This window comes from Symphalangus syndactylus, chromosome X (genome assembly GCF_028878055.3).
Source record: "Symphalangus syndactylus isolate Jambi chromosome X, NHGRI_mSymSyn1-v2.1_pri, whole genome shotgun sequence".
Classification (NCBI taxonomy): Eukaryota; Metazoa; Chordata; class Mammalia; order Primates; family Hylobatidae; genus Symphalangus; species Symphalangus syndactylus.
Genome location: NC_072447.2, coordinates 78,822,120 through 78,961,557, shown reverse-complemented (window position 1 = coordinate 78,961,557; position 139,438 = coordinate 78,822,120). Strand labels below are relative to the sequence as shown.

At 49.3% G+C, this 139,438-nt stretch overlaps 5 protein-coding genes and 1 long non-coding RNA gene across 19 annotated transcripts; 2 read left to right on the top strand and 4 right to left on the bottom strand.

Moving 5' to 3' along the window:
- Positions 1-48,424: 48,424 nt before the first annotated feature.
- On the bottom strand, positions 48,425-51,803 carry LOC134736025 (uncharacterized). Its single transcript, XR_010119686.1, has 2 exons — positions 51,662-51,803; positions 48,425-50,736 (listed from the first exon to the last, which is right to left on the bottom strand). It is a non-coding gene; the product is annotated as an uncharacterized lncRNA (long non-coding RNA).
- A 693-nt stretch (positions 51,804-52,496) lies between these two features.
- Positions 52,497-78,756, bottom strand: NLGN3 (neuroligin 3). Of its 3 annotated transcripts, XM_055268055.2 has the most exons (8): positions 78,610-78,756; positions 75,412-76,068; positions 74,713-74,772; positions 70,118-70,177; positions 68,290-68,439; positions 59,363-59,548; positions 55,883-56,672; positions 52,497-54,452 (listed from the first exon to the last, which is right to left on the bottom strand). In XM_055268055.2, the coding sequence occupies exons 2-8, from the start codon at positions 75,866-75,868 to the stop codon at positions 53,609-53,611; spliced, it is 2,547 nt and encodes an 848-aa protein (XP_055124030.1). In that variant the 5' UTR covers positions 75,869-76,068; positions 78,610-78,756; the 3' UTR covers positions 52,497-53,608. The 3 variants fall into 3 exon arrangements, with proteins under 3 accessions (XP_055124030.1, XP_055124031.1, XP_055124032.1); XM_055268056.2 differs by lacking the exon at positions 74,713-74,772; XM_055268057.2 differs by lacking the exons at positions 70,118-70,177; positions 74,713-74,772 and having other exon boundaries at positions 78,610-78,755.
- Positions 78,757-81,117: 2,361 nt separating this feature from the next.
- MED12 (mediator complex subunit 12) lies at positions 81,118-104,735 on the bottom strand. 8 transcript variants are annotated; one of them, XM_055267721.2, is made up of 46 exons: positions 104,413-104,713; positions 103,789-103,893; positions 103,389-103,580; positions 103,096-103,252; positions 102,117-102,298; positions 101,833-101,943; positions 101,457-101,711; positions 100,926-101,072; positions 100,665-100,764; positions 100,413-100,549; positions 100,062-100,193; positions 99,568-99,694; positions 98,903-99,132; positions 98,448-98,528; positions 98,147-98,317; positions 97,798-97,942; positions 97,580-97,630; positions 97,139-97,257; positions 96,809-96,952; positions 96,178-96,341; positions 95,843-95,974; positions 95,193-95,420; positions 94,873-95,017; positions 94,595-94,715; positions 94,098-94,199; positions 93,884-93,997; positions 93,457-93,632; positions 93,098-93,277; positions 91,701-91,772; positions 91,116-91,249; positions 90,784-90,945; positions 90,384-90,495; positions 90,128-90,217; positions 89,189-89,298; positions 88,807-88,942; positions 88,402-88,563; positions 87,009-87,383; positions 86,650-86,800; positions 86,287-86,492; positions 86,044-86,121; positions 85,899-85,953; positions 85,736-85,823; positions 82,819-83,038; positions 82,298-82,441; positions 81,604-81,685; positions 81,118-81,393 (listed from the first exon to the last, which is right to left on the bottom strand). In XM_055267721.2, the coding sequence occupies exons 1-46, from the start codon at positions 104,509-104,511 to the stop codon at positions 81,350-81,352; spliced, it is 6,468 nt and encodes a 2,155-aa protein (XP_055123696.1). In that variant the 5' UTR covers positions 104,512-104,713; the 3' UTR covers positions 81,118-81,349. The 8 variants fall into 8 exon arrangements, with proteins under 8 accessions (XP_055123696.1, XP_063491433.1, XP_055123697.1 ...); XM_063635363.1 differs by having other exon boundaries at positions 82,298-82,438; XM_055267722.2 differs by having other exon boundaries at positions 86,296-86,492.
- Positions 104,736-109,392: 4,657 nt separating this feature from the next.
- On the top strand, positions 109,393-116,124 carry IL2RG (interleukin 2 receptor subunit gamma). 3 transcript variants are annotated; one of them, XM_063635365.1, is made up of 8 exons: positions 109,393-109,559; positions 112,191-112,344; positions 112,544-112,728; positions 112,936-113,075; positions 114,143-114,305; positions 114,838-114,934; positions 115,187-115,256; positions 115,612-116,124. In XM_063635365.1, the coding sequence occupies exons 2-8, from the start codon at positions 112,208-112,210 to the stop codon at positions 115,795-115,797; spliced, it is 978 nt and encodes a 325-aa protein (XP_063491435.1). In that variant the 5' UTR covers positions 109,393-109,559; positions 112,191-112,207; the 3' UTR covers positions 115,798-116,124. The 3 variants fall into 3 exon arrangements, with proteins under 3 accessions (XP_063491435.1, XP_055124572.1, XP_063491434.1); XM_055268597.2 differs by lacking the exon at positions 109,393-109,559 and adding an exon at positions 111,305-111,511; XM_063635364.1 differs by lacking the exon at positions 109,393-109,559 and adding an exon at positions 111,349-111,539.
- Positions 116,125-116,202: 78 nt separating this feature from the next.
- On the top strand, positions 116,203-119,662 carry CXHXorf65 (chromosome X CXorf65 homolog). 2 transcript variants are annotated; one of them, XM_055267604.2, is made up of 6 exons: positions 116,203-116,992; positions 117,098-117,184; positions 117,387-117,524; positions 118,689-118,757; positions 119,122-119,228; positions 119,415-119,654. In XM_055267604.2, the coding sequence occupies exons 1-6, from the start codon at positions 116,968-116,970 to the stop codon at positions 119,538-119,540; spliced, it is 552 nt and encodes a 183-aa protein (XP_055123579.1). In that variant the 5' UTR covers positions 116,203-116,967; the 3' UTR covers positions 119,541-119,654. The 2 variants fall into 2 exon arrangements, with proteins under 2 accessions (XP_055123579.1, XP_063491436.1); XM_063635366.1 differs by lacking the exon at positions 117,098-117,184 and having other exon boundaries at positions 119,415-119,662.
- Positions 119,663-119,992: 330 nt separating this feature from the next.
- FOXO4 (forkhead box O4) lies at positions 119,993-127,673 on the bottom strand. Of its 2 annotated transcripts, XM_055268399.2 has the most exons (4): positions 126,825-127,673; positions 126,543-126,659; positions 121,786-122,842; positions 119,993-121,449 (listed from the first exon to the last, which is right to left on the bottom strand). In XM_055268399.2, the coding sequence occupies exons 1-4, from the start codon at positions 126,993-126,995 to the stop codon at positions 121,442-121,444; spliced, it is 1,353 nt and encodes a 450-aa protein (XP_055124374.1). In that variant the 5' UTR covers positions 126,996-127,673; the 3' UTR covers positions 119,993-121,441. The 2 variants fall into 2 exon arrangements, with proteins under 2 accessions (XP_055124374.1, XP_055124373.1); XM_055268398.2 differs by having other exon boundaries at positions 126,543-127,673.
- Positions 127,674-139,438: the final 11,765 nt, after the last annotated feature.

Below are 139,438 nucleotides of genomic sequence, written 5' to 3'. Positions count from 1 at the left end.
TGGAGAAGTAAAAGACAGGTAGGAGCTGGAAGGGGAAGGACCGGGTTAGCATTCCAGTGAGGAGGAACAGTGTGAGTGAAGGCACAGAGTAGGAATGAGCAAGGCATATCTGGGAGCCAGTAAGGAGGCAGGACTGTGTTGAGGGGCTGTGGAGGAAACTGTCAGTCAGTTAAGAGGCTTAGAGTATGGAGGACATTTAAAGCCAGATAGGGAATCCTTTAGTTGTGCCTGGTAAACTTGGTAAAAGGCAAAACTGAGCTGGACATCATGGTGGGTGGGGGACAGGCTGAACACCATTCTTCCCACTGACAGTACAAGTTGTAGTGGATAGAAAGGACTACCGTTTCCCGTGTACTTAATGCATTAAAGGCAATGTTCAAAGTGTTTTGTATTACTTTGTTTGATCTTCAAAATAACCCTACAAAGTAGGCACTATTAATATTCTCCTGTTACAGGGGAATTAAGGCACACAGAGGTTAAGTGACATAATTGAGGTTAGCCGGCCACTGGTAAATAACAAAGCTGGATTTGAACCCAGGCAGTCTGGTTCCAGAACTTGTTCACTTGGCCACTATATCACAGCTGATGAGCTCTACAAGGTCCCACTGAGAATCTGAGTTAGAGGTGGTCCCTGACTCTAGAAGAGTCTAAGCTAACAGGACAGATGAGACACTCATCTGAGTAACTACAAGGGAGTTTCTCCTAAATGCCATATGCAGATATGAGATGTCAGAAGTTCAGACGCAGAAGAAAAGGGTAGGTTTAACAGAAAGGCAGAGTTGGACTTGGGTCATAAAGGAGATGGAGGGACAAACATTTCAGGTGACAGGAAGCTGTGAGCTGTGTTTAGGGAACGGTAGGCAGACCTGTTTGACCAGAAGAGAGAGCTCCTATATATAGCGGAGTTTCTAGGAAGGGAAACTGCAGGTTAATATTAATGTGTACTCATTGTTCTTTGGAGTTCCGGCAGGATTTCTTTGTGGTGCTTATAGTTCTAAACTATAGGAAGTCTATTTGGATACTCTGTAGCTGTATAAAATATACTGTTGCTAGAATTGACCTGTCTGCTGCCTATTTACTGTTACTTGAGCCCATCTTCTGGATGGAGTGCGGCTGCTAGAGAGAAGAAAGGCAAGGAGAGAGAAAGGAGGGAAAAGAGGGAGAGCAGGCTGGGCACCATGGCTCACGCCTGTAATCCCAGCACTTTGGGAGGCCGAGGCGGAGCATGAGGTCAGGAGATCAAGACCATCCTGTCTAACATGGTGAAACCCCGTCTCTACTAAAAATACAAAAAATTAGCCGGGTTTGGTGGCGGGCGCCTGTAGTCCCAGCTACCTGGAAGGCTGAAGCAGGAGAATGGCGTGAACCCGGGAGACGGAGCTTGCAGTGAGCCGAGATAGGGCCACTGCACTACAGCCTGGGCAACAGAGAGAGACTCTGTCTCAAAAAAAAAAAAAAAAAAAAAGAGGGAGGACAAAGGGAAAATTAATGCAGTGAACAATGTAAATCCATTTGCTCCTGTGATGCAGCTGAATTCAGCTGCTACCTGGAATCCTAAGCAGACTTTCTTCTTCTTGTTTTTTTGAGACAGGGTCTTGGTCTGTCACCCAGGCTGGAGTGCAGTGGCGCCATCACAGCTCACTTCAGCCTCTACCTTCTGGGCTCAAGGGATGGTCTCATCTCAGTCTCCCAAGTAGCTGGGACTACAGGTGCGTGCTGCCACACCAGCTAATTTTCAAATTTTTGGTAGAGATGGGGTCTCGTCATGTTGACCAGGCTGGTCTTGAACTCCTGAACTTGAGTGATGTTCCACCTTGGACTCCCAAAGTGCTGAGATAACAGGTGCTCCGCCCAGCCTTTCTCATTACAATGAATGTTTTGGGGGAATATTTAATTTTTTAATTTTTAATTTTTTATTTTTTTGAGACGACAGAGTCTCGTTGTCGCCCAGGCTGGAGTGCAGTGGCGCGATCTCGGCTCACTGCAGGCTCCGCCCCCCGGGGTTCACGCCATTCTCCTGCCTCAGCCTCCCGAGTAGCTGGGACCACAGGCGCCCGCCACCTTGCCCGGCTAATTCTTTTTGTATTTTTAGTAGAGACGGGGTTTCACTATGTTAGCCAGGATGATCTCGATCTCCTGACCTCGTGATCCGCCCACCTTGGCCTCCCAAAGTGCTGGGATTACAGGTGTGAGCCACTGCGCCCGGCTGGGGGAATATTTAAAAACTTTAAGTCCAGGCGCGGTGGCTCATGCCTGTAATTCCAGCACTTTGGGAGGCTGAGGCCAGCAGACCATCTGAGGTCGGGAGTTCGAGACCAGCCTGACCAACATGGAGAAACCTCGTCTCTACTAAAAATACAAAATTAGTCAGGCGTGGTGGTACATGCCTGTAATCCCAGCTACTTGGGAGGGTGAGGCAGGAGAATCGCTTGAACCCGGGAGGCAGAGGTTGTGATGAGCCGAGATCGTGCCATTGCACTCCAGCCTGGGTGACAGAGAGAGACTCTGTCTAAAAAAAAAAAAAAAAAAAAAAATCAGTCTGCTTATGTCTTGAGATTCACTCAAGGAAATCTTCATTATATCTTGAGACATACAAGGTAAGAGACCCTAAACACAAGCCTGCTGTCTCCAGCATGGCTCAAACATCAGCCCAAACAAGGGCTTTCCTCATTCCTGTTCCACCGAAGACTAAGAGAGTTGATGGAGCAAACTGATCACATTATTTAAAAGCACATTTTACCACCGACATTGTCATAGTTCAGAGCTTTAGGCCTCATAAACAGAATCGGCAGCCTGGTGAGAGCTCTGCTCATTACATCAGGGAGTTGTGGCAGCTGCCTCAGCAACTGCAATCTTGAGGCTTTCTGGGATGGCAGGCAGCAGCACAGCCTCGCATGTGGAGTCCATCATCCAGCCCGTCCCTGGGCCTCATTACCGAACAAAATGTGGCATTTTGTATGGCTTTGATCAATGAGACAGCATTGCTGTATGACTCAGAAATCAAAGGGACAGCTTCCAATATAAATGTTGTTTATGACACACAGGCAAAAACTCTTCCCAAATGGGTCCATAGGCTTAAGGAGATGGCTAACCCTGAGAAGCTGCAGAACATTTCCCAAATCCCCATGCCAGCTCAGGCTGTGGAAGATCATGCAAACTGTTCCCAGCGAGAGGTGCAAGGGAAACATGGAATTGGTCCTGTATTCATAATTGGTATTATTTTTCACAAATCCTTTTCAAAAGGCCACATGATTATATGAATGAATCTATGCCCCAGGAATTCATATTCTTTGAAGAAGCCAACTAGAGGGAGTTATCAGTATTTTTCCAAGGAGGTTTCTGAAGAATTGTACCAGATAGTGCCCCAATTCACTTGAGAGTTAGACATATACCATTTGCTCTAAGGACAGTTTGGAGTGGAGAACAAAAGCAAAGTTGAAACCGGGCGCAGTGGCTCACGCCTGTAATCCCAGCACTTTGGGAGGTCAAGACGGGCGGATTACGAAGTCAAGAGATCGAGACCATCCTGGCCAACATGGTGAAACCCTGTCTCTACTAAAAATACAAAAATTAGCCAGGCGTGGTGGTGGGCGCCTGTAGTCCCAACTACTCAGGAGGCTGAGGCAGGAGAATCGCTTGAACCCGGGAGGCAGAGGTTGCAGTGAGCCAACATCACACCACTGCACTCCAGCCTGGCAACAGAGCAAGACTCCGTCTCAAAAAACAAAAACAAAAACAAAAAAAATCCCAAAAAACAAAAAAACAACGGGAGCTCTAATACATCTTCATTCTTTTTTGTTTTTGTTTTTGAGATAGGGTCTCATTTTGTCACCCAGGCTGGAGTACAGTGATGCAGCAATCATGGCTCACTGCAGCCTTGACTCCTTGGGCTCAAGTGATCCTCCTGCCTTGGCCTCCCAAAGTGCTGAGATTACAGGTGTGAGCCACTGAGCCCGGCCCATCTTCATTCTTTTTTTTTGTTTTGAGATGGAGTCTCCCTCTGTCACCCAGGCTGGAGTGCAATGGCACGATCACGGCTCACTGCAACCTCTGCCTCCCAGGTTCAAGTGATTCTCCTGCCTCAGCCTCCAGAGTAGCTGGGATTACAGGAATCCACCATCATGCCCAGCTAATTTTTGTAGAGACAAGGTTTCACCATGTTGGCCAGGCGGGTCTTGAACTCCTGATCTCAGGTGATCTGCTCACCTCAACCTCCCAAAGTGTTGGGATTACAGGTGTGAGCCACCGTGCCCCGCCCTTCATTCTTTACATCCATCTTTTTTCTCCCCTCTGGTGCCTGACTCAGGACCTTACATTCATCTTCTAACTAACCTATTCTCCTCAATCTGTTTTTTGTTTGTTTGTTTGTTTGTTTTTTTGAAGATGAGGTCTCGCTATGTCACCCAAACTGGCCAGGCTGATTTCAAACTCCTTGGCTCAAGTGAGCCTCCCACCTCTGCTTCCCAAATTGCTGGGATTACAGGCATGAGCCACTGTGCCTGGTCTTAATTTGTGTCTTACACCTGAACAGAACAATCTTGCTCCCAAGTCTTCAGGCCAAATATTTTATCTTCCTATTTCTTTTTTTCTTTGTCTCTTTGAGACAGGGTCTTGCTCTGTCGTCCTGGCTGGAGTGCAGTGGCACTCCCATCTCAGCCTCCTCAGTAGCTGGGGCTACAGGTGGGCGCCACCACACTCAGATGATTTTTGTATTTTCAGTAGAGATGGGGTTTCACCATGTTGGCCAGGCTGGTCTCAAACTTCTGAGCCAAAGCCATCCACCTACCTTGGCCTCCTAAAATGTTGGGGATTGCAGGCAGGAGCCACTTTTCTTTCTTTCCTTTTCTTTTTTTCTTTTTCTTTTTTCTTTCTTTCCTTTTTTTTTTTTTTTTGGAGAGGGCATCTCACTCTGTCACCCTGGCTGGAGTGCAGTGGCCTGAATACAGCTCACTGCAGCCTTGACCTCCTGGGCTCAAGCGATCCTCCCACCTTAGCCTTCTGAGTATCTGGGACCACAACTGCATGCCACTATGTCCAGCTAATTTTTTATTTTTATTTTTGTAGAGAGGGGGTCTTGCCATGTTGCCCAGGCTGGTCTCAAATCTCTGGACTCAAGCAATCATCTTACCTCGGCTTCCCAAAGTGCGGGGATGACAGGCATGAGCCACCATGCCCAGCCTCCCTTTTATTTTCATCTTTGCCTTTCCCTTTGATAGACAACTACGGTTTTCCTCTATGGCTTTGCCACCCTGGACCTCCTCGGGTGAAAAGCTCTTCAAGCTGGATGCCCGTAGGATCCTCCTCCCTCTGCTCATCCCAGAAGCAGACACATCCAGAATAAGGATTCCACAATTTTGGGATCCCCTGCTTCAGATATAAAGTAAGGGCTTTGAAGACGCCTCTGAAGGCTCTCTGAAGACGCCTCCATTTTGGTTGTTTTCTTCCTACAAAAGACAAGGATAATTGAGCTACTTCATTGTCTCCTAGGAAATGGGTGTTCAGTGGCATTGTATCTGCCAGCATGAGGGCACTTTGCAGAATGTCAAGCAGTTACTGATTTCTGAATCTGAGCTAGTGCTTTCCAATGAACGTAAACAGCTTTTTCTCACTGCTGACATTCCACTTCACAGTGTTGGGGCTGGGTCGAGCCATAGAACGCACTGGGGTTTGGCTTATTCCTAGAGAAACAATATTGTCTATGTAAATGAGCTACACATATTGATAAAGGAGCCCTTATTGGCTGGGCACGGTGGCTCACACTTGTAATCCCAGCACTTTGGGAGGCCGAGGTGGGTGGATCACAAGGTCAGGAGTTCGAGAGCAGCCTGGCCAATATGATGAACCCTGCCTCTACTAAAAATATAAAAATTAGCCAGGCGTGGTGGCAGGCACCTGTAGTCCCAGCTACTTGGGAGGCTGAGGCAGGACAATTGCTTGAACCTGAGAGGCAGAGGTTGCAGTGAGCCGAGATTGCACCATTGCACTCCAGTTTGGGCGACAGAGTGAGACTCCGTCTCAAAAAAAAAAAAAAAAAAGCCCTTATGGCCTTATTGTTGTTATATGAGTCATACGAACTTCCATAACTAGTTCATACTCATCACAAGGCTTGGAGGAGGGATTGGGGGCGGGGAGGAGGCTTTTGTGTGTGTGTGTGTGTGTGTGTGTGTGTGAGACAGAGTCTTGCTCTGTTGCAGTGCAATGGCATGATATCGGCTCACTGCAGCCTCCACCTCCTGGGTTCAAGCGATTCTCCTGCCTCAGCCTCCCGAGTAGCTAGGATTACAGGCACGTGCCACCACACCCAGGTAATTTTTGTATTTTTAGTAGACACGGGGTTTCACCATATTGGCCAGGCTGGTCTTGAACTCCTGACCTCGTGATCCACCCACCTCGGCCTCCCAAAGTGCTGGGATTACAGGGGTGACCATCACACCCAGCTGTTTTGCTCAGTTTTAATAATGATAAGTTTATTGGTGGGGCACGGTGGCTTATGCCTGTAATCCCAGCACTTTGGGAGGCCGAGGTGGGTGGATAGATAAGCTGAGGTCAGGATTTCAAGACCAGCCTGGCCAACATGGTGAAACCTTGTCTCTACTAAAAATACAAAAATTAGCCAGGCATGGTGGCGGGTGCCTGTAATAATAATAATAATTATTATAATACGTTTATCTCTGAGCCTGAGGAGCAATTTCTGATGTTGATACTCTGAGCTGGCTACCACTTCCAATTCCGCATTGTGCTGTATATACCCCTTACGTTGAAAATCTGGATGACCTTCATAACCTAACCTTCAGCATGTTCAAAGCTACCATACATAGTGTGGGATTCCCAAACTGGAAGATATCTTGTTTGTTTTTTTGAGATGGAGTTTCACTCTGTCGTCGAGGCTGGAGTGCAGTAGCACGATCTTGGCTCACTGCAGCTTTTGCCTCCCAGGCTCAAGCGATTCTCGTGCCTCAGCCTCCTGAGTAGCTGGGATTACAGGTGTGCACCATCATGCCTGGCTAATTTGTTTGTATTTTTAGTAGAGACGGAGTTTCACCATGTTGGCCAACCTGGTCTTGAACTCCCGACCTCAAGTGATCCACCTGCCTTGGCCTCCCAAAGTGCTGGGATTACAGGCGTGAGCCACAGTGCCTGGCCCCCAAACTGGAAGATATCTTAAACTGGGATTCTGCCCTCTCTCTTTTCCTTCTTGACCACATATTTTGAAAGACACTTTTTTTTTTTTTTTTTAGGTGGAGTCTCGCTTGGTTGTGGCTGGAGTGCGGTGGTGCAATCTTGATTCATCGCAACCTCTGCCTCTCAGGTTCAAGTGATTCTCCTGACTCAGCCTCCCAAGTAGCTGGGCCTACAGGCCCACGCCACCACGCCTGGCTAATGTTTTTTTTTTTTTTGAGACGGAGTCTCACTCTGTTGCCCAGGCTGGAGTGCAGTGGCGTGATCTCAGCTCACTGCAAGCTCTGCCTCCCGGGTTCACGCCATTCTCCTGCCTCAGCCTCCGAGTAGCTGGGACTACAGGCGCCCGCCACCACGCCTGGCTAATTTTTTTTTTTTTTTTTGTATTTTTAGTAGAGACGGGGTTTCACTGTGTTAGCCAGGATGGTCTCGATCTCCTGACCTCGTGATCCGTCTGCCTCGGCCTCCCAAAGTGCTGGGATTACAGGTGTGAGCCACTGTGCCTGGCCCGCCTGGCTAATTTTTATTTTTATTTATTTATTTTTTTCAGACGGAGTCTCGCTCTGTCACCCAGGCTGGAGTGCAGTGGCGCAATCTCAGCTCACTGCAAGCTCCGCCTCCCGGGTTCACGCCATTCTCCTGCCTCAGCCTCTCCGAGTAGCTGGGACTACAGGCTCCCGCCACCACGCCCAGCTAATTTTTTTGTATTTTTAGTAGAGACGGGGTTTCACCGTGGTTTCGATCTCCTGACCTCGTGATCCACCTGCCTCGACCTCCCAAAGTGCTGGGATTACAAGCGTGAGCCACCGCGCCCGGCCTCGCCTGGCTAATTTTTAAATTTTTTTTTTATTTTTTAGTAGAGACGGGGTTTTGCCATGTTGACCAGGCTTGTCTCGAACTCCTGACCTGAGATGATCTTCCCGTCTTGGCCTTCCAAAATTCTGGGATTACAGGCATAAGCCACTGCACCTGGCCTCAATGACGCCTCTATATTTGCTGTCTACACTTCTTCATTTCCTATTTACTCTTCAATTCCCCTCCAACCTGGCTACCTCCACCACTCCCCATTTCATTTAAATAGTTTTTGCCAAGGTCACCTTGTTGCTAAATCCAATGGACACCCTTCAGGACTAGCATCACTGCACCTCTTTGAGGTGTTTGATACAGTTGACTGCTCCCACCTTCATCAAACATTTCATCCTTTTATTTTTCTCCTTTTTTTTTCTTTTTTTCAGAGTTGGAGCCTCGCCCTGTCATCCAGGCTAGAGTGCAGTGGTGTGATCTCAGCTCACTGCAACCTCAGCCTCCTGGGCTCTAGCAATTCTCCTGCCTCAGCCTCCCAAGTAGCTGGGACTACAGGCACATGCCACCACGCCCGACTAATTTTTTGTGTTTTGGTAGAGACAGGGTTTCACTGTGTTTCCCAGGCTGGTCTTGAACTCCTGAGCTCAAGCAATCCACCTGCCTCAGTCTCTCAAAGTGCTAGGATTACAGGCGTGAGCCACTGTGCCTGGCCGTAATGTCTGTTCTTTACAGAAAAACTGAGAAGTACAAAGAAAATCACATGGACATAGAGAGGGGAAAAACACACACTGGGGCCTATTAGAGGGCAGAGAGTGGGAGGAAGGAAAGGATCAGGAACAATAACAAATGGGTACTAGGTTTAATGTGTACAGCAAACCCCCATAACACAAATTTACCTATGTAACAAGCTGCACATGTACCCCTGAACTTAAAAATAAAAATTAAAACATAAAGAAAATAAAGAAGAAATAATGGTTTATAATAAAATAAGAAATTGAAAATTAAAAAAGGAAAATCAGCCGGGCATGGTGGTTCATGCCTGTAATCCCAGTACTTTGGGAGGCTGAGGCAGGCAGATCACCTGAGGTCAGGGGTTCAAGACCAGCCTGGCCAGCATGGTGAAACCCTGGTCTCTACTAAAAATACAAAAATTAGCTGGGCGTGGTGGCACGCACCTGTAATTCTAGCTACTCTGGAGGCTGAGGCAAGAGAATCGCTTGAACCCTGGAGGTGGAGGTTGCAGTGAGCCTAGATTGTGCCACTGCACTCCAGCCTGGGCGACAGAGTGAGACTCTGTCTCAAAAAAAAATAAATAAAAAGAAAAAACAAAATCATAAGGGTGAAAATAAAAATAGTCACCGGGCATGGTGGCTCAAGCCTGTAATCCCTGCACTTTGGGAAGCCGAGGCGGGCGGATCACTTGAGGCCAGGAGTTTGAGACCAGCCTGGCCAACATGATGAAACCCTGTCTCCACTAAAAATACAGAAATTAGCTGGGCATGGTGGTGCATGCATGTAATCCTAGCTACTCTGGAGGCTGAGCCACAAGAATCGCTTGAGCAGCCAGGGGCACTGGTTCACACCTGTAATCTCAGCACTTTGGGAGGCCGAGGCAGGCAGATCACGAGGTCAGGAGATCGAGACCACCCTGGCTAACACGGTGAAACCCTGTCTCTACTAAACACACACACACACACACACACACACACACACACACACACACATTAGCCGGGCGTGGTGGCGGGCGCCTGTAGTCCCAGCTACTCGGGAGGTTGAGGCAGGAGAATGGCGTGAACCTGGGAGGCGGAACTTGCAGTGAGTCAAGATCGTGCCACTGCACTCCAGCCTGGGCAACAGAGCAAGACTCTGTCTCAAAAAAAAAAAAAAAAAAAAAAGAAAGAAAGAAAGAAAAAGAATCGCTTGAACCCGGGAGGTGGAGGTTGCAGTGAGCTGAGATCGCACCACTGCACTCCGGCCTGGGAGACAGAGCTAGACTTCATCTCAAAAAAAAAAATCCCCAAAAAACAAAAAACATTACTAACAGATGTGAAACCTTAAAGTCATTTTTCTTTTTTTTTTTTTTTGAGACAGAGTCTCTCTCTGTCCCCTGGAGTGCAGTGGCACGATCACAGCTCACTACAGCCTCAACTTCCCTGGCTTAAGTGATCCTCCTATCTCAGCCTCCTGAGTACCTGAGACCACAGGCATGCACTACCATATCCAGGTAATTTTTAAATTTTTTGTAGAGATAGGGTCTCACTTTGTTGCCCAGGCTGGTCTCAAATTCCTGGGCTCAAGTAATCCTTCCACCTTGACCTCCCAAAGTGCTGGGGATTACAGGAGTGAGCCACTGTGCCCAGCCCCTTAAATTCATTTTTCAATAAGAAATATATACATATGCTTTTTAAATAAAATTGTCATCATATGAGACATTATTATTACTATTATTCTGAGACAGAGTCTTGCTCTGTCGCCCAGGCTGGAGTGCAGTGGCGCCATCTCCGCTCACTGCAACCTCCACCTCCCGGGCTCAAGAGATTTTCCTGCCTCAGCCCCCCGAGTAGCTGAGATTACAGGCACACAACAACATACCCGGCTAATTTTTGTATTTTTAGTAGAGACGGGATTTCACTATGTTGGCCAGGCTGGTCTCAAACTCCTGATCTCAGGTGATCCACCTGCCTCGGCCTCCCAAAGTGCTGGGATTACAGGCATGAGCCACTGTGCCCGATCAAGATATATTGTTTTGTATCCTGCTTTTTTCACTTTTTTGATGATCATTTTGTAATGTCATTCAGTATGCCTCTAAAACATGGTTTTTAGTGGCTGCATAGTCCCCTTTGATTTTTTTTTTTTTTTTTTTTGAGATGGAGTTTTGCTCTTGTTGCCCAGGCTGGAGTGGAGTGCAATGGTGCGATCTTGGCTCACTGTAACCTCTGCCTCCGACATTCAAGTGATTCTCCTGTCTCAGCCTCCCAAGTAGCTGGGATTACAGGCGTCCACCACCACACCCGGCTTTTTTTTTTTTCTTTGTATTTTTAGTAGAGACGGGGTTTCACCATGTTGGCCAGGCTGGTCTTGAACTCCTGACCTCAGGTGATCCACCAGCCTCGGCCTCCCAATCCTTTCACCTTTTTTTTTTTTTTTTGAGATGAGGTTTTGTCCAGGCTGGAGTGCAGTGGCTTTTCACAGGCACCAGCATAGCTCACTGCCGTCTTGAATTCCTGGGCTCAAGCGATCCTCCTGCCTCAGCCTCACAAGTAGCTGAGACTACAGGGACTACAGGAGTGCTGCCTCCAGCTCTCCTTTGATTTTTGTTATAATTATCTCTACCGGTCTCTCTATTGTATCTGTGACTGCTCCATGCTTTCTTCTTATTGTGCCCCTTAAATGTTGTTACTCAGAGTTCCTTTCTCTGTTCTTACTTTTCTTTTCTTTCTTTCTTTTCTCTTTTCTTTTCTTTTCTTTTCTTTTTTTTTTTTTTTTGAGACGGAGTCTCGCTCTGTTGCCCAGGCTGGAGTGCAGTGGTGCGATCTCAGCTCACTGCAAGCTCCGCCTCCCAGGTTCACACCATTCTCCTGCCTCAGCCTCCCAAGTAGCTGGGACTACAGGCACCCACCACCAAACCCGGCTAATTTTTTGTATTTTTAGTAGAGATGGGGTTTCACCGTGTCAGCCAGGATGGTCTTGATCTCCTGACCTCGTGATCCACCCGCGTCGGCCTCCCAAAGTGCTGGGATTACAGGCATGAGCAACCGCGCCCGGCTTTTCTCCCTTCCCTTCCCTTCCCTCCCCTCCCCTCCCCTCCCCTCCCCTCCCCTCCCCTCCCCTCCCCTCCCTTCCCTTCCCTTCTTTTTTTCTTTCTTTCTTTCTTTTGACAGGGTCTGGCTCTGTCAGGCTGGAGTGCAGTGGCGCAATCTTGGCTCACTGCAACCTCCAGCTCCCGGGCACAAGCAGTTCTCCTGCCTCAGCGTCCCCAGTAGCTGGGATTACAGGCATGTGCCAGCAAACCTGGCTAATTTTTGTATTTTTAGTAGAGACAGGGTTTCAACATGTTGGCCAGGCTGGTCTCAAACTCCTGACCTCAAGTGATCCATCCACCTCAGCCTCCCAAAGTGCTGGGATTACAGGAATGAGCTCCCACACCTGGCCTAGACAAAATACTTTTTAGGACAGGGAACCATTCATCTCTGTATTAGCACCTATGTGCCTGGCACATAGTAGGTGTTTAGAATGTGTTTGATGATGACTGAATGAACGAATGAATGAACGAATTAAGGTGATCAACAAAGAAATGACTTGAGGCCTTCAAGCTGTCCTTCAGCTGTCAGCATGAGAATCCAGTCATCTTTTTATCTTGGCCACATTTCAGGCAGCACTTCCAGAATTGGAATGATCTGCATAGTAGCCTTAGCTATTATAAAAGCTGTGTCCAGTATGGCCTGGAGAGACCATAAAGGTGTGTCACACATGCCAACCTATTTGGCCTGCATCATCCATCATGGTTACCCACTCTTCCAAGGTCAAGAATTCCTTTCCAGGGAAAGATTAACTTCTGGATCGTGGTAGCCTCTTTTTCCAAATGGCTCCCAAGAGCTTCTGCTTCCACTTCCTCACCTCTTCAACGCCAGTCACTGCTCTCTCCAGCTACTTGTAACCCACTGGCTTGGGTTGATGGGCCTACATTGACCTAAGGCTGATTTTATTTTATCTATCTATTTATTTTGAGATGGAGTCTCACTCTGTCGCCAGGCTGGAGTGCGGTGGCACAATCTCAGCTCACTGCAACCTCTGCTTCCCAGGTTCAGGCGATTCTCCTGTCTCAGCCTGCCGAGTAGCTGGGACTAGAGGCACGCACCACCACGCCCAGCTAATTTTTGTATTTTTAGTAGAGATGGGGTTTCATTATGTTGGCCAGGATGGTCTCGATCTCCTGACATCACGTTCCGCCTGACTTGGCCTCCCAAAGTGCTGATATTATAGGCGTCAGTCACTGTGCTTGGCTGGACCTCAGCTGATTTTAAAGAATGCATGGACAGGCCATGCTTGGTGGCTCACGCCTGTAATCCCAGCACTTTGGGAGGCCGAGGCTGGCAGACTACCTGAGGTCAGGAGTTCGAGAACAGCTTGGCTAACATGGTGAAACCCCATCTCTACTAAAAACACAAAAATTAGCCGGGCCTCGTGGCACATGCCTGTAATCCCAGCTACTTGGGAGGCTGAGGCAGGAGAATTGCTTGAGCCTGGGAAACGGAGGTTTCAGTGAGCCGAGATCACGCCGCTGAACTCCAGCCTGGTCGACAGAGTGAGACTCTGTCTCGAAAAAATAAAATAATAATAAAAATAAAATAAATAAATAAGTAAATAAATAAAGTGTGGACAGGCTAGGCTTGGTGGTTCATGCCTGTAATCCCAGCACTTTGGGAGGCCAAGGCGGGTGGATCACCTGAGGTTGAGAGTTTGAGACCAGCCTGACCAACATGGAGAAACCCCATCTCTACTAAAAATACAAAATTAGCTGGGCATGGTGGCGCATGCCTGTAATTTTAGCTACTCGGGAGGCTGAAGCAGGAGAATCGCTTGAACCAGAGGTGGAGGTTGTGGTGAGCTGAGACTGGGCCATTGCACTCTAGCCTGGGCAACAAGAGAGAAACTCCGTCTCAAAAAAAACAAAGAATCCATGGACAAGAACCTTATCTGAGTTGTCACCCTTCCTACCTCATACCTCATCATCCTCAAGCGAACTGTCGGGTTGAAAGTTACTGAGGCTGCTCTGAAGCAAATTGTTGGTGATTTTCCAACAAGGTTTCCCAGATTCTCTTCTCTCAACATATCACTTCATGTTTGGAAACAGCAGTGGGTATTGCTGAATTACTAATGAAACTTGGCACCACAGGTTTCATTTCAATAAATATTTGTTAAGTTCCTGGTACCTATTGTGTACCAGGAACTCTGTTAGGGGCTGTGGAGGATGCAAAATGAATGAGATGAGTCTCGTTGGTTGTTTAAATAAGTAGCTCTACTACAAGGTAAGTGAAATTAGTGTTAAACAGAGGTATTAGCAATATGTTGTGGGAACACAGGTAAAAAGGGGAAGGGGGATGGGAAGTCACAATTACTGAAAACCTATGACAGCAAGTCTTGTCACACATGTTTTCACAGAGATTAATTGTGACTAGGGGAATCTGAAACGATTTCATGCACTAGGACGTTTGAGTTGGGCCTTGGAAGGGAGTAGTAGACATTGGATCAGGAAAAAAATCAAAGGAAGAATGCCTGAAGTTGAGAGGACATTGTGTAAAAAGGCAACAGGGCATGAAAGTGCATAAGCTGTTCAAGGAACACAGGGTATTGGATATGGCTGGGCCATAGGGTATAAAAGGGTAGTGTGGGTAATGAGGCATGGAAAGGTGGGCTGGCACCAGATTTTGGAGGAGTTTTAGTGCCAGGCTTGGAAATTTGAATTTTATTTTTTATTTTGTAGGCAGTGAGGAACCACTAAAAGCTTTTCAGTGAGAATGACAAGGTAGAAACAATGCTTTAGGGCGATTAACGTGGCAGGGTGCACTGGGGATTAGGTAGGCTAGAGGCTGCAAAGGTAGGTAGGAGGCTGTGTCAACAATCTAGGCATGAGATTACGAAGGTTTAATCTAGGGAGGTGGCAATAGGCAATAGTGATGAAAAGGAAGTGACAAATCTAATAAGATTGCAAGAGGCAATGTTGTGTGGTACAAAGTACATTGGATGGGGTTTCCAATATCCTTGAGTTCTAGTCTTTTTTTTTTTTTTTTTTTTTGAGACAGAGTCTCACTCACTCTGTCGCTCAGGCTGGAGCACAGTGGCGTGACCTCTGCTCACTGCAACCTCCACCTCCCGGGTTCAAGCAATTCTCCTGCCTCTGCCTCCTAAGTAGCTGGGACTACAGGCCCCCACCACCACGCCTGGCTAATTTTTGTATTTTTAGTAGAGACAGGATTTTGCCATGTTGGCCAGGCTGGTCTCGAACTCCTGACCTCAGGAGATCTGCCCACCTCAGCCTCCCAAAGTGTTGGGATTAGAGGCGTGAGCCACTGCGCCTGGCCCCTGGGCTCTAGTCTTGACTTCCATTCACAAGCTGTATTGCCTTGCCTACCACAGACTCAATTTTTTCTTTTGAAAAAGGCGAAGCTGGCTGGGCATGGTGGCTCACGCCTTTAATCCCAGCACTTTGAGAGGCTGAGGTATGCGGATCACCTGAGGTCAGGAGTTTAAGACCAGCCTGGCCAACATGGTGAAACCCCATCTCTACTAAAAACACAAAAATTAGCTGGGCCTGGTGGCATGCGCCTGTAATCCCAGCTACTCAGGAGGCTGAGGCAGAAGAATTGCTTGAACCCGGGAGGCAGAGGTTGCAGTGAGCCGCGATCGTGCCATTGCACTCCAGCCTGGGCAACGAGAGTAAAATTCCGTCTCAGAAAAAAAAAAAAAAAGAAAAAGAAAAGAAAAAGGCGAAGCTGCAGAAATAAGTACCTTTAAGGTTTCCTAGAGCTGGAATGTGCTTAATGACTGTACTGCATGGGGCTTTATGTAGGACTAACTGACCAGACTTGGTAAAGGATTAACTAACTAGGAAAATGGAGGTGCCATGAATAGGATAGTGGAGTCAAAGAGGGAAGCTAGTTGTATGGGGAAAGATGATGTGCAGACATGCTGGGTGTGAGGTGTTAGTGGAACACCTAGCTGACTGTACAAAAGGGTGGGATAGCAGCTCTGAAGACAGGCAAGGGTGGGAGAGATTTCGGATTTGGCAACCAAAAGCCTGAAAGCAACACTAGAAGCTATGCAGACAGATGAGTTTATCGAAAGAGGAAATGAGTATATGAGAGCAAAGAGCGAAGAACCCTGGGAAGTGAGAAAAGCTGGTCGGGGGAAGACAAGGAAGGAACAACTGACTGTGAGCCTTGAACAAGCTACTTCCATTTTCTGGCTCTTTAGTCTCCTCATTTGTAAAATGTGGGGGCTGGAGAAAGTAAGCTCTATAAGGCTCTCAGCTGTGACATCTATGCATAATCACAGAAGATCGAAGTGTACAGAACACCATGGAAACTGAAGAGAGATTCTGAAAGGAGGCTTTAAGAGGTCACTTGCATCCAATGCTGCAGAGGTGTCAGAGACTGAGGACTTAAATGAAGCCACTGATTAGCAATTTAAAGATCCTCTCCAAGGTAAGGACCCCTCCCTCTCAAGCCACTAATTTTCTATGACCTTTCTCCTACCATCTCTAAATGTGAACATTCTGTAAAATTCCGTTCTCTGGCTGGGCGCGGTGGCTCACGCCTGTAATCCTAGCAGTTTGGGAGGCCGAGGCAAGCGGAGCACCTGAGGTCGGGAGTTTGAGATCAGCCTGACCAACATGGAGAAACCCCGTCTCGACTAAAAATACAAAATTAGCTGGGCGTGGTGGCGCATGCCTGTAATCCCAGCTACTTGGGAGGCTGAGGCAGGAGAACCACTTTAACTGGGGTGGTGGAGGTTGCTGTAAGCTGAGATCGTACCATCGCACTCCAGCCTGGGCAACAAGAGCAAAACTCTGTCTCAAAAAAAAAAAAAAAATTTCCTTCTCTGCCCTCCAGAGAGACTTAGCCACACTCCCATAGCAACTGTTATCTCTACAAGGTGGATCAGAAATCTCTGGTTCATACCTTCCTCTCGCACCTCAATTCACATTTCCAACTGTCTATTGGACATTTCCACCAGTCACTGAAATTTAGCTTGCAGTAAAATTAATAATACTAATGATAATAGCATTATTTAAATTTAAATAGTATTAAATTAAATAGTATTATTTAAATTATTAAATTTAGCTTGCGGTAAAATTAATAATACTAACGATAATAGCTAACACTCAGTACTTAATTTTGGGTCCTGTACTAAGCATATCACATATGTTATCTCCTTTACATCCTATAACAATCCTACAAGGTAGGTATTTTATTATCCCCACTTTGTCGATGAGGAAGCTGAGGGTCAGAGATTTTTTCTTTTTTTGAAACAGAGTCTTGCTCTGTTGCCCAGGCTGGAATGCAGTGGTGTAAGCTTGGCTCACTGCAACCTCCATCTCCTGGACTCAAGTGATCCACCCATCTTAGCCTTCTGAGTAGCTGGGACTACAGGTGCCTGCCACCATGCATGGCTAATTTTTCTATTGTTTATAGAGACAGGGTTTCACCATGTTGCCTATGGCTGGTCTCGAACTCCTGGGCTCAAGTGATCCACCCGCCTCGGCCTCCCAGAATGCTGGGAGTATGGGCATGAGCCACAGCACCCAGCCCAGAGATGTTAAATAATGTCTAAGGTCACATAACTGGGGTGTCATGTAGTCAAGATTCTTCCTGATTCCACAGCCTGAGAGCTTAATAGTTTCACTATAATCGATCTAAAAATCAAGTCATTATCTTTATTTCCCAAATCAGATCACCTCCCTTACTTCTCTATTTCTACTTCTACTTCACTCTCCCCAGTATCTTTTCACTGGCTTAGAACAGGCCCTCATCCCCTCCTGCTCAGACAATTATGAAAGTGTCTCAAATGGTCTCCCCACTTGCAGTTTTACCCTTCCAATTCCGGACATGTGATCAATCCGGCTTAAAAAAATCTCTGAAGGCTCCCATTATCTAGATTACAGAATAAAGTCCAAACTCCTGAACATGGCTAAAGGAGTCCCTTCACAGTCAAGCCCCTAGCAGCCTGCAGTTTAGCTGCACTGAACTATTTATCATCCCCAACCATGTCACAGACATTTACATCTGAATGCCTTTGCTCATGTGTCCCTCTACCTGGAGTGCCCTCCCCACTCTTCACTGGGATAACTTCTTCTCATCTTTCAAATCCCAACGTCATCTCCTCTGTGAAGATTTCTCAGATTCCCAACCCCATCTTCTGATAGAAGTTGTGTTCCCTTCTTGTGCTCCTGGATCTCGAAGTCTGTCTCTTACTACACTATGAGACCTTGGGGGTGATGACCACATCCTGTTCTTTTCTTTTCTTTTTTTTTTTTTTTTGAGACAGAGAATGAGATATGACCAAACAGTTTTAAGGAGCTAAGGTTGACTTTAGGTACCAAATGCTAAAAAAGCCCTCGTGAGAAAACTGGCCTGGTACCTGACTTACAGGGATCCCAGCCTTATTCTTGTTTACAAAACAAGCCTAGTCTCATTAGAGTCAGTATTATTGCCCGGGCGGGCGCAGTGGCTCATGCCTGTAATCCCAGCACTTTGGGAGGCTGAGGCAGGCAGATTACTTGCCCAGGTAAGTCACAAGGTCACTTCTTGGCAGAAACCTTAAGATATTTATGGGACCTTGAGAAGAGAGGAATTCACCCAAATTTATAGATACCACAGGTGAAATCTGGTCGCAAGTTCTTGGCTTGGCTTCCTAGCCTCCAGAAGGCTTTTAAAAATCTAATATGAGATTCCAGCCTGGGCACCGTGACTCATGCCTATGATCCCAGCACTGTGCGAGGCCAAGGTGAGTGGACTGCTTGAGCCCAGGAATTTGAGACCAGCCTGGGCAACATGACAAAAACCCATCTCTACTAAAAATATAAAAAATTAGCCAGGCGTGGTGGCATGCACCTGTAGTTCCAGCTACTCGGGAGGCTGAGGCAGGAGAATCCCTTGGACCCGGGAGGTGGAGGTTGCAGTGAGCTGAGGTTATGCCACTGCACTCCAGCACTCCAGCTTGGCCACAGAACAAGACTCCGTCTCAAAAAAAGAAAAGCAAAAAAAGAAAAAAAAAAGAAAATAAGGCTGGGAGTGGTGGCTTGTGCCTGTAATCCCAGCACTTTGGGAGGTCAGGGCGGGTGGATCACTTGAGGTCAGGAGTTCGAGACCAGCCTGACCAACACGATGAAACCCTGTTTCTACTAAAAATACAAAATTAGCCAGCATGGTGACACATGCCTGTAATCCCAGCTAAGTGGGAGGCAGAAGCAGGAGCATCGCTTGAATCTGGGAGGCAGAGGTTGAAGTGAGCCAAGATTGCGCCACTGCACTCCAGCCTGGGTGACAGAGCGAGACTCCATCTCAAAAAAGGAAAAAAAAAAGCCAGGCACAGTGGCTCACACCTGTAATCCCAGCACTTTGGGAGGCTGAGGCGGGTGGATCACAAGATCAGGCGATCGAGACCATCCTGGCTAACACGGTGAAACCCCGTCTCTACTAAAAACACAAAAAAATTAGCCGGACGTGGTGGCGGGTGCCTGTAGTCCCAGCTACTCAGGAGGCTGAGGCAGGAGAATGGCGTGAACCCGGGAGGTGGACCTTGCAGTGAGCCGAGATCGAGCCACTGCACTCCAGCCTGGGCGACAGAGGGAGACTCCATTTAAAAAAAAAAAAAAAAAAAGGGCTGGGCGCGGTGGCTCACACCTGTAATCCCAGCACTTTGGGAGGCCAAGGCTGGTGGATCATGAGATCAGGAGATCGAGACCATCCTGGCTAACACGGTGAAACCCCATCTCTACTAAAAAATACAAAAGAATAGCCAGGCGTGGTGGTGGGCACCTGTGGTCCCAGCTACTCGGGAGGCTGAGGCAGGAGAATGGGGTGAACCTGGGAGGCAGAGCTTGCAGTGAGCCGAGATTGAGCCACTGCACTCCGGCCTGGGCGACAGGGTGAGACTCTGTCTCAAAAAAAAAAAAAAAAAAAGAAACAGAAATCTGTCTCAAGATGACTGTGTTGAATTTCTTGAGAGAAAGAATGTTGGTCTCTAGTGTGACATATTCCTCATGGATTTTTTTTTTTTTTTAGGATGAGTTAGATTATTGTTGCTTCGGAAGAGGCAATATTACAAAAAGAGGGGAGGAGTTGATTTAAAGGCAATTTAAAGAAAAATGTTAAGTAAATAATAGTACAAGTAGTCATGCAAATAGAGCAAAAATTATGAATGTGATACTTGAATAACTAAAGTTTGGGAAATATTGCCAGAATATTCAGGTGAGAACTAAGCTAAACTGTGTCCTTGGAGAGTCTAGCAAGATACTCTTGCATTTAATTGAGAAAAAGGTTAAATTACCAATCCAGTTGGTATGCGGGGGACAGATTCCTCATCCTGACCTGCTGGACTCTAAGGCAAGACTGAGGGGAGCATATCCTAAGAGTACAGGTGCACGGGCAGGCTCATCAGCTGGACTCATCAGCTCATCATGGGCAGGAACAGCTGGGGCAGGGCAAGGATGCAGACAAAGGCAGAGCAGCCCCAAACTTGCTGGCTCTAGATCTGTTTCCGGTGGTCTTCTAAACATCTCTTGGATGTTCCTCAGGCACCTCTACTGATGTGCTGAAGTCAGCTTGTACTGGCAGCCAATTGTTATTTTTTATTTTATTTTATTTTATTTTATTTTATTTTATTTATTTTATTTTTTGAGATGGAGTCTCACTCTGTCACCCAGGCTAGAGTACAGTGGTGCGATTTTGGCTCACTGCAACCTCCGCCTCCCAAGTTCAAGCAATTCTTCTGCCTCAGCCTCCCGAGTGGTTGGGTGGGCAGCACAGCAAGTCCTCATCTCTACAAAATACTTTAAAAATTAAGAAAAATAAAAATTTAAAAATAGGCTGGGCGCGGTGGCTCACGCCTGGTAATCCCAGCACTTTGGGAGGCTGAGGCAGGTGGATCACAAGGTCAGGAGTTTGAGAACAGCCTGGCTGGCATGGTGAAACCCCGTCTCTACTAAAAACACAAAAAATTAGCCAGACATGGTGGAGCGCGGCTGTAGTCCCAGCTACTCGGGAGGCTGAGGCAGGAGAATTGCTTGTACCCGGCAGGTGGAGGTTGCAGTGAGCTAAGATCATGCCACTGGACTCCAGACTGGGTGACAGGGTGAGACTCCATCTCTAAATAAATAAATAAATAAATAATGAAATAAATAGATAAAAATTAAAAAATAAAAAATTAGCCTGGTGTGGTCCTAGCTACTTGGGAGGCTGAGGCAGGAGGATCACTTGGGCCCAGGAGCTCAAGGCTGCAGTGAGCTATGATCACATCACTGCACTCTAGCTTGGTGACAGAGTGAGACCCTGTCCCTAGAAAAGAAAGAAAGAAGGAAAGAAAGAGAGAAAAGACTATTCTATTCCAATAGGGGAGAAAGATAGAGTTCAACTCCAAATACAATACAAATACAGTAAGGACACGTGGGGATTTATTTATAGCCGAGGAGTGGGGTAAGGGGTCAGTGGATGGACAATTACTGAGAGGAGACATCAAGAGTAGGGCCAAGGATTTAGAGATCAAAAGTAGGGGAATGGCCTGGCGCGGTGGCTCACGCCTGTAATCCCAGTGCTTTGGGAGGCCGAGGCGGGCGGATCATGAGGTCAGGAGTTTGAGACCAGTGTGGCCAACATGGTAAAACCCCGTCTCTACTAAAAGTACAAAAATAGTAGCTGGGTGTGGTGGCAGTCGCCTGTAATCACAGCTACTTGGGAGGCTGAGGCAGGAGAATCGCTTGAACCTGGGAGACAGAGGTTGCAGTGAGCTGAAATCATGCCACTGCACTCCAGCCTGGGTAAAAGAGTGAGACTCTGTCTCCACAAATAAAATAAAATAAAATAAATAAAATAAAATAAAATAAAATAAAAAATAAGGCCAGGCGCCGTGGCTCATGCCTGCAATCCCAGCACTTTGGGAGGCCGAAGCAGGCGGATCACAAGGTCAGAAGTTTGAGACCAGCCTGGCCAATACAGTGAAACCCCATCTCTACTAAAAATACAAAAATTAGCCGGGCTTGGTGGTGGGAACCTGTAGTCTCAGCTACTCAGGAGGCTGAGGCAGGAGAATCGCTTGAATCTGGGAGGTGGAGGTTGTAGTGAGCCAAGATCATGCCACTGTACTCTAGCCTGGGCGACAGAGAAAGACTCTGTTTCAAAAAATAAATAAAATAAAATAAAATAAAAGTACAACAATTAGCCAGTATAGTGACGGGCACCTGTAATCCCAGCTACTTCGGGGGCTGAGGCATGAGAATCGCTTGAACCCAGGAGGCAGAGGTTGCAGTGAGCCAAAATCGCGCCACTGCTTTCCAGTCTGGGTGACAGAGCGAGACTGTCTCAAAACAAACAAATAAACACACAATCCAAACAAAAACAAAACAAAACAAAAAGTGGGGCAATGAAGAACTTGATCAGATATCAATGGTAGGGGGATAACTTAGCAGGATTCCCTGCTAAGACTTGACTGGGCAGGACAAAGACAGGACAAGGGCCAAGGTAGAGGTCTAGTCAAAAAGATAGCTCAGAGGAGCCTAAATAAAGTTTGGTCAATGAGAGATTCTTTGTCAGTCCCTCCTCTTGTTCAAGGCAGTAAGTGACATTCTTCTTTCCTCTGAACAATTTAAGTCATTTCTCATTCAGTAGCCTTTTGTTCATTAAGGACCAGCTGAACCATGTGTTGAGACTTGGTAGTAGAGGATATTTGCGATCAAGTATTTAATGAGGGTGGTTTCTGTGAAAACAAAAGAAGAAAAAAAAGACTGATGGTTGGAGCAGACTATAAATTCATGAGTCCGGAGGGCAACCAGTTGAGAAGATTTCTATACACTGGGCTTGAAGCATCTTTAGATGGTGGAGTGAGGACAGCAGTGGCAAGCCAGGGGATTTTCTGGTTTGCAGCTTGCGTGGTTATTTCCTGGAGCAAAGCATGGAAGAGCATGGAAGTTCCACTGAACTTCCTGAGTGGCCCACACAGCAGCAGGCACGAAGGTTGTTCATACATGATCTGCTTTGGTGACGACTCCTTTGAAGGTTTATATCAAGGTGTCTTGCTTTAGCTTGTAGGGCTTCTTTAGATCCTGGGGAGAAAGAAAGTCAACTACAAGACAACCTAGAGTCCCAATAAGGATCTAGGCATTCAGGTTTTAGTTCCCAGTGTCACCAAGTCAGGGGGGTGGGAAAAAAATTGGAAAGATCAATTTAGAGAGTTGTAGCTAGATATTGAAGGAAACTGGAAGAATTGTGAACTTGTTGAGGTCTAACAAAATGCATAAGACAGCAGAATCTAGTCCAATTTACAGGTAGATAACAAAGTAGAACGCAAAATGTAGATTGCCAAGTGGTGAAAAATATTTCAAAGAAAATGAACAGGACTGGAATCTAGTAACCCACAAGGGTGTGCTAAAGTTTTCTATTGAAGCATAAAATTTCTTTCTACAGTCACCCCCCTTTTTGATCAATGACAACCAAAATCAGTGTGCAGAAGGGGGGATTAAAAACAAACAAGGCCAGGCACGGTGTGGCTCACGCCTATAATCCCAGCACTTTGAGAAGCCGAGGCAGGGGAATCACCTGAGGTCTGGAGTTCGAGATCAGCCTGGCAAACATGGTGAAACCCCGTCTCTACTAAAAATACAAAAATTAACCAGGCATAGTGGCATGTGCCTGTAATCTCAGCTATCCAGGAGGCTGAGGCAGGAGAATCGCTTGAACCCGGGAGACAGAGGTTGCAGTGAGCCGAGATCACGCCACTATATTCCAGCCTGGGTGACAGAGAGAGACTCTGTCTCAATTAAAAACAAAAACAGGCCAGGGGGGGTGGAGCCAAGATGGCCGAATAGGAACAGCTCCGGTCTCCAGCTCCCAGCCCCAGCGACACAGAAGACGGGTGATTTCTGCATTTCTGCTTGAGGTACCGGTTTCATCTCACTAGGGAGTGCCTAACAGTGGGTTCAGGACAGTCGGTGAAGCGCACTGTGTGCGAGCCGAAGCAGGGCGAGGCATTGCCTCACTCGGGAAGCGCAAGGGGTCAGGGAGTTCCCTTTCCTAGTCAAAGAAAGGGGAAACAGACGGCACCTGGAATATCGGGTCAGTCCCGTCCTAATACTGCGCTTTTCCAACGGGCCTGGAAAACGGCACACTGGGAGATTGTGTCCCGCACCTGGCTCGGAGGGTCCTATGCCCACAGAGTCTTGCTGATTGCTAGCACAGCAGTCTGAGATCACGCTGCAAGGCGGCAACGAGGCTGGGGGAGGGGCGCCCGCCATTGCCCAGGCTTGCTTAGGTAAACAAAGCAGCCAGGAAGCTCGAACTGGGTGGAGCCCACCACAGCTCAAGGAGGCCCGCCTGCCTCTGTAGGCTCCACCTCTGGGGGCAGGGCACATACAACCAAAAACTCAGCGAGAACCTCCACAGCCTTAAATGTCCCTGTCTGACTGACAGCTTTGAAGAGAGTAGTGGTTCTCCCAGCACGCAGCTGGAGATCTGAGAACGGACAGACTGCCTCCTAAAGTGGGTCCCTCACCCCTGAGCAGCCTAACTGGGAGGCACCCCCCCAGTAGGGACAGACTGACACCTCATTCAACCGGGTACTCCTCTGAGACAAAACTTTCAGAGGAACTATCAGACAGCTGAATTTGTGGTCTCACGAAAATCCGCTGTTCTGCAGCCACCGGTGCTGACACCCAGCCAAACAGGGTCTGGAGTGGACCTCTAGTAAACTCCAACAGACCTGCAGCTGAGGGTCTTGTCTGGTAGAAGGAAAATTAACAAACAGAAAGGACATCCACACCAAAAACCCATCTGTACATCATCATCATCAAAGACAAAAAGTAGACAAAACCACAAAGATGGGGAAAAAACAGACCAAAAAAACTGGAAACTCTAAAAAACAGAGCACCTCTCCTCCTCCAAAGGAACGCAGTTCCTCACCAGCAACGGAACAAAGCTGGATGGAAGATGACTTTGATGAGTTGAGAGAAGAAGGCTTCAGACGATCAAACTACTCTGAGCTACGAGAGGAAATTCAAAACAATAGCAAAGAAGTTAAAAACTTCTTTGAAAAAAAATTAGAAGAATGGATAACTAGAATAACCAATGGAGAGAAGGGCTTAAAGGAGATGATGGAGCTGAAAGCCAAGTTTCGAGAACTACATGAAGAATGCAGAAGCCTCAGTAGCAGATGCGATCAACTGGAAGAAAGGGTATCGCTGATAGAAGATGAAATGAATGAAATGAAGAGAGAAGGGAAGTTTAGAGAAAAAAGAATTAAAAGAAATGAACAAAGCCTCCAAGAAATTTGGGACTATGTGAAAAGACCAAACCTACGTCTGATTGGTGTACCTGAAAATGATGGGGAGAATGGAACCAAGTTGGCAAACACTCTGCAAGATACTATCCAGGAGAACTTCCCCAATCTAGCAAGGCAGGCCAGCATTCAGATTCAGGAAATACAGAGAACACCACAAAGATACTCCTCGAGAAGGGCAACTCCAAGACACATAATTGTCAGATTCACCAAAGTTGAAATGAAGGAAAAAATGTTAAGGGCAGCCAGAGAGAAAGGTCGGGTTACCCACAAAGGGAAGCCCATCAGACTAACAGCTGATTTCTCAGCAGAAACTCTACAAGCCAGAAGAGAGTGGGGGCCGATATTCAACATTCTTAAAGAAAAGAATTTTCAACCCAGAATTTCCTATCCCGCCAAACTAAGCTTCATAAGTGAAGGAGAAATAAAATACTTTACAGACAAGCAAACGCTGAGTGATTTTGTCACCACCAGGCCTGCCCTAAAAGAGCTCCTGAAGGAAGCACTAAACATGGAAAGGAACAACCGGTACCAGCCCCTGCAAAAACATGCCAAATTGTAAAGACCATCGAGGCTAGGAAGAAACTATAGCAACTAATGAGCAAAATAACCAACTAACATCATAATGACAGGATCAGATTCACACATAACAATATTCACGTTAAATGTAAATGGGCTAAATGCTCCAATCAAAAGACACAGACTGGCAAACTGGATAAGGAGTCAGGACCCATCAGTGTGCTGTATTCAGGAAACCCATCTCATGTGCAGAGACACACATAGACTCAAAATAAAGGGATGGAAGAAGATCTATCAAGCAACTGGAAAACAAAAAAAGGCAGGGGTTGCAATCCTAGTCTCTGATAAAATAGACTTTAAACCAACAAAGATCAAAAGAGACAAAGAAGGCCATTACATAATGGTAAAGGGATCAATTCAACAAGAAGAGCTAACTATCCTAAATATATATGCACCCAACACAGGAGCACCCAGATTCATAAAGCAAGTCCTCAGTGACCTACAAAGGGACTTAAACTCCCACACAATAATAATGGGAGATTTTAACACCCCACTGTCAGCATTAGACAGATCAACGAGACAGAAAGTTAACAAGGATATCCAGGAATTGAACTCAGCTCTATATAAAGTGGACCTAATAGACATCTACAGAACTCTCCACCCCAAATCAACAGAATATACATTTTTTTCAGCACCACACCACACCTATTCCAAAATTGACCACATAGTTGGAAGTAAAGCTCTTCTCAGCAAATGTAAAAGAACAGAGATTATAACAAACTGTCTCTCAGACCACAGTGCAATCAAACTAGAACTCAGGATTAAGAAACTCAGTCAAAACCGCTCAACTACATGGAAACTGAACAACCTGCTCCTGAATGACTATTGGGTACATAATGAAATGAAGGCAGAAATAAAGATGTTCTTTGAAACCAACGAGAACAAAGACACAACATACCAGAATCTCTGGGACACGTTCAAAGCAGTGTGTAGAGGGAAATTTATAGCACTAAATGCCCACAAGAGAAAGCAGGAAAGATCCAAAATTGACACCCTAACATCACAATTAAAAGAACTAGAAAAGCAAGAGCAAACACATTCAAAAGCTAGCAGAAGGCTAGAAATAACTAAAATCAGAGCAGAACTGAAGGAAATAGAGACACAAAAAACCCTTCAAAAAATTAATGAATCCAGGAGCTGGTTTTTTGAAAAGATCAACAAAATTGATGGACCGCTAGCAAGACCAATAAAGAAGAAAAGAGAGAAGAATCAAATAGATGCAATAAAAAACGAAAAAGGGGATATCACCACCGATCCCACAGAAATACAATCTACCATCAGAGAATACTACAAACACCTCTATGCAAATAAACTAGAAAATCTAGAAGAAATGGATAAATTCCTCGACAAATACACCCTCCCAAGACTAAACCAGGAAGAAGTTGAATCTCTGAATAGACCAATAACAGGTTCTGAAATTGTGGCAATAATCAATAGCTTACCAACCAAAAAGAGTCCAGGACCTGATGGATTCACAGCTGAATTCTACCAGAGGTACAAGGAGGAACTGGTACCATTCCTTCTGAAACTATTCCAATCGATAGAAAAAGAGGGAATCCTCCCTAACACATTTTACGAAGCCAGCATCGTCCTGATACTAAAACCTGGCAGAGACATAACCAAAAAAGAGAATTTCAGACCAATATCCTTGATGAACATTGATGCAAAAATCCTCAATAAAATACTGGCAAACCGAATCCAGCAGCACATCAAAAAGCTTATCCACCATGATCAAGTGGGCTTCATCCCTGGGATGCAAGGCTGGTTCAACATACGCAAATCAATAAATGTAATCCAGCATATAAACAGAACCAAAGACAAAAACCACATGATTACCTCAATAGATGCAGAAAAGGCCTTTGACAAAATTCAACAACCCTGCATGCTAAAAACTCTCAATAAATTAGGTATTGATGGGACGTATCTCAAAATAATAAGAGCTATCTACGACAAACCCACAGCCAATATCATACTGAATGGGCAAAAACTGGAAGCATTCCCTCTGAAAACTGGCACAAGACAGGGATGCCCTCTCTCACCGCTCCTATTCAACATAGTGATGGAAGTTCTGGCCAGAGCAATCAGGCAGGAGAAGGAAATAAAGGGTATTCAATTAGGAAAAGAGGAAGTCAAATTGTCCCTGTTTGCAGATGACATGATTGTATATCTAGAAAACCCCATTGTCTCAGCCCAAAATCTCCTTAAGCTGATTAGCAACTTCAGCAAAGTCTCAGGATACAAAATTAATGTACAAAAATCACAAGCATTCTTGTACACCAATAACAGACAAACAGAGAGCCAAATCATGAGTGAACTCCCATTCACAATTGCTTCAAAGAGAATAAAATACCTAGGAATCCAATTTACAAGGGATGTGAAGGACCTCTTCAAGGAGAACTACAAACCACTGCTCAATGAAATAAAAGAGGATACAAACAAATGGAAGAACATTCCATGCTCATGGGTTGGAAGAATCAATATCGTGAAAACGGCCATACTGCCCAAGGTAATTTATAGATTCAATGCCATCCCCATCAAGCTACCAATGACTTTCTTCACAGAATTGGAAAAAACTACTTTAAAGTTCATATGGAACCAAAAAAGAGCCTGCATTGCCAAGTCAATCCTAAGCCAAAAGAACAAAGCTGGAGGCATCACGCTACCTGACTTCAAACTATACTACAAGGCTACAGTAACCAAAACAGCATGGTACTGGTACCACAACAGAGACATAGATCAATGGAACAGAACAGAGCCCTCAGAAATGATGCCACATAGCTACAACTATCTGATCTTTGACAAACCTGACAAAAACAAGAAATGGGGAAAGGATTCCCTATTTAATAAATGGTGCTGGGAAAACTGGCTAGCCATATGTAGAAAGCTGCAACTGGATCCCTTCCTTACACCTTATACAAAAATTAATTCAAGATGGATTAAAGACTTATATGTTAGACCTAAAACCATTAAAATCCTACAAGAAAACCTAGGCAATACCATTCAGGACATAGGCGTGGGCAAGGACTTCATGTCTAAAACACCAAAAGCAATGGCAACAAAAGCCAAAATCGACAAATGGGATCTCATTAAACTAAAGAGCTTCTGCACAGCAAAAGAAACTATCATCAGAGTGAACAGGCAACCTACACAATGGGAGAAAATTTTTGCAACCTACTCATCTGACAAAGGGCTAATATCCAGAATCTACAATGAACTCAAACAAATTTACAAGAAAAAAACAAACAACCCCATCAAAAAGTGGGCAGAGGACATGAACAGACACTTCTCAAAAGAAGACATTTATGCAGCCAAAAAACACATGAAGAAATGCTCCTCATCACTGGCCATCAGAGAAATGCAAATCAAAACCACAATGAGATACCATCTCACACCAGTTAGAATGGCCATCATTAAAAAATCAGGAAACAACAGGTGCTGGAGAGGATGTGGAGAAATAGGAACACTTTTACACTGTTGGTGGGACTGTAAACTAGTTCAACCATTGTGGAAGTCAGTGTGGCGATTCCTCAGGGATCTAGAGCTAGAAATACCATTTGACCCAGCCATCCCATTACTGGGTATATACCCAAAGGACTATAAATCATGCTGCTATAAAGACACATGCACACGTATGTTTATTGCGGCACTATTCACAATAGCAAAGAGTTGGAACCAACCCAAATGTCCAACAACGATAGACTGGATTAAGAAAATGTGGCACATATACACCATGGAATACTATGCAGCCATAAAAAATGATGAGTTCGTGTCCTTTGTAGGGACATGGATGAAACTGGAAAACATCATTCTCAGTAAACTATCGCAAGGACAAAAGACCAAACACCGCATGTTCTCACTCATAGGTGGGAATTGAACAATGAGGACTCATGGACACAGGAAGGGGAACATCACGCTCCGGGGACTGTTGTGGGGTGGGGGGAGGGGGGAGGGACAGCATTAGGAGATATACCTAATGCTAAATGACGAGTTAATGGGTGCAGGAAATCAACATGGCACATGGATACATATGTAACAAACCTGCACATTGTGCACATGTACCCTAAAACCCTAAAGTATAATAATAAAAAAAAATAATAATAATAAAAAACAACAACAACAACAAAAACAACAACAACAACAACAAAAAAAAACAGGCCAGGTGCGGTGGCTCACATCTGTAATCCCAGCACTTTGGGAGGCCGAGGTGGGTGGATCATGAGGTCAGGAGATTGAGACCATCCTGGCTAACATGGTGAAACCCCATCTCTACTAAAAAATACACACACACACACCAAATTAGCTGGGCATGGTGGCGGGCACCTGTGGTCCTAGCTACTCGGGAGGCTGAGGCAGGAGTATGGCGTGAACCCGGGAGGCAGAGCTTGCAGTGAGCCAAGATGGCGCCACTGCACTCCAGCCTGGGTGACAGAGCAAGACTCCGTCTCAAAAACAAAAACAAACAACAAAAACAAACAAACAAAAAAGATAATCAAAGTAAGGTTATTCGTTTTTTTGTTGTTTTTAAGATGGAGTTTCACTCTTATGGCCCAGGCTGGAGTGCAATGGCGCGATCTCGGCTCACTGCAACCTCCACCTCCCAGGTTCAAGCGATTCTCCTGCCTCAGCCTACCAAGTAGCTGGGATTACAGGCACGCGCCACCACGCCCAGCTAATTTTGTATTTTTAGTAGAGACGGGGTTTCTCCATGTTGGTCAGGCTGGTCTCGAACTCCTGACTTCAGGTGATCCACCTGCCTCGGCCTCCCAAAGTGCTGGGATTACAGGCATGAGCCAGCCACCACACCCGGCCAGTAAGGTTATTCTTGTTTACAAACCAAGTCTGGTTTCATTAGATTTGGTGTTATTGTCTGGGCATGGTGGCTCATGCATGCAACCCCAGCACTTTGGGAGGCGGAGGCAGGTGGATCACTTGAGGTCAGGAGTTTGAGACCAGCTCGGCGAACATGGTGAAACCCGTTTCTACTAAAAAATACAAAAGTTAGCCAGGTGTGGTGGCACATGCCTGTAATCCCAACTACTTGGGAGGCTGAGGCAGGAGAATCGCTTGAACCCGGGAAGCAGAGGTGGTGATAAGCCGAGATCACGCCACTGCACTGCAGCCTGGGTGACAGAGTGAGACCCTGTCTCAAAAATAAATAAATGAATAAATAATAAATAAATAAAATAACTTGGTGTTATTGTTTACATAAGAGCAGCAAGAATGGTATGTGGCCACATAGGCCTTTTTCAGTTTGCTTTGCTGTAACTTTTAATAAGGAAAGTCATATTAGTTTTTTCTTTTCTTTTCTTTTGAGATAGGGTCTCGCTCTGTTGCCCTAGCTGCAGTGTAGTGGCGCAATCTCAGCTCACTGCAGCCGTGACCTCCCAGACTCAGGTGATCCTGCCACTTCAGCCTCCCTAGTAGCTGGGACTACAGGTGCATGCCACCATCCCTGGCTAATTTTTTATATTTTTAGTAGAGATGAGGTTTTGTCATGTTGCCCAGGCTGGTCTCAAACTCGTGGGCTCAAGCAATCCACTCACCTTGACCTCTCACAGTGCTGGGATCATAGGCATGAGCCACGGTGCCCGGCCTGGAGTCTCATATTAGATTTTTAAAAGCCTTCTGGAGGCTAGGAAGCCAAGCCAAGAACTTGTGACCAGATTTTACCTGCAATACTTACAAATTTGGGTGAATTCCTCTCTTCTCAAGGTTTCATAAATATCCTAAGATTCCTGAGCCTGCCTGCCATGAAGCGACCTTGTATCTTACCTGGGGAAATGATCCACCGCCTCGGCCTCCCAAAGTGCTGGGATTACAGGCATGAGCCACCGCGCCCGGGAAATAACACTGAATCTGATGAGACCAGGCTTCTTTTGTAAACAAGAATAAGGCTGGGATCCCTATAAGCCAGGTACCAGGTCATTTTTCTCATGAGGGCTTTGTAATCATTTGGTCCATAAAGTCAACCTTAGCTCCTTAAAACTGTTTGGTTATATCTCATTCTATGCATACTATTCTCGAATATGACATTCCAGTCAGAGTCTTGGTTATAGAACCAATGTTTTCAATTATGTCCTGTTAGGAGGACAGAGTCTTATTGGATTTATGCAGATAATTATATTGCCATGAAAATAAGAATACTCAATAAGAGTTCCCAAATTCCATAGGAATCAGTCAGAGAGAGAAGATAAATATCTCATTTCTGTTTATAAAAGCTGGGCATGGTGGCTCATGCCTGTAATCCCAGCACTTTGGGAGGCTGAGGTGAATGGATTACCTGAGGTCAGGAGTTCAAGACCAGTCTGGCCAATATGGCAAAACCCCGTCTCTACTAAAAAATACAAAAGTTAGCCAGGTGTGGTGGCACTGCCTGTGATCCCAGCTACTAGGGAGGCTGAGGCAGGAGAATCATTTGAATCTGGGAGGCGGAGGTTGCAGTGAACCAAGATCGCACCACTGCACTTCAGCCTGGGCGACACAGTGAGATTCCATCTCAAAAATAAATAAATAAATAAATAAATAAATAAATAAATAAATAAATAGGCCAGGCGCAGTGGCTCATGCCTGCAATCCCAGCACTTTGGGAGGCTGAGGTGGGCAGATCACGAGGTCAGGAGATCGACACCATCCCGGCTAACAAGGTGAGACCCCGTCTCCACTAAAAATGCAAAAAAATTAGCGGGGTGTGGTGGTGGGCGCCTGTAGTCCCAGCTGCTCAGAAGGCTGAGGCAGGAGAATGGCGTGAACCCGGGAGGCGGAGCTTGCAGTGAGCTGAGATCGTGCCACTGCACTCCAGCCTGGGCAACAGAGTGAGACTCTGTCTCAGATAAATAAATAAATAAAAATAAATAAAAGTATAATCTACTAGTTGTTATGAGTATAGATAACTGAAAAGAAAAAAGGGCTTTCTTAAATCCAGCAGCAATATTCTAAATAAAAACCATAATAGTCTTTCATCAGTTTATTCAGTCCTATGTAATTAATTATTGTTCTGTTAAGATATTGGGTTAGCAGTTTTGTGATCCCATCGGCTTCTCCACTGGAGTTCTGGAAATCTCGACTTAATCCAGTGATACAGTCTCAAAGTTATTTAAGCAATGCCATCGGAAGACTGTGCTCTCAAAGTATCTGGTATAGTTCTTTCCATGGGTCTCTGAGACCAATTGTTAAAATTTTAGGAAATTTTCGAGTGATTGATGTCACATTAGGGGTGGCTTGAAATTAGGGGTGGGAGTATTTACCACAGAAATTGGTTCATCAAGGCTTTTCCCACCATCTAGAACCAGTAGTTAAATGTCTTCCAGCACATCACTGGGTACGTCCAACTCAACATATGCCTAACTGAATCACTTATCTCCCTCCATAAAACCTGCTTCCCATCCTAGATTCCCAGTCCCTATGTGAATGATGTCACCATGGCCCAGTTTCTCAAGCAAAAACTTTTTTTTTTATTAATTTTTTTTTGCACACAAAAACAATAAACATTTTCTAAAAATACATATAAACAAAAAGATGCGTATCAAACATATTAGGAAGGTTGCACATGGGAAGTCGGGGAATAGAAATGGGGGGTGGGAGTTAAAATAAATGAGAGAGGGACTTTATGTGGATCAGTGATAATAACTCAATCCTCTATTTGACAAAGAAGAGGGAGAAGGAAGAGGAAGAAAAAGAAAGTGGGATAAAGGATCAGAAAGGGAGGAAAATAGAAAAAATTAGAGTATGACTCCAGGGTAGACCTGTTTTGTTGTCACTGAGTTGGTTGGTTGGTTTGTCTGTTGTATTTTTCATGTTTCGCCAAGTTGGCCAGACTGGTCTCGAACTCCTAGCCCGAAGTGATCAACCCGCCTCGCCCCCCAGAGTGCCGGGACCACAGGCGTGAGCCACCACGACCAGCCCCTACATTGCTTCTGGCCTCCGTGGTAGACCTCCCAGACGGGGCGGCCAGGCAGAGACGCTCCTCACTTCTTCCCAGACGATAGGTGGCCGGGCAGAGGCGCTCCTCACTTCCCAGACGATGGGTGGCCGGGCAGAGGCGCTCCTCACTTCTTCCCGGACAGGGCGGCCGGGCAGAGGCGCTCCTCACTTCCCAGACAGGGTTGCCAGGCAGAGGCGCTCCTCACTTCCCAGACGATGGGTGGCCGGGCAGAGGCACTCCTCACTTCTTCCCGGACAGGGCAGCCGGGCAGAGGCGCTCCTCACTTCCCAGACAGGGTTGCCAGGCAGAGGCGCTCCTCACTTCCCAGACGATGGGTGGCCGGGCAGAGGCGCTCCTCACTTCCCAGACGATGGGTGTCCGGGCAGAGGCGCTCCTCACTTCCCAGACGATGGGTGGCCGGGCAGAGGCGCTCCTCACTTCCCAGACGATGGGTGGCCAGGCAGAGGCGCTCCTCACTTCTTCCCGGACGGGGCGGCCGGGCAGAGGCGCTCCTCACTTCCCAGATGGGGTTGCCAGGCAGAGGCGCTCCTCACTTCCCAGACGATAGGTGGCCGGGCAGAGGCGCTCCTCACTTCCCAGACGATGGGTGGCCGGGCAGAGGCGCTCCTCACTTCCCAGACGATGGGTGGCCGGGCAGAGGCGCTCCTCACTTCCTCCCGGACGGGGCGGCCGGGCAGAGGCGCTCCTCACTTCCTCCCGGACGGGGCGGCCGGGCAGAGGCGCTCCTCACTTCCTCCCGGACAGGGCGGCCGGGCAGAGGCGCTCCTCACTTCCCAGACGATGGGTGGCCGGGCAGAGGCGCTCCTCACTTCCCAGACGATGGGTGGCCGGGCAGAGGCGCTCCTCATTTCCCAGATGGGGTGGCCGGGCAGAGGCGCTCCTCAATTCCCAGATGATGGGTGGCCGGGCAGAGGCGCTCCTCACTTCCCAGACGGGGTGGCCGGGCAGAGGCGCTCCTCAGTTCCCAGACGATGGGTGGCCGGGCAGAGGCGCTCCTCACTTCCCAGACGATGGGTGGCCGGGCAGAGGCGCTCCTCACTTCTCAGATGGGGTGGCCGGGCAGAGGCGCTCCTCACTTCCCAGACGATGGGTGGCCGGGCAGAGGCACTCCTCACTTCCCAGATGGGGCGGCCGGGCAGAGGCGCTCCTCACTTCCCAGACGATGGGTGGCTGGGCAGAGGCGCTCCTCACCTCCCAGACGGGGCGGCCGGGCAGAGGCACTCCTTACTTCCTCCCGGACGGGGCGGCCGGGCAGAGGCGCTCCTCACTTCCTCCCGGACGGGGCGGCCGGGCAGAGGCGCTCCTCACTTCCCAGACGGTGGGTGGCCGGGCAGAGGCGCTCCTCACTTCCCAGACGGTGGGTGGCCGGGCAGAGGCGCTCCTCACTTCCCAGACGGTGGGTGGTCGGGCAGAGGCGCTCCTCACTTCCCAGACGATGGGTGGCCGGGCAGAGGCGCTCCTCACTTCCCAGACGAGGTGGCCGGGCAGAGGCGCTCCTCACTTCCCAGACGATGGGTGTCCGGGCAGAGGCGCTCCTCACTTCCCAGACGATGGGTGGCCGGGCAGAGGCGCTCCTCACTTCCCAGACGATGGGTGGCCGGGCAGAGGCGCTCCTCACTTCCCAGACGATGGGTGGCCGGGCAGAGGCGCTCCTCACTTCCTCCCGGACGGGGCAGCCGGGCAGAGGCGCTCCTCACTTCCCAGACGGTGGGTGGCCGGGCAGAGGCGCTCCTCACTTCCCAGACGGTGGGTGGCCGGGCAGAGGCGCTCCTCACTTCCCAGACGAGGTGGCCGGGCAGAGGCGCTCCTCACTTCCCAGACGATGGGTGTCCGGGCAGAGGCGCTCCTCACTTCCCAGACGATGGGTGGCCGGGCAGAGGCGCTCCTCACTTCCCAGACGATGGGTGGCCGGGCAGAGGCGCTCCTCACTTCCTCCCGGACGGGGCGGCCGGGCAGAGGCGCTCCTCACTTCCTCCCGGACGGGGCGGCCGGGCAGAGGCGCTCCTCACTTCCTCCCGGACGGGGCGGCCGGGCAGAGGCGCTCCTCACTTCCCAGACGATGGGTGGCCGGGCAGAGGCGCTCCTCACTTCCCAGACGATGGGTGGCCGGGCAGAGGCGCTCCTCATTTCCCAGATGGGGTGGCCGGGCAGAGGCGCTCCTCAATTCCCAGATGATGGGTGGCCGGGCAGAGGCGCTCCTCACTTCCCAGACGGGGTGGCCAGGCAGAGGTGCTCCTCACTTCCCAGACGGGGTGGCCGGGCAGAGGCGCTCCTCACTTCCCAGACGATGGGTGGCCGGGCAGAGGCACTCCTCACTTCCCAGATGGGGCGGCCGGGCAGAGGCGCTCCTCACTTCCCAGACGATGGGTGGCTGGGCAGAGGCGCTCCTCACCTCCCAGACGGGGCGGCCGGGCAGAGGCGCTCCTTACTTCTTCCCGGACGGGGCGGCCGGGCAGAGGCGCTCCTCACTTCCTCCCAGACGGGGCGGCCGGGCAGAGGCGCTCCTCACTTCCTCCCGGACGGGGCGGCCGGGCAGAGGCGCTCCTCACTTCCCAGACGGTGGGTGGCCGGGCAGAGGCGCTCCTCACTTCCCAGACGGTGGGTGGCCGGGCAGAGGCGCTCCTCACTTCCCAGACGGTGGGTGGTCGGGCAGAGGCGCTCCTCACTTCCCAGACGATGGGTGGCCGGGCAGAGGCGCTCCTCACTTCCCAGACGAGGTGGCCGGGCAGAGGCGCTCCTCACTTCCCAGACGATGGGTGGCCGGGCAGAGGCGCTCCTCACTTCCCAGACGGGGCAGCCGGGCAGAGACGCTCCCCACCTCCCAGACGGGGCGGCGGCCGGGCAGGGGCTGCAATCCCAGCACCCTGGTAGGCCAAGGCAGGCGGCTGGGCGGCGGAGGCTGCCGCGAGGCCAGACCACGCCACCGCACTCCAGCCCGGGTAATACCGAGCACCGGGTGAGCGAGACTCCGTCTGCAGTCCCAGCACCTCGGGAGGCTGAGGCGGGCAGAGCACTCGGCGTCAGGAGCTGGCGACCAGCGTGGCCAAGATGGCGAACGCGTGCCTGCAGCCAAAGGAGAAAAGGCAGGCAGCGGTGGCGCGCGCTGGCAGTCCCAGGTAGTCTGCGGCGCGGGCAGCAGGGAGCCGAGTAGATTGCAGCCTGGGCCAGAGAGGGAAAGAAAGAAAGAAAGAAAGAAAGAAGGAAAGAAAGGAAGGAAGGAAGGAAGGAAGGAAGGAAGGAAGGAAGGCAGGCAGGCAGGCAGGCAGGCAGCAAAAATTTTTTGAGTTGTTTATGACTCCTTTTTCCCCCCTCACCGACCACATCAATCACTGAGTCTTGTCAATTCTCCTTCAGAAATGTTTTCCCCAACTAACCCTCTCTGTCACTATCTTAGTTCAAGCTCTTATCTTTTTTTTTTTTTTTGAGACAGAGTCTTGCTCTGTTGCCAGGCTAGAGTGCAGTGGTGCAATCTCGGCTCACCGCAACCTCCGCCTCCTGGGTTCAAGTGATTCTCCTGCCTCAGCCTCCTGAGTAGCTGGGACTACAGGGGTGCGCCACCATGCCCAGCTAGTTTTTGTATTCTTAGTAGAGATGGGGTTTCACTGTGTTGGCCAGGATGGTTTCAATCTCTTGACCTTGTGATCTGCCTGCCTTGGCCTCCCAAAGTGCTGGGATTACAGGAATGAACCACCGTGCCCGGCCACTCCTATCATTTTTTTTTTTTTTTTTTGCCTGCACAATTGCAAGAACCTCTTGAGTTATCTGCCTGCCTCCAGTGCATCCGGATACTGTCCCTTGTGGTCTTTCTAAAACACCCCAGTGCAATACAGGTACTTGCTGACATAAAGACCACAGTTGGCTCCCCTTTACCTATGAGAGAGTATCCAAGATCTTCAGCAGCTCTCAGAAAAGCCTTTATAATTTGGCCTTAGGTCTTCAGATTCATGTTCCCCACTCCTTCCTACCATGTACCCATTGTCCTGTATGAATTGCTTACTGTTCCCCAAATGTGCCTTACTCTTTAAAAACTTTATTCCCTCTGCCTGAAATCCTCCCCACCACTCTGAGCCTGGAAAATTTCCCTACTTCTTCTTCTTCTTTTTTTTTTTTTTGAGATGGAGTCTTGCTCTGCTCTGTCGCCCAGGCTGGAGTGCAGTGGTGCGATCTCAGCTCACTGCAAGCTCTGCCTCCCGGGTTCACACCATTCTCCTGCCTCTGCCTCCCGAGTAGCTGGGACTACAGGTGCCTGCCACCACGCTCAGCTAATTTTTTTGTATTTTTAGTAGAGACAGGGTTTCACTGTGTTAGCCAGGATGGTCTTGATCTCCTGACCTCGTGATGATCTCCTGAACTCGTGATCCACCCACCTCGGCCTCCCAAAGTGCTGGGATTACAGGTGTGAGCCACCGCATCTGGCCAAAATTTCTCTTCTTCTTTAAAGACCCAGCTCAGAGTTAATATTCTTTGTGGGCCAGGCACAGTGGCTCATGGCTGTAATCCCAGCACTTTGGGAGGCTGAGGCGGGCGGATCACTTCAGGCCAGGAGTTCAAGACCAGCCTGGCCAACATGGTGAAACCTCGTCTCTACTAAAAATACAAAAATTAGCTGGGCGTGGTGGCCCATGCCTGTAATCCCAGCTACTTGGGAGGCTGAGGAAGGAGAATCGCTTGAACCTGGGTGGCAAAGGTTGCAGTGAGCCGAGATCACACCACTGCACCCCAGCCTGGGCAACAGAGCGAGACTCCATCTAAAAAAAAAAAAATTATTGGCGAACTCTGTCAGGATAAGTTAGTATTCCCCGCCCCCATCCCCACACAGTCTGTCTGTGCCTCTAATATAGAACTTATCACACAATATTGGAGATACCTGTAAAACAGGTCTGGCTCCCCTACCGGACTGTGTGTTACCTCAGAGCCTAGTATAGTACTTGGAACATGGCAAGAGCTCAAAAAATGCTGTTGAAGGAGTAGATGGAAGGGTGAATAAGTGAAGTTGGTCCCTGCTCTCGTAAACTGTTTCCTGCTTTGTTGTACAGAAGCCCCTTCCTGAAGCACCTGTTCTGGTGCCCCCAGCTCCTGCGTCCTACCTTAGTGCCCTATCTGGCACTTTCATCTTCACAGGGATAGTACTTGTCTAGCTCTTGCCAGACCTTTTGACACCTGGCATCCTTCCCTGGAAGCCCAGGCCCCATGGCAGGGCCTCTGTCACTGGCTGCCAGACACTCTGGCTGCCAACCACCTGCCTGTCTGGGCTTCCTCCTGGCTTCTGCTGCATCCTGGTTACCCAGATGCTTGCTCTACCTGCCTGTCTAAATAGCTGGCTGAGGCTCTGCTTCTACTTCTGGGATCTTCTGCTTTACCTTGGACCATCTGTCTGCTCTCGAAGTCCTGACTCTCCCTGTTCTAGCATCCCCTGTCACCGAAGGAATCCAATTTCTATCACTGTCCTTCTAAAAGATAAGGTAGAGCATACTGATTAAATGCACAGGCTCTAGACTTTAATTTCCTAGATTCAAATCCCACTTCTTTCACTTACAGCTAGTTGTGTGGTGTTGGGGTAAGTCACTTCATCTCTTTGAACCACAGCTGTCTCATCTGCAAAATGGGCATGATAATGATACCTACATCAGAAGGTCACTGTGAGATTTAAAGAAGGTAACATGCTTAATATAGTACCTGGCACCTAAGTAAATATCCAAGAACTATTTTCTATCGTTATTGTTTTTATGTTTCCAGTATCTACGACAGAATTGGCACTCAACAAATGTGTGCTGAGAGGGGAGGAGGAAGAGAAATAACAATCACTGGTTATTCCCTTTCCTGATCAAAGTCCATTTGCTAATCCCACTCCCACCTCGGGAGGCAAATAACTCGGGAGGCAAATACCTTATCACCATTTGGTTCTGTCACTCAGCTATTTCTGCAATCCCATGTTCTCTAGGAATCCTTTGCAGTCGAGAGCCAATAGCTTTCCTGGTCCCAATCTGCCTAGAAAAATAAAAAACTCTCACAATTGCCCACTCCCACTTTTCATCTCAGTTACATGCATTTATCCTGATTCCTTCCCCCTGAAATTGCACTGACCCCAGATGTGTGGCTGGTGTGAACATTTGTGGATTACATATTTTACACATGAACCTACTTCTCCCCACCCTGCATGTATGTGCTTTCTGCATTTTCTTTCTTTTTTTATTTTGTTTTTTTAAGACAGGGTCTCACTGAGTGCAGTGGTGCGATCTTGGCTCACTGCAACCTCTGCCTCCCAGGTCCAAGCGATTCTCCCGCCTCAGCCTCCTGAGTAGCTGGCATTACAGGTATGAACCATCATGCCCAGCTAATTTTTGTAATTTTAGTAGAGACAGGGTTTCACCATGTTGACCAGGCTGGTCTGGAACTCCTGACCTCAAGTGATCCGCCTACCTCGGCCTCCTAAAGTGCTGGGATTACAGGCATGAGCCACCATGCCTGGCCACTTTCTGCATTTTTAGTGTCACTTAGCCCTTGTTGTCTCTGATTGTCAAGGCAACGACTACGTGTAAACTAATGTGGACAGAGTCTTGGACAGAGAAATGCCTCAGAAATGTTTTGTGATGAAGATGAAGGAGAGGCGCTGGAAGCAGAAACTGGGGAGGGGGTAGGATTTATGTCTCCACTTACTCTTCACCCCAGCAGGGACAGAAAGCATGCCTCCTCTTTCCTGTTCATTGGCTACATTCCTCTCGGAGGCCAGAGGGGCAAGCTGGACAATGCAAATGAACTTTGGATGAGACTTAGCCAAGGGGCCTCCAAAGGGAGAGCAGAGGGGCTGCCTAGGAGGGAATCAAAAAATAAGGTGGTCACCTATTTCTTAGCACCTTCTTTGTTTTCCCAATTGGCAAACTCCTCTCCTCTCCTGGGGATCCAATACCAAAATGCAAAAGCTCCCTCAGAATATGTGCCTGAGTCTGAGAGCACTTTGCAGACTGGGAGGCCCCTGAGTCTCTAGCCTTTGGTATGATACTCAGGCTCCGGGGAATTGATCCTGCACCCATTATCACAAAGCCCTATACAAGGCAGTGTTAAACTTAGGTCAAACTGCCAGTTTTCAATCACATGCTTTAGCTGTGGGATAAAGGAGACATAGCAGAGAAGTGGTGATGGTTGTGTGAGCATCAAAGGGCAAATGAGACTACAAGAAGCAGCCCAAAGGGGGCAAATTTAGCCAGTCTCTTGCCAACTTCTCACTATGGATGTTCTATTGGCTTCATTTGACCCTATCCAGGAAAGCTAGGATTTCTTGTGCAGGTGGAAGTCCATTCATTCGCCTATTTCAGGGGTCTGGGTCCAGAACAGCTTGTTAGTTCAGTCTCAGCTCCCTACTTTTCTTACTCCCCCTTCCTTTCCCCCTCCTCCTATTAACGACTGAAGGTCTGTTTCCTCTTTAGGGCTGCAATTTTGCATTTGCAGTCCCCAGCAAAACTGTCATACGTGCCCACCGCAGGTGCCCACTGCAGATGCCCGATACCCAGAGAAATGTTTGTAAACTTTCAATCCTGACTGTACTTCCCCGGACTCCTCCCTCGGTGGGGCCGGCTGTTGGGGCAAGGCAGCTGACCTTTGCTAGGGACTCAGAGCTGCGGGGGGCCTGGAATTGAACTGGAAATTGAGAGGCAAAAGCCCCGCTGTCTTTTCTCCTGCCCCTGCCCCCACCCCGATCTTGTGGAAGAGAAAAAGCTCAAAGAACAGTGAGGGGTTAAGCTCCTTATAAGGAAATGAACCTCCTCTTTCCTGTGCGGAAACTGTGCTTTTTGCTTCTATATGTTCAAAATACACTGTAAAAAACGATCCTCGATAGGATTCACCAAATCCACTTCCCTAGGGCGAGGCGGCGGTGGTGGGGGGGTGGGCGTCGAGTGGGAGCGAGGGGAGAGAGGACGGGAGGGGCGGGAATCAGGCGAGTGTGTGAAGAATTTGAGGGATGAGTCATCAAAAAGAAACTGGGAACGGGAGCGGAACTAGTAATCCGAGCTGGGAAGCAGACGAACATTCATTAGACGCAGATCGTGTCAATCACGTTTGCTCTGCAAATGACCTGAGAGCCTGCCGGGCCTCTCCGACCGGAAAAAGGGTTTTGGTGGGCGGTCTAAAGCTTTTGAAATCGGAAAAGGCAGATCGCCAGTGAGCCGTCAGAGCACCCTGATGCAGCTCAGGCGGGCTCCGCAGAAAGATGGCGTTTGCTATCAAGGTCACATGGCCACTTTAGGGGACTAAAACGAAATACTAGCTGAGAACAACAGAAACTGCCAGCACAGGATCAGATTTTCAGAAGCAGTCCCAATTCTAAGTGCCTTTTTCTAATTAGAATCGTAAGCACATTTATTTGTATTTGTCCGAACACATGTCCTAAGTCATCAAAACTATGTGAAGGGGTGGAGTTTCACTGGGGGTCTTCTCTTTCCGGGAGCCTGAAAAGGATGGGAGGAGGGTGGGGGAAACCCAAGGGCCAGGGTGACCGCAGAACCGGAAAGTAGCACGTGCCAGCACAGAAGGAACCCACTAGGGTCTCTGCACTGAGAGCAGTATGGGAAACCGATTCCACCAGGGACAGTGAAACTCACTAGATGTGTTAGGCTGGTGCAAAAGTAACGGCGGTTTTTGCCGTTAAAGGTAATTGCAAAAACCGCAATTACTTTTGCACCAACCTTCAGGTTCGGGTCTACGCAGCCTTGTCTAACCTCTGACCTCTCATGAGTTGGGAAAGGTTACCCTGGCAAAAAAGGATTTGCTTAGGTGCCCTATACATTGTACCAGATAACTTCCTCTATGATTTTTTTTTTTTTTAGACGGAGTTTTCACTCTTGTTGCCCAGGCTGGAGTGCAGTGGCACGATCTCGGCTCCTTGCAACCTCCGCCTCCCGGGTTCAAGCGATTCTCCTGCCTCAGCCTTCCAAGTAGCTGGGATTACAGGTGCCTGCCACCACACCTGGCTAATTTTTTGTACTTTTAGTGGAGACGGGGTTTCACCATGTTGGCCCAGCTGGTCTCGAACTCCTGACCTCAGGTGATCCACCTGCCTCAGCTTCCCAAAGTGCTGGGATAACAGGCGTGAGTCACTGCGCCCGGCCTCCTCTATGGTTAAGCTTTATTTATTTATTTATTTTGAGATGGAATTTCGCTTTGTCATCCAGGCTGGAGTGCAGTGGCTCAGCTCAGTGCAACCTCCACTTCCCGGGTTCAAGCTATTCTCCAGCCTCAACCTCCCGAGTAGTTGGGATTACAGGAGTGTGCCACCATGCCCAGCTAATTTTTGTGTTTTAGTAGAGATGGGGTTTATTTTATTTTTATTTAGTAGAGACAGGGTTTCACCATGTTGGCCAGGCTGGTCTCAAACTCCTGACCTCAGGTGATCTGCCCACCTCGGCCTCCCTAAGTACTGGGATTGCAGGTGTGAGCCATCAGGCCTGGCCAACTATGGTTAAACTTTAGTTGATACAAGATAAGAAATGTGAACACTGTAAGCCCATTTGTTTGTGTGTTCTCTTGTTACCTTTTTTGGTTACTTTCTTATTCATTAGTGTCCTAGCAAATGTTACTTTTCAAAAATTGCAGCCTTGTCTTAACTAAAAGATAAAAATGAATTTGTTTACTTCTTAGCCGGTACAGTTAGAGGGCATGCACTCTGGCAGTCCTGTAATGTAGGGACCAGGGAAGAACTGAGGCAAATAAAAGTAGTGATCCATGAATCAAAGCATTCAAATCTAGCTGATGGTTTCTTTCTTTTGCACTTCTGCCATTTTCATGCCCCTCACCTGCAATTGTCAATCCAAACTGAGAGCTGGTCCAGGATTCTCCAGCACCCAGAAGAGCCTGAGTGGGCACAACAGAAACTCAGACTTTAAGGGTACCTAGGAATGGAAGTAGTGGCAGAAGGATTAACCTTTTCATTAGCTCAGTCTTGTCCTTGCGCAGCTCTGGCCATCCCAGTTCAAGCCATCCCCTCAAACTATGCTCTACTAATACTCCTTTATAAGGCATCATCAGACCACTCCAGTTTTTGTTTGTTTGTTTGTTGTTGTTGTTGAGACAGAGTCTCAGGCTGTCGCCCAGGCTGGAGTGCAGTGGCGCGGTCTTGGTTCACTGCAACTTCTGCCTCCCAGGTTCAAGTGATTCTCCTGCCTTACCCTCCAGAGTAGCTGGGATTACAGGCACCCCCCACCATGCCTGGCTAATTTTTTGTATTTTTTGTAGAGACGGGTTTTCACCACGTTGGCCAGGCTGGTCTCAAAAATCCTGACCTCAAGTGATCCGCCCACCTTGGCCTCCCAAAGTGCTGGGATTACAGGCGTGAGCCACCGCACTCAGCCTCAGTGTCAGTTTTATTGATCCTTTTGAATCTATTTAGGAATGGGGCTTGAGGGGAAAGGGGGCCACCATCTGTTCTATTATCTGAGGCACCGTTTCTCCCTCCCCTAACCTTTAAGAGGGGCTGTAGGAATTCTAAGTGTAGTTTCAATAAACAGGTTTCTTATGGAGGAGCTATTCTATCTCAGTCATTCTAGAATAGTATAGCCCACTCAGAAAGAAACAACATTTAAACTTGAGCTCAGGGGGGAATAAGACTCATTTACTGTTCCTCCCTTGGCCACCCTAGACAATCATGACAATTTCTCTTGGTCACGTCTGAGAGAGAGGTGTTGTAATAATCTTTTGTGGATACTCAAGTCATCATAAGAGAATGTGTGGGGGTGGAGAGAGAGGGACATGGCAAACCCAATCCCGTAGTATTCTGGGGAAAGTACTCTGGGGGAAGATACTCTATTTACCCAGGGGTACTCTGGGGAAAAATATAAACTTTGGTAACATAGGAAAGGATGGCTGTGAGGCCTGGTTCAGGACTTTCCCTTTCCTCCTCTTCTTTTCCATTTACACAGACCCCAGAGTGCCTCTGAATGGCTGGTTCCATCCTACTGGAAGGAAGATAGCCCCGTCCCTAGATGCTGGGAAGCAGTTCAATGCTCTTGATTTAGGAAGAAGGGGGAAGGTGGCTTCTACACAAGGGCGCTATATTCTGTCTCGGACACCAGGTGGCACCAAATCATAACCATAGCTCCAAAGAAACCATCAGGAAATGGACCTTGAGAGCCCTTGAACTATTTTCCTCTCCCTCGCCACTCCCCATATGAAATTGAAGAATATGAAGCCTTTCAGATATGGTGGATGACCCTCCTTCAATGAAAACTCTTGAATTCTTAAGCCAGAGCCACTTCCAGCTGAAGATTTTTAGGATTTATTATTATTATTTTTTGAGACGGAGTTTCACTCTTGTGGCCCAGGCTGGAGTGCAATGGTGTGATCTTGGCTCACTGCAACCTCTGCCTCTGGGTTCAAGCGATTCTCCTGCCTCAGCCTCCCGAGTAGCTAGGATTACAGGTGCCCGCCACCACACCCAGCTAATTTTTGTATTTTTAGTAGAGACGAGGTTTCACCATGTTGGCCAGGCTGGTCTTGAACTCCTGACCTCAGGTGATCTGCCCGCTTTGGCCCCCAAAGTGCTGGGATTACAGGCGTGAGCCACCGCGCCTGGCCGATTTTTAGGATTTAAATGTGGCCTTGGTCCCTGTTCTTCCCAGAGACCTATTTTTCAGCTTCAGAAAAGGAAAAAGGTGATTTTCCTAGAAACTTTCTGGATGCCACCACCCTCCAGAAGAGTTGTTTTTCTCCAAGGAGGTCAGTTGAACAACAGACATGAGATCTTGGAGGCTCTGCTTAAATTCTAGTCCTCCTTCTGAAGGACTGAATGCTCTACCCTGGGCATGCTGAAAATGACCGGGTCTAAAAAAGTTGTGATGTGGCTGATCAGCCTCATTACTTCTTACAATCAAACAGGCCTGCTTCCAGCACTGCAGACGCGTTCCATAAATACCCATCCCTAGACTCCTCCACCTGGAATGCTGTCCTCTCTCAGCCGTGTCCATCTGTCAGATCCATCCCATTTGTCAGGGTACAGATCAAACTCTTTGAAGCCTCTCTTTTGGTTCCCCCCAGTCTGAAGGGCCTGCTCCCTCTTCTAAATTACTGTAACAACTTGGGCCATTTGCCCTGTTATACTTCATACCACGGCTATTTGTGAACATATCTCTGCTACAGAACTGTGAGCTCCCTGAAGGCAAAGACTATGTCGTATTTCTCTTTTTATAGCCTATACTGAGGAACACAGTAGGCACTCAGTCATAATAATAATATCTTACATTTGTATAATGCTTACAGTTTCTGAAGCACATTCACATACATCTTCTCATTTAATCCTCACAACAACTCTGTGAGGTAGGTATAATCGTCCTGTCCCTATTTTACAGATGAGCAAACAGACTTGGAGATGTTAAACCCTCAACCAAGGTCATCCAGCTAGGAAGAGGCAGAGATGGATCTGAATGCAGGTTTTCTGACCCTAAGTCCAGTTATTTCAACTTTCTACATCTGAGCTGTTGGTTGGAAAATTCCTTCTTGGAGACTGAAGCCACAGGGCTCATCCTGGGGGCTGGGGAGAAGGGAGGAGAAGATCTAAAGGTCAAACTCCTCTCCTTTCGTTCCCACTCCCTTCTCCTCCCCACTCCCTGTTTCCAAAAAGAATTTCAGAATGCAATCTTGTTTTGTTGAAGAATGCCCTGGCGTGAGATGTCCTTGTAGATAAGAAGGAAAAATGTGGGGTGAAGACAGGACAGTTGGGTGTATTCACAGCTGGTGACTAATGGATCTTTGTCAGCCTGGAGGGAGGTCCTTTGCCTAGCCAATAACTTAATTAGTGACTTGGATGAGGACATTGATGGCACGCTGATCAAATTTGCAAATGACATGAAGCTGGCTTCAGAAAGATCCCAAGAGTCCATAATGAACCAGGAAGATGAAATGTAAAGTTTCATAATCAGTTTTTAAAACCAAATGCTTAAGTGCAAGGTAAGAGAGACGTGTGAAAAGGTTTTAAGTGTTCAGGGTGATTGTAACCTCATTATTTTTGACACTAGCTGCCCCAAATGCTAATATGTTGGGGTCTGGAATAGGGGAGATTACAGTTCTGCTTTCCTCTCTGCTCATTAGACCACAGTGGATGATTGTCTTTAGCCTTGGATTATCATATATGAACAGGGATGTTAGCAACCTGGAGCATGAATGAAAAGCAAGAGACCAGGAGTGTGGGAAGACTTGAAAATCATTGTGTATGAACGACTGGAGCTCTTTAACCTGGAGTAGGGATCAACAGGGTGATGATGGTGGTTCAGGATCCAGTTTTCAAATACAGGTTCGAAATATTGGGGTAGGGCAAGGTAGTTCACGCCTGTAGTTCCAGCACTTTAGGAGGCCGAGGTGGGAGGATCACAAGAGCCCAGGAGTTGGAGACCAGCCTGGGCAACATAGCGAGACCCCTTCTCTAGAAAAATATTTAAAAAAAATTTTGGCTGGGCGTGATGACACACGCCTGTAATCCCAGCACTTTGGAAGGCCGAGGTGGGTGGATCACGAGGTCAAGAGATCGAGACCATCCTGGCCGACATGGTGAAACCCTGTCTCTACTAAAAATACAAACATTAGCCGGGTGTGGTGGTGTGTGCCTGTAGTCCCAGCTACTCGGGAGGCTGAGGCAGGAGAATTGCCTGAACCCAGTAGGCGGAGCTTGCAGTGAGCCAAGATCACGCCACTGCACTCCAGCCTGGGTGACAGAGCAAGACTCCATCTAAAAAAAAAAATAATAATTTTAAAAAAATAAAATAATTTAAAAAGCGAAAACAATACAAGTATTGGAAGATTCCTCATATAGAAGGGGGATTCACCTTGTTTTGCTTTGTAACAGCATGCAATCAGGAGCAATGGGTGGGTGCTGTGGGAAAGCTGATTTTGAATCAACATAAGGTAGAACTTCATAATAGTTTGAGATGCTATAATATGCACTAGTCTTTTTGGGGAGGACAAGAATTTCCTATCAATGGAAGTATTTAATATTTAAGCAGAGGCAAAATAACTGCTTGGCAAAGAGATTGCAGAAGGGAATCAAGCACCAGATCATAAGGGAGGGGAACTAGGTAACCATTAAGGCTGCTGCTTCTTTTTCCTCTTTTTTTTTTTTTTTTTTTTTGAGTGAAGGTCTCCCTATGTCACCCAAGATGGAGTGCAGTGGCTCGATCACAGCTCACTGCAGCCCCAACCTCCTGGGTTCAAGTGATTCTCCCACCTCGCCTCCCGAGTAGCTGGGACCACAGGCATGTACCACCACGCCTGGTTAATTTTTTTGTTTTTTTTTTAGAGACAGAGTGTTCCTATGTTGCCCATGCTGGTCTCAAACACCTGGGCTCAAGATCCTCCCACCTCGGCCTTCCAAAGTGCTGAGATTATAGGTGTGAGCCACCGCACCTAGCCTAAAGCTACTTCTGACACTATAATTTTGAAATTCAAGTGGCGGGGGGTTGGTTGGAGGCGAAAATAGTTGTAGCCCTCAGAGTAGGTACCTCTGAACTAGTTATTATCTCTGCTTCCAGTCTTTCCTCCTCTAACTCACCTTGCACGTAGGCTCTAGAAATATTTTCTTGAATACTCTACCATGAGACCTTCCAGCTCAAGTATGATAGAATCTCAGTAACCCTAAAGGTCATCTGGTTCAGATCTTTATCAGATGCTTTCATTGTCTGCATCATCCACATGGAGTCCCTGCTTGAATATTTCTGGTGATGGAGAACTGCCTACTTTTAGGGGCAGTCCATTTTAATTGCAGACAGTACTACTAATACTAGAAAGTTCTTCCCAAACACAGCAAAATGCTTATGTTTAGATGTTGGGATTAGGACATTTTTCTTCTGTTTTTGAAACTGTTGGTAATACATTTTAAAGGACTTCAAGAGGCTGGAATCAGGAGCTGAAACTTTTATTATAATTTTTCATTATAAAAAAGGAAGGAAAAGGAGCATCTTCCTTATGTTGAAGCCAAATCTGCTTTCCTATAATTTCCATCCATTAGATCTTGGAGCCCTGAAGTCACGCAGAACAAATCTACTGTGAGCCCAGTAATTACTCACTGACAGTAGACAAATTTCTCCTGGGATTCTTCAGTCTTCTCACTCTTCTCTGGATATACTTTTGTTAACATCTCCCTTGAAGTCTGGTGCTCATAACTGAACACTGGGCATCAGATGTGATCTGATCAGTGCAGAGTAGCACAAGATGATCACCTCCTTTGTTCTGAAAGTTGTACTCTTAGTAATATGGCCCAAGGTCACAATACTTTTTACAGCAACCAAACCACACTTTCAACTCATGAGCTTTCATTCACTCTAAAACCCCTCTAAGCCACATCTCTCATGTCTTACATTTGTACTGCCACCTTTTGAAGTTCAAATAAGGGACTTTACCAACTTTGTGTCATTCGTAAATTTGATCTAGTGACATTAAAACAGAACTATTTTGTATGTAGTCATTCAACCAGTTAAGAATTCGCCTAGGTTTACCTTTACCCACCCCACATGTATACATGTTGTCCCAAAAGCATTGAAAGAATGGTTGAACTCTAGATACACTGTGAGTGATAACTTTTCCCTCCTCTACCTGTCTGGTCACTCTGTCAAAGGAAATGAACCCAGCGGGGCATGATTTGTTTTTCCTGAATCCATGTGGGGACGATCCATGTGATCGTTGCTTCCTTTTGTAAGTGCTCACCAACCATCCTTGTAATCATTTGTCCTAGAATCTTGCCCTCAATCAATATCAAATGTATTGATCTATAATTTGTGGAGTTTACCTTTTCCCATCTGTCAAAGTGGGGCCATGTTTACCCATCTGTAGGCTGCAGCACGTATCTCTTCCCTTCTTCATGGGGTTTTCAGGGCCACCACCAGTTGTCCTGCAATTTGAGCTGCAAGTCCTTAAGTGCCCTGGGATGTTACTGACTCAGACAATGAGATGGAGTTACTCAAGGCAGCTTACGGCTCTCTTGGACTAGACTGCCTTCAGGAGCTTCTCTCTGGTGTTCACCTTGTCCTTTCTAGTCTGAAAATCCTTTTCCTTGCAGAAGAGAAAGAGTGAAAGAGGAGCTGAGGAGGTTTTGTTTTTCCACCATAAAACCATTCACAAAAGAGTTCAGTCAGGGTGTCCAGTTGCTCAATCAATAATAGCCAAACTCTTCTGCTGTGAAGATCTTCATGAGCTGCCTCACCAAGCTGATTTTCCCACCATTTTGGCCAGTCCCCTCAAGCACACCTAGACCTTCTCATCTCCATGATTTGGCTGAGGTTTCTCTCCAATTTGGAATGCCCACTACTCTACCCACCCACCCCAATCCCATCATAGCCTTTCTTACAGTTTCTCCAATCCCTTTAACCTTTACCATACAATTGAAGCACATGCATTTCATTCATTTGATTGTGGTTCCGTTTTGTCTTCCTGACAGTACGCAACCCAAAATAGGTGTCTTCTATCCCCCACAGTATGTAAACTAGCACAAGGCCAAGCCTACAGTCCTGGTAACCATACTTCAAGCTATGGAGATTTCCACAGTGACCAACCTCTGACCCTTCACACACACTACAAATTCAGATCATATGATAGCTGTGTCCAGCTCCTTAAAGGACTAAAATAGAAACCAGATAAATCTAGGGATGTGGACTGACCCAATCTAGGCACTAATGCTTTTTGCAATGTTAAATAAAATCCAAGTATATCCTCAGCTTCACTTCAAACAAGGAGCTGGGCATTTTAGCTGGGCCCAGGGCTGGCCATCAGCAACATGGCTGAGAACCTGAGGCTACATGGGCACAGAATTGACTGTCAATTAGATTGAAATCATGCCTGTCTTGGAGGTCACCTCTTCCACCTAGACCTTTCAAAGGTGTGAAGACCAATTGTAATCTCTCACTGATGGGTCCCTAATAAGATTGGAGCTGGTTTTGCCATGGCACCTTGAGTTCTTAGAGGAGAGGCAGTGTCTAAATCGTCCCAAAATAGAGAGCCCTCCTAACTTGGAGGTACACTCCCCACTACAGAACAGAAGCCAGGTATGGTCTCAAATAGGAGGCCACGTAATACCTCAAATGGAGCAATCAAAGGATGGAACATAAGAACAAAGACTCTGAATTGACCTCAAAAGGTCAATTGGGAAGCCGAGGTGGGAGGATTGCTTGAGCTCAGGAGTTCGAGACCAGCCTGGTCAACATGGTGAAACCCCATCTCTGTTAAAAAAAAAAAAAAAAAAAAAGGTCATATAATCTAGCTCTCTGCTTTCAGGAAGGTGAGAAATACCAGTGCTTCCCTTAGTAGCCATTCACCCAATTTGGCAACTGTGATTGAGAACTCACTAGGTGCTTGTGATCATTTCCTATTCATAGCAAAGTTATTCCTTGTATTTCACTTGATCTCATTTTCCCCTCTATCATTCTCAAAAGAAATGGAGAACAAGTCATCAGCTCTGTCCTTATTTAGGAGTTAAATTTTGAAGATGGGTATAGCGCACTTTTCACATGGTAGGTGCTCTACAACCATTGAATGTTACCTCATCAGCTTTTTCCTTTCTAGATCACACACACACACACACACACGCATGCATGCATGCATGCACACACAGCACCTAGTCCTGTAGCATTATTTATGCTCTTCTCCAGACCCTCTCTAGCTTTCCAATTATGCTAAAAATGTGTTGGCCAAGGGTAGACCCATCATGCTTTGAAAGGTATGACCAACGGCGGTAGAGTGGAACGAGTTGAGTGGGACTATGGCAAGGGTCATGTAGTGCTGGGTGGCATTCTAGGTCTCTTTCTAATACTAACTGTGACGGGCTTTTCTGGGCCCATTTCCTCAACTATAAAATAAATGGGTTGGACTAGATGACTCTCGGGTGACTTCTGGTTCTAAAACTCACACTTGGATGACTTCTCAGCTCCTCCATGCTGTGTTTTTGTTAGTATATGCAGGATCCACATTAGTTTTGGAAAAAAGAAAGGAAAGAAGGGTGGGAGGAAAGGAGGGGGAAAACCAGTTTTACACCATCTCCCCAGTTCTTCTTCTTTTTAACTATACTTGTGTCAAGTCAATCACTGCCCATCTCCAGTGTACCATATTAGTGTATTAGTTCTAGGTTTTGGTCTTTGTACACATTACCTGTGTTCGTCCTCTCTGAACATGGTCCTCCTTGTGATGGTTCATCTCCCTTATTTTGTCAGGGTCATTTGAAGAATTCTATTCCTGCTTTCTGAGGTATCAGCAGCCCCACCCAACTATGATACTTGCCAAGCACACTCCCAGTTCAGTCTTTCAAGTCACTGAGAATAATATGAAATCCCATAATGCTAACCCTGTGGGGCCCCACTGAATCCATGCCCCAGGGTTGACAGGGAGTCACTGATCACAATCCTGTAGAAAAATCGCTCCCAGGGCCCCAAGGACTTCTCCAGTTCTAATTCACAGAGCAGCAAACAAGTATCCCTGGGGAAGGAGAGGGCCTCTGCTCTGTCAGTCACTCAAGGCCAGGGAGTCCACGTCTGACGCTGCACTGGATTCAGATAGGAGAAAGAATTTCAGCCTGTTAGAGGTCAAACCTCCTCCCAGCCCCCAGTCCAAGGTGAGGGCAGGGTGGTTGCAGCGGAGGAGGAGGAGGAGAAGGAAGAGGAGGAGGAGGCCGCAGCGGTGGCAGAGGAGGAAGGAAGTATTTTTGCCATTTCATTAGGAGGCCTGAAGCGCTGAGAGGAGGCTTCAGCTGCAGGAACCCAGCGCGCTGGGGGCAGGGGGATGGGAAAAGCAACCCGATTAAGATTGGAGAGGCCTTCATGCAGGGGTCCCCAACCCCCAACCCCCAACCCCGCACAGTGCAGCCCAGACTCGTATCAGCTTAAAGATACAGGAGGCAGGGGGAGGCTGCCCGATTGCCTGATTCCCAGCCCGCAGAGGCACCCTGTCCAGAGGTCTGTTGGGGCAAGGCCTGTGCAAGGGAGGCAGGTTGGGAGTGCTAACTGGATTTTTTATTTTTATATCAAGACACTGTGTTTAAAATTTTTACAAAGGACAAACTCCATGGGTTTCCGTTAGTGTTTTAAGAACTTTTCTTTAAAAAAAAAAAAAAGCCAACAACAACAAAAAACACCGCCTTTTTGAAAGAGAAATGACAGACACAAAAGACTGTAAAGAAAATGGGGTGAATTTCTGATAGCATTTCCCCAAGGGCAGAGGCAAAACCCAGATCAGACCTGGGGGCCCAATAGTGATGTGGCTTCCATAGTACGTTGTTCACCAAATCTAAGGTCCCCTGGTCTGGCCAGGCCAACGCTGTTGACCTTTGGGGAAGCAGGTTACCCTGCAGGCTCTGCAGCCCTCCACACGGACACAGAGAGAGTTGGAGATCTCTCCCCTACGGCCCTCCAGCCCCATCCAGTGCTAGCCCCTTTCTCCTTCCACCCCATGGTCTTGCTTGAATCTGTTTCCTTCCTGGGGGTCCTGTTCCTTGGTCTGATTGTGTCAGCACTGGGGGTCCTAGAGCCAGAGAGACCTTCGGGCCTGAAGCCCTCCCTTCCAGAGCCTCTTAGCACTCATGGGTTGGAAAAGCATTTGTTCCAAAATTAAAAAAGAAAAATCAACAAAACAAGACCCAGAAAAAAGACCAAGTCCTGGGGAGGAAGAGCTATCCTGCTCTTTAAAGCTCCCAAGTCTGGAGTTGGTCGGTGGTGCAGTTCCAAGAGAGGCCGAAGGCGAGCACCAAGGGGGTGTCCAGCTGTTGCTTTCAGGCCCCCCAGGAGTGTCTGTGGTCAGACTCAGGGAGCTGGCTTCAGCTGCTGTTTCATGGGTCCTCGTTTTACCGAGGACTCATCTGCGTCCCCATTTAAAGGGTTTGTTCAGGTTTACTTCTGTATTTGTGTTTTTGTACATGCGGGTGCATGTCCACATCTGTCTATGTTTGTGCAGGTGGATCTGCTGTAGGGTGTGGGTGCGTGCGTATACATATATGTGTGTGTGTGTGTGTGTGTGTGTCTGCGTGTGTGTGTGTGTGTGTGTGTGCATGTGTTCCTGGATCTGGGAGGGAGGGAGCCGGGAGATTGGCTGTGCTCTGAGTTGGAGCTATACCCGGGTAGTGGAGTGTGAGTGGGGCAGCCCGGTACTGTTGAACCCTGCGGCAAAGGTGTTATAGGGGTGCAATGTCTGCAGCCCTACCAGGGAGTTGGGGATCATAGTGATGGTGTTGGGGGTCATGAGTGGGATGTCATCCGGGGAGCGCCGCAGGGTCAGGGTGTAGTCGGGCAACGCAGTGAGGCGCAGCGTGTCATGGGGGGGACCGGCCTCACACTCGTGGTGGGTGGGGCCCAGTTGTAACGCCGCCAGCTCCTCCTCTGGAGCAGCTCCCAATTCCGGGGCCCCGGCTCCCCGCTGAGGGCTAGGCTGCCGCAGGGGTTCCTGGCGCCGTTTGTCCTTGCGGTAGTAGAGGGCAGCGAAGGCCAGAACGTTAAGGAACAGGAGGGAGGCCCCCACGGCGATGGTGACACTTAATTCAGTGGAGTAGTCACGAGGGTTCTCCACCAGGAGTGGCCCTGCGTCCTGGTCCCCGTTCCAGGACCCCTGGGCATTCTCGTTGCTGTAGGCAGGTGAGATGGCTGGCCGCTTGGTGCTCCAGGTCTTGCCATTGGGCCTGCGGGTGATGTGGGAGCTGTGGGTGGTATCCGGAGGCGGCACTTTGGTGGTGGTGGACGTATAGTGGAACATGTCATGCAGGTTGTATAGGTGGGGCACCAGATGTTTCCAAAAGGCCACTTTAGTGGCCCGGTAATGATCTCGGACCCTTGGTTTCAGCCCGATGTGAAGGTAGAGCTGGTCTCGGGGATTGTATTTGGACCAGGCCACTTCCTCAAAGCGGTTGGCCTTGGTGTGAATGAACTTGGTGTCCTGGGGGACTGGCTTGTTGGGATCCCTGAAATATCACATGGAAATCTGGGGTCACCACTCTATCTGGATGAGGAAAAGGCCCAGCATTTTTCCTCTGACAGCCAAACCTCTTACCCAGTTCAGAACTTCCCACCATTTCCACCTTTTTCAGGGTCCCCCTGCTCTGCCCACACCTGCTTCTTCCCCAGGGCTTGAACTCCTATCTCCTCCTTCCCGGCGCTCATCCTTTAAGATTAAGGCTATAGACGCTTTTGCTTTGCACATGCTACTGAGCATTTATCAATCTTTTCAGCTGCCCAGTTTTGCCAGGAGCCCCCTAATAAAGGCTCTTTCTTTTATTAAGCAAGCAGAAGTGCTGAACCTGAAGTCTTTCTTTCTTTCTTTCTTTCTTTCTCTTTCTTTCTTTTTCTTTCTTTCTTTCTTTCTTTCTTTCTTTCTTTCTTTCTTTCTTTCTTTCTCTCTCTCTCTCTCTTTCTTTCTTTCTTTCTTCTCTCTCTCTCTTTTCTTTCTTTTTCTTTTTTTTTTTTTTTGAGACAGAGTCTCGCTCTGTCGCCCAGGCTGGAGTGCAGTGGGACAACCTCGGCTCACTGCAACCTCTGCCTCCTGGGTTCAAGCAATTCTCCTGCCTAGGTAGCCAGGACTACAGGCGGCCGCCACCATGCCTGGCAAATTTTTTGTATTATAGTAGAGACGGGGTTTCACCATGTTGGCCAGGCTGGTTTCGAACTCCTGAGCTCAGGCAATCCGCCTGCCTTGGCCTCCCAAAGTGCTGGGATTACAGGCATGAGCCTCTGCGCCTGGCCCTGAAGGCTCTTTCTGAAGTACTGCATTCCTATTTCACATGGCCTGTGACCAGCTAACCTTGAATCCCATAGTGTGTGTGTGTGTGTGTGTGTGTGTGTGTGTGTGTGTTTAAGATAAGGTCTCGCTCTGTCACCCAGGCTAGAGTACAGTGGTGTGATCACAGCTCAGTGTAGCCTCAACCTCTGGGGCTCAGGCGATCCTCCCACCTCAGCCTCCCAAATACCTGGGACTACCGGCATGCACTACCATGCCCGGCTAATGCTTTTTCTTTTAGAGACAGGGTCTTTCTATGTTGCCGTGGCTGGTCTTGAACTCCTGGGCTCAAGTGATCTGCCTGCCTTCGCCTCCCAAAGTGCTGGGATTACAGCCGTGAGCCACTGGGCCTGGCTAAATCCCATAGTTCTTCCAGTAACTCTCATTCCTTCCTAGTCCCGATGCTAACTGAGTTCTGAGCCTCAACAACATTTTTGAAGGAAGGAAAAATGGCATGAAAGACTCAGGAATGGGAGGTAGGAAGATGAGTGAACGGGTACCAAGCAAGATTTTGGGAATATCTTAGGAAGGGATATGATGGAAGAGGTTTAGCTAGAGGAGCAGAGGGGAGGGCATGCTGGGGTCTCAAAGAAGAAAAAAACCCTATTTTCTCCTTACCCAGTCTTGGCAAAGTTGGTCCAATAGGTCATGACGACAGCACTGAGCATAACATCATTCTTGGAGAAGTTGCAGGGGAAAAGGTCAGTGGGGCCTACCATAGGAACCCCAAAAACATAGGGTACTTCATCCCCATGAGCTGCATCTGACCAAGCAGGCTTCATGAGGCTCTGGCAGTGGTGATAGAAGGCGTAGAAGTAGGTAGGCGAGCCGTAGCGGGCATGCAGATCGGCTGTCACCACTGAGGGCTCCACCCACTGGTGGTCAGTGAAGAGTGCCACCAGTGTTTTACGGCGGGTCTCAGGGTTGTCACGGTCTGCCCAGTCTGTATACATGAACTTGATGGTCTCTCGCAGGGTGTCCTTACCCTCAGGGTAGCCATACAGATTGTCCACAAAATTGGAGACGGAATAGTCAAAGTCAGTGCCGGAGACACCATCCTCAGGGTCCACCACCCCTTCCACAAACTTGAGACCCTCGCCCTGGTTGACACCTAGCATGATGTCATAGTTGAGGAACTCGCCCTGCTCCATGAGGATCTCAGGGTCATCAGGAATGACATCACCATCAATCACAGGGCCAAAGGCCACGTGGTAGCGGGCTGGCTGGATGTCCTGCTCTACCAGCTCCTTGGCACTCTTTTGCCGAAGACAGTCCACCATATCCACGGTGTCCAGCACATTACAGCCCACTTTGTCTGCCAGCAGGCTGGTGTACTTCACTGGTTGGTAGTTCACAGCCCAGCTGGACAGAGCAGAGCCACTTTGGATGATGGCTCTCTGGAAAAGTCCTACAGAAGACAGGTAGCACCAGGTCAGATCTGTTGTGTCATACATAGCCATAAATCCCCTCATTCCTTTGTCACTGAGGCTGCCCCATGGTTTAAATGGGCTAGGAAGGGGTAACAAATCTTTTGGCAGGGGATTGTGTAGGGCCAAAGGAGGGGTTGCTGAGCCCCTTCCTTGACAGCTTCCTCCATCCCTTTCCTGTCCTGGTGCAATGGCTGGTAACTTAGGGGTTAAGGCAATGTCAGGAAGAATTAACCCCTTGAATCCCAGACATCAGCCCCCTTATGCCGCCTCTCTTTATCTCTCCTTGTCTTCCCCTCTTGCTTCCTGCCCAGCTGGGCCCAGCTCCGTGCCAGCGCACCACCAGGGAGCTGGCACTTGCACCACAAAGGAGTCTTTTTCATGAGAGATGAGAAATGCAGGCAGGCAAGAGCCCCACATTCTGAGGGTTTGGGGAAGGAGCCCAAGGGCAAAGGCCTTGGGGTCTGAAAGTCTCCAGGGAACCTGTGTTTCCTGTCTGTGGTCTCCACTGAGACTTTTTTTTTTTTTTTTTTTTTTTGGAGATGGAGTTTTGCTCTTGTTGCCCAGGCTGGAGTAGTGCAATGGCAGGATCTTGGCTCACTGCAACCTCTGCCTCCCAGGTTCAAGCGTTTCTCTTGCCTCAGCCTCCCGAGTAGCTGGGATTACAGGCATGCGCCACCACGCCCGGCTAATTTTGTATTTTTAGTAGAGATGGGGTTTCACCATGTTGGTCAGGCTGGTCTTGGACTTCCAACTTCAGGTGATCCGCCTGCCCCGGCTTCCCAAAGTACTGGGGCTACATGCGTGAGCCACCGTGCCTGGCAGAGACTTTCCTTTTATCTGAAGCTACTGATACTTCAAATTCAGATTTTCCCCTAGCAGAGAGGGAGCCAGTCCCCCAAACTCAAAAAGAAGATAATTTTCCCCTCTAGAAAAAAAAAGGATATCATTTTCTCCCTGGCCCCAACATTCCCAAGGGAGAATTTGTCCCTCAGGCACACAATTCCATTCCTTTAAGAGAAAGCCAGTTTGCATGAGTGGAAAGAGAGGGAAAGAAATGATAGATTACTACTTAAAAGACAGCCTCATTTTCCCAAAGATTACTCTCCATGCATCAATTACAGAAAAACAGAGAGAACAGATCTTTAAAGAAGTCAAACCTCGGCCAGGCACAGTGGCTCACGCCTGTAATCCCAGCACTTTGGGAGGCCGAGGTAGGCGTATCGCTTGAGCTCAGGAGTTCAAGACCAGCCTGGGCAACATGGTGAAAACCTGTCTCTATAAAAAAAAATTATCCCCAAAATTAGCCGGGCATGGTAGCATGCACCTGTAGTCCCCAGCTACTCTGGAGGCTGAGGCAGGAGGATCACTTGAGCTTGGGAGGAGCAGGTTGCAGTGAGCTGTGATCACACCACTGCACTGGGGGACAGAGCCTGGGGGACAGAGCGAGATCTTGTTTCAAAAAAAAAAAAAAAAAGGCAAACCTCCAGAGACACAGGCCCCCTATGAGACAAAGCATAGCACCACTTCAGGAAAGGCTTTCTTCTCCTGGGGGAGGAGTCCCCAGTCAGAGGAGGCACAGAATGTCTTTTCAGGCCAAGGCACCCTTGCAGCCCGTCACTTCGTCCTCCTCTGGGGAAAAAGGGAAGATTCCTGTTCCCACTATGGTCACCTAGGAACACAGTCTCTCTCTTTAGAGATGCAGATCCCACCTAAGTCTTCCCTTACCAGAGTAGTCCCTGGAGGGGCAAAGACAGAATTTCTAGGTCAAAGAAGGTGGTTCTTCTCTCTCAGAGAGACAGAACTTCTTCAGAGAGACGGAAAGTCTTCCCGTGAGAATGTCCCTAACTCAGGGGGTTAATGTTCAATTAAAAAAGAAAAAAAGCATCCTCGCTCACAGATTTCCTTACTTCAGAAAAGGGCACCTATTTCAGGAAGATCTTTTCTTCATGAGAAGCTCAGCTTTGCCTCTCAGAGATAGAATGTTCCCTGTAGTCCAGAGGTGGAGAAAACATTTCCTGCCGAGCAAAATGGACCTATTCTGCTCTCTTGGAAGGGTCACTGGCAAAGGGACCCACCACAAGGAGAGAGGCCAAAAATGAGAATCTCCCCAGCAGCTTGCACAGTCCGAGAAGAGGTCTGGAGTCTGATAACAGACCATCGTCCTATGGAAGGAGCCCACCTCGTGGGTTAGTGACTCTCATTTCAGACCCACTTCCCGCTCTAGGACGTTTCCCCTCTTGTACAGACTTGTTCTTCAGAGAGAAAGGCAGAGAATGGGTGTTTCTTAGACCTAGAAACCAATTTCCACCCTATGTCTCTACTGTGAAGTAACATGTCCTTCCCATACTGAAAGATCCTCCCCAACCCCTGTCAAACTATTGTCCTCTGAGGGGACAATTGTTCTATTCCCACTCCCCCAAATAAGACTCCCACATCAGAAGGAGAATCTTGCTTTCCCGGGACATAAATGGGATTCTCTTCCTTCCCTCTCCAGCTTTGGGAGAAGTACTTCTCCCAGAGAAACATTTCTCTTCCACTTCTTGCCAAAGGGATACCAAGCTGGTAGAAGAGAGCTGGCCGATTCCCTTGGATGCCCTGGGGCATGGATGGGGCACGCTGGGACAGCCGGCACTTGGCCAGTTCATGTTTTGCGCCATGAGTTACTCACCCTCTGAGTGATGTGACAACGTGAGGAGGCTGACGCAGGATGCACCAATGCCCGAGCCAAAGACGGTGATCCGGCGGGGGTCTCCCCCGAAGAAGGCAATATTCTCGCTCACCCAGCGGAGGGCCTGGATCTGGTCAAGGAGCCCATAGTTGCCCTTGGCAGCCTGATCTCCAGTACTCAGGAAACCTGGATTCAACAAAGAGCATGAAGACAATGAAGGCAGAGGGATGGAGGATTTGGGTGATGACGGCAGGGGAGGTGGGGATAGAGAATGAGCACGCAGCGTAGTTCTTCCCACATAGTTAACTTAAACCAGTGCTCCTTTCTGCAATGTCCAGCATCGCCAACAGAGGAGGGGTCGGCTCCCTGCCTCCCACCTGTTATCCAGCTTGGAAGGAGGGGTCTGCAGACCATTTGAAGTGGATGCCTCCAGGTGGGAGACAAACTGCAGAAACTGCAAATGTCCAGGACTCAGCATTCTCTGCCCTGATGTACTGCTGGGGACCTTACCCTAACATCTGGCAAGATAGAATGGAAACCCTGGAGTCAGACGGTCCTTGATTTGAATCCTGGCTCTATCACATCTTAGCCATGTAGCCTTGGGCACTTAATTTAAAATCTCTGGGCCATAGTGTCCTCTTCTGTAAAATGGGGATAAAAATACCTCACAGGGTTGTAACGAGGATAAAATGAACATAAGCATCTATAACATGCTGGGCACATTGTAGCTCTATAGTTACTTCTCTTTCCCCTTTCTTCTGTCTCCAAAGGAAGTGTAGATGATCCCAAGAGGCAACAATCCCTAAGCTCTCCTTGCCCTTCCTGTTCAAATTAGTCCCTCTCCACTTCTTTCCGGGGCCTCGATGGCCCCCTTCCCCTCATTTTCAGGGCAGGTCCTCATTTCCCTCCCTTGGAGGCCTAAGGAATCAGAAACTCTGGGGGTGGGGCCCAGCAATCTGTGTTTTTAACAAGCTCTCCAGGTGATGCTGATACCTGCTGAAGTTGAGAAACCACTGGGTCAGACCATCTTTTTCATCTGGCGGAGAAATGGGGAAGTAGCGCAGTGCGTTACCACAGAAACAGGTCTTCCCGCCCCCCCACTGGAATTTGCTGCTGAGGAGACATGTCACCATGGAGACTACCTTCCCACCCACCTGCTGGGATTTGCTGCTGTGGAGACTTGTTGCCATGGAGACTACCTTCCTGCCCACCTGCTGGCTATCCCACAGAGATGTCCTATATTCCCCCCTACTCTGCTTCCATTTTAGACTGAGCCTGCGGCCTTATTTCATCTCTCTTCCCTGAATCCTTGGGTCCCTTGGAAGGCTCTGTCTTCTCCTGCCCTAGGCTTTTGGAAGAAGTCTTTGGAGGTGGGTAATTGTGGAGCTCCTACACATTGGAAACCCACACTTGGATCAGTATTTTTTACTCCCCAGTTAAAAGCTCATTCACAGCACCTGGAATCAACTTTGTGAGCGGCCATGTTGGAGAAGACTCCCAGAGCTCATGGGGAGTTCTCTGGCGGTCCTTGCAGTCCATAGGCAGAGGCTGAATTCAAATAGAACTCAAGCAGTCACAAGACCTCACCACTGTCTTTCTCAAGTCTTTCTGTACCTTGCAAAAGAGCTCATCTCATCCTCTTCAAGTGTGTTATTAATTTACCTCTGGTACAATTAAGTATGTAAAGTACTTAGTTATTTCTCCCGGGCCCTAGTCACAAGTCCTCTTTAGCCCCAGGTTCCAGAGGAGGAAATGAGAATGAATTAGAGAAAGCCTGCATGAGGATGAACGAAGGAACCCTTGCTCTTCCAGACAAGGAAATCGGCTTTTCCTTTGCGTGGCCCATTCAGAAATTGAAGCTGCTCCTTTGAGTCTTAAAAACTTGGCCGGGCATGGTGGCTCACGCCTGTAATCCCAGCACTTTACGAGGCTGAGGTGGGAGGATCACTTGAGGTCAGAAGTTTGAGACCAACCTGGCCAATGTAGCAAGACCCTGTCTCCTTTTATTTTTAAAACAAAACAAATTAGCCAGTTGTGGTGGTGCATGCCTGTGGTCCCAGCCACTCAGGAGGCTGGGGCTGGAGAATCACTTGAGCCTAGGTGTGAAGGCTGCAGTGAGCTGTTATTACCCCACTGCACTCCAGCCTGGGGGACAGAACGAGACTCCATCTCTAAAAAAGCAACCAAAAAAAAATCCGTCAAAACCCAACTCTGTTGACCATGATCCAACCCAGCTGCCCAAGCGTTGGGACCCTCCAGCAGAAATCACTGTCCTTCTTTTAGTCCTCCCTCCCTCCTCTCTCCTTCCCCTGTATTCTCTTTTCCTTTTCTTTCATTTAGGCAATAGTGGTCTTGGCTTCAGCCTTTGCCAAGGCATCATTTACTGAAATGTGTCAAACATGCCTGCCCTAATCAGCAGGCAAAGCCTGCGTTTGGATGTAGTAGAGCAGATTTCTCCAACATACCGATTTCCTGGGTTAGGAACAAAGGCCTGAAAGGGCTGGATGGAGGATTTATTTATTTTTTATTATTTATTTTTTTTAGAAGGAGTTTCACTCTTGTTGCCCAGGCTGGAGTGCAATGGCACGATCTCGGCTCACTGCAACCTCCGCCTCCCAGGTTCAAGTGATTCTTCTGTCTCAGCCTTGCGAGTAGCTGGGATTACAGGTGCCTGCCACCATGCCTGGCTAATTTTTGTATTTGTAATAGAGATGGGGTTTCACCATGTTGGCCAGGCTGGTCTTGAACTCCTTACCTCAGGTGATTGGATGGAGGATTTGACCATCACTCTCTGCTTCCTCAGATCCTATGAGCCTCTGGATAAGGGGCCCTGAAGTGTGTGGATGATGCCATGTCAACGATCCCTAATCCACGAAGAGTCCTGCTTGAAATACTATCTCCAGGCCAGGTGCGGTGGCTCACGCCTGTAATCCCAGCACTTTGGGAGGCCAAGGCAGGCAGATCACCTGAGGTCGGGAGTTCGAGACCAGCCTGGCCAACATGGAGAAACCCTGTCTCTACTAAAAATACAAAATTAGCCGGGCTTGGTGGCACATGACTGTAATCCCAGCTACTAGGGAGGCTGAGGCAGGAGAATCGCTTGAACCTGGGAGGCGGAGGTTGTGGTGAGCCAAGATAGCGCCATTGCACTCCAGCCTGGGCAACAAGAGTGAAACTCCATCTCAAAAAAAAAAAAAAAAAAAAAAGAAAGAAAGAAAAAAGAAATACTATCTCCAACAGGCTCAGGAAGATGACAGCAAACCTGACCAACCACAAGCACACAAAATCTGGCATTCTGGGAGAGGTCACTCACTGCTAGTTCCCCAGTAACTCAACCATCCACAGAAACCATGTGAGAATGAAGGCTGAAATACCAAACTCCATAAACTGTCAGAATAAATCGGAGCCAGTCTCTTTGGGCCCAAGTTTATACTGCAGTTCATGGTAAACTGCTCATCAACAGAAGATGGGGGAATCTGGCAGATTGTAACAAAACCAGATATTTGTGTCACTCAAGGCTTGATGTTTACTGGGTTTTTGGTTTGCCTGGAGGGTACCTGAGCAAGTATGTAGGATTCAATTCTGGAACCCGGAGTAAAACTTGGCAAGTGCCTGCTTCCTCAGCCTCAGGGATTTCCACATCCTATATCCTGCTGGAGTCCCTTTTTTTGTTGGCCTCAAGCCCAGTGGGGCCTTCTCAACTAATAGCTACCCCTCTGCCTTGGAGAGGATCCATGGATTAGCCTGTGACATTCTCAACATGCATGAATCACCCAAGATATCTAGAAAAGCACCTTAGAGGCCGGGCGTGATGGCTCATGCCTGTAATCCCAGCACTTTGGGAGGCCGAGGCAGGTGGATCACCTGAGGTCAGGAGTTCAAGACCAGCCTGGCCAAGATGGTGAAATCCCGTCTCTACTAAAAATACAAAAATATGCCGGGCGTGGTGGCAGGTGCCTGTAATCCCAGCTACTTGGGAGGCTGAGGCAGGAGAATTGCTTTAACCCGGGAGGCAGAGGTTGCAGTGAGCCGAGATCACGCCATTGCACTCCAGCCTGAGCGACAGAGCGAGACTCTGTCTCAAAAAGAAAAAAAAAAAAAAAGAAAGAAAGAAAAAAGAAGAAAAAAGATAAGCACCTTAGAATGAACCGCCTGATGGGTTCAGTGCTCAGGAAAGCTGATGGGAAGGAGAGTGAATGAATGCCTGTGACTGGGGTCCAAAACGAACCACCTGTTCTGGGATGCTTTGTGCAACAAAACAACAAAGGCCCCACTACACAGGAAAATTCCCCGCCGGGCGCAGTGGCTCACGCCTGTAATCCCAGCACTTTGGGAGGCTGAGGCGGGCGGATCACCCGAGGTCAGGAGTTCGAGACCAGTCTGGCCAACGTGGCGTAAACCCCCGTCTCTACTTAAAAAAAAAAAAAAAAAAAAAATAGCTGGGTGTGGTGGTGCACGCCTGTAATCCCAGATACTCCGGAGGCTGAGGCACCAGAATCGCTTGAACCCGGCGGCAGAGGTTGGCAGTGAGCTGAGATCGTGCCACTGCACTCCAGCCTGGGTGACAGAGCAAGACTCTGTCTCAATTAAAAAAAAAAAAGAAAGAAAAGAAAATTCCCAAGCGTCAGGGACAAACCCATGTTCTACATCTGGTGTCAAGAGACAAAAACATCTTATATGTACCCAGGATCCAATACGGGCTTATTGATTATATTTGTGTTCCAGAACAGGAACTGAAGGGTATGCAGGAAGTGGTGAGGAACTTCTGAGCAAATCTCAGTGTAGGACTCCTTCTGAGTTTTCGGTAATATTTGATCATCAACTGCTTAAGCCCAAAGAAGAATGTTCCTGCCCCCTAGATGTGCTGTTCTGGTTATCCAAATGACAGAGGGCTGTCAAGTGCTAGTTCTTAACCTGACTTTCATGGACGAACTTAAGGGGGATCTGTAAAATTGTTTTTTCTTTCTTTTCTTTTCTTTGTCTTTCTTTCTTTTTTTTTTTTTTTGAGATGTAGTCTCACTCTGTCGCCCAGGCTAGCGTGCAGTGGCGCGATCTTGGCTCATTGCAACTTCCGCCTCCCAGGTTCAAGCACTTCTCCTGCCTCAGCCTCTTGAATAGCTGGGACTACAGGCGCGTGCCACCATGCCCAGCTTATTTTTGTATTTTTAGTAGAGACAGGGTTTAGTTGGCCAGGCTGGTCTTGAACTCCTGACCTCAGGTGATCCGCCCACCTCATCCTTCCAAAGTGTTGGGATTACAAGTGTGAGTCACCACACCCAGCCCTGTAAAATTGTTAAGCGTGTGTGTGTGTGCATGCACGCATGTGTGCATTGTTCCAGGGGAGAGTCCATAGCTTTCATCAGAATCTCAAAAGGGTCCAAGATCCCCCAAAAGGTTAAGAACTTCTGGTGTAGAAGCTTAATGATTAGAGCAGCTGCAGGACTGTGAAGTAATCAGCAAATCAGGATATCATACGGAATGCTCACCAGCGACAGCCTTCTGTGCGGCCCACAGTTCCCAACTGACACTGTGGAGACTTCACATCCTACGTGAAATGCCGAGTCTCTCCCTAAATCCTGTCTCTCCTTCTGTTTCCTCTCTGCTTCCTTTCCCTGACTCTCTCTTGTCCTCTCCTTTTCTTCTCTTCCTTGCTTTCTCCTCTCTCTCGCCCTCTTTTCCGTGCTCTCTTTCTTCATTCCTAGCTGCTCTGAAGCACATTTATAGTATTCTTTGTATTTTCCAGTAAACCTTACAGAATGGAGCATTGTGTTTATATTTTTTTAAGCAGCTGAGTTGAGTGTTTTCTGTCACTCTAAGAAAAGAAAGTAGCAAAATTACTTTTGGCTTTGAACTACCGTGTACATGTGTCTGTATATCTGTTTGTGATTACATTTGCGCGTTCATTCCTCTCTAGAAACTGTGCAGCCCAGCCGGGCGCGGTGGCTCACGCCTGTAATCCCAACGCTTTGGGAGGCCAAGGCAAGTGGATCACTTGAGATCAGGAGTTCCAGACCAGCCTGGCCAACATAGTGAGACCTTGTCTCTACTAAAAATACAAAAATTAGCTGGGTGTGGTGGTGCACACCTGTAATCCATAATCCCAGCTGCTCGGGAGGCTGAGGTGGGAGGATCACTTGAGCCTGGGAGGTCAAGGCTGCAATAAGCCATGATTGCACCACTGCACTCCAGCCTGGGTGAGAGTGCGACTCTGTCTCAAAAAAAAATTAATTAATTAATTAAAAAAAGAAAGTGTGCAGCCCTAGTGTGTGGGTTTCCAGACACCTTCATGGTACCATGAGATTCAACAGGACAGAACAGCTTACAAGAGCCTCACCATGGTGTCTGAGGTGATGCAGAAAGACAGGGGGGCAGGGGCAGAACCATGACATCCCAACATCCCAAGCCTACCAGACTGTGGGGAGACCAGTGTGAATGGCCTGCATGCTCCATATTCAGTGTCCCGGGCGCCACTGAAGGGGACAGACTTTGCTTTTTAAAGGAACATCATTTCTGCAGTTTGAACCCCAAAAAGGTGTCTTCCTATCTCACATAGTATTAATTGTGAACCAAGAGAAGATTGCTGTTCTGCGCATACAACTGCACCCAGAAGTGAAATGCAGCCCCGGAGCCTCTGAGATTGGAACTGACAAAAGCAATATAGTCAAGAGAAAATTAAGGGCCAGGCGCAGTGGCTCATGCCTGTAATCCCAGCACTTCGGGAGGCTGAGACAGGCAGATCGCCTAAGGTCAGGGGTTCGAGACCAGCCTGGCCAACATGGTGAAACCCCGTCTCTACTAAAAATACAAAAATTAGCCGGGCGTGGTGGCAGGTGCCTGTAATCCCAGCTACTCAGGAGGCTGAGGCAGGAGAATCACTTGAACCCGGGAGGCGGAAGTTGCAGTGAGCCGAGATGGTGCCATTGCACTCCAGCCTGGGCGACAGAGTGAGACTGTGCCTCAAAAAAAAAAAAAATAAAAATAATAAATAAATAAAAAAGCAAATTAAAATAAGGCCCTTGAGGTGGGAGGATGATCACTTGAGCTCAGGAGTTCAAAACTGGCCTGGGCAAGAGTGAGACTCTGTCTCAAAAATTAAATAAAAATGAAATGAAATAAAATAAAATACGGTCGTGTGCCCTAACTAGCCATGGAATAAGCCATGCCTAACTGCTGGTTTAGCACCCATATGCCTACAGACCTGACCAAGAGCCTACACTCCCGCTGAAACTCTTCCTCCAAGAAGAAGTTGCCTTCTTCATGCCACTACAGGGATGCGGGGCTTGGGGGAGCATGAGCCGGACCCTGTGTGCTTAGTCACCCTCTCTGAGGCACTCGTTTACCTCAAGACCTTGGCCATAGATAGGCATGGGTGGTCACCAAGGAAGGTACAGGGTTCAAGGGCAGCCTAAATGACTGACACAAGCTTGTGCACAGCAGAGAATGCGGGGGTGGGGAGGTGTATGGGTGCATATGAGGAGGCATTTGGGCAATGAGTGCATATGCATGGGAGTATGTGTGTGATGGGTGGGAGTGTGCAGGGGACATGCTTAGAGTACAAAGAGTGTGTACGTGGGCATATACGGGGTAAGGAAGTGTGGGGGGACTTGGGGGATGCGGTTGGGCCTGGGTCAAGGTGTGTGTGCATGTATGGATACAGGTGCAGCCCCATGTACACGGATGTGTATATATTTGTGGGGTGGGGTGAGGGGAGAAGTGCATGGGTGTGTGCTGGGTGTACATATGCAGGCTGTGTATGGAAGAGTGTGTGCATGTATGTGCATGCATATGTGGATGTGTGTGGGGGGAGTGTATGTGTAGCGGAATGACATAAGGGCAGTGTGTGGGATGTATGTAGATGTGGATATGGTGTGTGTGTAGTATCTGTGTATGCGTGGGGTGGGACAGTGTGGATAAAGAGGTAAGAGTATACGTGTGTAGGGAAGGGGAATGTTGGTTTGTGTTTCTGAGGAGATAGTGAGGGACAGGTGTGTGTGGTAGTAGGTGGGTGTGTAAAGTGGATGTGGAAGTGGGGTGTGCAGGGGGACATGGGCGTGTGTAGGTATTTGTGGGGGGTGGGTGGAAGGAATATTTAATACATTTAAGGTGTATATGTGTGGAGTTTGGGTGTGGACATGGATGTGCAGGGTGTAGGTTTTTGTGTGGGCTGTAAATATGGGGGTAAAATGTGAGTGTGCGTGTGTATGCGTCGTGGGTATGGGTGTAGATGTGGCTACAGAGACATGGGGAGAAGCATATGAGCATGTGTGTGTGTATATGCGGAGGGTGAGAGCCATCTGCGGGGTGCAGACGTGGAGTACACAGACCGTGTGGGTATCTGGATATGTGTTCTGGAGAGACTATGTGAATGGAGTTACCTGGAGTGCTGGGAGAATGTGTTTATGTGTGAGGGGCCTGGAGATGTGAATGTGGGGCTAGGTGTGTGTACTTTATGGGGGTGAGTGAGAAATCAGTCTTCCTGCAGGTGCATGGCGGGGTGGATGTGTAAACACATGAAGGTAAATAGGTATGTGGCCATGGAGTGGGCTGGAAGGAATATCTGTGCATGTGTGGGGTGTTTAGAGATGTGGGGCGGGTGGGTAGAGGTGAAGACAGGACAGTGGAAAATTGAAGCATCCTACAAAACTCAGCCAAGTGAAAGTCTGGAAGCAGAGACCTGGCTTGGGACCTGAGAGAAGGTGTGAAGTTTGAATTGAATTTCCGGTGGCATCTAAACCTTCCAAGAAAGGGCCTGGGGATATGGGGAAGCCCCTAGCATTTGGGTAGGGGCCAGAGGGTAACACCATTTTGACTGTGGTTATTAGCACCAGCTAGAGAAGCAAGGCTATCTGTTTTTAAATTCTCCAGCATTCTTTCCTCCCTCCTTGAGAAGCCAGTCTTCCTTCCAGGCACCAGGCAGGGAACCATACCTAGCACTCCAACCCGATAGTTGAGGGTGATGACGATGACATTGCCATAACTGGCGAGGACGCTGCCATCAATCATGTTGCCTGTCCCTTCCATGTAAGAGCCTCCGTGGATGTAGACCATGACGGGTTTAGCACCACTGTCCCGGATGTCTGCAAGGAGAAGGGGTGAGACACAGGCTGGGCGGGATGCCCTTCCTCCCCCACCCCCGCCAGCCCGGGGGGTGGGTGCGGGCATCAAAGCTATCCCAGGTGCCAGGACACCACCGCCATCCCTGAGGGCAGGACTCATGGGGCTGCTCAACCTGGAGCTCAAGCATCAGCCCGAGACAGTGGGGCTTCAGTGATCTTTTTAAAGGCTCTGGTTTCAAGTGCCTCCCAGCTGAAGGCAGCCAGGCATGTGATACAGCCAGGCCTCAGTGGGCCATGGCTGGGCCCTGGGGGCGGGGAGCAGCAGAAAGAGGAAGGGCTGGTCCTTTAGCCACATCAGGTGAGTTGCTGCCCTGGGCACCCAGGAGTCCTGGGACCTGACATGGCTTTAGAGAGCAGGAGCTGGGGAGCCCTGAAACCCCCAAGACTAGACCAGTTACATGGAAAAACGGCCATTGGCAGCAGCTGGCCCCCCAGTGCAGACGGAGACAAGAGGTGTGGGAATAAGGGGTGGCACAGGGAGAGAACAAGGAAGGATGTGGGGAAAGGGGAGTGAATGGCAGAGATAGGGTGGGGGGAACCTTGTTGACATGGTTTCTTAGCCATGTGCCCATTTCCCCATTCTCCCTGGGCAGACTTAACCAGAAGCATTGGGGATGGGGCAGAACTAAGAATGACAGAGCCTGCTCCCAGTCAGCACCAAGATGAAGATGGAGACTCCCCAGAGGCCATTCAACAGGGGACCATCAAGCGGCTGCTCCCGAGCCCAGGCGGCACAGCATCGGGGCTGGGGCAGTCAAGAGAAGGCTCCAGGCCTGATCACCTCTGCCTGTAGCCTGTCAGTCCGTGAAGTGGACCAATACTCTCTGCCATGCCAGCACAGCCCTACCCATCACCACTGGGCCCCCCTGAGCTGCCTGGCCCCTTCGGGGCAGAGGGGCAGGGCCAGGGCATGGAGGAGGAAGGGAATGCTCTCTGCTGCGGAGCAAACAGAACTTGTTTCTCCAAGGAGGAAGGCTGGTCCGATCATTGCCCAAGGATCTTATGCCATCTATTGATGGCTGTGGAGTCCTGGCCTCAGCCTGGCATTTTAGCCCAGTCTTTCTGGCTTTGTCTTGTACCTACAGCAGCCCCTAGCCCCGAGACCATCTCTCTCTTTTCTAGGAGGCTGGGGAGGTTCTGGTGCTGCTTTTCCAGCCCCTTTGGTTGTCACTGCCTCATTCCCCAGTTCACCGTCCTGCGGGGCCCCTCTGCCAGAAGCCAGGCTCCCTGTGAGACACAGGGATCTCTTCACTGAAACACAGGCAATCTCCCTGCCGTTCCGTTGCCTTTGTCCTCTCCCCGCCCTCAGTGGTCCTGCTTTCTCTCCACTCTCCCTGCTGCTCAGTAGGGGCAGGTGCCTCTGAACCACAGAAGATGGGGAAGGGGCGGGAGACCCAGGCAAGGAGGACGTCCTCCCCATGGCTCTGCTTGTGGTCCCCTGCTCCTGCCAGCCATGTCCATCACCCCGGAACTCCCAGTGGCCAACAGGGCCAAAGACAGATGAACAGCCCAACGGCCTTGTACAGGAACAGAAACACACCAACGGACAGACAGACAGACAGACGGGGCTTCTCCCCATCGAGAAGGGGAGGGGCTCTGTGCCATGCACCAGCCGCCGCGCCCTGCAGCCCCCAAATACCTTCATCTTCATCCCCGTCATTATCCGCTAAGTCCTCGCCCTGTTTCTTAGCGCCGGATCCTGGGGACCAGACACGGGGAGACACAACAGCACAGAACAGAGAACAAAACAGAGAGAGAATTCAAAAACAGCATGACTGCAGTGTGGCCCAGCAAGCCAGCTCCGGGCCTGGGCCCAGGACAGGCAGGAGGGATGGCAAGAACTGAGGGAATGGGTGGGCTGAGGCCCAGACCTTCATCAGGATGATGGTGTTGCAGGCCCCTGCTGTGCTGGCCTCTCTGCACCGCCCTGCCCCACCTCCCTGTCCCCAACAGCCCATCTCAACCAACTACCTTTCCAGTGAGGAAGGAGGTAGCAGCAAGTGGGCCAGGGCACAGAGCCAGAGACCCACTCAGGGGAAGGATTTATTCTGGGTGGAAGGGGCTGCTCGTGTGTACACAGGCAGGTCGAGCTGGAGAGCAGGGTCAGGTACCAAGGGTGAGGGGTGACATTGCCAGCGAGTGTGGAGGTTGTGGATATGAGGTACTTAGGGCAGAGACGTGTACAGGGACCCCAGGCCTGAGCTCCTGGGGCCCAGTGGGCAGGCTCAAGCTGGGCCTCAGCTGACCCTGATTCCCACAGGAGAAAATGGGAGATGAAGCTTTCCCTCTGGTCTTCCTTATTGGAGCCCCTGCTCTGGTTAATGGCAAATGGGGTTCCTGCCCACAGGAACCAGTGTTGAGAGCAGCAAGCATTGCTCTGAGATGTAGAGAGAGCCAGAGAGGGAGAGAGGGACAGAAGAAAGGGGAAGAGGAGAAAGGGATGGTGAGAGAGAGAAAAAAAAAATAGAAGAGAAACAAAGAGATAGGAATAATGGTCACAGCTCCAACCATGTACTGAATATTCACCATGTGCCAGACACTCTACTTCTGCCATATCGTTTGATCCCTACACCCCAGTGAGATAGGTCCTATCCTTATTCCTGTTTCACTGATGGGGAAACTGAGGTTCAGAGGGGTAAAGTGACTTGCTCAAGATCACACAGCTAGGAAGTGCTAGAGGTGCGATTCACACCCAGGTCTGCTTGACTCCAAAGCCCATGGTCTTTCCACTGCAACATGCCACCTTTCTGGGGTGGGGGAAAGGGGAAGGGAGGGAAGAAATAGATGAGAAAAGCAGTGGGGCATGTAGGGGAGGGGGAAGGAGGGGAAGAGGAAAAAGAGACTAGAGGCGAGAAGGGAGACATTTAGGATCTGGGGCTAAGCTGGCACAAATTCTCCTTCCTGTTCTAAGGAGGCTAGAAGTGCATCCTGGCGATGGCTGTGGAGGGAGAGGACCGGCTGTCTGGATGCTGGTCAGTGTGTGGAAACAGAGGGGGCTGTGCTGCCACCCCAGGCATCTATGACATCAGATACCCTCAGCCTGGAGGGAGCAAAGAGCCCTCTTTCCCAGCCGGTCTGGACTCTGATGACTAGATTTCCTTACCGCCATTCATCAAAACAGGAACTGCCCTCATCCTACAAAATGGCTTTTCAACTAGGACAAGAGCACAGCTCTAGGGGAGAAATTGCCTCTGGCTCCCTGAACTTCCGGTGGCACCTACCGTCTTAACACATTAGCTCAACACCTGCCAGTGCTGTCCTCAGAAACCTTAATGGGACATGGGCATCATCCCTCACACTGTGGACAGCCTACCAGACGGAAAGGAATTGCTCATCCCCAGACACGAATTCCTTCCAACTTGATGGGGTGGGGTGTTGGGGAGATGGGGCAGGTCTTTCCCAGGAAACTCTTCATTTCCCATCATCCCTGACTTAGAAGATACGTCCCTTGTGAACCCCTCTGTGAGTGTCCCTGGGTTGCTGCATTGTCCCAGCCTCCTTCACACAGATGCCTCTGCTCCTTCAGCCTGGCACTTGCTGAGCAGCTCCTAGCTGCCACGCCTCTCACCCAGGTCAGCCTGACTGCAGACCACCATTCCCAGACCCTGCGCCGCTGAGGGATCCCAGCCAGGCCGGTCCCCAGACCTCTGCACACCACAACCCTAACGACCTCCGGGGATGGGTCTCCCTCAAGAGGCGGGATTTGTCACTTCCAAATGGCCACCAGGTCCTGGGTAGGGAACTAATTTGAACAGTGAAATGACCAAATGCCTTCCCTTGCACTGTCTGGAACCCACTTCCTGATTGGCCCATGGGACTTAGGGAAACCAGCTGAGTTTTTTTTTTTTTTAGATGGAGTTTCACCCTTGTTGCGCAGGCTGGAGTGCAATGGCACCACCTCTGCTCACTGCAACCTCCACCTCCCGGGTTCAAGCGATTCTCCTGCCCCAGCCTCCCGAGTAGCTGGGACTACAGGTGCGTGCCACCACGCACCTGTATTTTTAGTAGGGATGGGGTTTCACCATATTGGCCAGGCTGGTCTCGAATTCCTGAACTCAAGTCATCCATCCGCCTTGGCCTCCCAAAGTGCTGCAATTATAGGCATAAGCCACCGCACCCGGCCAAACCAGCTGAGTTTTAATACAAGGCTAAGAGCTTCTTCAGAGCAGCGATTAGGCCTTTAGTCATTTCTAAATCTTTCCTCTACCTCATATCCCTCCACATCCCAACAACACCTAGCACATGGCCTTGCCCACAGTCAACAATCACGACTGGTAAATGTGCGTGTTTGAGCTGGGGCTTCCAGTCTGCTCTCTGGCCACGCTCTCAGGGCTGGACTGGACAGCCCAAAGATCTTACTGGGCGATCATTCTTCCTAAGAAATGGTTAATGTGAATGCCATCTCCTCTCCTGCAGGGTTTTTTCTTTTTCTTTTCTTTTTGAGACGGAGTCTCGCTCTGTCGCCCAGGCTGGAGTGTAGTGGCACCATCTCAGCTCACTGCAAGCTCCGCCTCCCGGGTTCACGCCATTCTCCCACCTCAACCTCCCGAGTAGCTGGAACTACAGGCGCTCGCCACCACGCCTGGCTAATTTTTTGTGTTTTTAGTAGAGACGGGGTTTCACCGTGTTAGGCAGGATGGTCTTGATCTCCTGACCTCATGATCCACCCGCCTCGGCCTCCCAAAGTGCTGGGATTACAGGCGTGAGCCACCGCGCCCGGCCTCTCCTGCAGGTTTAAGAGACCTTCTTCCTGAATTCATTTACAGGCTAATGGAATGCTAAGGCCAGAGCTGTACCCTACCAACCTCAGATGTGGAAACAGAGGTTCTTGAAGGAAAAGACTTGCCTAAGGTTTCATTGAGTTGGCAGCAGAGCTGGGACTCAGGCCTTGTGCTTCCCAGACCTGTACTCTTTCTGCAGCACCATGATGCTTCTGAATTACACGAAGAAACATCAATTGCCTATGGTGTGTGAGGTTCTGGGTGGGTTATGGGGCTGTGGTGAAATACTATCCCTAGAGCAGCGGGTCTCACTCCATGCTCGGGTGTGCATTAGAAGCACTCAGGGCTCATGTTCAACATATAGATTCCCAGGCTGTGCCCCCAGAAATTCTTATTCAGTAAGGAGCACCCCATCCCAGGAATCCTGACAACCCCATTCTGAGAAACCCTGCCCTAGGACATCAAAGGAAAACAAACTCCCAGCTTGCCAGAGGGTTGTAGGGATCAAGCTGTGATTTTTCCACCTGTTCCTTAGGCTGTTACTGTTCCAATTCTCCCCAGCCCAGCCACATCGCACCATTTTTTTGAGTTGGGGAGATGGGAATGAGCAGATGGGAGTTGCTTCTGTGTGCTACAGTGGAAAGAACACGCCCTGAGGGTCAAGAGACCCAGGTTTTGGTCCCAGCTCTGCCACAGACCAGCGACGGGGGCCTTGAGCAGCAGCAAGTCACTCCCCTGGGCCTGTTTCCTCATCTGTAAAATTGGGATACTGATTCCTGCCTTAGACGCTTCCAGAGATATAGGGAGGATTCTATAAGGTAAATGCCAAGGCACTTTACAGAAAACATAAAGTGATATTCCAACAGGAAGAATTATTATACAGGAGGAGAAACTCCTCTCAGCATGAGGGTAAATTTAAAATTCAGGATCTTTTGCCTCCTTTAAAGTCCATAGTTCCCAGAGACCCCCAAGTGCTGCCACCAGAGCAGCTTGGGTCTATCAGCTACACTCTGGCCAGAGGTAGTGGGGTGGGAGGCAGAGGTGTGTATGGCAGGAGTTACTAAATCTGTGTACACGTTTGGTCTAAGCTTCAGGGTGGGAAAATTGAGTCTAGACTTTCAATCCAGGAGAAAGAACACAGAAGGGATGGTCTTCTGGCTCCACCCACCAGGAAAAGGGTGGAGCCTCTGGCTCCATCTTGGCTTCCTAGAGTTTCTCCTGAGGTGTCACCGAGAGAGCCACTGGCTCTGCCTTTGGCACACACTTTAGGGTGGAATTTGGGGCTGGGAAGATTGGAAGAAATAGGGTTGCTGCTTCTGCTCTGAGCCTGCCTTAGGCCACCAAATCCTCCCTGCAAGGCAGCCAGGGCCCTCAAATGAGGTGGCGCTTATGCCTGCTCACTGCCCCCTGAGCCTGGGCTACTTGGAGGAAGGCTGGGTCCTGGGGGCAAGGGCAGGTGGGCAGACAGTCCTCCCTCTCTCTCTCTCTCCCTCCCCGCCGGCTCGCTACCTACCTCCTTTCCTACAAATTTTCTTGTTGGGCTTTCGGGCGCATTCCTTGGAAATCCGCTTTACTGTAAAATGAATAAAAAACTAAAAAATAACAGGAGGCCTCTGCCCAGGGGCATGCACCCCCCACCCCCCAGGCCCCAAGAGCTGAGCTGCTCTGCAGGCGGCACATGGCAGAGAGCCTGTCCCACCATCTCCTTGTTTCTGTCACTTACCTTAGTGTGACCCCCGCGGGAGGAGGCATCAGCTAGTGAAAGAGGAGGCACCTAAGCATCGCCCACCAGGCTTGCCCCCCTGCCCCCCACACACCCAGTGCCCTTGGCCACACACACCTACCACCTTTCGAAGCAGGTGGAATGGCAACAGGGGGGCCTGGTGGAGCCAGCATCCTCCCGCGGGCAGCTGCCAGCCGTGACCCATACTCCCCCAGGGGACCCCCATCCAGCACTGGACCTAGACCCGTCAGAGCTCTCAGGCCGGGCCAGGCCCCTCCTGGCAACAGTGTCACTCACACATGGGAGCTCAGACAATGCTGGGAGAGGGAAGAACAGGGAGGGGTGTGGGAGGCCAAGCAGAGTGATGGTTAGAAGCATTTTCACAGACAGACAGACGCATGCTGTTGGGCACACAACCACATGCAAGCCACAAACACAGCAGGGCAGGCGGGAGGCAGGGAGGGCACAGTGCCTGGCCACAGCACTCACCATCCTCCGTCGGCACATAGACGTTCAGGTAGAGACAGTCTTCGTTGGGCTCCTGGATGTAAGTAGCGACGATATCCAAGTTGGCAGTGAACCAGACTGGCAGCATGACTTCGGGCACAGCTGTGTGGATGTTCTGGGGGCACACTGGGGGAAAGTGTGTGGCGTTCCGGATGCCCGACCAGGATGGGGGTGGTTCAGGGGGCAGGAAACGTTTCTCGCCGATCGGGGGAGCTGCATAGGGCACCCCCAGGTATTGGTCCACAGGCCCCAGGATCTCACTGGGCAGTGGTACCCGGGCACCCCTTAGCTTCCCAAAGTGAGTGTTGACTGTGGGTGCTGGGGCCTGGGTACTGGCCCTCAGCGCCAAACTGAGGAACCACAGGGTGAGGCACAGGCTCCTGCCAACTGTGGGCTTGGGGCTCAGGGACAGCGAGGGCGGGCCAAGCCGCAGCCACATGTTCCGGGCAGGGGGACTGGCAGGAGAGGCAGACTCCAGGGTCACAGCATCAGCCCAACAGGCAGCCCCTTCATGGCCACACTGACTTGAACCTCAAAACTGAGCTCTCGAGGGACACCTACAGGTGCCCAGCAACGTAGAGAGCAGGTCGTCCAAGCACCACAGCTTCAGAAAGGGGACTCCCTCAGGGCCAGACAGGCCTGTGGAAAGAGGGAAGTATGCGTCATCCAAGATGGTCTGGGAGGGCAACAGAGTTGGTCTTTGGGGGCCCCGCTGGGCTTGGGCTAGTCTCTTATAGGTAGGAGAGGTTTCACATGCCCAGGGGCCCAGGGACTCACAGATGATCCACTGCCAATCAGAACCATTCTATGTGCCTGGCCATGGCTGGAAAATCCAAGGGGTTTGACAGTGACAGTTGCTGCCACTGCAAGTTCCCAGTGCCCAACTTCAACTCCACAGCCAAAGGGGTTCATCAGGGTCGGCTGGAGCCAGAATAGCATGTGACAGCCACGGGGTGGGGAGAAACAAAGATGGAGCTCAGGTCCCCAGGCATGCTGCTTGAACAGAGCTGTGTAGCCCTTGGGACCTGGTAAGCCCACACAGGGACCTCCACTTCAGGACAGGATGGGATTGTCAACCTCACTCCGGGACACTAAGACACAAGAACAGAAAGCAGCAAATCGGCAGAGTTCCACAGAGAGACTCCCTCACCCTCAGGCAGGGCAGAGGGCGGGACAGCCATTCATCAGAGTCCTCCTCGGACCCTCCTGTGCCCCTCCTGTACATTTCTCCTCAGCCCTCACTGCTCCCAAATCCTTAAGCCTTGGTCCTTTCAGTTGGCTCTCTCTTAATTCACACCGAATTCCAGGAGTGAGGCAGAAAGAGTTCTGCCTAGCACCCTAGGCATTGTGGATGCTCTTCCGGTGTATTATAAAATAAACAACGGAGCATGGGGAACACATATTCAGAGACTCATAGAAATAAACTCACAAAGACTCAAAGAGGGAATGAGAGAGACCAAGCCAGGATCACAGACACTGCGATATTCACTCACAGAGACATACATTCCAAACCCACAGAGATCCCCTCATATAGTCCCACATTCTGAGACAGAGCACCTCACACAGCCAGAGCCTCACAGAGTGATACATTCAGAGACACACACAGAGACTTACTGAAATATAATCACACATACCCGCATAGGTAAATATCCAGACACATGCAGCATAATGGTGACACATAGGTGGAGACAGAAACAGAAATAGCAACACACTCAGACACACAGGCCTTCTGACACAGTTACACAGTCAACACATAGACACAGGCACACACAGACACTCCCGCATGCTCTCGCACACACACGCACATTCACGCCACATGCACATTTAGTTTTCCTCCATTTCTCCCGCCTTCCCGGATTGCAGGCCTGCTCCTTTAAGAACTGGCTGAAGGGGTGGGGGAGGGAGATTGGGAACGCCCGGCAATCAGCCACCACAAGAGGGGAATGAGAATGTGTGTGTGTCTGTGTCTGTGTGTGTGTGTGTGTGTGTGTGTGTGTGTGAGAGAGAGAGAGAGAGAGAGAAGAAAAAGGAAGAGGAGGGAGGGCGGGTAAAGTGGCTAAAGGGGTGGGGGCTCAGAGGAAATGAGGAAATGGGGAGCAAAGTATGGGGGGTAAGATCCCAGACACTGCCCAGAATGCACCCGGGTGGGGGGAGGAGGGGAAGGGGAAGGAAGGGGTAGGAGTAGGGAGGTGGGGCAGGAGGGAGTGGGTGGGTGTGTGTATTGGGGGGGCATAGTCCGCAGCTGAGTTCACACAATCCCCCCATTCACCGTCTCCATGGCAACTCCAGGGCACAGACCGCTCATTCACACAGCTTCCCCACCAGCAACCCCCCCACATTAACCCCCTCGGTGCTGCCCCCACCCCACAAATTCCATTAACCCTTTCGGGATGCCCCCCTCTCCAGTAACCCTTCGGCGCCAAATGCCAAATTCTCCTTTGAGTCAATTCCCTGCAGCCCCTCCCCCGTGAGCACCTAGACAATCGGACCGACCCCCAAACGCCCTCTGTAGCCTAGGACCCACTGTGAATCCCCAAGGCCAAGATCTCCATCCTGGTCCAACTTGCAATTTGGGAGAAGACAAGGGGAGGCAGCAATGCCGGGGATGAGAATGGCATCTGGGGCTACTTTTGGGGCTGCAGCGGTGCTGGGCGCGGGGCATTGTGCAGCAATGGACCAATATTGAGAACTGCAGTATTGGGGGCTACGAGGGCTTGGAATGGATTGGGGGATGGAGTTGCACTGGAATGGGGGAGGATAGGATAAAGGCCTCCATTGGGTGGGGGGGCTGCAGAGAGTGGGGGAGGGAGCCTAGCTATGAGATGCTATGATGGAAGGGGGATGGGGCTGCACTGCAGGGGAGGGGGGACTGGCAATGTGCAATCCCGGGATGGGGCTGGGGGCCCTCAATAGGGGTATTTTGATGAGCATGCGGGATAGGCTGTGGAAATAGAGGGACCATGGGCGGGAGGATGATAGGGATGCGGGATTTAGGGAGGAGGTAGAGGAGAGAACAGAAGCGGGGGAGGATCTGGGGTCAGGGGTGCCGATGGAGAACATGGGGTTGAGAGGGATGGGGGCCACTGGCTGGGGAGTGGAGGAGCCTGGGATTGGGAGGGGTTAGGATGGGGGCAAGGTATGGGCAGCTAGAGGATGAGAGACCGGGGCAGGCGGCCTCACCTGTTCCCCGGGCTGCTGCAAGCGACTGAACCGAGCCACGGACCACCCATATCGCCTCCAGGCCAAGGGCTCCGCACCCGAATCCCCGAGATCAGCTCTCCGGCAGCCTGGCTGCTGTGCCCGCGCACCGAGGGGGCGCGCTGCGCGTGCCCGGACACGGGGGGGCGCGGTCCCTGCCATTAACTCCTTTTGTGCCAGAGATGGCTCAAGTCCTGGGGCATGGCCCAATTCCCCCCATGCTCAGGCACGTTCCGCTCCCTCCCTCTCACGCGCGCGCACACACACACCTCAGATTGCAAGCTATCAGACAGGTGATCTTCCAGGGCAGCTAGCCCAAACTTTACCTGCAAAGCTTGAGACCTTGTCCCAAAGGGAGAAACTGAGGCACTGCCTGCAGGAACCCTCAGTTGTACTACACAAAAACACATCTCCACCTCAATCAGCATCCCTTATTTCTCAGCACCAGCACTACCCCAAGCAGCAACCAGTGGGGCCACTCTGCTCTCATCCTGTCACTCTCCCAAAGGTCAATGCTGTTCCCTTCTGCTGCTTCTGCTGGGGCATGTCAGACTGTCAGCATGCCAGTTGTCTGACCGTTTCAGTCTCTCCCCTCCAGGTTCAGTGTCTTTGTCTTGTGTTTTTGTATGTGGCACACCTGCCATTTGTTTAGCAACCCCCAAGCCCCTCTGAATGTCCCTCATTCCAGCCAAGCCTGTACTCTTGTGGCTCCTCAGAATGTTTATGTCAGGATAGAATAAGTGAGAAGAAAGCTTCGGTCATGTTTGCCTTTACACTGTCGGGGAGTTCCATTCCTTGTGCACGCAACTCTTAAACTTGGTAAGTCCCATATAAGCAAGGGCTTCGTGGGCCTCAAAAAGGGCTATTTTATTTTTTATAACTTGGGTATTGATTGGTGCTCCTGGTTTTGCCAGCACACTAGACACTTCCCAGTAATAGGGTGCAACTATGGCTTGCATGTTATCCTTAAGTTGTCAAATCATCCTGTACCACCCACTCACAAGGCTGAGGCTGATCCTCTTCCAGCCCTAGCTAGGCAGGGCAGAAGACTCCAAGACTCCATTGTAGTAAACCAGTTGGCTCTCCTGGACAGCCTTGGATCTAGAACTCAAACTGGAAAGCAAGAGGGCGAGAATGGCCCTGCTGCAGCTCCAAATGTGACTCTGGGGCAACAGTTTTGAGTTTTCTCTACTGTAAAATGGGAGCGAGCAAGTCATCCTGGGTAACTGCCAAGGTGGGTCACGTGAGAACAGGCAGTTCTGGCAGCAGGGCAGAGAGAGAAAGGGTGCTTTTTACTGGTCTCTCTTCCTCCTAGAACCAAACGGTCCTTCCACGACCTATTCTATGATGGCACATGCCAATGGAGGGCAATTTTTCATCCAGGAATGTGACTCTCAGGGAAGTTCTCTGTCCTATAAAAGGTATGCCACTTGGTGCATGATGGGGACCACACAAGATGACAAGAAGGGTAAGCAGTGTCTGTCATCTCCTACCCTCCCCAGCTTGTTTGAGGCCCAACATCTGGGGTGTTGTGGAAGAAGAATCAGGTTCTATTGATGTTTCCCCTGGCCTAATGGCCCCTCCTCAATCCCAGCGGTATATCCCCCATGGAGGAAAGCTGTAAAGAAGCTCCAACATTTAGTTGAGAAGGTTCACTGCCCCTTCTTAAAAGACTAAGGGGCCGGGTGTGGTGGCTCATGCCTATAATCCCAGCACTTTGGGAGGCCAAGGCGGGCAGATCACCTGCGGTCAGGAGTTCGAGACCAGCCTGGCCAACATGGTGAAACCCCGTCTCTACTAAAAATACAAAAACTAGCCAGGTGTGGTGGCATATGCCTGTAATCCCAGCTACTTGAGAGGGTGAGGCAGGATAATCACTTGAACCCGGGAGAGGTGGAGGTTGCAGTGAGCTGAGACTGTGCCACTAAACTCTAGCCTGGGCGACAAGAGCAAAACTCTGTCTCAAAAATAAATAAAAAGAGACTAAGGGCCTATACCTTAATGTGTTGCCATGTTGAAGAAGAGGAAGAGAGGGCAGCAATCCAATTAGAATTAAGAAATTTAGGCCGGGCGCAGTGGCTCACGCCTGTAGTCCCAGCACTTTGGGAGGCTGAGGCAGGTGGATCATGAGGTCAGGAGCTCGAGACCAGCCTGGCCAATATGGTGGAACCCTGTCTCTACTAAAAAAAATACAAAAATTAGCCGGGCGTGATGGCACATGCCTGTAATCCCAGCTACTCAGGAGGCTGAGGGAGGAGAATCGCTAGAACCCGGGAGGCGGAGGTTGCAGTGAGCTGAGATGGCGCCACTGCACTCCAGCCTGGGTGACAGAGCAAGACTCCGTCTCAAAAAAAAAAAAAAAGAAATTTAGGGTGTAAGGTAAACGGGGGAGATGATCGGAATAGAATGAAGACTCTGACTTGTTGGTCCAGCCCCCTGCATTCTCCCAAGAGACCACCCTTCCCAGACATGCAGAACTCGAACACTCCCTTTGCAAAGAAGCTCTGTGTATTGGGTGCAACAGCTCTGGGGTCTCTATATAAATAATATACAAAACCCAACAGCTCAATGCCTCACATTAACAAAAATACTAAAAACTTATTAAAAATGGAGCCTGAGGGAAGGGCCCCAACCACTACCGGTGCTAGCCCAGGAACGGGATTGGGAATTAAGAGGAAAGGGTGGGGCTACATCCAGTGCACAAGCAGTTCCTCCAGGTGGCTCAGTAGCGTCCAAATATGTTGGTACTGGGCTGTGGCTGGGTATCTGTGAAAAACCAGAGATTATCAGGGATGGAAGACCAGGCAGGGGTATGGGTATGCACGAGGAAAGCTGTTCAGGTATCAAGGGAAGGGGATGGAATGGAATGCCTCCTCTCATAACCTGGGCCTGAAGCCATCGTTTCAGCTACTTTGGCCCACCCCGCCCCCTAAATTTATTCCATGGGGTTCTCCTTGGGAAGGCAGGCAGGCTTACTGGAGAGCTGTTGTTGAAGTTGCCGGACCAAAGCTGCTGTCTGTTGCTGCTGCTGGGTCTGCTGAAGCCCCTGGCGCTGGAACTGGGTGGAAATAGGAAGTGGAAGACTGAAGTCGAACTTTTCTCCTTCTTCAACCTCCTTTCCCAATCTGTTTTTTTTTTTTTTTTGTCCCCCAGGCTGGAGTGCAGTGGTGCGATCTCGGCTCACTGCAATGTCTGCCTCCCGAGTTCAAGCAATTCTCTGCCTCAGCCTCCCGAGTAGCTGAGATTACAGGCGCCTGCCACCATGCCCGGCTTATTTTTTATTATTATTATTATTTGTATTTTTAGTAGAGATGAGGGTTCACCATCTTGGCCAGGCTGGTCTCGAACTCCTGACCTCAAGTGATCCACCCGCCTCAGCCTCCCAAAATGCTGGGATTACAGGCGTGAGCCACCGCGCCTGGCCTCCCAATTCCTTTTTTTTTTTTTTTTTTTTTTTTTTTTTTTTTTTTTGAGACAGAGTCTCGCTCTGTCGCCCAGGCTGGAGTGCAGTGGCGCGATCTCGGCTCACTGCAAGCCCAATTCCTTTTTAGGGTGCCATGCCCTGCCTCCCACCTCTACCCTATTCCATACTGTCCCCAACCCAGTTCACTGGCTGCGTGCCCAACCTGGGCAGCTGTCCCTGAGCCTGGGGCTGTAGTCCAGCAGCTACCTGGGGCTGGGACTGGGGCTGAGGTTGGGGAGGAGCCGCCTGTTGCTGCTGTTGCTGCTGGTGTTGCTGTTGTTGCTGTTGCTGCTGCTGTTGTTGCTGTTGCTGCTGCTGCTGCTGCTGCTGCTGCTGCTGTTGCTGCTGCTGCTATAAGAACATAAAAGATACTTCAGAAGGAGCAGAGGGAGGAAGCTAAGACTCAGAACTAGAGGGCTGAGGGCAAGGGATGAGGAAGCAGGGTGGGAGCTTGGGGGTCTACTGCCTTCCCTTTTTAGACAGCTGCCCAGAAAGAAACCAAATCTAGGGTACCCCGCACACAATGTCCAACTCTCTCCCACTATGATCCCTAGAAAACAAAAAGGGGGAGGGTAGAAAACTAACTTCTACAGCACCACTAGAGGCCAGCTGCTCTGCTAGGTGTTTTGGTACACTGCCTTGTTTAGTCTCGGTAACTGTGTGGGAAGAACTTGTGCCTCTCTTCCTCCCCGGGCTCCCAGGTCCCAGATGAAATCCCAGTGCCTTACCCGCAGGATCTGCTGCTGCTGCTGCTGCCGGATGTGGTACTGCTGCTGCTGCTGCTGCTGTTGCTGTTGCTGCTGCTGCTGCTGTTGCTGTTGCTGTTGCTGCTGCTGCTGCTGCTCAGGTAGGATGGCTGTTGAGCGGACGCCTGCCTGGACGCCCTGGGCACTCATTGGAGTCATGGTACTTATCATGGGTGTCTGCTGCAGTGTCTGGTGTGAAAACCTCCAAAGACAAGAGGGTCAGAGATCAAGGCATGAGGGAGGTGAGGAGAGGGGGTCAGTATAAACCTTGGGTCCCTGACCTGAAAGAAACATTAGCAGGTTATTTCATTCATTCCTTGTGTCACTAACCAGACTTCCAGTCTGGGGAATAAGTTGCATAAGATGATACTCTATTTTAGTGTCTCATAACCTTAATGGTTGGGAATTTTTTCAATTCTGCATTAGCTATTTTTCTCTTACAAAAATGAAAAATAAGGCTGGGTGTGGTGGCTCACACCTGTAATCCCAGCACTTTGGGAGGCTAAGGCAGGTGGATCACTTGAGGTCAGGAGTTCCAGACCAGCCCGGCAACATGGTGAAACCCCATCTCTAGCAAAAATACAAAAAAAATTAGCTGAGCGTGGTAGTGGATGCCTGTAATCCCAGCTACTCGGGAGGCTGAGGCAGGAGAATTGCTTGAACCTGGGAGGTGGAAGTTGCAGTGAGCCAAGATTGCACCACTGCACTCCAGCCTAGATGACAGAGTGAGACTCCATCTCAAAAAAAAAAAAAAAAAAAGAAAAGAAAAGAAAAGAAAAGAAAAAATCAGTCTTAGCACAAGATAGGCATTCTATAAACACTCACTGAGGTTTTTTGCTGTTGCTGCTGTTGTTCCCAAATAACATTTCAAGTTGTTCTACTACACGTGTATATCACTGCAAGAGTCTACTGGCCAGGTTCCCTGTCTCAAGTCTTCTTTTTTTTTTTGAGACAGAGTCTCACTCTGTTGCCCAGGCTGGAGTGCAATGATGCGATCTCGGCTCACTGCAACCTCCACCTCTCAGGTTCAAGTGATTCTCCTGCCTTAGCCTCCCGAGTAGCTGGGATTACAGGCACATGCCACCACACCCAGATAATTTTTGTATTTTTAGTAGAGACGGGATTTCACCATGTTGACCAGGCTGGTCTCGAACTCCTGACCTTAGGTGATCTGCCCACCTGGGCCTCCCAAAGTGCTGGGATTACAGGCATGAGCCACCGCGCCCGGCCTGAAGTCTTCTTCTTGCACCTTCCAGTACGCATCCTATCCATTCATTCCAAGGAACCTTGCAACATACCCAACTCCTCCTATCACTCTTCTGATCAAAAGAGCCCTTTCTGGGACTGTGTCTCAATTCTTCGGCTGAGCATTCAAGGCCATCTCTCAGCCTGCCCCCTCCTAGCCTAGCCCCAGTGACTTCCCCAGCACAGATTTTACACTCCATCCAGGCCCTTCTTCCCAGGCACCATCCTCATTCTGGTCCCCATGTCTTTGTTCATGTTACATCCTCTACCTGGAACGCCCTATCTTTTCCTCTTCTCCATAAATCCCAATCACAGCTATTCTTCAGAGGCCAACTCAAGTCTGACCTCCTTCATGAAACATTCTCTGATGAGTCAGGCCCACAGACATTACCCCGTACTTTTTCTCAATCCACATTTTACCTCATAGCATACAACTGCATACCCGATTATATCTTTGCTCAGAGTGTTCTCTCAATATTCTTCTGTAAGTCTAATCTCCCCAGCTATAGTAAAGATTCTTTGTAGTGAGGAACTATGTATCGTGGGGTTTTTTTTGCTATCTTTCTTCACCTCACCCAGTCCTGCTATAGTGCTGGCCACACAATGGGCAGTTAGCCCACTCCCCAGTGTTCTTAATCCTAAGCTTCAGAGTCTCTATACATGGTTACAAGGACTCAACTAAGGCTTGACTAACGTTAACTATGGTGGGAGGATTCATTCATTAGTCCATCCTGGTATTCAACCTGATATTCAAAGCCGGTACCGGCTTTATGACTCCTTATTATGTAGTTCATCTATGAACTCCAGATATTTTTTTCTTTTTCTTTTTCTTTTTTTTTTTTGAGACAGGGTCTCACTCTGTCACCACTGGAGTGCAGTGGCGCAATCTCAGCTCATTGTGCGATTACAGCTCACTGCAGCCTCAAACTCCCAGGCTCAAGCAATCCTCCCACCTCAGCCTCCTGAGTAGCTGGGACTACAGGCATGCACCACCACGCCTGGCTAATTAAAAACAAATTTTTTTTTTGGCCAGGTGTGGTGGCTTAGTTCAAGACCAGCCTGGGCAACATGGCGAAACCCCATCTCAACTAAGAATCCAAAAAATTAGCTGGGTGTGGTGGTGTGTGCCTGTAGTTCCAGCTACTTGGGAGGATGAGGTAGGAGGATCACCTGAGCCTCAGAGGTCGAGGCTGCAGTGAGCCATGATCATGCCACAACACTCCAGCCTGGGCAAATGGAGTGAGACTCTGTTTCCAAAAAATATGAATTTTTTTTGTAGAGATGGGATCTCCCTATGTTGCCCAGGCTGGCCTCGAAATCCTGGACTCAACTGATTCTCCCACCTTGGGCCCCCAAGTGCTGGGACTACCAGTGTGAGCTACCACACCCAGCTCAGATTTTTCCTTGAGTCAGATAAACAATTTCCCCTCTCTGGGCCTCAAACAACTGTTAAGGAAGTAGACATGAAACTATTGGTCTCCAGGGTCCCATCCAGCTGGAGACTTCTGTGGTTATGGGCTATGTGGCTAGATAAGTATTCTTGATGTCTCCGAAAGTTCTGACCAGTCCCGTCACTTTCAGGCACAGACTTTCCCAAGTCAACTGCTCCCTTATACCGCTGCATTTCTTCCTAGCTCACCACTACTTTGGGTACCTTTGAGTGGAGGTCAGTCCATGTCCATAGGTGGGGGCCTGCTGATGCACATAGCCACTGGGCCGCTGTTGCAGGTGGCGGGTAGGATCTACAAGAGTAGGATTGGTAGAAGGGTGGGTGCTCTGGTAAGGCTGGCTGGAGTAGCTGGGGGGCACCATGGTACCTGCAGGGCCTGTGTGTTGCTGCAATCCCACATGAGAAACATAAGGAGTATAGCCCTGGAGGGAAGAAGGAGAGAGGGAATCAAGGCCGAGAGTATGCAGATCAGCTTGCCTCATCCCCCTAGTCTCACAATCCCACGCTCTTACCTGGGAAGTCTGCAAACCGTAGGAAGAGCTGGGAGTCATCTGATGGACAGATGACTGTCCCAGCATGCCCTGACTCTGCTACAGGGAGAAAAGAGAACAACTCAAACTCAGGAAATGCTTGTTGCCATCTCATCTCTTGTGTCTCCCACCCTGAGTGTCCTTGTGAAGATCCCAAGTGTCTCCTCAGTCCTGTGACCCTCAAAAGCCCCTCTCCCTGACAGCCCTCCCTACTGCCCCTCTCACTATCTTTGCCTGGAGCTGTTGGCGAAGGCGCTGTCCTTGGGGCACCGCAGGTTGCTGCTGCCGGTACACGGAGGTCTTATAAGAGGAGGGTTCTAAGCCCATGACGCCAGTCATGGTTGTGGGCAGCACTCCAGGGTAAGTCGGTCGGGTGGGCAGCTTCTGCATTGGTAAGCGCACAGGGCGGTATGGGTCCACACGAGGGCCACCTGGAAAGGAGAGTGGGCTGACCTCTAGGCTCCTCATCCCTCTGTCTCTTGCTCAGTGTCCTTCACATCCATAGCTCCTCAGGGGAATGGCATCATCCTTTGTGCAGGGGGATTGTACAGGTAGGTCCCTCCAGCATTCCTAGTGGCTGGCACTCACCTGCAGGTAGTGGCTGGTTCTGGGTGTACAGGCCTATGGAGCCTTGCCTGTAGTTAAGGTGGGTTATGGAACCAGGATTTGGGTGGTGCAGGAGGTCCGGAGGCACTGTCACACCATAAGGGCCGCTCCGACCCGGGCCCATTCCATAGTCCTGTGTGAGTGGCAGAGGAAGAGGGTGAGTGGGTTGCAGCTGAATGGGGTCGGGGAGCTGGGGGAGAATGAGGTAAAGAGGAGCTGGATTCGTATATGGTTAATTTTTATTATGATTCTAATGGCACCCCCACCCCTCCCACAAACCAGAAACTGGAGCGTCATGAAGTGAGAGGCTGTGGGAGAACTGTCACGGGGGAGGCGCTCACCTCTGTCTTGGTAGCTGGCTGGCTGCGTTTCTTGCCCTTGGTGGACTTCTTCTTGCGTTCCTCAGTACTGGGTGGAGCAGCCCCCGGTTTGTCAGTTTTGGGGGGCTCTGGAGCCTTTTTCTCAGGCTCTAGCAGGGTAGGAGCAGGGGGCTCCTCATCTTCTGGGGGCAGTGGCAGTGGCTCCAGGTAATAGGCACGGGGCCGGGGCCTCAGGTGTGTGTGGTAGAGCAGCAACCGCTGCTGCTCCTCTCCTCGAGCCACTCGCCGGTCCACTCGGACTGTTCCAAACCAGCCCCAAGAGAGTGGTGCTGACGGCTTCAACCCCTCAAAAAGATCCCAGGGCGAGATCTTCTGTTTGGTGGAAACCTGTAGACCCTGCTCCAGAAAATGAAAAACAATAAGCTGTTGGGACTTAGAAAACAGAAGAGAGACTGCAAGCATTTGTAGGAGTGGGTAGAAAGAAAGTCATAGGTAGATTCAGGAGAGATGGTAAGAAGCAGACAGACAGACATGGACACACATATACATGCGGAAGAGAGTTATGCAGAGAGAGAGTGAAGGGTGGGGGACAGGGAGAGGTGTGGAGGCGCAAGATGAAGCCAGCCCGGACCAGGAGAGGAGATGAACAAACGGGGTGGGGGGCGTGTGGGGAGAGAAAGGGGTCGGGGAGAAAGCCAGAGAGGGAGCGGGGAGGGAGAGGGATTGACATTCAGAGGAAGACAGAAAAAGGAAGGCAGAGAAAGAGAGGAAGGCAGGGAGAGACTCTGCCTTTAGGTAGGCAGAGAAAGAGTCAGAGAGAGAGAGAAACAGGAAGAGAGAGACAAAAAGGTGGAGAGACAAAGAAAGGCAAACGAGTCAGACAGGGAGAGAGACAGAGACGGGGGAAAAGAGACAGATGGACTAGGAAGACAGATGAAGAGAATGTATATATGAAGGAGTTAGACTTTGGGTTTTAAACTGTACACAATAATTATGGTTACTCAACAAATACTGCAACTGACAGAGAGGGAAAAGATAAAAGTGTGCAGAGATGGGTGGGTGTAGGGAGAGAAACACAGAAATAAAAGAGATATGGGCTGTCGGCCAGATAGATGGGTGGGGTAGGACATGGGGCAGGTGGAGCAGAGGAAAGAGGAGGGTAGGGTATTGAAAAATGGGTGGTATGTTAAAAGGTGAGGGCAGGGTGAAGGAAAGAGGGTGGGACTCCAAAGATGGAGATGAAATGTAAGGAAAGTTAAGTGGTTTGCTCAAAACCCCAGAGATGGTGTTCACCGGCAGAGACTGATGGGCTCCTGAATCTGATGAGTCTGTTGGAGCTACAAAGCTGATGCAGGGAAAGTTCTTGCCCAAAGGGGAAAAAAGGCAAGGGACATGGGCAGACAATGGAACATGCCTCCTTCTTGAAGATGGAATCGAAGCCAGCAATCTTGTTGCCCTTGGTATCGATAAGGGAGCCCTGTGGCTCACACGTGATGACATCTCGGGTCTGCTTGGGCAGTGGCAGCAGCTGGCGAACCTTTTCCAGACTGTCTGACTGGCGCTCCCCCAACTCCTTCTGCAGGCACAGGAAGATGGGACAAGAGTTCAGAGATACAGAAAACAGGGATGGGAAGTCTCAGGGGATAGCACAGAACCTGGCACAGAGAAGACTCCCACTCAGTAAATGCTCACGGCATGAGTAACAAAGAAAAGACAGACGTGAGAAGGAAAGGTAGATGGCTCCAGCCAGAAGCAAGTTCTTGAGGCTGGACAGCAGATTCCAGTACCCACAAACCTTGCCCCTGCCTCCTCTGCTTACCTGCAACTTCTTCGCCAGGTTCATGTATGCACGCTTGTTTTCCTCCATGCTGCCTTGCGAGATGCTAGACATGTCTGCAGCCAATGTCCCATTGATGAGCACGCTCAGCATGTCCAAGACAGTAGTGAAGAGCTCACTGAGACAGGGAGCCAGAGAGAAAACCAGAGAAGAAAGAGGTGAAGATAGAAAAAGGCCTCAGCAGAGGACACAAGCAGGGAGAGGTGCTTAATATGTCATCCCAAGGGCACCAAAACTGTATGGGGAGCCCAGGGCCACGGAGTCCACAGTAACAGCCACACCAGTCTCAGTGGGTGCACCTGGCATGGGAGTAGGGGGAGCTTCTTGGGTATGAAACTGCAGGGAGCGGGTGGGGATGCTTTACTTGTTGGACTGCATGTCGACAGTGCCGCTGATGATGATCTCCAGGAGGAGCATGGCCCACTCCGTGGTCTGCTGGGTGCTGCGCTGCACCGTGTCAAACATGCCCCCCACCTGCCAGGGCCACAACAAGTCAGTCAGATGGCTCAGGGACAAAGGCCAGAGTTTAAGGAAAGCTTAGTGCCAATCTGAGTTGGGACGCCTGAGTTCATGCTTGAGTTGAGCCTATGATTTGCTACATGATCTCAAGACAATGAGGGAATTCTTGACATCTCTGGGCCTCTGTTTCCATACTTAGAAAGTGATGGGAGTTGGACAGAATGATTTCCAGGATTCCATTCAACATTCCACAATGGGTTTCCAGTGCTTCTAGGGCCCAGTCAGAATCTAGGATACTGAGGCAGAGGCCCTGCAAGGATCCAGGGTACATAACCTATTGGACCATGACCACAGTGATCCAGCCCCCTTAACCACTTTCAGTCCCTGCATCCTTTCAGAGAACACGGTTAATACTTCAAGACTCAGGCTGGGCAAGGTGGCTCATGCCGGTAATCCCAGCACTTTGGGAGGTCGAGACAGACAGATCATTTGAGGTCAGGAGTTCAAGACCAGCCTGGCCAGCATGGTCAAACCCCATCTCTATGAAAAATACAAAAATTAGCCAGGTGTGGTGGTGCATGCCTGTAATCCCAGCTACTCAGGAGGTTGAGGCACAAGAATCCCTTGAACCCAGGAGGTGGAGGTTGCAGTGAGCTGAGATGGCGCCACTGCACTCCAGCTTGGGTGATAGAACGAGACTCCGACTCCAAAAAAAAAAAACCCTTCAAGACTCAGAATAACCTGGGGCCTCTATCCTTACCCCTATTCTCCCCAACCTGAGGCTTTTGCACTCCGCATTTCCAGCCCTACCCTCTTCCTTCTTCTCCCCAGCTGGCCTTCTCACCAGGTTGAGCCGCAGTTTGAGTGCCTCATGCATAAGCTGCTTTGGTTTGCAATCATCTAAGTACTGGTCATCTCGCCAATTATTCACAATCTAGAATAGAAACAAATAAAATATGCAGCTCAGGGATCTTCGTGTTTCCATCCCACAGCAGCCAATATGTTTATCAGAAAGTTCTGAAGTTTCCAAGTACAGAGTAACCCCTTAGGTGCATCCTTCCCTGACCTCCTGCCCACCTCCATGGCCCAGACATCTGTACCTGGTGCACCTGGCTGTAGAGGGAGGTAAGGAGTCCCTCGCGTTGTTCATCCTGCCCTTTCAGACATGTTAGCACCAGCGATAAGAAGGGCTGCTGGCTCAACAGGGACATGCTAGAGACAAGAGAAAGAAGAGAAGAGAAGAGAAGAGAAGAGAAGAGAAGAGAAGAGAAGAGAAGAGAAGAGAAGAAAATGGAGACTGTGGGTTGGGAGTCAACTTCCAACCTCATTCTCCAGACTACTCTCTTAAGATCTAGCCTCTTGCTCAGCCATGCCCACTCTTATCCTCTGATTTTCCAGTTTCCTATGATGCTTCTCCTTGGCCCCAGTTTTACTCTTCCCCGGGCCTGCCTCTTCTCCTTTCTACCCCTCAATCTTGGTCCACTCCCTAAGCCCCTTTACCTCTTCTGCTTTTGTCGATCACGTTCTTTGCGTGAAGAGGAACCCAGGTGCTGACCCTTCTCCAATTCCTCCCCAGCAGCCTTTAACACATGTCCCTGGACTGAGGTGGGCAGTTTAGCAATGAGGGGGGCCACCAGCCATACACCAGAACGCTCTAGAGAGCTGGAGAACAGACAGAGGACATAGGGTCACAGGGGAGCCAGGCAAGGCTGGAACAATCCATCCTCTGCTTTCCCTGATGGACATGCTGGCATCTCCACGCATCTGACATCACTCACGCTACCAGCAGAGAAACTCCTAAGGGGATGGGTCCTAACATGTTTCTATCCGACCTGAGCACAGGCTTGGTCTTGCTGCTGCTGGGCATGTTGCTTGCAGTACTTCCAGAAGATGACCCTGTCTCTGCTGACTGTTGGAAAACCTCGATTGTGGCCTTGGCGATGTTCTCCAAGAGGGAGTTCATCTCCTGGGGAGGATGAAAGGCACAGAAGTGCTAAAATAGGTAGCTAAGAGTGAAGGAAAGCAGATGGTAGGAGAGATCGGAGATGAGGAAGAAGGACAGCACTGGCGGAGATTGATGGGGAGATAGGAACCCAACTCTGCTGGGAATCATGCCCTCTAGTACCTCCATATTTCTCCAATTCCTCACTGTCTTCTCCTTTACATACCTCCTTACATCTATGGCCAGAGAAAGAGGCTCCACCACCACCACCAAGCTTCCCCACAGCTCAGAGCTCCAACACTCTCAACCCATTTCCCTTATCATCAGCTCCACTTGTTCACCACTTTCCCATCCCCTCTTATCTCTCAGCTCAAGAGCCCGAGGGTAGGATCTAGGTTCCTCTGTGGTGGACCGCCTCCCCGACACATGGAGCTGAACGTGAGCACAGGAAAGGGAGGGTCCAGGCACTACTCACATTGTTAGGGGTCTGCTTGATCATGAGCTGCAGCTCCAAGGAAGACTGGCGCATGGTCCACTGGTCCAAGTTCTGTGATAGAGGCCCCACACCCAGGCTAGTCATCATCGTGTTACCCCCAGCTACCCACCAATCTGAGGCCAATTCCTGATTTCCTGCAACATTGAATCACAGACTCCTGGAGGTCTGAAAGGGACCTCTATGACCCCATCTTTAAGAAAGACTACATTTAGGGAGGCTGAGGCAGGCGGATCACCTGAGGTCAGGAGTTCGAGACCAGCCTGGCCAACATGGCAAAACCCCGTCTCTACTAAAAATACAAAAATTAGCTGGGCGTGGTGATGGGCGCCTGTAATCCCAGTTACTCAGGAGGCTGAGGCAGGAGAATCATTTGAACTTGGGAGGCAGAGGTTGCAGTGAGCCGAGATCGCACCACCGTACTCCAGCCTGGGCGACAAGAGCGAGACTCCGTCTCAAAGAAAAAAAGACTACATTTAAATAGTCCAAACTAGTTGAAAATCTTTCCAATTTTTAAAATAGTTCAGGGAAGATTTCACATCTTTCCCATCCCCTCGTATCAGGAAGTTCTGCTTAATGCTTAACCTTGAAACCCTCAATGTTAAAGTTGAAGCCTGCTTCTCTTGTTTTAGACCAGCTGCTCAAAGTCCCTGACAGGACCTTTATAAGACAATCTCTCAAAGTCCTGTAGAGACCAAAAGGCTACTGTTAGCTAATCTCTCTTCAACACTATCTCTTCTGGGCTGAAGAGACCTTATTCCTTTAGCTTTTCCTCAACGGCTTTATTTTTCCACTCTCTGGTCATCTGAAGGTGTGAAGCAATGTGAAGTGGAAAGTACACAGACATGTCTGGGTTCACATATTGACTCTAAACTTATCAGCTATGTGACCTTAGACAAGTTACTTAACCTCTTCAAGCCTCAGTTTCCTCATCAGTCAAACAGGGAGGCTCACCTACTTCATAGGGTCATAAAGATTAAATGAGGAAATGTGTGCAGAGTGCCTAGCACAGCACCTGGCACAAAGCACATGCTCAGCAAGTAGTAGCTACTACTATTCAGTTCCTGAGCCATGGCCAAAGTGCCAAATATACACGGCCCACACCTAGGCCTCCCAGATGCTATGCTTCCCATGGATAAGCTAGATTCACTCCAGATAGCTATGCCCTCACCTAATACTCTTACACTGGAGTCTAGACCATATTGGACTTACTCCTCAGCCCATGCTGGAGCTGTTTCTCTCGCTACCTCTCCCCTCCCCTATATCCTTGTTTGTCTTCCTCTCTACTTAACTCCCCCTCTCCTTTTCTCAAGGTTCCTATTGTTTCTCCCCAGATTGGGCCCACTGCTTCCTCCACGGCCCCCACGGCCCTGGCCTACCTGGAGAATGCGCTTTATGCGCTGCCGCTGGGGGTTTTCCCCATCCTCATTGTCCAGCAGTCGATGTGGGTAGCAAATGAGCTGCATGAGGCGCTGCGCCTGGGCACTACTCAACACTGGGTCTTGCAGGTCATTGCTGTCCTCACACAGAGACTTAAGGCAACGTTCTCCTACCCATTCCTGAGGAAGCTGACAATCAGGGACTGGGAACAACCAGTGAGGGGGTTAGGAATATGGGGGATGGGCTGGAGTTGGTAAGGAACACAATGCATAGTAGGGAGGTGGTGTGATCACGGGCTGGAAACAGAACTATATTACACAGAGGCATTTAGGGGGTGTGGGAGGAAGGTGAAACTGACCTGTTGGCAGATGCTGCGCAGCACGTACTTGGCATAGACATCCAGACTGGCTGTCTCCACAGAGATGTTGCGGCCACCCTGCCTCCGACCACCACTGCCACCTCCTCCCTCCTCCTCTGGAAGTTCTTCTGTTCCTCCTGTCACAGTGAAGCCTGAACCTTTCAGTTCCGCATCCCCTGTGGTTCACGGGTGGGAGATAGGGAGGGCAGAGTGAGATTGGAACACTGTGTGGAGACCCACCCTGGGCCCACAGAGGCAGAAACACCCCAAATCCTGCCCTATGGGACAGAAATATACTTCTTTCCCTCCCCTCCTCCCCAAAGGTCAGAGAGACCACCTTCAGAAGGGAGAAAGACTGCCCCTTGTAGTTTAGCTGGCACTCCACCCTATACACACTTCTGGCACCACTCCCTTCCTACCCCCGTACCAAGTACAAACACAGCCTTGAGAACAGCAAACACAGCTCCATCCACGATGCGGTTCTGGGAGGCAGCCAGCAGGTGGCGGTCACAGGAGGAGCGGATTCCTACTGTAGGCTTGTCTGGGGAAGGCGATGAAGTCAGGGGAAGCAAAAGTAGAATCCACGGAGGCAGGGGAACCACACTTTCTACTGTTGGCTGGTTCAGATCAGGGTCACTTACTTCCATCAGACTGGCAAGGATTGAGCTGCGGTGTCTTGAAAAGGTGAAGGAGGATGCGGCAGGTAAGCCGGGCCCCTGGCTCAGAGTCCTGTTCACTACAAGCTAAAAGGAAGACAAAATAGATCTGGGAGGGATGAAGCTGAACTGTATGTGGGTTTATGTGTGTGCGTGCCTGCATGCATGCAAGTGTATGGCAGGGGCATGGGAGAGAAGATGAGGTAAAGTGAAAGGAGAAAAAGCAAGATAATATTGAAAGCGAGGTAGAGCAGAGAACTGTTATGCAGTTGAAGGGTCAGAAATTGGAAAGGTCAGGGCTGCAAATCCAGGGCTAAAAAACAGGTTCCTTCTAGCCTTCAGCATACCAAAGGACTGGCCTTCTGGGGAAGGCCAGGGAGCCGCAGCAAGGTCTCCCACAGTGAACACTGAGAGGATGGCCGTCCAGTGTGTATTGAAATTTGAGGTCTAGAAATGCTAGGGGTTACAGATTGGTAGTTCACCAGCATTAAGGAGTGAAGGGATGGCAGCACAGCGAATCAGATCTTCCAGGAGCAAACACTGCCGAGCGATGAGGATGGCAACAAAAGTGGCCAGCGAGTCATGAAAAGACAGGTCACTGACCTGGAGGAAAAAACAGACAGACACCACGACTCAGTGTGGAGGCCTACTCAAAGCGGTGTGCCTCCACTCTATGGAACTCTGTCCCTGGTCAGAGGATCACGACCAGCCCTCTGCCCTGGTCACTGCCCCACTAGCAAAACCCCACCCCAAGTCTCACATCAACATTGCAGAGGAGATCGTTGAAACCACAAGTGCCATTGTTAGAGGAGCAGCACAAGGCCTTAAGCACTCCTAGCCATTCTGCACTCAGTGACTTGCAATAGCCGGTCAGCTCTGCACACAGGATTGCGATGTCATTCACCCTAGGGAAAAGTACAAATGCCCTCAAGAAAAACCTTGCTCCACAAAACCTCAGACCCATTAACTTCTCATCTCTGCCCCAGTAAATAATCAACGTTGTAGTACCTCCCGGGTACCTCAGCCCTCCCTATCTCAGATGGGGGCATGGTGCCCTTCCTCACTCAGTACACCCCATACCTATCGGGATCATGGTGCCCCACACAGACGTGCATAAGGGCATTGCAGACAAAGCTGTAGCGGTTAGCAGGGTTCTCACTAAGACTCTTGCCTAGCCCCGTGTAGGTGAAGGTGTGAGCTGCAGGGTTCTCTAGAGTGTCAATCATGAACTCAGGTGCCCAGCGCATATTTGATTCCGATGGCTCCACGTTGCAGTAGATGGTGTTCTTCACCTTTGAGCAAAAGTCGCTGCAGGGATGGAGGAAAGGAGATAGTAGTGTTGAAGGTCTGCTGAGGTCGAGGGATGGTCAGGAAAGGGGAGAAAAGAAAAAAAGGAGAAAGTGAGGGATGAAGGATCTTGGGACAAGAAAAGGGAGATGGGACAAAACAGACTGGGCAGGAAAGGAACCACATGGGAATAAGGAACTGGGGCCTCTGAAGGCAGTGGGGAAGAGGGGGAAGAGGGTGGGCCCCACAGATATAGGCGGGGGTCAAGCCTGCTGAGGAAGAGGGCCCACTCTTGATAACACAACAGTATGTGGAGGACACAGTCCACAAATGACCCTAGACAGGCAGCAGGGTCCTGGGCCATCCTCTCCTCCTGAGTTGGGTGGTCATGGGAAGAAGGGAGTAGGTCCCACTCACTACCCCTTACCTTCCACCTCTCTTACCTGAAGAGCTCCCCAAATTTGTTCTTTAAATGGCTACAGGAGGTGTACAGATCATAGAGATAAGCAAGGATACAGCGCTCTGCAGAGGAGCCATCGGACCGGTTCATCCCATGCTTCACGACGCCACACAGCCTGCATTAAGAGGCAAGGTTGGGAGGGTCAGCGGATGGTATGCGGGCTCCTCCAAACAGATTCAAGCCTCTGGGAAATACCATTCCTTTCCCACCTGAGCAGCAGGCACTTCCCCAGAGTGTGAGGAAGTGCATGCTCTTCCCAGGCCACTTCCACCGGCATTCACCAGAGCTTTGTTTCGGTTACTCCGAAGCTCTGCTTACCCCTCAAAGACCTGTGCCATCTGGTCCTGGTTGAGGATGAGGCAGGCATGATAGTGCCGCAGGACAGCCACGATGCACAGGCACAGGCTAGTAGTGTAGCTGCCCACCAGATCCGAGGATTTGAGAAGCAGCTCAGCCTCAACTACACTCAGTTCATTCAGCAGCTAGCAGAGTAAACGGGGGTGAGAAATGCAAAGAGGCCCCTCGTGTTACATAGAATCCACCTTCCTGTGGGGACGCTGGCAAGGCTGGGCCTGAGCCCCTTCCTGCTGGAGCCACCTCAGGATAGAAGGGCTCGTTACCCTATGCCACAGTCTATCAACACCTCTATTGATAGTTTATTCTATCAACAACACCTCTAACCAGTGTCCAGGATACAGTTCTATGAACTGCACAGTGGAAGGATGGTCTGTGCCCAATGCTCTAATCTGCCTCTTGGCCTCCCCAGGGAGCACTTAAGTCTCTATTCCTGCAGTCTTAGCTCATGTTCCACTCCCCCCGTGCTAGTCTTTCTGCCCCTTCAAATAGCCTGGGAAACTGGCTGGAGCCTCTACCCCTGTCCTTATGACCCTCCATAGCCCCTATATGGCATGAACTCCTTCCTCCACCCTCATCTCCCCAACTTCCCCACCTGAATGGCAAAGTCGATGAGGCCACTGATGCTGAGTGAATATTCCATGAGGTCGAAGATGAACTGCACATGCTGCACCAGAGGCAAGTGGTATGACATGCCAAGGGCAAAGCTCGTGATCTGCTCCAGAACATTCCGGGAGACCTGATAAGGGCAGTGGGAGTGAGACAGGAGTGGAGAGAGGAAAGAACCAGGGAAGGAGGAAAGGATGACACTGGAAGGGGATGAGACCAGGAGGCTTAGCCTGCCTAGCGGGGAGAAGATAGGGAAGAAAAGGAAAACAGGACAGGAGGCCAGAATGTGGGAAAGGGGCTGGGCTTAGGCCCACACCTGAGCCGTGACCTGGTGTTGGTCATAATGTGAAAGGTGCTGGAACTTAGCAAAGATATCTTCAGCAGTGGGGAAGGCTTCAGGCCGGTTGCGTCGCCGCTTCTGCCCATCCTCCCCACCTGAGGGGACAGTTGAAAGGGACCAGTCAAGACAGGGAAGATAACTAGTTGACTAGGGGTGGGGAGTGGGGTATGGAGAGAAGGCTATGGGAGGGAGGGAGGGAGAGAGGGAAGGAGGGAGGGAGGGAAGGAAGGAAGAGGGAAACAGGGAAGGGAGGGTCAAGGAAGGGACGGGAGAGGAATGAAGGGAAGGGGACAGTGAAGCAAAGGTTTAGAGGACCACAGACTATGTGGACCTTAAAGGAATATGTACAGGGAGGTGCTAGGTTCAGGGAGGGAAGGGAGAGGGAGGGAGGGCAGTATGGGGCTTACTGTGAGGTACCTAAGAATGTCAGGTCTCCAGGATTCAGAGGCACAATAGGAGCAAGCTGGTCTGTAGAGGGGGGGAATGAGGGGGGAAGTTTCAAAAGGACTAGAGCTCTCAGGAGACTCCAAGAGACAGGACATTGGGACATGACTGGGGAGTTCCCTATACTGGGGAAGGGAAGACTGACTAGGGCACTCTTTGGGGGAGATCTGTTTAAGGAGCCTCAAACCCACCAGTTTCTGCTGTCCCCTTGCGGTTCAGAACCTTCAGGATATCCTTGGTGATTTTCTTGATGGCATGGCGGGCATCATCTCGCTGCTTTCCCACCCCAAACAGTACGACCAACCGCTGGTTGCACTCATGGCTGCATGACTCCTCCTGCATCCCAGCAGCACCATCAGACTCCAGCACTGATCTCCTTCCCTCCTCTTGAAAGCATGCTCCACACCCCTCAGCATCCACATGCTAAAGCCCTTCCCTTTCCCAACCCACATCCTCAGGACAGCTCCAACCCCTCAGCAAATTCCTTGGACGGCAATCTGGGTTCAAAACAGATCATCACAAGGTGTTGAGGAACAGTACCTGGGGGATGGGAAAATGGGTGGCATACTGCACGTGTCGTGGCTGGTCGTAAAGAACCCCAAGGGTCCCTTCAATCTTCTCCTTGGGTGGGGGCTTCACCTCCTTCTCGACATCTGGCTTCTCAGGGGATGGACTGCCCTTCCCCTCACAGGGCATAGTAGGGGAGAACAACTGAGAGAAAGGTGAGAAAGCAGAACGTGAGAAGAAGGAAAGGGGATGGGGGGCATAAAGAAATGCCAAAAGCAGGCATAATGGGAAGATCCAAGGAGCCAGATTCTGCCACGCTCAGGATTGAACTTACTGAGAAATCAGGCTTCTCCATGTCCTCAAAGAGCACACTGGAACTAGGGTCAATGTCCATAGATTCTGAGAGCCCTGGATCCTGAGGGCATAGAACATAAGCGAAGTTGCTTTAGCCCTAGGGAGCGGCTCCCACCATATAGAAAACTTCACGGGGGAACTGGAGAGAGAAGACCAGACTGGGGAAAGCACAGGATCTGGAGTCAAGCCTCATCCAATCACTTAACCAGTATAGGCCTCTGTTTTCTTCAGCTTGAAAATGGGGATAAGAGTACCTCACAAGGCTGATGGGAGGAACCAATGAAACAATTGATGTGAGAGTGCTTGGTCAATCACCAAGTGCTAAGAAAATACTACCCCCCTGCGCCAGGCAAAAGAGGCTCTTAGAGGCCTCTGGGAGCCATGAAGATGGAAACGTCAGAAGAAACGATCTACGGCAAGGAAAAGCCCACTCACTTCGAGCTTGCTGCTGCTGCTGCCTTCAGCCTCCTTGTGCTCTGGGTCATCGGCAGGATCATCAAAGGGAGAGGGAGGCCGGGGACCAGGGGCTCCAAAGGCAAGGTCCCCTCGGGAGATGAGAGTGCAAGTATACATGTTGTGGGAGAAAACATCATGTCGAATCAGTTCACAGAACAGCAGTACTAAGTTAAAGAATTCCACCCGCTCACTCTCACTTCGAGGGTCCGCTGGAGGAAGGGAATGAGGAAACATGAGTTAGGAGAACACAAAAAGGTGGGCCAAAAGAGAGAGGGACACATCTAAGGCAATAATAAGAGTGATCAAATAGAAATCCCAGAAATTGTTGAGGGACAAAGTGTGATTGGTTACCCCACATGCTGCCCCACACACCATCTCAGAAAGGAATGTAACATCTTTGTTGCAATTTATGCAGTGAAAATGCTTCAATCACAAGCTCTTGTTTTTATCCTTCTCTGTATTTCTCTACTCTGTTTAACTGTAAGATGATCAGTTAAAAAGGATCACTAGAACAATATGTAAGTCATTCTGCATAGAGCCCAGGAAAGAAACATGGATCAGAGGGCTGTTAATTATGCTTTCTGATGGCAGTGGCGGGCAACTGCGTCTAGGCAGAGGTAACTAGAGAGCGGTAGGGTCCGTACTCAGCATGGGAGCCTGTGTATCCAGAAACTGCAGGAGGACATCCTGGAAAATGGGAGCACTGGGAGCAGAAAGGGAGCCAGAGGCTATGGAACCCTTCTCATCTGCGGCTTCTGATTCTCCACAACGCTGCAAGATGACAGAACAAATTGTAGAACTGACTTTTACCTGCTTCTTCACTCCTCAATGTGTAGGCCTTAAACTACCACCTGCTTGACCTCTACCCCATGCTTTTCACTTTCATTCCCCTGCTGACCTCCATGTTCTTTACCACCTCCCAACTGAAGCCTTGATGTTATCTCTAACTCTTACAACAATCCACTCTTCTCTACTTTCGCCTCACATCTGTAGCTTTGCCTTTAGGTTCTCTTCTGCTTCTTTACTCTGTTCTCACACCTTCAACTCTGGTCCCTCCACCACCTCCATCTCTCGGTCTCCAACCCCAGTAAATTCCTTCCCATTGGCCAATCTTGTTCTCTTATCTCTGCCCTCTAACCTCAGCCTCAATCTCCGCCTGTCTCTTCTCCAGGAGCTTGGCTACCACCATAGCACGATGCCGACCAGAACGCTTGCAGCTGACAGCCCATTCACATAGCAATGACACCACAGCATCATCATCTGAGGAGATCTGGAGACCAAAGGAAGAGAAGGAGGAGTAAGGTAGGGGCGGGGACAAAGAAATGAGTTCCAATTTCCTAAAGACTGGGCTCTATCATAAAACATCCTGGGCCCAGTAAGATCATTTCTGCAGATATGCTCTGCTTTCAATTCCTCACCATGACTTCCCCTCAGACATATTATTGCTCTTGCAATGTTTTTTGCTCCTTCTATTCCCCTTCTCGCTTACCTCATGCCCATCCTTGCTAGGCCCCAATCCAAAGATTCGGTTACAAAGGGAGTCAAGAGAGTTGCTGAAGTCAGAGCGCTCAAAACTATGGCTGTCCAGCACTTCCAAAGTATGAAGTACCCGTCCAATGGTGAAGCCTAAGGAGGAAAAGTGGTAAAGGCCCGGTGCATTCTGGCTCTCAGATCTACATGTCCTTACTATCCCCATCCTTTCCTCAAACATACTTCCTATTATCTGTTCTCTGACACATACCAGCAGTAGCTTCCTGGCATTTATCGAAAGACCAGCGAACTTCAACTGCCTGTCCCCGCTCCTTGATCTGCTGCTCGATCTCCCGCAACTTTGCACGGACCTGCAATGTTAAAAAGGAAGGCTATAAGGACGTACCAAGGCATATAAAAGGCCAGAGCCCCAGGCTAGAAGAATAGTACCAGACTCCAAATCACTACTTCTGAAAGAGTAATTTAGCCTCATAGCCCAATCTGAGAGTGCCAGGCTAGTCGTCAGACATACCTGCTGAGTGAAGGCACTGTTACCCTCTGGCATGGGCAGGTTGGACGGGGCAATAGGCAAGTGGTCAAGTGGTGAGCCGGTCTTAATTCTGCTATCAGTTAGTGAGTAGTGCCAAACCAAGGCACTAGGACAGCACAGGAGGATGGTCTGCCAGATAGAAACAGCTAAGTCCAACTCATTCACCATGGTTACCCCTCTGGAATCCCATTCTAAGACCCAACCCGTAGATTCCAGATCCAAAGTTATTCTGACTGGGTCCCCAAGACAGGCATCACTCCACCCCTGATCCCCTCCCTTCACTCACTTTCCTAAAAGGCTTTGGGCCCACTATTTAGCCTTGGAAGGGAGAGACAGGCTGGTCAAAACCCCCAAAGGGGACTAATACCCCATTACCAAGAAACAACAACCTCCAAGCAAGTACTCAGCACCTACTCCCACATCCAATTTGGAATTACCCCTATTTTCTGGGATGGGCACCTGATTCTTCTCAGGCTATCTCTCAGTGTTTCCTTGGGCCCGCCTAGTACCTACCTGTAGGATACAGCTGAGGCCAAAAACCAGGGGCCGGTGCTGAGGGCACATAAGCAGGTCACTAAAGGGAGTCGAGGGTGTGCTGCTAGTTGGGGGCTGAGGAGCCGGGGTGGTGGGTAGCGTGCTTGTTGACTGAGCAGATATAACATGAGATGAGTGACTGCTCACACCATCCAGCTGCAGGGCCAGTCTCCGTGTACAGAAGTAGGCAAGCCGGCGGGACAGGTACGCAGACTGAACAAATTCCCCAGAGTACTGTGAAGACACGACCATCAGAGCCCCTAGTTCTCTCCAGGGGACCCTGCTCTAACGTTTTATTCTTCCTCAAATCCTTCTTAGACTTCCCCTGCCCCACCACCAAAATTCCAAGCCTTACTCGGAGAAGCAGGGGCAGCAGCAGTTTAAGCAATTCATCCTCTCCAGGGCGGATCTTCTCAAAACACTCAAGCACCCAGGTCAGGAACTCATGTCTGTCCAGCATTCCATCCTATGGGTACCGGGGAGGGAAGAGGGGACTATTAGAGATGAAGCAGATAAAGTAAATGAAAAGATGAAGAGAACCACAACTGGGGCAAGGTGGCAGGCAGATTCTGTTCTCTACTGGCAGAGTACAAGTTCAGGCTCAACCCAATGCCCCACACAGCATGCCCTACTCCCTACCTGAAACATGAACATGGCCAGCTTCTCAGTGTAATCCCACTGCCGGATTGCCACCTCTACATCATGGGGCAAGGGCCCTATCGTGGAACCACAGCCCCCACTTCCTGCAGGCCCTGGCCGGTAGTATTCAGCCATCTTCTGTAACTGCTCCCACAAGTACTTGGTGATGATCTGAGTCCATTCTGGAGGAAAGAAGGAAAAAGGGCTATTTGATACTATCTTTCTGCTTAGAATATCCTTCTACTGGCCGGGTGCGGTGGCTCACACCTGTAATCCCAGCACCCGCTGAGGCGGGTGGATCACGAGGTCAGGAGTTCGAGACCAGCCTGGCCAAGATGGTGAAACCCCATCTCTAGTAAAAATACAAAAATTAGCCGGGTGCGGTGGTGGGCGCCTATAATCCCAGCTACTCTGGAGGCTGAGACAGGAGAATCACATTAACTCGGGAGGTGGAGGTTGCAGTAAGCCAAGATCCTGCCACTGTACTCTAGCCTGGGTGACAGAGCAAGACTCTGTCTCAAAAAAAAAAAAAAATCCTTCTACTTAGAATACCTTACCCCCACCCCTAATCACCATATTTGTAAGTTCAGTTCATCCTTTTAGTCTCTAGTCAAATCCCACCTTCCTAAAGCCTTTCCAGGTATCCCCATAAGAAAGTAATCTTTTGTCCACTCAAAGAACCTTCTGCTCCTAGCTTGACATTCACCACTTTCTATATTTAATTATGTTATTTGTACATACACCTTAGCAGCCCTGTTAGATGACTAGTATTCTAGGGGCAGAGATTATGCACTGGACGTCTTTGTAGCCCAGTATATGCGCACAGTAGACACTCAAATTTCTTAGTGTTTACTGATCAAGCAAATGCAAGAAACAAGCAGAAACAAGGAATCTAGATTAAGAAGAAGGATGGTTCCAAGGGTGTCTCTATCACTCCTTGAAGCCATCAGCAGTACACCTGGTGTTAGGAGTTACTCACCCATGAAAGGGTCAACATGTCTCTTCTTAACCTTGGTCTCAGAGATTGCTGCATAGTAGGCACAGGTCATCTTAATGAGCCAGGCAGCCCGCATCACAGGCACTGTGTATTTGGCTAAGTACCCAAACACTTCTTCCTTCTTACTGAAAATGGGGACCTGGATGGACATTGCAAATAGTGAGCTCTCTATTATCCCCATGAGCTGACACCCATGTAGCTTAATATGGGAATAGGAGGGTACTTGGTACCCCATGCTCCCTCCTTGGCCTGAAGGACAGGAAACAGTACCTTACCTTTTTGGCTAGTTGCGTGAGTGGCTTGGTGCCAGCCAAGTCAGTGAACCAAGTGTTAATGGCACTCTGGGATCGTGCAGTCACCAGCCAGAAGTTGTCCTTCTGGTTCACTTGGGGCTTCCTGCGACCAGTGTCAGGGAGGGTATTACAACGTAATTTCTCTGCAATAATGCTGCTGAAGTTGGAACTGATCTGAGGGAAGAAAACTGTACCTCAGGGTGGGAAGAAGGGGCAGACAGGTGGTCCTGCCTTTTGCTGGGCAAATGCCAATGAGATAGCATTAGGTCATGAAGCCAAACTCAGCCACTTAGGTTGTCCCTATAAGTCTTCCCAACCCAGGGCCTTTGCTCCTTCTCAGATTCTTCCAGCCCTTTCCTTCAGCCTGGCAGAGTTGTCTCACCTTGGCAGGATTGAAGCTGACGTTCTTGGCACTGCCATGTTCATCCCCAGAGACAGCAGGCTGGTTATTGAAACCTTGTTTTACATTCAAGGCCGTCAGTTCATCCTGAGGCAGGAAAGCGGCGTTTAGTTGTTTTTTCCTTAGGGGAAGGGGGAAGGGGTGGGAGAGTAGGGCAGGAGAAAAGAAGGAACAAGGTGAAAGGGCAGGAGGAGGGTTCCGTGTAGAACAGATCGTTACTTAAAGCTGAGCCCTTACATTCACTTGGACCCCACCCTCACCACCACGGTCAATAGGATTCCCAGCCACCCAGCGCGCCCTCAAACATCACTCTTCTCTTGCGAACAGCAGAGCAGCCGTACCCCACCAAGCTGTCTCAGACAACTTTCTGAGGTGTGTGTGGAGGAGGGCGCCTCTGGTGCGGCCCCTACACCACCCACTATTCGTACCTTGGAACCCTCCACCGCCCCCCGTCCTGCCCTCCCACGCCAGCCCACTTTACTCTTCCCCCTTTCGGGACTTTTGCTCTCACCGAACCGCCCCGCCCCCCATTCCCAGCCGTCAATGCCTCCTCCTAGGCTGACCGCGTGCCCCCGGCCCCTCCAGAGCCCCGATTTTCGAACGCACCTCCTTCTGTTTGGGGTCCTGAGGGTAAACATCGGGAGGCCCCAGCCGCGGCCGCTTCAGCGGCCGGTGTTCGTAGCTCAAGATCCCGAAGGCCGCCATCTTGCCCAGCCCGTAGCGCCGGAGGCGCCAGCAGGGCCAGGCTGACTGGAGGAATGGGAAGGGGGAGAGGGAGCCGAAAAGGGGGGCGGTGGTTGAGAGGACGGCGGCCGAGAGACAACAAGGGGGCACGTTAGAAACTCTCGACCATTGCCGGAAACTACCGAGGGAAGCCGAGGGACGCCGGGAACCATCGGACAATACCGACCGCAGAGGGGGTGGGGCCTGGCCCGGTGGGGGCGGAGCTCTGTGCCCCGGGAGTTTTTCGGCGGTGGCGGCGGCAAGTCGATTTCACTCAGCGAAAATCTATGAAACGTTCCGGAGGCGCAGAGTGAGCTGGGGATGCAAACCAGGGAAGAGGGAGGCCTCTGTGATGCTGAGTTCTGAGTGGAATTCGGTTCCCAGAGCCTAGCTCGGTTTTGGCCTAGAAAAGTCTTCAATAATATTTGCATTGGTTAGGAACTCCGTCTATTACAGATCAGTTCGTTTCTTAGTTCCGGCATCTGAAAAATAGGTGCGCTAACACCTCCTTCAAGGGGCTATTGTGAACATTAGAAACTATGTATGCATGAGAAAGAACCTATTAAACCCTGAAAGGCTGGCTCTAATCCCTCAAGGTCTACCATCGAGTTGTCTAACCTTTTCTTGTTTGTTTTTTCTGCCCAAGGGTACCGCAGACTAACGTTTTTGATTCACAAACCCTTAAAGGTGCTGATGAAAGCTATGGACCTTCTTCCCAGAAATAATAATAATAATAATATGCATATATTGACATGCAAAATGTTACTTTAGATTCTTAGATCCCCTGAAGTTCATCCATGTATCCCCTAAGGATCCATGAACTCCAGGTTAAGAACCCTTGGTCTAGCTAAAGAGGCACCTACTGTGTCAGATGCTTTTCAGACACTATCTCCTTTAATCTGCTCACAGCCTCATGAGTTAGGGATTATTATTGGCTCGATTTTGCGGATGAGGAAGCTGGTTTTCAAAGTGTGAAAATTCACTTACCCAATATTATACAGCTAGTGAGTAACAGAGCTGGCACTAAGATGCTCAATTCCAGAGCCAATATCCTATTGTCGTATTGCTATTTGTTTATTTATTCTGAGGCAGGTTCTCCCTCTGTCGCCTAGGCTGGAGTGCAGTGGCGCGATCACGGCTCACTTGCAGCATCAACCTCCTGGACTCCAGCGATCCTCCCGCCTCAGCCTCCCAGTAGCCCGGACTACAGGCGTGCGCCGCTGTGCTGGCCTTGTATTGCCTTTTAGAGAAAAGACAGCCAGTGCGCTATAACAAAAGTAACAAATAACAATAAACAAAAATAACACCAGTAACAAAAATAACAAAATGCTATTGAATCACAACGGAAAGAAAAAGTAATTCAAGGTGGGGAGCGGTGGCTCACGTCTGTAATCCCAGCACTTTGGGAGGCCAAGGCGGGCGAATCACCTGAGGTCAGGAGTTCAAGGCCAGCCTGGCCAACGTGGTGAAATCCCATCTCTACTAAAAATACAAAAATTAGCTGGTGTGGTGGCAGGCGCCTGTAATGCCAGCTGCTCGGGAGGCTGAGGTAACATTTGAACTAACTCTGAAGGATATTTTTATTTTTGTTTATTTTATTTTTTATTTTATTTATTGTTTTGAGATGGAGTCTCACTCTTGTTGCCCAGGCTGGAGTGCAGTGGCGTGATCTTGGTTCACTGCAACCTCCGCCTCCCAGGTTCAAGTGATTCTCCTGCCTCAGCCTCCCCAGTAGCTGGGATTACAGGCTCGTGCCATCACGCCTAGCTAATTTCTGTATTTTTAGTAGAGACGGGGTTTCTCCATGTTGGCCAGGCTGGTGTCAAACTCGTGACCTCAAGTGATCCGCCCACCTCGGCCTCCCAAAGTGCTGGGATTACAGGCGTGAGCCACGACGCTCAGCCTGAACGATATTTTATTTATTTATTTATTTATTTATTTATTTATTTATTTATTTATTTTGAGACTGAGTTTCGCTCTTGTTGCCCAGGCTGGAGTGCAATGGCATGATCTCGGCTTACTGCAACCTCTGCCTCCCTGGTTCAAGCGATTCTCCTGCCTCAGCCTCCCGAGTAGCTGGGATTACAGGCATGCACCACCATGCCCAGCTAAATATTTTTTTGTTGTTGTATTTTTAGTAGAGATGGGGTTTCTCCATGTTGGTCAGGCTGGTCTCGAACTCCCGACCTCAGGTGATCCACCTGCCTCCACCTCTCAAAGTGTTGGGATTACAGGCGTGAGCCACCAACCTGAAGGATATTTTTAAAGGATAATTTTTCTTTTCTTTCTTTCTTTTTTTTTTTTTTGACAGGGTCTCACTCAGTGGCCCAGGCTAGAGTGCAGTGGTGCAATCTCACTTCACTGCAACCTCCACCTCCTGGGCTCAAGCGAAACTCCCACCTCAGCCTCCCAAGTATCTAGGACCACAGGCGCTGGCCACCACACTTGGTTAATTTTTGCTTTTGTGTGTGTGTGTGTGTGTGTGTGTGTGTGTGTGTGGAAACAGGGTTTTGCTATGTTGCCTAGGCTGGTCTCAAACTCCTGGTCTCTAGCGATCCACCCACCTCGGCCTCCAAAAGTGCTGGGATTACAGGCGTGAGCCACAGCACCCGGCATAAAAGAATTTTTTAGGGCAGTTTTAGATTCACAGCAAAATTGAGAGGAAGGTATGGAGAATTCCCATATACTGTCTGCCCTCACACATGGATAACCTCCCCCGTTGACATCCCCCACCAGAGTGGGCCAGGCATGGTGGCTCATGCCTGTAATCCCAGCACTTTGGGAGGCCGAGATGGGTGGATTGCTTGAACCCAGGAGTTCTAGACCAGCCTGGGGAACATGGTGGAACCTCTATTTCTCCAAAAACAAAATAAAAAATTAGCGGGGTTTAGGGACAGGCGCCTGTAGTCCCAGCCACTCTGGAGGCCGAGGGGAGAGAATCACTCGATCTCAGGAGGTGGACGCTGCAGTAAGCCATGATGACCCCACTGCACTTCAGCCTGGGCAACAGAGTGAAACTCTGTCTCAAAACAAAACAAAACAAAACAACAACAACAAACCCACCAGAATGGTATATTCGTTACAGTTGATGGACCTACCTTGAACATCATTACCCAAAGTTCATGGTTTACGTCAGAGTTCACTCTTGATGTTATCTTATACAGTTTGAGAGTTTGGACAAAAGAATAACATGTATCCACCATTGTAGTATCTTACAGAATATTTTCACCGACCTGAAAACTTTTTCTGCTCCACCTATTCATCCTTCCCTCTCCGACAACCCCTGGCAACCGCTGATCTTTTTACTGTCTCCATAGTTTCACCCTTTCCAGAATGTCATATAGTTGTAATCCTATAGTAGGTGGCCTTTTCTGCATGGCTTCTTTCACTTAGTCATATATATTTAAGTTTTCTCCCATGTCTCTTCGCGGCCTTAATAGCTCATTTCTTTTTGCACCGAATAATATTTCACTTTCAGGATGTACCACAGTTTATCCATAAACCTACTGAAAGACACCTTCATTGCTTCCAAGTTTGGGCAATTATGAATGAAACTGCTATAAACATCTGTCTGCAGGTTTTTATGTGAACACAAGTCTTCCACTCCTTTGTTAATACCAAGGAACATGATTGCTGAAAGAGTATGTTTAGTTTTATAGGAAACTGCCAAACTGTCTTCCCAAGTGGCTGTACCATTTTTGCATTTCCACCAGCAACAAATGAGAATTGTTCCTGTTGCTCCACATCCTTGTCAGCATTTGGTGTAGTCCGTGTTCTGGATTTGGGCAATTTTTTTTTTTTTTTTGAGACAAGGTCTCACTCTGTCACCCAGACTGGAGTGCAGCAGTGCAATCTCGGCTCATTGCAACCTCCGCCTCCCAGGCTTAAGCAATTCTCCTGCCTTAGCCTCTCAAGTAGCTGGGATTACAGGAATGTGCCACTACTGCCTGGCTAATTTTTGTATTTTTTAGTAGAGACGGGGTTTCACCATGTAGGCCAGGCTGGTCTTGAACTCCTGACCTCAAATGATCCACTCACCTTGGCCTTCCAAAGTGCTGGGATTACAGGCGTGAGCCACCATGCCCGGCCTCTTTTTTTTTTTTTTTTTTTAAAACAAGAGATGGGATCTTGTTGTGTTGCCCAGGCTGGTCTCCAACTCCTGGGCTCAAGCAATCCACTCGCCTCAGCCTCCCAAAGTGCTGGGATTTCAGGCAAGGCGTGAGCCACCTTGCCCAGCCCATTTTGGCTATTCTAGTAGGCATGTAACCCTGAAGGATTTATTTTTTTTTTTTTATTTTTATTTTTTAGGCAGAGTCTTGCTCTGTCACTCTGGCTGGAGTGCAGTGTGCGATCTCAGTTCACTGCAACTTCTGCCTCCTGGGTTCAAGCGATTCTTGTGCCTCAGCCACCTGAGTAGCTGGGACTACAGGTGAGTGCTACCAAACGTGGCTAATTTTTGTATTTTTGGTAGAGACGGGGTTTTGCCTTCTGAAGGATTGTAGCCTACAGAAAGTTAGGAAGAGGCTAATTCCAGAGAAAGTAAATGCGTATGACATATCCAGTGTGGCTGGAATTGATCATTGGAGCTTGGACTTTATTCTGAAGGCCATGAGTAGGTTTTGAAGACTTTTAAGTTGCAGAATGCCCTCTGTAGTAGTGGGTTGAATGTGGCCTCCAAAAAGATATGTTCACTTGGAACCTGTGGATGTCACCTTCTTTGACAAAAGGCTTTTAGCAGCTGTAATTAAGGCAAAGCTCCTAGGAGAGAACACCCTGTATTAGGGTGGGCCATAAATCCAATGACAGGTGTCCCTGTAAGAGAAGAGAAGGATAAAGGAGATGCAGAGAAGAAGAGGTAATGCAAAGATGGAGGCAGAGATTGGAATGATGTGTCTACAAGCCAAGAAGCAGCAAGGATTGACGGCAGCTACCAGAAGCTAGAAGAGAGGCATGGAACAACTTCTTCCTCAGCGCTTGCAGAAGGGACCAACCCTGGCCACACTGATTTCGGACTTCTGGGCTCCAGAACTGTGAGAGAATAAATGTCTTTTTTTAAATATTTATTTATTTATTTATTTATTTATTTATTTATTTATTTGAGATGGGGTCTCACTCTGTTGCCCAGGCTAGAGTGCAGTGGCACAATTTTGGCTCACTGCAACCTCTGCCTCCTAGATGGAAGCGATTCTCGTGTTTCAGCCTTCTGAGTAGCTGGGATTACAGGTGTGCGCCACCATGTCTGGCTAATTTTTGTATTTTTAGTAGAGACGGGGTTTCACCAGGTTGGCCAGGCTGGTCTCGAACTCCTCAAGCAATCCACCTGCCTTGGCCTCCCAAAGTGCTGGGATTACAGGCGTGAGTCACTGCACCCGGCCGAGAGAATAAATTTCTCTTGGTTTAAGCCACTCAGTTTGGGGATAACTTATGGCAGCCCTAGCAAACTAATACATACTAAAGATACATACTAAATATTAAGCTGGGCCATATAGTCCAGTTTTCCTGAGACTCCCAGGCAAGTGCTGTTTTTCTTTGCTTGATATCCTACCCCACTTTCTGTCTGGTAAAATTACACTCATTCTTTAAGATGCCACTGAAATAGCACCTCTTCAGCACAGCATTCACTAAACTATCCCCCTCTCCATCTTGGTAAATTTAGTTACTTCCTCTTCTGTGCTCACATACTTTGTAGTATCTCTACATTTATGCTATAGGACTTGTTACACTATGTTGTATTACTTGTTTATGTCTTCCCCACTTTTCCGTGAGCATCTAGAAATATGAGGATGTCTTGTTGGTCTATTTCCAGAACATAAGCACAGTGCCTGGCACATATTAAAAACTTAATAAATGTTTGCTGAATAAATAGTTTCTGTAAGTGGCTTCTCCAATCAGCTCTGTGTTTTGGGGGAAGGTAAAACTGGCGACAGGATGAAGAATGGATTAGAGAGCAGAGGGCCTTTAGAAAGGGAGGCCAGTTGGTGGAGTCTAGAAAGAATCATGACTAGAGCTAATGAAAGACTGATTTAGCAGAGTGGCTGTGGTCATGGAAAGGAGGAAACTGTTGGGAGAAACACCACAGAAGCAGAGTGGGTTATATTCTCCGGGTGAGAGAGGGGGAGAAATTGAAGCTAATTCTGAGGTTTCAAGTCTGGGTGACTGAGAGGGTGACGATACCATTGACTGAGGTGGGGAAGGCAGGAAGAGAAGCAGAGTTGGGGGAAGATGGGAAGCTTGAAGCTAGTATTATTGTTCCTCCATTTCTAGAATATTTTTGTATTATAAGTCACACTTCCTTGCCAGTCTCAACAGGGACCCAGCTCAGGCAGCAGCTAAGGGTGGGTATTCTGGTTTGGATTAGATCAGAGGAAAGACAGCTGTATATGTGCCCACAGGAGCCAAGACGGTATTTTCCATCCTCCCAAAACAGTAGAGCTTTGATAGAGATTTAAGGGTGGCCGAGTCAAGGAAGAGGCATGGCATAGAACGGTGATGTCGGGGGTGGGAGTTCAGAACTTCCATTATAGAAGGTAATGATTTAGAGGAGAAGTTGGTTGAGAATGGTGCTAGTGGTAGTGAACAGATCCTTCCCAGGATCTAGGTGGCCTGAGGATTTTTGAGTCTGTGACACTATTGTATATCCAGGTTTAGTTTCTGTTTACCACCTTACAGCAGCACCTAATCTCCTAGAGGACTTAGCCCGTGTCGCACAGCACACATTTGCCACACCCTCTGTAAAGCCCTGGTTTATAAGGTTCTTTCCACCGGAAGCTATGACAGAGGAAATGTGTGGGTGGGGAGGGGTAGTGGGTGAGGGACCCAGGTTCCTGACACAGACAGACTACACCCAGGGAATGAAGAGCAAGCGCCATGTTGAAGCCATCATTGCCATTCAGATCCCTCTTATTCCTGCAGCTGCCCCTGCTGGGAGTGGGGCTGAACACGACAATTCTGACGCCCAGTGGGAATGAAGACACCACAGCTGGTGGGAAATCTGGGACTGGAGGGGGCTGGTGAGAAGGGCGGCTGTGGGAAGGGGGCTGTACAGAAATCTGGTACCTGCCACTGGCCATTACAATCATGTGGGCAGAATTGAAAAGTAGAGTGGGGGCCGGGCGTGGTGGCTCACGTCTGTAATCCCAGCACTTTGGGAGGCCGAGGCGGGCGGATCACAAGGTCAAGAGATCCAGACCATCCTGGCTAACACGGTGAAACCCCGTCTGTACTAAAAATACAAAAAATTAGCCGGGCGTCGTGGCAGACGCCTGTAGTCCCAGCTACTCGGGAGGCTGAGGCAGGAGAATGGCGTGAAACCAGGAGGCGGAGCTTGCAGTGAGCCGAGATCGCGCCACTGCACTCCAGCCTGGGCAACAAAGCAAGACTCCGTCTGAAAAAAAAAAAAAAAAGAAAAGTAGAATGGGAAGGGCAAGGGGGAGGGTTCCCTGCCTCACGCTACTTCTTCTTTCTTTCTTGTTTATTTCTTTCTTTTGAGGCAGGGTCTCACTATGTTGCCTAGGCTGGTCTCAAACTCCTGGCCTCTAGTGATCCTCCTGCCTCAGCCTTTCAAAGCACCAGGATTACAGACATGAGCCACCGTGCTTGGCCTCCTCCTTCTGACCATCATTTCTCTTTCCCTCCCTGCCTTCATTTTCTCCCCAATCTAGATTTCTTCCTGACCTCTATGCCCACTGACTCCCTCAGTGTTTCCACTCTGCCCCTCCCAGAGGTTCAGTGTTTTGTGTTCAATGTCGAGTACATGAATTGCACTTGGAACAGCAGCTCTGAGCCCCAGCCTACCAACCTCACTCTGCATTATTGGTATGAGAAGGGAAGGGGGGGTGGAAGAAGAGGTGGGTTGGATCAGAGACCAAGAAAGAGGGTAGCAAGTCTCCCAGGTGCCCCACTGTTTTCTCCTGGGGTAAGTCATAAGTCGGTTGAGGGGAGATGAGGCTAGGCTCTGGATATCTGCAGTACCCAGATTGGCCCCACTGTTCCTCTTCCAACCCTTCTCCTCTAGGTACAAGAACTCGGATAATGATAAAGTCCAGAAGTGCAGCCACTATCTATTCTCTGAAGAAATCACTTCTGGCTGTCAGTTGCAAAAAAAGGAGATCCACCTCTACCAAACATTTGTTGTTCAGCTCCAGGACCCACGGGAACCCAGGAGACAGGCCACACAGATGCTGAAACTGCAGAATCTGGGTAATTTGGAAAGAAAGGGTCAAGAAACCAGGGATACTGTGGGACATTGGAGTCTACGGAGTAGTGTTCTTTTATCATAAGGGTACATGGGCAGAAAAGAGGAGTAGGGGATCAGGATGGGAAGGGAGGAGGTATTAGGGGCACTACCTTCAGGATCCTGAGTTGTCTAGGCCAGGGGAATGACCACATATGCACACATATCTCCAGTGATCCCCTGGGCTCCAGAGAACCTAACACTTCACAAACTGAGTGAATCCCAGCTAGAACTGAACTGGAACAACAGATTCTTGAACCACTGTTTGGAGCACTTGGTGCAGTACCGGACTGACTGGGACCACAGCTGGACTGTGAGTGACTAGGGACGTGAATGTAGCAGCTAAGGCCAAGCAAGTAGGGCCAAAGGATTCAACCAGACAGATAGGAGGACCTAATATCAAGCTCCTGTTCTCTGCCTCCCAGCTTCTCTGCTCACCCCCACCCTCCCTCCTCCAACTCCTTTCCCCCCTATTTTCTCCAGTGAGTTTTCTTTTTTCTTTTCTTTCTTTCTTTTTTTTTTTTTTTTTTGAGACGGAGTCTCACTCTGTCGCCCAGGCTGGAGTGCAGTGGCGCGATCTCAGCTCACTGCAAGCTCCGCCTCCCGGGTTTGCGCCATTCTCCTGCCTCAGCCTCCCGAGTAGCCGGGACTACAGGCGCCCTCCACCACGCCCGGCTAATTTTTTGTGTTTTTAGTAGAGACGGGGTTTCACCGTGTTAGCCAGGATGTTCTCGATCTCCTGACCTCGTGATCCGCCCGCCTCGGCCTCCCAGAGTGCTGGGATTACAAGCGTGAGCCACCACGCCCGGCTCTTTCTTTCTTTCTTTCTTTTTTTTTTTTTGAGACAGAGCCTCACTCTTTTGCCCAGGCTTGAGTGCAGTGGGGCGATCTTGGGCTCACTGCAACCTCTGTCTCCCTGGTTCAAGTGATTCTCCTGCTTCAGCCTCCTGAGTAGCTGGGAGCATGCACAACCATGCCTGGCTAATTTTTGTGTTTTTAGTAAAGACAGTGTTTTGCCATGTTGGCCAGGCTGGTCTTGAACTCCTGACCTCAGGTGATCTGCCCACCTCGGCCTCCCAAAGTGCTGGGATTACAGGCGTGAGCCACCATGCCTGACACCAGTGAGTTTTCATTAGGGATTCCCTACCCATACTCTTCCTGATACCAGATAGACAAGTAAACAAAAGGAAGCCATTGAGGGAATCCAGAGGGGAGGCATTAGATTCAAGTCAGTGAAGGGAGCAGTGTGGCTTGAGTAGTCAAGAGACGAGAGAGAAACTGGGCAGTAGCAGAGATGACACTGGTGGGTGTTCAGGAGTGTGTTTTAATTCTCCCTTCTCTCATAGACACCCACTTTCCCTCATCCTCTTTCTCTTCAAGGAACAATCAGTGGATTATAGACATAAGTTCTCCCTGCCTAGCGTGGATGGGCAGAAACGCTACACGTTTCGTGTTCGGAGCCGCTTTAACCCACTCTGTGGAAGTGCTCAGCATTGGAGTGAATGGAGCCACCCAATCCACTGGGGGAGCAATACTTCAAAAGGTAAAATGGGTCCACATGACCCAATCCATGAGCCCAACACCCCAGCCTTTCTAACACCACTGTCTTTTGCTCCACTTCCCTATCACTAAAGCCCCCAAACTTGGTGCCCCATCTCCCCACACAGTCCAACCCCAACCTCTAGAAATCAAGGTTTTTCTGTGTAGGGTTAGGTTAGTGTGTTGTTAGAGTAGGGGGGTGGATTGAGAAGGAGGCTGAGGGGTACTCAAGGGGGCTATAGAATGTATAGGATTTCCCTGAAGCATTCCTAGAGAGCCTGCAAGGTGAAGATGGCTTTGGAACCAGCTGGATCTAGTCTCTGCCACACACTACCTCTTTGGCCTTGGGCACATCACTAAACTCTTGGATTCTGTTTCCTGAGATGTAAGATGGAGGTAATTGTTCCTGCCTCACAGGAGCTGTTGTGAGGATTAAACAGAGAGTATGTCTTTAGCGCAGTGCCTGGCACCAGTGCCTGGCATGTAGTAGGGGCACAACAAATATAAGGTCCACTTTGCTTTTCTTTTTTCTATAGAGAATCCTTTCCTGTTTGCATTGGAAGCCGTGGTTATCTCCGTTGGCTCCATGGGATTGATTATCAGCCTTCTCTGTGTGTATTTCTGGCTGGAACGGTGAGATTTGGAGAAGCCCAGAAAAATGAGGGGAACGGTAGCTGAGAATAGCAGAGGAGGGTTTTGCAGGGTCTTTAGGAGTAAAGGATGAGACAGTAAGGAATGAGAGATTACTGAAGAGGGTTTGGTGATGGAAGGAAGCCACAGGCACAGAGAACACAGAATCACTTTATTTCATATGGGACAACTGGGAGAAGGGTGATAAAAAAGCTTTAACCTATGTGCTCCTGCTCTCTCTTTCTTCCCTGTCAGGACGATGCCCCGAATTCCCACCCTGAAGAACCTAGAGGATCTTGTTACTGAATACCACGGGAACTTTTCGGTGAGAACGCTGCCATAAGCATGCTGCAGTCTATCAACTGCCAACTGCCTGCCAGCAAGACAGACAGAGTGTGGGGGTGGGGGCAGAGAGGAGAGGGAAGGAGGCCCTGCACTAACTGTCAGGATGTGGCCGACCAAATGGGGGATGGACTATACAGAGAGAGACACACACAGAAGTGCAGATTATAGATTGAGTGAGGCAAATGGAAACTGGTATTGGGGGCCCAGGAGCCTGTGTATCCCTTCTGTAATCAATTACAGTGGTTGCAGACATCATGAGTACTCCTTTGGCACAGAGCTCGGTCTTTTACTTCCTGCCCTTAATTGACCCCTGACCTGGACATATCTGTCTTTAGGCCTGGAGTGGTGTGTCTAAGGGACTGGCTGAGAGTCTGCAGCCAGACTACAGTGAACGACTCTGCCTCGTCAGTGAGATTCCCCCAAAAGGAGGGGCCCTCGGGGAGGGGCCTGGGGCCTCCGCATGCAACCAGCATAGCCCCTACTGGGCCCCCCCGTGTTACACCCTGAAGCCTGAAACCTGAACCCCAATCCTCTGACAGAAGAACCCCAGGGTCCTGTAGCCCTAAGTGGTACTAACTTCATTCAACCCATCTGCGTCTCATACTTACCTCACCCCACTGTGGCTGATTTGGAATTTTGTGCCCCCTTGTAAGCGCCCCTTCATTTGGCATTCCCCACTTGAGAATTACCCTTTTGCCCTGTACGTGTTTTTCTTCTCCCTCAGTCTGGCCCTTCCTTTTTGCAGGATTCTTCCTCCCTCCCTCTTTCCCTCCCTTCCTCTTTCCATCTACCCTCCGATTGTTCCTGAACCGATGAGAAATAAAGTTTCTGTTGATAATCATCAAAAATGTCTGTCATGGGGGTGGGGAGCAGGGGAAGCCTGGGATGCAATGAGGGTGGGAGGGGAAGAAAAAGGAGTAGTACATTCATGCTATGGAGGCAGGAGTATTACCAATTCGCTAGAAAAAGAGTACTATTCTGGAAACTGACTTTTTTCCAGGTGTCCTGCACTCATTCCAGGGTTTAGAGTTAGACTTACAATGGGCTGGGCGTGGTGGCTCACGCCTGTAATCCCAGCACTTTGGAAGGCCAAGGTGGGTGGATCACGAGGCCAGGAGATCGAGACCAGCCTGGCCAACATGGTGAAACCCCGTCTCTACTAAAAATACAAAAATTAGCCAGGCGTGGTGGTGTGCTCCTGTAATCCCAGTTACTTGGGAGGCTGAGGCAGGAGAATCGCTTGAACCCAGGAGATGGAGGTTGCAGTGAGCCGAGATTGTGCCACTGCCCTCCAGCCTGGGCGACAGAGGGAGACTCCGTCTAAAAAAATTAAAAAAATGAAAAAGTTAGACTTACCATGTTGCCCCCCCTTTTCAACTAATCTTTAACATACCCCACCCAAGTTTTTCTCTTCTCATCCTTACTCCACTTTTTGGCCACACCTGCCACTTCTGACCTCATAATCCCTTAACTGCAGCCTCAGGCCCCACCCCTGGGGATACTGGTTATCCACAACTATCAACAGCTCTCTCCTGCCTGTCCAGCCTGGGCATCCTCAGCCTATGAAATCCATCTGCCTCTCCAGTCCACCAACCCTATAGGCCTATTTGCCCCACACGAGGCCTCTAGAACACCCTCCTTCTGCATGACTCCTCAGGGCACTTTGTGAAGAGTGAGGCGATCTTGGGGGCATGTTCATCTTCATCAAACATGGAGGTGAGGGGCAGCACAGAACTAGAGTCTGTGGATGGGGGTAGAGGGATCTGAGGGCAGTGGAGATCACAGAAATGGGCCCATGTGTCCCATCCTATCTCTTCTCAGATAATCAGCAGTTTCTGGTCAATACCAACTGTTCTGTCGTCGTGTTGCTGTATTACATCTGCAGTAAAGTAAAGTTGCCTAAAACAAGTGAGGAGCTTGGGGAGGGGACTAATGGCCAAAGGTCAGAAGGAGTTGGGTCATCTCTAACCCCCAAGCCCTCCTCCTGGCAGGAAGGGAGTTCCTCATATCCTTACAGCTTCCTCCAACCCATTCTGTATAGGATCACTGGCCCCTTTTGCTCCCACTCTCTTTCCTTAGCTGCCCCAATTACCCTGTGATCTCCCTGCAGACACCATCGATTTGTGTGAACAAATGGGGAAAATGAAGATGCTTTTCCTGATGAAGCCCAACCATGCAGAGTATGCCAGCAAATACCTTACAGCTCGAAGCACCTACTACGTTTGTAAGGTGGAGCGTGGGCCACCAGGTAGAGGCTCAGGAGTGTTCCCCAGAAATAGAATAAGGCCTTCAAGATAGATTATGAACCTTATCTTCAAAACAAGGCATCCAAGGCTGGGCACAGTGGCTCATGCTTGTAATCTCAGCACTTTGAGAGGCCAAGGCGGGAGAATCGATAGAGGGCAGGAGTTTGAGACCAGCCTGGGCAACATAACAAGACCCTGCCTCCGAAAACAAAACCAAAACCAAAAACAACCAAAACCAAATTAAAACAAAAAACAGAACACCCTCAAACAACAGAACACCCTCAACCAGATCCAAATTGACCATCTCTAGTCAGCCTAAGGAAGGGCACTGCCTCTATAGTAATAGGTTACCTCACACATACTCTCCTCTAGGTCCATACCTAAGGGGAAGAAATATCCACTAGCTCAAGGTAGGTTTTTTTTTTTTTTTTTTTGAGACAGAGTTTCACTCTTGTCCAGTTGTCCAGGCTGGAGTGCAATGGCGTGATCTCAGCTCACTGCAACCTCTGCCTCCCAGGTTCAAGCGATTCTCCTGTCTTAGCCTCCTGAGTAGCTGGGACTACAGGCGCCTGCCACCAGGCCCAACTAATTTTTTAGTACAGACGGGGTTTCACCATGTTGGCCAAGCTGGTCTTGAACTCCTGACCTCAGGTGATCCACCCACCTCAGCCTCCCAAAGTGCTGGGATTACAGGCGTGAGCCACTGTGCCCGGCAAGGTAGTCTTTATTTTTATTTATTTATTTATTTTTATTTTTTGTGATGGAGTCTTGCTCTGTCACCCAGGCTGAAACAGTGGCATGATCTTGGCTAACTGCAACCTCCACCTCCTGGGTTCAAGCTATTCTCCTGCCTCAGCCTCTGGAGTAGCTGGGATTACAGGCGCCCACAACCATGCCCAGCTATTTTTTTTTTTTTTTTTTTTTGTATTTTTGGTAGAGATGGGGTTTCACCAAATTGGCCAGGCTAGTCTCGAATTGGCCAGGCTAGTCTGGAACTCCTGACCTCAAGTGATCCGCCCACCTCGGCCTCCCAAAATGCTGGGATTACAGGCATGAGCCACTGTGCCCGGCGGGTAGTCTTTAGTGTTAGGTCCTGGAATCTTGGGCTTCTGAAGGGTGGAGACTGGATGACAGGGGCTGGAGATAGCACATGGCTGTGTTCACAGGAACCAGGCTGGAGAATGCTTACACAGCTTTTGTGCCTCTTCTCAAGAATCCGGAGCCTTGGCTGCTTGGTAAGAAGTGAGATGGGGGAGGGAAGAACATGAAGGGTACAGTATATAGCTGTATGATGGAGAATGTAGGGTGGGACTAGCGTGATATGGTAGGTCAGATGATAGGAGCCCAGGAAAAGGGGGGCAGGGTCCAGGTCCACTTTAGGAGGGACGTTTAGCTCACACCAGGTGGAATGTGCATGCGTTACTTCCCACTTCCCCCATTTCTTGGCTATCTTCTCCATATATCTCCCTATCACCACTCCATCATTTCAATCTTAGGCCAAGTGGGGCTCCAGCTGATGGTTTGAACAATGAATGGGAGCATCAGGAAGGGTAAGGTCTCTAGTTCTCAGAGGTGCAGGTGCCTTTTCCTTGTTCTTAGTTGCACTGCAGATACAATGTGATGCCCTGGAGAGGAGACGAATTCAGATACTTAAAATGAAAGAAGCCAAGAAGGTCGTTATAACTGAACCCCCTGCAAGTGTTCCGGTAAGACTTGCCAAATGTGATCTGCCCCAGCACCCCCCTCTCCCTACCAGCCCACTGAATGTTCCTCCACCCCAGCCCTCTGAGATGAATTTCCTGCCTCCAATTTCTTTTTTCCTTCCTTTGGCCCTTGGGTTGTAGAAACCTTCCCTGTAGGGGCCTCTTTGTTTACTTACTTTCTTTTTCTAGTCCAAGCAATCAGGACAATCAGACAAAAAGAAGTCCACTCGCAAGTCTCCGACCTTTAGGAACAGACCAGACTTCAGGAAGAATAAAGGTCGCCAACTCAATAAAACCACCAAGCAAAAGAAGTAATACTAGGTGTGAAATTACTGGAATTTAACGTGAGATTTCTTTTTCTAGAAAGACTGCTTCTCCCAATATCTGCACTAAGGGTTGAGTATGTACGCCCCAGGCACCGAGGGGGCTCTGAGGGTGGATGGGAGCTGCAGGAGAGGGCTGGGGCAAGCACATGGGTGGGGGTGAGGAAGGCTGTGAAGTCTAGTACAATGAGCCTTTGAGGGACGGAGTAGGGGGTGGGGTCTTCTCAAACCAGACTACCTCCCCTTGGGAGGCCTATCTCACAGCCCGCCTACTCCTGCAGGGGTTAGGTGTCCCTCCACTCCCACACTCCACCACCTCCCCGGGCTGAAATTCCCCCACCCTCCTCCATGTCTCTGCCTCTGGGCAGTTTCTTCCTCCTGCCGTTTGCCTTTCCCCCTCCCTCCCCCTTATCCAAGGGGAGAAGCAAGGCAGCAGAAACCAGAGCTGGTTATAGGCATTTATTGAATTTATTCATTTATTGATTTGACACACTTCCCCACTCCAATCTAGCACATGATACAATCTGGGTAGGCCAGGCGCTGACACAGGAAATGATGGGAACCCACAGCAGGGGTGGGGGAGGGGACGATGCAAAGGGCACTGGGGGAAGGGCTGCTTTGGGGGCTGGGGTGGAGAAGGAGCCCCAGATGGCCTCCCTGGCAGGTGCTAGTAAACCTGATCCACATTCCCCCCATCTCTGCTCATTTCCCAGACCCTCAGCCAAGCTCCCCAGCTCCCCCTTCCCTGTTCCTCCCCTCCCCACTGCCTGCTGCCACACACACTTCCACATAACCCCTGCAGTCAGGGAAGGGGAAGAAGGGCAGGGACAGCTGTCAGGGGCCTTGAACAGGGAGGTCTCTGTACCTAACTTTACCATCCTAAATCCTTCCCTCCTTCTCTTCTCTCCCCTCCCAGTCTCTTCCCTGGCCCCAAGCTAATTCCAGGCCTTCAATGTACTCTCCCACCATAGCACTAACCCATGCTGGGTCATAGAAGAGTGTGGCTGCACCCCAACACCACACACTCCCAGGCACAAGTTGAAGGAATGAGAGGACCTGGGTTAGCTTTTTTCTTAGGGAAACTCCAACCTATTGCTGCATAGACCTTTCTCTATACCTGGTCCATAGGGGAGCTCTTCCCTGTGTTTACTATTACTCCCTGCCTCTCCCCACTTCCCTGTGTCTCTCCTAGTATTTATTGTCTGTAGTGTTTGTATCATGTCACTATCACAAAGCCTTCGGAAAGAAAAAAAGCATTCTGCCCACCACTAGCACCCTGCCATGGTTAAAAAATCTCTATATTTGTGTTTATATTTCTTTAAAAGTTTATAAAAAGCCTTTCTGTTATCTGCAGCCTTCTAAGGGTGATTTGGCCTGGCGAGCCACTCCAGTGCTCAGACCTTGGCCCTTCCAGATCCCCTAAACTGCCCACCCACCCCACATCACTGGCCTAAAGGGCCACTGCATAGAAATCCCAGGCTCCAGCTAGCCTAGCTCAGCTCAGATAAGACTCTCTACAAAAAATCCTGCTCCCAAAGGCAGGGGTAAGGCCACTGGTGACTTCACATTTCCAACAGCATTGCTCATCTTGCTACAAAGCCTAAGGGAGTAGGAATGGGGAAAGCCGATGATGGCTCCTGAGAGGGGGCCTTACCCCCTAATTGGCACAGTGAGAAAAACCCTCTGCCCTTTCCCCTCCCATCTCCCTCCCCATATCGTCCCCAGATGGGGCAGCTTTATCTTTATAATTTCTTCAACACCTGTGTGTGACCAGACCCCACCCTAGCTCTAAAGCAGGGTCCCAAATTCCTGGGGAGGGCTCAAGGGTAAAGAGTAGATATGAACACGCCTGGCTCCACCTCTGAAGCAGGGGACAAAGCTTCCAGCCATGACTCAGGGATCTGTGGGAAGAAGAAACGGAGAACAAGGTAAGAGGCTTATCTGGGGCTTGCCAACATTCTATCATCCAGATTCCCACCAAAGAAGATGGTGGCACCTACCCCGCTTCCATACACATATCTTTTCTGTGCTACCTTGCAGGGGTGGGCACAGCTAAGGGGCCTGGAGGTTCCATCCGGAAACTATGCTACTGTAATATGACATCTTCCCTCCAGTTCCCCAGGAGCTCTGGCTACCACTTGTCCTAAATCTCCCCTTCACCCAGATCATGGGACTAGCTGGGCACCTAGGAGTGGTCATAGGCTATGAGGTGCTGTGGTGATTAGGGGGTACTGTACCTGGCTCAAAGTTGAAGTCCAGTCCCTCGCCCTCATCCATGAGGTCACTGATGATGTTATCCATGTCACACTCCAGGTTCTCCATATACATATCAAGATCTAGATCCTGAGGCATTCTGTCTTGGCTTGCAGCTTCAGTAGGGGGTGTGAGCACAGGAGTCCCCAGAGCCTTGGGGATGGGGGCATTTGCCATGACTGGAGGTGGTGCTATCATAGAAAGGGTGGGAACCAGACTGCTGGGGCCTGGAGCCTCTAGGGGCTTGGGACACAGGCCGACGCCCGTGGCCAGCTTACTGGAGGAAGGAAGCCCCCCCAGCAACAGAAGAGTCGGAGCCTGGGACAGAATGGGATCTACCTGGGTCATGAGGACATCAGCAGGGGGTGGTGGCGTATCAGAGGTGAGCAGGGCCTCCAGAGCCTGGGAGCTGGAGAAGCACCCTTCTCCTGCTGACAGGGGCCCCTCTGCTGGGCTGAAAAGGGAGCTGCTGTAGGTGTGTAAGGGGCCGGTAACCCCAGGATGCTGCAAAGAGAAGCCAGAGAGACCACTCCGAGATAGCAGGGAATGGGAGGGGGTAAGATTGAGCCCATCTAACAGCTCTAGACCTTCATTGAGGGTGGGAGGGACACCCCCTGCATAGCTGCTGACTGAAGCTGGTATTTCCTCCGCCAGCACCTCAGACTCTGGCCTCAAGGGGGACAGCCGGGTGCTGACACTGCTGGCATTTGAACTGCTTCGTGGACGGAAAGTGGTCCACATATCGGCTTCTTCACGGTTTCGAGAGCAAGGGCTGCCTGACCACTTGGCAAAGTGGCCGACAGGGCTCGTCGGAGTTGCACCTTCGGGTGGAGCTGGCAGCACAGGTGGTTTCTTCTTGGGGGCTTTACTGCGGCCCCGGAGCAGCTTGCTGCTGCTATCCATGGAGGCGGCCCGGCGGCGGGGGGCTTTGCCGCTCTTGCCTCCCTCAGGGTTCAGCATCCACCAAGAGCTTTTGCCGGTGGCCTCGTTGTGAACCTTGATGAATTTGCTGTGCAGGGACAGGTTGTGGCGGATCGAGTTCTGGAGGGGCAGAGATGGCAGGAAAGGGGCGTGAGGTACTGTAGGGGAGGTCAGTGGCCAGCGGTCAAGTCTAAGAGGATGCTGGTCCCCGATGATCTAGGGGTTAGGGTTTGGCACCACCACCGCAGCGGGGTTCATTTCGGGGCTTCATTTCCCAGGTCATTAAAGTTTAAGAAAAACTTTAAATAATTTACAAAAAAAGAGAAAAAGATAAAAGATAAAAGGATGCTGGAACACAGCAGGGGTATTCCTGGAGACTCAAAGAAAGTTGAATCCAGGGGGGAAAACTGGTAGAAGTAGGGGTGGGGGTGGGGTGTGAGGGGAGACCACACACATTTCCCGCTCCCAGACAAGCTGCTCAGCCTCTGCTCCAGACTTCTCTGTACAGCGGGTGGGAGATAACGTGTAATAATCCACTGCAGAGGGCATGGGGGTGCCCACCCTGGAAAAGCTCCTGGTACTCTGCTCCTCCCAGGGCTTGGTGTGTGTTTTGCGTGGGGGGTGGGGGGGCGGTACCTGGGGCTGGTGGGCATTGGGGAGACGTGCTCCTTGCCCAGCAAGAACTAGGTTCAGGTGGGAAAGAGCATTCCACCCCTTTCCTTGAGTGCAGGTTTGGGTGGAGTTTACGGGACAGTGGTACAGCACCAGCCCAGGATGGACCCACCCTGCCCAGAGCCAGTTCTCTGAATAGGCTAAAGGGCTGGAATCTCAGCACAGCAGGTGCTCCATTCCCCACAGAGCATTTGGGCCACCCAGCTCTCTATAGAATTTAAAGATTCCTTTTTTCCCCCCTCCCCGAATCCCAGCCTTATTTCTTCCAATCCACAACACACATCCTCAACTACATTCAGTTCAGGTTCAGGCTTCTTGCTGTGCCTCAAATAGGTGAGGTGCAATCTTCCCCTCCCCTCTTTTCCGAGGAGGGATCTCCCCTCTCTAAGTTTTACTAGTTCCGTCAAGACCAAGCTTCAGTTCCACCTCTTTTATAAAGCGGCTGCTTGACTTTGGCAGCCAAATTTCTAGTATAGTATTTTAAAAATCTGCGCCACACAATTTCACCCAATTTATATTGTGTGGCTTATGGTTTCATGTAATTCGTCTCATCGAGTGTAAGCGCCAAGTGTAATGTCCTCCAGTCCCACATCCCCCAACGGAGCCCTCCCAGAGCACCAAGCTCACAGCACATACTTTATACCTACTCAAGCTCACAGTATATAATCAATATTTGTACCTGATTGGTGGGTTGCCCCTGGGTTGACAATGGTGAGGCTCCCCTTGAGGCTCTGCCAGCTCTTCAGTGCCTTGGGTATTGGAAGCTGTATGTTTTCCCTTCCTCCCTCACTGGTGACATTCTACTAGGGAAACGATGCTTTCCAGTGGCCCAGGGAGCTGAGATTGGCAGCTTCTTCAGCCCCCAGTGCAGCTTATATTTACTGATTGCCGCGGGGCAGGCTAGTTACACAAGGAGTTTGGCCCTCCCCTGGCCACCCCCCTTCCCGAAACCTGCCTTCTTTTGCCTACCTCCTTCCCAGTGCCTTTCCCCCATTTCTCAGGAATTTGTGCATAAACTCTTCAACCTTGGGGGCATTTGACCTCCCGCAGGGAGCTCTTTAGTTTAGAAATTCAGGAGGAGCCCAGAAGTGCTTAGAGCAACTAGGAGGCTGAGGCCATGGGACGGTCAGAAACTACTTGTTTCTCTGACTGGTGCTCTTAAGATAAGGAGACCCTTTGCCTGGAGAATGATGCTTCTTGTTCCAGGGCTCTTTAGCCAAAGAACTCCTTGTGTTCCTGGGACCCTGAGGTAATGGCATTTCAACTGTGCTGATGTTCCTTCAAGGAGTGGCACTTGTCCATCCGGCCTCACCTCATAGTAACTAAGGACCACAATGACCATGACCTGGCACTATGATCTCTCCTCTTTTTATCCTCTAATTCTGGATCTACTTGAGAAGGTCAATTCCTTTCCCTACTACTTAATAGCCACAAGGCCCATTTGTCTCCTCTTCTTTAGGCCCTGGAACTAGCAAGTGGTACAGACTTTTAATTGGAGAGGTCAGTTTCCCAAAAGCCCATAACTCTTACATGTTGGAGGACAGGGTGGTGGGGGTGACTGCTAATTGCTCCCCAAGCCACCTAATCTAAACTTTCTTGTTCTAAGTGAGTGCCGCCCCCTGGTGGGGTGGGAGTAACCTTGGCATATCATCAGGGAGGCCAGTTCAGTCATGAGACTTCCCCTTAGAGAGGGGCAGGGGGGGCCTTGAAGTTCCAGGCTCAGCCTGATTTGATTTTGCCATCATTCCAATTAGAGCAAGCCAGGCCCTTTTAGGGAATATGATTTATAGTTAGATCTGAGTTCAAGTCCTCACCCTGCTGTTATTAGGTGAGTTTCCTAACCTTTTGGTACCTAGTTTCCTAATGTGTAAAATGTGGAATCTCAGAATTGCTGTAAAGATTAATAAAACAAAAACTTTGAAAACTACTTTGTAAACTCTAAAGCCCCACATAAGTGTAGATTATAAAGACGGACTATACTCCCACAATATAACTAACAACTTGTTATTTCCTCTACCCTGGAAAATGAACCTAAGGGAAAAGAAAAACAGCTGTGTAGGCTGGGTCCAAGGAGGGGAGCTTTTTATGAGCTGAGACTGTGGTGTGGCAGTCTACCCAGAAATAGTGCCAAGGGTCTCAGTCAGCTGTCCTATCTTCTGTTCTGCCCAGCCCCTAGGGATAGCACAGATCTGATCCCTCAGTCTCCTATACCTAGGGGAAGTTCCTCTGCTCATCCAACTTTCTGTACTTGATTATATGCTGACCTCACCACCTACAGAGGTACAAGCCAGCAATAGGGCTCGAGGCTCCCCAGTTTTGTGATTAGAGCCCCATGTTTCTCAGGACAAGTTTTTCGGAGTATCTTTTGAGATATTCCCTCACAGTTTCTTCACAGAAGGCCAAGGGAACTCCCAACTTTGTGCTCTAAAGTCAGAGCCCTACCTCCTTCTTCATGACTAATATTCCTTAACAGTAAAGGATGACTTCTCCCCAAAACTTGGATAGCCCCTTACAAGGGAGTGTTTCTTGGCAGCACAGGGTAAACTGAGACAGGTGGCAGCTCACAGCCCTTTTTCTTCTTAGTGCATAAGATCAGCTACCTTTCCCCATGAATATTATTGTTTTTACCCTTTGCCACTGCACTCCCTCCTCCTGGGTAATGCAGTGCTAGAACAGTACCACTACACTGAGGTATTGGGAGGCAAGCAGGGAATCCAAGTAATCCCACAGGAATGGGAGAAAAGGTGTTGGGGTGGGAGGTGGGGGAGGAGGGAAGGGTAGGTTCATGTGGGGAATCCACACAGTTCCTGCTGTACATAGGATAAAGACTTCTCTGTGGGAATAAGTGTTTGGGGCAGCCCAAGCCAAAGTGCTGCGAGTGTTGAGCAGTGAGCAGAGAATTCGATTTTCTCCAGGGCAGGGACAGTGTCTTATTCATCTGTGATCCTTCAGCATCAAGCACCCAGTGTGGCATATACTATGTACTAAGTAAATGTTTGTCTAACTGGAGATTGAAGGTGGATCTCTGGGCTTCCCAAAGGGGGTGGGGGTGGGAGGTAGTAAAAGGGGCCCCAGAGTAGAAGTAAGGGAGGCTAGGGGGTCCAGGGGGTAGATGGTGTTGGGAAGAAGGTAAGAGGGTCATAATTACCTTCCATCCTGCTGAGCTGTTGCTGTCACCCTTGTCCTTGAAGTAGGGTACAGTACGGACCATCCACTCATAGATCTGGGCAAGTGTCAGTCGCTTCTCCGGGGCGCTTTCAATGGCCTGGCTGATGAGTTCTGCATATGACTGATTTCCCCAGGCATTCCGGCGGGAGCCTCCCTTCCGAGGACCTGTTACAGCCCCCAGGATTCCGGGCTGGGGGCCCCCGGCCGGCTCTGGGAGCCGGGAGGGCAACAGGATCGGCTCTGAGCGCCCCTCCGTGTGTACCTTTTCCCCCAGACCTGGCTCCACCTCGGGCGGCTCGGACGGCTGGTTAGCGATCTCTGGTCGGGGAAGGGGCCAGGTGCAGGAGCGGGGACGGCTCTGGGGTTCGAAGTCGGGATCGAGGTCTATGATCGCGGCAGCCTCTGTGGCTGAATTCTCATTCCCCGGATCCATACGTGGAGTTGGACCTCCCCGGCTCAGCGTTCAGTGAAGCCTGCCACAGTCCCTCACGATGCCTCCCCTCAGGGGGGAAGCATCGAGGGCCAGGAGGCACATTCCTGCCAGTCTTCAGAAAGTCGCGAACTTCCCCCTAGTCCCAGGACGCTAGTCCCTAAGCTGTCCCTTCACACAGTTCTCCGATCCCCTTCCCGACTACAGCCTGCAGCCTCAAAGCTCTTTCCGAGATGCCACCTGTAACCTCTGCCGAGTGAAGACACTTTTTCTGCAACCTCTCACTCAGCTTCCTGCTCTTTTAAACCTGAGGCACGGTATCCCCTCATACATTGCGCTCCCATCACCGAACGTCTCCTTAGCCGCAGTTCCCTCCCCCTTTTAAGTTGCTGCCCCCCGGACACTCCTCCCAAATTTCCTCCACCCGGATTGCTGCCCTCCCCCACGCCCCGCTCCCCCGCGTCACTTGCCCCTCCCCTGACTCCCCCTTCCCCCGCCTCTTCCCTTCTCGCCACTCTTAATAGGGTCCGGGTCCCCGCGGCTGCGGCCTCCCTTATTCCCGCACCGATTCCCCTATCAACCCCCCCCACCCCCCGCCCCCCGGGTTTCCCTTTTGTTTTGCTCCAAGCAGCAGCCCCCTCCTGACGTCTCTGTTTACCACTCGCCGGGGCAGCCATCTGCGCATGCGCCTCGAAAGCCAGTCGGGAAACCGAGTTCTGCAGTCGTGCTACCGTGATCACTCTTGAGGACTACATCTCCCGTCCTGCTTCGCGGCCAGGAGCCCGATACGGCGGCAGGAGAGCGGCGTGGCAGGATATAACGAGGTGGAACTTTAATTATTAGAAGTCGTCGCGGACTCTTTCTTTTCTTAAGAATCGTTTTTCACCCTTTCCCCCTTTCCATCGTCTCCCTTGTGATTCGGAGTCGCCTAGGTGACCAGATTGAGAGGTGCTAGCCCTTTCCCTCCTTCATTTAGGAGAGGGCAAAAGGGAAAAAAATCTTCTCTTCAAGAAGCAGGAGACCAAGAAGCAAGAAGCAAGGAACTGCCTAGAAAATAGGATGTATGCACGTTGGAGAGTTGGGTGGGGGTCTTGTGTAACATAAGCAAATGGTTAGCCCACGGTGGTGTTCCCCCTCACCCCCTTCCTCCTCCCTCCACCCGCCTTCATCCCCCCATATGCAGTTCCCACTGACAGTGAGGTCTCACTTACCAATCAGTTTCCTCCACTGGCTCTTCTGGCTTTCCCTTCAACACTGATATTCTCCAGGTTCACATCTCCAACGGCTTCACTTCTCATTCAACAGGTCCTAAACTCATTATCTGTTCCTGCACCCACACCCCTATCCTCTGGCTACCCTTATCTCTGAATTTGGCTTATGGTAGTCCTGATCTACCCAGTCTCCCAAGCTCCAAGCAGCAGCTTAGAGGTAATTACCCATTACCTCTTCATCTCTATAACTTTCTACATCCAAATCCCAGTTCAAGACCTATTTATAACTGCATTTAAATTGTAGGATCAGCCGGGTGTAGTGGCTCACGCCTGTAATACAGCACTTTGGGAGGTCGAGGCAGGCGGATCACTTGAGGTCAGGAGTTCGAGACCAGCCTGGCCAACATGGTGAAACCCATCTCTGCTAAAAATAGAAAAATTAGCCTGGTGTTGGGCACGCACCTGTAGTCCCAGCTACTTGGGAGGCTGAGGTGGGAGAGTCGCTTGAACCCAAGACGTGGAGGTTGCAGTGAGCCAAGATCATGCCACTGTGCTCCAGCCTGGGTGACAGAATAACACCCTGTCAAAAAAAAAAAAAAGGTGCAGTATCATCTTAATTGGATCTCCTTCCATCAGTCTTTACCTCACTACAGTTTATATTCAGAGTTGCCAACAAGGTGACCGTTCTAAGAAACATGTCTGGTAATTATGGCTAAAATTTATGGAGCCCTTATTATGTGCCAGTCTCTGTGCAAATTGCTTTACGAACATTAGTTAATTTACTCCTCAGTCATTTACTCCTCAATTCAACCCCATAAGGTAGGTACCACTATTATCCCCATTTTATAGATGAAGACACTAACAATGCTCAGAGATTGACTTGCCCAAGGAGGCAGAACTGGGATTATATAACTTACATGTGATTGTATAATTTCTTTCTCTCTTTCTTTCTTTCTTTTTCTTTTTCTCCTTCCTTCCTTCCTTCCTTCCTTCCTTCCTTCCTTCCTTCCTTCCTTCCTTCTTTTTTGAGACATGGTCTTGCTCTGTCACTCAGACTGGAATGCAGTGGCGTGATCTTGGCTCACTGCAGCCTTGACCTGCTGCGCTCAAGCAATCCTCCCACCTCAGCCTCCGGAGTAGCTGGGACTACAGGCATGCGCCACCACACCCAGCTAATTTTTGTATTTTCTGTAGAGACGGGGTTTCACCATGTTGCTCAGGCTGGTCTGGAACTCCTGACTTCAAGTGATCTGCCTGCCTTGGCCTCCAAAAGTGCTGGGATTACAGGCATGAGCCACCATGCCCAGCTATAAATTTTGTTTTTTTGATCATGTAATTTCCCTGGTTAAATCTTCCTCTGATTTTCCCCATTGCCTGTGTGATAAAGTTCAAATTCCCTAGCAAGGCATGCCAGGCTCCTCAGATTCAGGCCACTTCACACCTTTCCTGCACACTAAGTTACAAGCAGAGTTTCACACTATTTCCTGGAAATACCATGCCCTTTTATACCTTTCTGTCTGCATCCTGGGATATCATCCCTCTTGTCATTCCTCTCCACGTCTCTTATTTTGGAAAACTCCTATTTAGCCTTCCCTGTCTCCCTTAGGTGTGATTAATTCTCCTTTTTTTCTGCATTCCTAAGCACTTTGTGCAGTCTTATGTTATATAGCACAAACTATATTGTATTGTAATTATTTGTTTACTTATCTGTCTCTCCCAATAAACTGTGAGCTCCTATTTATTTTTTTTGAGACAGGGTCTCGCTCTGTCACCCAGGCTGGAGTGCAATGGCATGATCTCGGCTCACTGCAACCTCCGCCTCCGGGGTTCAAGCGATCCTCCTGCCTCAGCCTCCCAAGTAGCTGGGATTACAGGTGCCTGCTACCATGCCCAGCTAATATTTGTATTTTTAGTAGAGATGGGTTTTCACCATGTTGGTCAGGCTGGTCTTGAACTCCTGGCCTCTGGTGATCCACCTGCCTTGGCCTCCCAAAATGTTGGGATTACAGGCATGAGCCACAGTGCTCGGCAAATATCATTTCTTAAATGAAATATCACAAATAGCATTTGGACATTTAACAACTTTTAAATAAACGTTTCCTATGCATTTTTTGCCTGGCCCTGTTCCAATTGTTAGACAGCAACCTTTGAGGGGCAGGGACTGTAATTTGGCTTGTCTGCCACTTGTAGTGTTGCTATTATGTTCTGTGATGATGCAGCCTTCCTCCTGTGCGTAAGGATATCCACGCAACCCAGGATTTTTCAGCGGTCGCAGCACATTGGGCCTTCAAAGTGATATTAGCCTGATCATGGTAAAATAGCCATATTGGTTCTCCATATTCCTGCCTTCTTCTGCTCCAACACGCATTTGTCCTCCACCTGTCACCTAGGTGTATACAGAAGGCCTTATATTTCCATCTGAGGTCCAGACTAGAGAGATGAGACATAGTTGCTCATGATGCCTGCAAACATTCCCTGCACATGCCCTTTTTTCCTTCACCCCAGCTAAGGGTGCCTGATAAGTGCTGCATGAGTGGTGAATTTGGTAGAGGAGAGAGCCTTGTGGCACTAGGTCACAAGGAGATCTCTTCTAACTGAAACAGCTATGATGGCAGATCATGCAGAGTTACTGAGACAGGGAAATGGCAGGGTGGGGCAGGCACCTGTCCTCGCCTGAGTTATATCTTGCATTGTCTCTCTTTGTGCATTTGTTTGAAAAGGTCCACCTCTCCACCAACTCATGTCCATCACCTTAAATTTCCAATTCAAAGCTCAAAACTAACCTGCCCTTGGAAACTTTTCCTGACTAGCCCAACCTGACAGGTCACTTCTCCAATTTGCATCTCCTGAACCTCAATGAACTCAGTTTGTATTTTTATTTTTTATTTATTTATTTTTGAGACAGAGTCTTGCTTGTCGCCCAGGCTGGAGTGCAGTGGTGTGATATCGGCTCACTGCACCTTCCACTTCTTAGGTTCAAGCAATTCTCCTGCCTCAGCCTCCCTAGTAGCTGGGATTACAGGTGAGCGCCACCACACCTGGCTAATTTTTGTATTTTTAGTAGAGACAGAGTTTCACCATGTTGGCCAGGCTGGTCTTGAACTCCTGATCTCAGTGATCCACCCGCCTCGGCCTCCCAAAGTGCTGGGATTACAGGCGTGAGCCACCGCGCCCGGCTTATATTCTTTAACTTTGTGCTTCTGCTTACATGGCTTTTCATTTCATGAGGGCATATTGTCTCCCCAATTAGATTATAAACTCTACCATCAATCAACAGATGTTTGTGGAGCCTTTACTGTTGAGAGTATACCTTGAAATCCTGGACAGATAAAAATGACCACACGTCATAGGACCAGATAATTTAGGAGGACGAGCTAAAGGATTGGTGGGATGGTAAAAACACCATCATGACTTTGAAGCACGCAGATAGAGAGGTCAGGGTTGTTCAGCTGTGAAAATGTTACAAAGTAACATTAGTCAAGAGACAGAATTAGCAAGATGGTCTTGGAAAATAAAAAGACATTGGGCAGGAAACAAGATTAATAGGAGGCCCCCAGAAACCACTGTAGCTGTAAGCTACAAACAGATAATGGCAGGATTTAGAGGACACAGGCTTTTCTCCCAGTTTGAAACCACAGAGTTTATTTTCTCAAATGGCCCCCCATTCACAATTTGTTTTTTTCCTCTTCAAGGTCATAGGGGTTTGGCTCTCTTGACTCTTTCACTGCCACCTCCCACTCTTCTACTTGGGTGCCACGCCCCCACCACAGGTCTTTTGCCAAACTGGCTCTATGAATTTGAATTGAGGTTGACATTTCCCCTCTTCTTTTTTTTTTTTTTTTTTTTTTTTTTTTGAGACGGAGTCTGGCACTCTTGCCTGGGCTGGAGTGCAGTGGCGCCATCTCAGCTCACTGCAAGCTCCGCCTCCCGGGTTCAGGCCATCCTCCTGCCTCAGCCTCCCGAGTAGCTGGGACTACAGGTGCCTGCCACCACGCCCGGCTAATTTTTTTTTTTTTGTATTTTTAGTAGAGACGGGGTTTCACCAGATTAGCCAGGATGGTCTCCTGATCTTGTGATCTGCTGCCTCAGCCTCCCAAAGTGCTGGGATTACAGGCGTGAGCCACCGCGCCCGGCCTCCCCACTTCTTTCTTATTCTACCCAGCTCTGAAGAAACACACAATTCACATGTAGCATTTTTTTTTTTTTTGAGGCGGACTCTTGCTCTGCCGCCCAGGCTGGAGTGCAGTGGCACAATCTCGGCTCACTGCAAGCTCCGCCTCCCGGGTTCACGCCATTCTCCTGCCTCAGCCTCTCCGAGTAGCTGGGACTACAGGCGCCCACCACCACGCCTGGCTGATTTTTTTAAATATTTTTAGTAGAGACAGGGTTTCACCGTGGTCTCGATCTCCTGACCTCGTGATCCGCCCGCCTCGGCCTCCCAAAGTGCTGGGATTACAAGCGTGAGCCACCGCGCCCGGCCCACATGTAGCATTTTTATAGGATTTTTGCTAATAAACACATGGAAAGATGCAGGAGTTAACAAAAATAACAATGAAAAAATTCAAGGACTCTCAGAAAGTATCACCTCTATTCGTCCCTGATCTTCACAAATGTATATAGAACGTCCATATATTTGCTTTTTCTCCTCCCTAAGTCTTTTCTTATGTGTTTCTGTGAAAGATTTCCAGTCCTTGTCTTTTTTTTTTTTTTTTTTTTTTTTTTTAGACAGGGTCTCACTCTATTGCCAGGCTGGAGTGCAGTGGCACAATCTTGGCTCACTGCAACCTCCACCTCCCAGGTTCAATCGATCCTCCCATCTCAGCCTCCCAACTAGCTGGGAACACAGGTGTGCACCACAACGCCTGGCTAATTTTTTGTATTTTTTGGTAGAGACAGGGTTTTGTCATTTTGCCCAGCCTAGTCTGGAACTACTGAGCTCAGGCGATCCACCCACCTTGGCCTCCAAAAGTGCTGGGATTACAGGTGTGAGCCACCATGCCCAACCCAGTCCTTGTTTTAGAAGCCACCCTCCCAACCCTGTCTGTTATTGTTTTAAAAAATCTTTTCACAGCCTAGGAAACATAGTGAGACCCCATCACTACAAAAAATAAAAAATTAGCTGGGCATGGTGGCTCATGCCCGTAATCCCAGCTACTCGGGAGGCTGACATGGGAGAATTGCTTGAGCCTGGGAGATCGATACTGCAGTGAGCCATGATGGTGCCACTGCACTCCAGCCTGGGATGAGACCCTGTCTTAAATAAATAAATAAATAAATATCTTTTCAGTTAATGACTTTTTTTTTTTTTTTTTTTGAGACAGAGTCTGTTGTCCAGGCTGGAGTGCAGTGCTGCGATCTCGGCTCACTGCAACCTCTGCCTCCCGGGTTCAAGTGATTCTCCTGCCTCAGCCTCCTGAGTAGCTGGGACTGCAGATGTGTGCCACCATTCTTGGCTAATTTTTGTATATTTTATAGGGATGGGGTTTCACCATTTTGCCTATGCTAGTCTCAAACTCCTGAGCTCAAGCGATCTGTCCGTCTCAGCCTCCCAGTTCTGGGATTACAGGTGTGAACCTCCGTACCTGGCCAATGAACATTTCTTAAGGGTCTACTATTTTCCAGACATCAGGGTTGGTACTTGCTCGTAAAGTGCACCCTAGAGTGAAGTAGTCAGATTTTAGCCCCAAATAGCCTTTTTTTTGTTTGTTTGTTTTGAGATAGAGTCTCCCTCTGTCGCTCAGGCTGGAGTGCAATGGTGTGATCTTGGCTCGCTGCAACCTCCACCTCCCAGGTTCAAGCAATTCTCCTGCCTCAGCCTTCTGAATAGCTGGGATTACAGGCACCTGCCACCACGCCCAGCTAATTTTTTTTTTTTTTTTTGAGACGGAGTCTCTCTCTGTCACCAAGCTGGAGCGCAGTGGTGCGATCTTGGCTCACTGCAAACTCCGTGTATTTTTAGTAGAGATGGGGTTTCACCATGTTGGCCAGGCTGGTCTCGAACCCCTGACGTCAAGTGATCCACTAGCCTCGGCCCCTCCCAAAGTGCTGGGATTATGGGCATGAGCCACCACTGTGCCCAGCCCTACATAGACTTGAGTTGGCACCACATTTTTGGACCATAGACATAACTCTGGTGCAGTGAAAAGAGCACTAGATTGAGTCAGGAGATCTGAGTCCTTGTCATAGTTTTGTCACTAACTAGTTGAATAATGATACTAATTACACGAATATTGATAAGTAACATTTATTGGGTTTTTATTATGTGTTAGGTACCATGCTAAGTGCTTTATGTGGATTATCTCATTTAGTCTCACAACAAATGTATAAACTCAATGGTAGTACTGTTTTCATTTCACAGAGGAAAATGAGACTTAGGATAAGGAGACATGCTTAAGGTCCAGAATTACTAAGTGGTAGAGTAGAGGTACAAATCCAGGCAGTCTGACTCCAGAGCCTAAATAAGTCAGTTTCACTCTTCTGGCTTTGGTTTACTCATTTGTAAAATGAGAGTGATATATGAGAACATCTCTAAAGTCTCTTCTAGTTCTAAAATCCTATTTTCTGTGATCTCCAATCTGGGTTCCAGACCCCAGGTTGCCCTTTATATCTTAGGTCGCCCTGAGTTTACACTTCACACCCACATGAATTTGGTCCTAGCCTCCTGCATAAATAACATCCACAATGCTTCATCCCTCAGGTTTTTTGTTTGTTTGTTTTTGTTTTTGAGATGGAGTCTCCCTCTGTCGCCCAGGCTGAAGTGCAGTGGTGTGATCTCAGCTCACTGCAACCTCCGCCTCCCGGGTTCAAGCAATTCTCCTGCCTCAGCCTCCTGAGTAGCTAGGATTACAGGCACGCACCAACACGCCCGACTAATTTTTGTATTTTTAGTAGAGACGGGGTTTCATCATGTTGGCCAGGCTGGTCTTGAACTCCTGACCTCGTGATCTGCCTGCCTTGGCCTCCTAAAGTGCTGGGATTATAGGCTTCAGCCACCGTGTCCAGTCAATCTCTCAGGTTTCGAGGAACCTTAGAGCTTCCTCTTTAACTCTTCCTGTAGAGCCCTATGGTTCCAACCTTTGAAAGTCCTCAGCCTGGGCAACATGGTGAGACCTCCATTTCTACTAAAAAAAAAAATCTTTTTAATTAGCTGGGCATGATGGTGAGCACCTGTGGTCCCAGCTACTTCGGAGGCTGAGGTGGCAGAATTGCTTGAGCCCAGGAGGTTGAGGCTGCAGTGAGCCGTGTTTGTGCCACTGCACTCCAGCCTGGGCAACAGAGTAAAACCCTGTCTCAAAAAAAAAAAAAGAAGCCGGGTACAGTGGCTCATGCCTCATGCCTGTAATCCTAACACTTTGGGAGGCCGAGGTGGGTGGATCACTTGAGGCCAGGAGTTCAAGACCAGCCTGGCCAACATGGTGAAACCCCATCTCTACTAAAAATACAAAACATTAGCCAGGTGTGATCGTGCATGCCTGTAGTCCCAGCTGTGCGGGTGGCTGAGACACGAGAATTGCTTGAACCTGGGAGGTGGAGGTTGCAGTGAGCCAAGATCACATCACTGCACTTCAGCCTGAAAAAAAGTAAAACGGTCCTACTGGCATGATATTTACCAGAGTTATTTACCAAAGTTTTTTTTCCAGAGATATTTGCCAGAGAGTTTTCAATACACAAAAACATGCATATATATATATATATATATATATATATATATATATATGTCTATATATATCTATGTCTATATATATATATATATTTTTTTTTTTTTTTTTTTTTTTGAGACAGGTCTCACTCTGTTACCAGGCTGGAGTGCACTGGCACGATCTTGGCTCACTGCAACCTGTGCCTCACAGGTTCAAGTGATTCTCGTGCCTCAGCCTCCTGAATAGCTGGGATTACAGGCTTGCACTACCACACCTGGCTAATTTTTATATTTTTGGTAGAGATGGGTTTTCACCATGTTGGCCAGGCTGGTCTCAAACTCTCAACCTGAAGCGATCCACCTGCCTCAGCCTCCCAAAGTGCTCAGATTACAGGCATGAGCCACTGCGCCTGGTCAACATGCTTATATTTTAAGTTACCTGAAAAGAGCAGGATATGATACTTTATATACTATATGTTCATAATTTTGTTTAGTAAGGTACATTGAGAAAAGATAGGAAGAAATGCCAAAAAGTGTTAACAGTGGTTATCTGTTTTCCTTTCTTATATTTTTCCAATTTACTATGACCATGTATACCTTTTAAACGGAGAGAAATGCTTTATATTTTGCCTCTTTTTTTTTTTGTCGAGACAGAGTCTCGCTCTGTTGCCCAGGCTGGAGTGCAGTGGCGTGATCTCAGCTCACTGCAAGCTCTGCCTCCCAGGTTCATGCCATCTCCTCCCTCAGCCTCCTGAGTAGCTCGGGCTACAGGCACCAGCCACCATGCCTGGCTATTTTTTTTTTTTTTTTTTGTATTTTTAGTAGAGATGGGGTTTCACCATGTTAGCCAGGATAGTCTAGATCTCCTGACCTCGTGATCCGCCCGCCTCGGCCTCCCAAAGTGCTGGGATTACAGGCATGAGCCACCATGCCAGGCATATTTTGCCTCTTTCTATGAAGGGTTTGAAGCACCTTACCGAAAGAATACAAATGTCATAAGATTATAGAAATAGAAAATTATTTCTCCCTTTTGCTCTCTCTTTTTTTTTTTTTTTAGACGGAGTCTCGCTGTGTTGCCCAAGCTCTGGAGTGCAGTGGCGTGATCTTGGCTCACTGCAACCTCTGTCTCCCAGGTTCAAGCGATTCTCCTTCCTCAGCCTCCTAAGTAGCTGGGATTACAGGCATGCACCAACATGCATGGCTAATTTTTTTGTATTTTTAGTAGAGATGGGGTTTTACCATGTTGGCCAGGCTGAGTCTCGAACTCCTGACCTTGTGATCCGCCCACCTTGGCCTCCCAAAGTGCTGGGATTATAGGCTTGAGCCACCGCGCCTGGTCTTCCTCTTCCTTTCTCTAAAGGAAGAGGAAGCTCAGGTGTGATGACTGAATACTAAATTCACCTTTTTGGGTAGTCAGTGGGTGGAGAAAGGGGGAAACACAATCAATTACAGAATTTTTGTTATCAGAAAGAAAGAAGCATAGCAATTCCTCAAGAGAGACAGAGATTTTCCTGTCACTAAATTCTTCCTCCCACAAATTGAAAAGACAAGATTATAGCAAACAAAATTTTTTGAAAAAACAAAACACTTATAATCCCATTGCCCTCATACAACTTTCATCATTGCCTATCAGCTTTTAGTCCTTATCCACAGACACATATAATTTTACATGGTTGCAATTACAGTCTGTATATCATTTTGTGTTCTGCTTTTTTCAATGAACATAACATAAACCAGTTTTCATATTTAGTTTTCCATAATTATAATTTTTAACAGCTACATAATGGCCTATTGCTGGCACTAAATTCCATAAGAAATTTCTTATGTGGGATTAACATAAGGGACAATGTCCTCAGTAACGGTTTTATAATACACACAGAAGAGATTTTCACATTACTTTCTTGTAACTACCCTGGCTAAAAGCCAAGGACGTAACATTGAGGCCCTTCTGCAGGGCTGAGCTCAGATGGTCAGGCCTGTAACCTTCTGGGGCTCCAGCTTGATCTGAGGACACAACTTAAAATGCCATGTAAAGGAGTGGACGGATAGAATGTCCCTTACAATATAATCCATAAATATCTCTTCTCATAGCCAGGCTTTTGACAGGAACTCAGAGGCAGAGTACATTTATTCTCTGATGAAGATCAGAAGTATTGGTATGCTGTGTTGTTGACTGAGGCAGGATCCACATGTTCTGGAAGCCAGATAAACAGGTGGATGGGTGACAGGGTTACCATTCTGGATTGAAAGTTGAGAAGCCTGGCCGGAGTTGTTGTCTGCATAGAGCTTTACCTCATATCCTCATGGAGGTAGGGTGCAGGTGAAGTCAGATTTTTCTTAGGAAGCAGCTTTTGGATCTGAGTTCTCTACCACAGAGGAGGGATTTTCGATATGAACAATTTTCAAAGCCCATTACCAGTCAGGTGGCATGGGCATAAGAAGAGAGTCTCAAAATATTCCAATGGAACCTTGGGTTTTTGGAATTATAGGGTCCCAGTGTGCCTTACAGTATGAATTAGCTGCAGAATGGGGTATTATATTGACCAATTGAATTTTGGAGACTGTCACTAAGGACAATTAAAATTTTTTACATGAATGATATCAAGCTGTTTTTTCTGGCACTAATTATGTAGCAGAGCCTATTGCCTCTTAAGAACTATACCTAATATGCAATAATAAAACTATGTCAGCAACACAAAGCCAGCTTCACTTTATTTTAAGAATTTATTTCTTTTAGAGAGGTAGTCTCACCATGTTGCCCAGGCTGGTCTTAAACTCCCAGGCTCAAGTGATCCTCCCACCTCACCCTCCCAAAGTGTTGGGATTATAGTCATGAGCCACTGTGCCTGGACCTATTTTAAGATTTTTAGTGTATAAACATTACAGCCATACAACAAAAAAACTTTTTTAAAATAGAGAAAAAGAAGAAAATAATTAGCCACAATCCTATCATCCTAACACAACTATTAAAGGGTTTTGTGTACTTCCCTTATTTTTTCACCACCATATTTTACATATTTATATTCATATTATATATATACATTTATGTCCTGTTTTAATAATTATAATTACACATGTAATACATATTTTCCTTCAAAAATTTAGAACATTAAAGAAAAAGCTAAAAGTACCTTTGGACCCTTATCCTACACACCTTTCCCCCATCCCTGAAGTAACCACTGCCATGAGTTTGATATGCATTCTTCCCATCCTTTAAAAAATATGGCCGGCATGGTGGCTCACACCTGTAATCCCAGCACTTTAGGCAGCTGAGGCAGGAGGATCCCTTGAGGACAAGAGTTTGAGAATGAGAACAGCCTGTGCAACATCTCAAGACCCTGTCTCTACAAAAAAAATTAAAAATTAGCCGGGTGCAGGGTCATACACCTGTGCCAGCCATTTGGGAGGCTGAGGCAGAAGGATCTCTTGAGTTCAGGTGCCCAAGGCTGCAGTGAGCTATGATGGTACCAGTGTACCACTGCACTCCAGCCTGGGTGACAGAGTGAGACTCTCTCTTTCTCTCTCTCTTTTTTTTTTTTTTTTGAGACAGATTCTCACTCTGTCACCCAGGCTGGAATACAGGGGTACCATCATAG

Coding starts and splice junctions, on each gene's coding strand:
- IL2RG (XM_055268597.2), top strand. CDS start 111,397: ATGTTGAAGCCATCATTGCCATTCAGATCCCTCTTATTCCTGCAGCTG. Junction 112,345..112,543: donor AACCTCACTCTGCATTATTG/GTATGAGAAGGG, acceptor CTTCTCCTCTAG/GTACAAGAACTCGGATAATG. Junction 114,306..114,837: donor GGGGAGCAATACTTCAAAAG/GTAAAATGGGTC, acceptor TTTTTTCTATAG/AGAATCCTTTCCTGTTTGCA.
- MED12 (XM_055267723.2), bottom strand. CDS start 104,511: ATGGCGGCCTTCGGGATCTTGAGCTACGAACACCGGCCGCTGAAGCGG. Junction 102,299..103,095: donor ACATGTTGACCCTTTCATGG/GTGAGTAACTCC, acceptor TCTTTCCTCCAG/AATGGACTCAGATCATCACC. Junction 100,194..100,412: donor CTAGCAAGGATGGGCATGAG/GTAAGCGAGAAG, acceptor TTTGGTCTCCAG/ATCTCCTCAGATGATGATGC.
- FOXO4 (XM_055268398.2), bottom strand. CDS start 126,995: ATGGATCCGGGGAATGAGAATTCAGCCACAGAGGCTGCCGCGATCATA. Junction 122,843..126,542: donor ACAGCTCAGCAGGATGGAAG/GTAATTATGACC, acceptor CTGCCCCTCCAG/AACTCGATCCGCCACAACCT.
- NLGN3 (XM_055268055.2), bottom strand. CDS start 75,868: ATGTGGCTGCGGCTTGGCCCGCCCTCGCTGTCCCTGAGCCCCAAGCCC. Junction 68,440..70,117: donor TGACGGGGATGAAGATGAAG/GTATTTGGGGGC, acceptor TTCTCCTTGCAG/ACATCCGGGACAGTGGTGCT. Junction 54,453..55,882: donor ACCAACTTTGCCAAGACTGG/GTAAGGAGAAAA, acceptor GTGATATTTCAG/GGATCCCAACAAGCCAGTCC.
- CXHXorf65 (XM_055267604.2), top strand. CDS start 116,968: ATGTTCATCTTCATCAAACATGGAG. Junction 116,993..117,097: donor CATCTTCATCAAACATGGAG/GTGAGGGGCAGC, acceptor ATCTCTTCTCAG/ATAATCAGCAGTTTCTGGTC. Junction 117,185..117,386: donor AGTAAAGTTGCCTAAAACAA/GTGAGGAGCTTG, acceptor ATCTCCCTGCAG/ACACCATCGATTTGTGTGAA.